Source organism: Mirounga leonina, unplaced genomic scaffold (genome assembly GCF_011800145.1).
Source record: "Mirounga leonina isolate KUSES-001 unplaced genomic scaffold, KU_Mleo_1.0 Mir_151, whole genome shotgun sequence".
NCBI lineage: Eukaryota > Metazoa > Chordata > Mammalia > Carnivora > Phocidae > Mirounga > Mirounga leonina.
In genome coordinates, this window is record NW_023270377.1 from 21,558,578 (window position 1) to 21,702,756 (window position 144,179).

Below are 144,179 nucleotides of genomic sequence, written 5' to 3' on the forward strand. Positions count from 1 at the left end.
CTTGAATGCTACCTTGCAAATCTGCAGCAACAAACAGGAGGGCCAAAAGGTTAAAAACTCTGATGAAATTTTTAATGATAAAGATTTTCAGTTGAATTTAAAGTCTTTAATCATAATGAATTTTAGGTGAAAGAAATTACTTGCTGTTCTTGTGACTTATAATAATCCTCAGGCAAAAATTATTTTTTTAGAGATTTTATTTATTTATTTATCTATCTATCTATTTATTTATTTATTTATTTGAGTGGGGAGGGGGGAAGAGCACAGAGGGAGAGAGAGTCCAGGGAGAAGCAGACTCCCCGCTGAGCAGAGAGCCCAAAGAGGGACTCGATCCCAGGACCCTGAGATCATGACCTGAGCCGAAGGCAGACACTTAACTGACTGAGCCACCCAGGTGCCCCTCAGGCAAAAATTATTACGACCTATTTACCACACTAATATTTTTCATGAAACGGCCCCCTCTTTTTTTATGCATAAGATAAAGTCTCTTTTAATTTTGCTTATGTGGTGTTATCATTTGAGTTTACCATTTCTGTAGCATAAAACAAACATAACCTTTACTTGAAGCATATTTAAATGATGTCAAATCTAATAAAATTAATGGCCCAATTCTTTGCAATCGTTCCAATATATTTTCTTTCTTAAACCAAAATTATGAGTAAAAATACCATTTCTTTTTAAATGATTTCACGTAATAAAAATATGAAGTCTAGATTAAATTGATCTTTTTACTACTGTTCATTCTGCTATATTCCCTTTATGAAATTGATGTTTCATGTTCAATTGTTTAATTTCAACTGAAATTGGAAAACCAAAGCATCTTAGGCTATATAATAATAAAATTACCTTACCCCGGTACAGTTTCATATTTTTCAAAGCACTTTCCCATTATTGAATTTTGTCTCACAACAAATCTAGTTATTATTATTTCCCTTTTGATATATAAGGAAAATGAAGCACCAAAAGGTTAAGTGACTTGTTTTTAGTTACCTCATTTAAATAGTGATAAAGCAAAGGCTGGCACTGAGTATTTCTGTGTCTCTCATAGAGTTCTTTGCTTTTCTATTTTATGAGTCCTGGTATTTTCAAGAACTGAGCTGGGAGCATTTCCCTCCAGCTGAACTCTAAGCTCTTCAATGGAGAGTTCAAGGAGATTGTCCGTTCTTGGCACAACCTTCCAAATTCCACAAGAGAATGTGGAAACTATAATGAGACGGGCAATCTAGTCTTGGGGGGGGAATGACAAAGTTTCATGTTTATACCTCTTTCGCCGGGAATCAGATAAATGTACCATCTGATGAATGGATCAAGCTTAAGTCCAAGAAACAACCTCATGAAGTAGCAGGCTAGAAATTGATGGTTAACCCAGTGTCCGTGGATGATTTTATAAAGTGGAGGTGTACCTCAAGGAAGATCAGAGGTCTAAGGTACAGAATAACAGGTTAAATCAGGGTATTTTTCTGTCTTTCAGCAGCTGACGTAGAGTCCTATCAAGTGGAAGCTACATATTACTAGAAAATATATTTTTAAAAATTTTTTAAAAGATCGAAAAAAAATTTTTTTAATTTTTAATTTTTAAGTAATCTCCACACCCAACACGGGGCTCAAACTTACAACCCCGAGATCAAGAGTCGCATGCTTCACCGACTGAGCCAGCCAGGCGCCCCTAAAAATATAAACATTTTTAAGGCACCCAGTAGTAAAGACTGGAGGGGAAGATTTGGGGATGAAAATATACATTTCAAGGCCTAGCATTCAGAATGATTCCAGGTTTCAAGGCCTCAAAGGTCTCCTGTAACTTAAACAGGTACCTGGGAATATGGATATCCAGAGAGACAGGGATTTGTCAGGGGTAGCATATCCATCTGGCCATACAGGTAACAGGGGAGACAAGGTCTCAGCCCAGCTTCCAGAACTGGAGAGACTGTGCCAAGATGGATTCAAACAAGATGATGCTCTGGAACAAAGTCAGAAAGATAATCCAGATTGTGGTGGGTAGTTACAGGAGCAATTTACAGTAAGATTTTTCTGAAGAAACTTGGGTAGCTAAGAGACAGAAGCAAGATGGATAAGAAATTTGCCAAACTTTTACAACTGGTAAGGATAATTTAGAATGAGGAAGGACGGGAGAGATTTGGTTGCTTTCAGGTTACACGTAAACCCAAAAGGGAGTTTGCATAGGGAAGTTCCGCTTCAAACTTGGGAAACTACAGTTCTTATGGTTCAACCCCCCCCTCCGCTGCCCCTGCTCCAGGCCAGTTCCCCAGAGGAAGAATTCCCCAAGAAGTCTTCAGCTTCAGGCCCTGTTTAGACTCCATCCACTAAGGACAGATGGTGCAGGCTGCCTATTCCTGGACAGGACCAAAAACAAGGAGGGCCAGGACTCTCTGGGGAGAAATAATCAGCTTTTTTTTTTTTTTTTTCTATTGTGGCAGGGTAGGTATCTCAGAATAGATCATATCAAGAGGCAAACTCTACTCTGGTCTCCCAGAAACTGAGGCCAAGAGCTAAGGCAGGAAGCTACTCTAGTTTGTTGGGTATTTATTCATGGGTGTTCCAGCTGGTTAGGCTAAACTGCCTTCCCAGGACCCTTTCCCCTGACTGGAGGCAGGGAGCCTCAGGGAGGGGCTGATGGAAGCCCAGCATAGCCCTCATAGACAACAGGGTGGGGGTGAGAGCAGCAAGCACAAGAGTCGAGTGTCCAGGCTTTGATGTAGTTGAGAACCCGGACTGGGCTTTACACCTACTCTCCCAGGCATGTTTATGTCCCTGGGCTCCTGTAATTATCCACTTCTGCAAGAACTATAGAATCTCCAGACGGCGAGGTGGACTACGGTGGGGAAGATGCCCTCGGGGAAGAGGTGAAAACATTTTCAGTACCCACGACCTCACCCATCCTAGCAGGAGTGGCTGAGCCCTGAGGCTTGAGAAGCGCTTATAAATCTTGTGTTTTTCTTCCATTCATTCAACCTAAAGGGACAGAGTTTATATAAATGTCAGGTTGGAAATATTTTCTTAGGGAAATATATAGTACCTGGGAAAAAAAATGCTCTTTGCAGCTGGCAGGAGAATTTCCTTTGTAGGAAAAGACAGGTTCCTTAAAGAGATGCCAGTAGCAGGGTCCTAAAAATCTTCCTGTTTATCTCCCAAGACTCCTGAAGTGGGAAGTAATTTACATAATGTGAAGGGAGGAAAGGGGCAGGCATAGGTGCGGGGAGAGGCATGTTTCCAGAAAGAAGACAGCATAGTTAGTGGCCCAGCCTAACAGGTTTGGGGGAAATAGTACCAAATCCTTGGCTAAGTCACATACAAAGTAAAATTCCTCCACCTCTGCTGTGAAATTACTTGTAAATCTAACATTTCTTGCTAACGCCTTTGCAGGGGTTTGGTTTTGTTTTTTTGTGGGAGGAGTTCAGAGGGACAAGTGTGTGCCAGGCACTTGAGTTACCCCAGGAAAAATAAAATGCTTCAGGAATACAGCTGTTGATCCCTGTCTTGAAGTGCTTATAAAATACCTTGTAGTTTAAAAATGTTCTCATAAAATCATTATTTTCTGTAAATAGGGCAGTATCAATACTTTCCATTTTGCAGATGAGGAATGCGGCTTCAGAGATAGTAACTCGGCCAAGTGAAAAGTAACTGGAGCTTTGATTCTTTTTTTCTTATTGAAGGCACCTGCTGAATTTTTTTTAATGACTTTATTTTTTAGAGTGGCAAACTTGAGTGGAAGGTACAGAGACTTCCCATACACCCCTTGTCCCCACATATGTGCATCCTCTCCCCTTATCAACAGCTCTTACCAGAGTGGTACATTTGTCACGATGGAGCCTGGGGGCATGGGTGCCATAGCGCTTGGCTCCCGGGGAGGTGGGGAGGTGGGGGGAGGGTTGGGGGGGCAAACAGATCAGGTTCCACCACTCACTGCTGACAAAATCCAAAGGCAGAGAAACCGGTGGTGGTGAAACAAGAAAGCAACGTATTTTAAGTAAGGCCAACACCAAGAAGACAGCAGATGTCTCAAAAAGTCTCTCCAAGGGACGCCTGGGTGGCTCAGTCATTAAGCGTCTGCCTTCGGCTCAGGTCATGATCCCGGGGTCCTGGGATCGAGCCCCACATCGGGCTTCCTGCTTGGCGGGAAGCCTGCTTCTCCCTCTCCCACTCCCCCTGCTTGTGTTCCTTCTCTCGCTGTCTCTCTCTCTGTCAAATAAATAAATAAAATCTTAAAAAAAAAAAAAAATCTCTCCAAAATGACAAAAATACTTTCAGGTTTATGCAAGGAAAATGTGGGGCAAAGGTGGGTGGGTAAGAGCAGGTAGGCAGTGAAGGTTAAATCAGTCATCCTCTTGGAGTCAATCTCAGGCGGGGTCTTGCTGGCTCAGAACAGTCCTTATTGCTGGAAGAGGTAGTTTCAGTTCCCATCTAGGGAAGCTTTGTGTGCCTGCCCCCGCCCAGGGTCTTTTGCCTGAATTAGGAGATAAGCTGGAAAGAAGAATTTAATCAATTAGGAAGAATCTAATAAACTGAGGTCAAAATGGAGGTAGTTGAAGTCCTCTTTCGATAATCAATGAACCTACACTGAGGATCACGATCACCTAACATCCATAGCTCACATTAGGGTTCACTCTTGGTGTTGCACATTCTATGAGTTTGGACAAATGTATAATGACATGTATCCATCATTATAATATCATACAGAGTATTTTCACTACCCTACAGATCCTCTGTGCCCTCCTACTTATACCTACTCACTCCACACCCAGCAACCACTGATCTTTTGACTGTTGCCATAGTTTTGCCTTTTCCAGAATGTCATATAATTAGAACCATACAGTATGTAGCCTTTTCAGTTTGGCCCCTTTTATGTAGTAATAAGTATTTAAGATTCCTCCATGTCTTTTCATGGCTTTGGACTTTGATTCTTGTCAATTAATTGTTGGTTATAAGGAGTCAAACCTACTCATACTTGTTAAAAGGTGTCAGCAGTGTGCTGGGAAATGTTAACAATTAGGTCTCTAAGAGAGAAGAAAAGACCAGGATTTGTTTCCACATGGTAAATACTTTTCACCTGTGGCTGATTTCAAACTACCGGTGGTGACGTCCCTGAGTGCAGAGTTGGGGAAAGGTGCACCGAGTCGGCAAGAGCAGGGAAGTATGGGCTCTCACATTCCACTGGGCCTTTTATAGTAAGGACATAATAGGCAGGTCTCAGGGACATCCAAGGAGGAGCAACAAATGATAGCTAGGACTTTCTTTTAAAGCATTTGATGAGGAATCTTGTACCCTTTTTTGCTTTGCTTTGGACAGATTCACTGATCTTAATCATGCCTCTGCCAAGTTTATCTTGCTAAAGTATGACTTTCAGAGTACAAAACAAAAAAGAGAAGTCGTGTGCAGAGTCATTCGCTATGGTATCTTTCTCTTTGAAGAGACTAAGTAGGGGCAAGCTGCTGCAGTTCATGGAGTACAGAGGCGGAAAATATCAATGCTCTCCTGCGTTACCCAGTGGTATGTCATGAAGGACAGCCACCTAGGAAAATCCAGGTCAAGATCATGCAGCAAGAAGAACTAAAGTTCACAGCAGACTATTTCTCTTTTCCAAGTTCTACAACTTTTATCACAGCCATGGTGACAATTCTCTTGTAAGAGCCTTTTGGAATCTCCTAAGCCATGGTGGTTGGAAAAGCCAAGTGCAAGTTTCTGAAACTACCCCTGCATTCAGCAGACACAGTCAGGGACCTTGGGAAGGAGCCCCTGTGCACCCGTGCCTGCTGGCTCCTAGGGCTTTTCTTGCAGCATGGAGTACAGACCAGGGAGCAAACTCGACTGAGACTGGTTCAAACTAGTCTGAGACAATGATGGCCCCCAAGTTTAACCTTTCACTACCTTTTACCCTCATTATAATGCTAAAAAAAATCACACCCAGAGGTGGAGACTTAATATGCAAATGGAAACATAGGATATAAGAAGAAAAGGTCTCAACTACACCTCCACACCCAATTCCCTGTATTTCCCCCACCCCCAGCCACTGAGCCAGCACTCCTTTCCCATCTTGGGTCCTTAAAAACTTCCCCTGGCTGTTGTTCTGGGAACTAGTCTGTCACTTTTGTCCTGGCTGTGTCTCCCTTCAGCAGCAGATGTTGCCTGAATGAAGCCCTGCCTACACCTTTAAATTTGGGGTCCACCCTTGTTTCGACCATTGCTGGGCCCAACAACCTGAGTCCAGTAACACAACCCCAGAGAGCAAGTTGAAGGCAATCTATACCTCAAATGGAATGGCAGAAATTCGTGTCATCCTCAGAGTCTTAAAAGAGGGGCCCCATTATATTCTCATTTAATTCACTGGTATGGCCCCTACAAAAATCAGGTTGATCCCAGCAAATGATAGTGGACCACCATAAAACAGACTAAGGTGGTAGCTTTATTCACAGCCGCTGTGTTGTATGTGGTGTTGCTATGAGAACAAATCAACACAGCTGCTATTGACCTGGAAAATGATTTTTAAAATCATTATCAGAAAAGAGGACCAAAAACACTTTTCATTCACCTGGATGAAGAGCAGTGCACGTTCCAAGTCTTGCCCTAGGTCTTTGTTAATCTTCCTGCTCTCCGTTACAATAGATTCTAAAGGGACACTCCAGGAACATCATGCTGGTCCACTGGCGAATGACATCATATTAATCAAACTAGTGAGCATGAAGTGGCAAATGCTCTGGATGCTCTGGTAAGTCATATGTGAATTGGAAATTAGATAAACCTTAGAAAAATTCATGGTACATCAGTGATATTTTTATGGTCCAATGTTTTGAGGAATGCCAGGACATTCCTTCAATGCTAAAGGACAAGAAAGCATTGTTCTATAACAAAGAAAAAGGCACAACACTTAGCCTTCTTTGGATTTAGGAGATATCCTATTAGTTGGGTTAACTAACTCAGATTCCTTGCTCCCTGGTGGCAAAATTCAGACACTTTTCACTCAGTCTCTCAGAGGACCCCAATCAGGATTGAGCCCCAGTCATCCACAAGAGTAAATCATTTTTTGGCTTTTACCCTTCTCTCTGCACCATGCCCTACAATGCTAACTAGCATCACCTCCTAAATAATTATACCCAATAGTAGGATCTGCTATTGAAGGGACCGAAACCAAGACACGGGTAGAAATGAGGGAAGTAATTACAAAGTTATTGTCATCCAGACAGAAGATAATGATGGTTCAATTAGAGGGATAGCAATGCAAGTAATTGGATGTGATCAGGAGTGGTTGAATTCTGGATGTAGTTTGAAGTTCGATGTGTGAAGCTGGATGTATGCTATGAGGAAAAGAAGGAGCCCAGGATGTCTCCAGAGATTTTGCCTGGATTAACTCGAATGATTGAGTTTCTTTCAAGTGAGATGGAAAAGACTTCAGGAGGAGCAGACTTTCTAGGGAAGATACAGAACTCAATTTTGGTCAGCTTAACATTGAGATACCTAGTAAATATTCAACAGATGCTTTCAAATAGGCGGTTGGATACATGAGTCTAGAATTCAGGGGGAAGGCCCACAGAAGAGATATGATGAGAGTCATTAGAAGAAGGATGTTATTTCAAGCAGTGAGATCACCAAAAGGGAGAAGGAGTAGAGGAACAAGGCATGAGCACTGGATCCCCCAGTGCTATAGAGAAAAGAGAAGGAACAGGCAAAGGAGATTAAAAAGAAGCTATCGGTGGCATAGAAAGAAAACTCAGGAAATGAGATGTCCAGGAGGCCAATGAGACAAAAAAAAATTTGTATATTAAGGAGGAGGGAGTGACCAGCTGTATTAAATGCTGCTGATAAGTCAGGTCAAATAAGGACTGAGTGTTTATGAGTGTGTTTAGCAGTGGGAAGATCAGTTTGAGCCTGATGATAAAGTTTTGATGCCTAAAACCCTTCATGAATTAAATGAGTTTCAGTGGATATCTGAGCATTCCTGGGGCTGAATACAATCCAGCCTTCCTCAAGAAAATGGGGAGGATATGTATGGAAAGAAGGAAGGACTTTTAAAATGAATTCTGGCCCTGGGTGGCTCAGTCGGTTAAGCGTCTGCCTTTGGCCTGGGGTCCCGGGATCGAGTCCCGCATCGGGCTCCTTGCTCAGTGGGGAGTCTGCTTCTCCCTCTGCCTGCCACTCCCCCTGATTGTGCTTGCTCTCTACCTCTCTCTCTCTTTCTGACAAATAAATAAATAAAATCTTTAAAAAAATAAATAAAATGAATTTTGGCTACTTTGCAATTTTGCCTAGGGTCAGCCATGTCATTGGCAATAAAACATTGGGAATAATATGAATGGCAAATGAGCAAAATCCCCTGGGTGCCCTGAGGGGTGGGGGTGGGGAAAATACAATAACACTAGAATCTCCTGGCAGTCATGCTAGATTAATTTACTGAATGCTTTTGTGATAGATTTTGCTGTAAAATATATTGGATCATAGATTCTACTGAACAATAGTACTTACAATTTCCAATTGTAGAGTGTTTTTGGCTTATTATAATCAATGGCGGTGCCCCTAGATACCTTGGAAATGATGGCTTGATTCAGGATAGCACAACCCTCTGATAATAATGCTGCAAGTCGTCTGACAGTAAACCTCAATTGTTCAATGAGAATCCAGGAGGGATAATGCTAAAAGGCTTACACACAAAAAGCAACTGACTCCCAGAAAGTAGGAGGCAAAATAAGTCTACGTAATCATTTCATCCATTCTCTACATTGCAAAACGTTGTTCTGTGTCTAGTTGTACTCTGGTACAAATGATGGATTTTTCTTTCTCTTGCGATAGCATTTGAATTTGGTCCAGGAATTACCTCTAGCTTACTTTACCAGCATGCAATGTCATCTCTCCTGATGGAAAATGCTGCCTACTGATGTTTGCATTTCTTCACCCACTATCCTCTTGGCAGTAATTGCACTTGAGATAAAAATAGTCTCTACCTATAGGGTTGTGGAGGATCATGTGATTTAATCTAGCATACTTAAATCACGTAGAACAGTACTTGGGAAAGAGCTTGTGCTGTAAGTGTGAGAGCTACCTCTTATATTTACCTTCATACAGCAATGCTTCCATCTCTGCATTGCCTACCATTACATGGATTTCTGGGACATGTGGCCATGACTGATTATAAAATATAGATCTTATCACATCATTGTGAGAATGAATACTTCTAATTCTAAAATGTATGAACGTGTGGGAAATGATGATCCTGAAATTTTCAGAAACCCTATAAATTCTGAAGACAAAGATGAGTATGAGCCACTCTTGTTCCAAAGGCCTGAATCAGACCTTGGAATCTTAAGATCTCTGAGCCTATGAGAAGCAATTGACATGCTAAATGAGTATTTACAGCAATTGCATACTTCTAAGAAAAGTAAGATGCATATCCTTCTGCCAACCCCACTACTCAGACTCAGCAGGTTGTCTTTGGTTCACATGGGTCACTGCTTATTGTCCAAGGCTGAATTTTCTTTGTGAAGAGGCTTTGTTGGTAACATGAGCACTGAGATCCTTGCAGAGGCATTGGTCATTCTTTTTCGAGCTCCTAATGCTGCCCTGGGATGCAGTGAGGAGGTGGAATGCAGGTCTTCTACTTCCAGAACCCCAGACCACCAACCCTTCTAAGAGCATCTTTCAGTTTTTGTCACATCCGGTTCCTGGTTGCAGAGTCTCAGAGCCCATCCTCTCTCTTGGACTCTTTTATAAAACAAAATGTTCTTAACTCTGCAAGACAAGCCCCAGCTCCCCATTCAACCAAAAACCCAACTGAGACTGAGAAAGGTTTGGAAAGGAGGAAAAATACCTCTTATGCTTCTGGTCCATCTACAGCTATACAAACAAAACTCAAATTTTTATCTCAATGAATTATTCCAGCACATCATAAAATGGGCCATAGGATCTCTTGCCTCTGGCCTTCACACATGTTGCTTTCTCTGCCTGAAATATGCATGTTTTCCCTGCCTCCTTACCTGGCAAACTCCTACTCACTCTTTGCATCTTAGTTAAAACAACACTTAGCAAATTTAAACTGTGCCTTGATTATTTTTAAACATCAACACATTGAAAATTTTAAGAACATAAATCTACTTTCATACATGATGCTCACTAGCATAGTTTAAAGTGAGGACGGGGTGGATTTCTGGGACATGTGGCCATGTCCCAGATCATCATAAAGATGACCTGTGAATAAGCCAGGTTTCTCTTCAAGGGCTCAGTCTTCCTTCCGGCAACCTCCTCCTCTGAAGGACAACCACCTCATCAAGGAGATTTCGTTTCCTTCATCCCTTCCCAAGGATCTGGAAATCATTCCTTTACATCTAAGTGGAAATGTAAGTTGATATGTTAAATCTCCCAGGGCATTTGCAGATTAAACCTAGGTACTCTTGTGCTATGAGAGGCTTTGCTCCCAAGGAAAGTGATGTCAAGCAGCAGAGAGGATTTTCCTTATTTCAGTACAGAACTAGTGACTTTGGGCCTGCCCTAACTTCTATGAGTAAAATAACACTAAATGTATTTCAATTGTCCCTAGGATTATTTTGAAAACCAAATGAGATAATGTATTTCAAAGTAACCATAAACTATAAAGTATTACACAAATGTTAGTGCTATTATTAGTAAGTTTTACAAATTAAGTATTCATTGGCATTCAAGGCAAATCTGGAGATTCCTTATTCATAAGTCCCAGATCTCTCAAAGTTGCTAAATTCTGTTCTGCATTCAGTAGAGCTTGGAGTTCTAGGTAGATTTAGGGACAGGTTCTGAATATTTTCATAAAGCAAGGAAGCATTTTTTTTTTTTAAGAATAAAATGATGCATGTGTTTCATAATGATCTTTTAAAAAATATTTTTTTATTTTCTCTTTTGCCTCATTGGGAAACTTTTGAGCCTTTCTTACTTTTGTCCCAGAAGAACATTTTATTTTCCTTTGTGACTTGAAATATTTTTTTCCTTATGGACCCAAGAGCTGAACTTTGATGTTTATTAAAATAACTCATTTCTTCATTTTCAGTAAAAATTGATTAGATCCTCCCTTACCTCCTAATTAATTTTTTAAAATTTATTTACTATGTCATATAAGTGAACTACACAGGTCTATAGAGGTTTATCTTTTATTTATTCATTTATATTTATTTATTTATTTATTTATTTATTTATTTATTTATTTGAGAGAGAGAGAGAGCGAGTGCGCACAAATGGGGGAGGGGCAGAGGGAGACGGAGAAAGAGAATCCCAAGCAGACTCTTGGCTGAGCGCAGAGCCAGAGGCAGGGCTGGATCCCATGACCCTGAGATTATGACCTGAGCTGAAATCAAGAGTCAGACGCCTAACCACCTAACTGACTGAGATACCCAGACACTCCAAGGCTTATCCTTTAAAAAACTACTTTTTTCTGCCAAACCAAATGTGTGCAGTTGGAACATCAGCATATATTTCATATTTGTTGCATATCACTAAGGCACTATATTTTTCCTTTTATCAAATGTTATGAATTTGCATGATTAAAAATGATTTTTGTCCACCCATATCGAAATATTTTTTTTGAAGATTGGTCTTTGTTTAAAGTGGTCTTTGTGAATCTGTTTTTCTCTGAAGCCAGAAACTGTTTAAGAAAGCAGGCAGTGAATTATGCTAGTTTGAGAAAAGAAGCAAAAGAATCTGTTTATTTTCTGTTAAAATGATATATACTAGGTAAGCGTTTGGCTGTTCATGTGCCTAGGTCAGAGGCTAGGCCCTCTCAACCAAAATCAAATGAGCCACTGAGCTTTGCTCATACCAATGCACTCAAGCACAATAACCAACCAACCAAATAAATCCATCCATCCGTCCGTCCATCCATCCATCCTCAAACTACCTACATCATTGTTCTGAGTGTCAGAAAACTGGACTGCAGTGTCCCACATTTACACTCTGAGAGTGTTGGCCATTTTTTCCTCTATTTTCATTCATTTATTCATTCGCTCATTCATCCAACAAATATTTTTGGCTCCCTATGTGTCAGGTACCCATTTAGATGAACAAGTGCCTGATCCAGGCATTCAGATGAATGAGAGAGACAAGATCCCCTGCTTTCATGGAGATTATGATCAAGTGGGTAGAAGCAGGTAATAAACAAGTAAATAAAATGAGATCGTGAAGCAGGTAAATGAGTGAGACTGATTGGCATAGGAAGGGAGGGCAACTCATTTAGAGTGTCTGGCCAGGAAGGCCTTTCTGAGGACATGAACTTTGTTTGAAGCTCTGAAGAATAAGAGGGAACCAGTCATACAAAGAACGAGAGGGAGAATGTTCCTGGCCCAGGGAACAGAAATGCAAAGTCCCTAAAGGAGGAACAGACTTGGCCTTCTCCGTATTTCTGCAAGAAGCCAGTGTGGCTGCACTTCATTGAGCAGAGGGCAGAATGGTAGGACATGAATTTAGAGATGGAAGAATGGGCTGCATTGTGAATCTCATGATGACCAAAGTAGGGGTGGTTGAGTTTTATTCCAAGTGGAAGAAGAAGCCATAGGGGAGTCTTAAGCAGTGGAGTGACAGGGTCTATTTTACATTTAAAGCACTGCCTGGCTGCTGTGCAGCAACTGAATTATGAAACTGCTAGAACAGAAGTAGAAAAACTAATGGTGGGATTATGGCCCTGGTCCAAGTGAGAGATGGCGAGGACCAGGGTAAGAGCAGGGAAGACAGAGATAAGCTAATGGATTTGTGGTACATTTGAAGGTGTACATTAGTGGTACAGTTGGCAAAATGTTGATTAGATTAGATACTGAGAAGGGGATGAGGGAAAGAGAGAAATCAAGAATATCTCCTAAATTTTTGAAATGATGCATTACGTTGATGGCAGGGCCATTTACTGATATTGGAAGGCTAAGGGAGGGATATATTTTTGATGCACAATCAAGAGTTCTGTGAAGAGCATGAAATCCAGGTAGGAGAAAGTAAGGTACTAGAATAATGTATTTACCAGGTTACATCAATCAGTGTTACCAAACTGCAATTAAGGAGGAAAGAAACACGTTCTTCTAGAGTTATCTTTTTTGTTCATGGAAGAAGACTAAAAAATAGGCACGAACAATTTAATGCACTGTAATTTGGGGAGGGCAGTGATCATGTTGAGGTGCAGAACACATGGATTTACAGCACTTTTTATAGTACATTATAAAATATTGATATATTTAATTTCATTGTATAAGTCAGGAAATATTTTACTAGCAGATATATATATATAATATATATAATATATATAATATATATAATATATATAATATATATATAATATATATATAATAGAACTTGAAAGTGCTTGGTATAATACTATACTATTACTACAGTATAATACTATACTATACTATAATAATGTACTATTATATGCTCAAGAAATATGTGTTGAATGAATGTAAATATAACAATATAAAAGAATCACAAGTACATGTACTTATGAAAAAAGCCACTAACTAAGCATCATAAACTATTTAAAGATGTGTTTGTTGACACTTGTTTGTTAGACAAATGGTGGCAAAAAGCAAAGTGAACACATAACAGCAGGGTTCCAACAGGCATATAGGTTGAGAACCCCCAGCATAGCAGACTCCATTTTTAATTGCAGCCCAACTAGATCCAGTTATCGGCTTCTGAACACGTTATTTAATTTGGGACTTTCAAACACAAACTTCTACAGTAGCTAGGCAGCATAAAATGGTCTAGAACTATCAGTACTGATGCCAGAGGATAAAATTGAGAATATTTGCTTCGTTCCCAGGGGCAGTCCTTTCTCAGCTCTGATAGTTACTACTGTGCTGGAATGAAAGTCTCATCTTGCCAGATTTTTCAGTTTTTCAACACTTCTAAATGTTGGCAATTCCATTTTCTTTAGAAAATGCCGTGGGAGCCAAACAAAACATATCAATAGGCCAAATTTGGCTCTTGGGATCTTAATTTTGACCTTGGACTTAATCTTTGTGGGCTTCAGATAATATAATTATGTGACAGTGACATGTAAACTTAATATTATTTTCTCAGTGGTTCTTAACATTTTCAGTTACAAACTCCTTTAAGAATCTGATGAAATGGGGCACCTGGGTGGTTCAGTCGGTTAAACATCTGCCTTCGGCTCAGGTCATGATCCTGGGATCTTGGGATCGAGCCCTGCATCGGGCTCCCTGCTCAGTGGGGAGCCTGCTTCTCTCTCTCCCTCTGCCCCCTGGCTCATGCTCTCACTCTCTCTATCTCAAATAAATAAATAAAACCCAGAAATGAACCCACAACTATATGGTCAACTAATCTTTGACAAAGCAGGAAAGAATATCCAATGGAAAAAAGAGTCTTCAAAAAATGGTGCTGGGAAAATTGAACAGCCACATGCAGAAGAATGAAACTGGACCACTTTCTTATACTGTACACAAAAATAAACTCAAAATGGATGAAAGACCTAAATGTGAAATAGGAATCCATCAAAATCCTTGAGGAGAACACAGGCAGCAACCTCCATGACCTTGGCCACAACAACTTCTTGCTAGACACATCTCCAAAGGTAGGGAAACAAAAGCAAAAATGAACTATTGGGACTTTATCAAGATAAAAAGCTTTTGCACAGCAAAGGAAACAGTCAACAAAACTAAAAGGCAACCTATGGAATGGGAGAAGATATTTGCAAATGTCATATCAGATAAAGGACTAGTATCCAAAATCTATAAAGAACTTACCAAACTCAGCACCCAAAATACAAAAAACCCAGTCAAGAAATGGGCAGAAGATATGAACAGACATTTCTGCAAAGAAGACATCCAAATGGCCAACAGACACATGAAAAAGTTCTCAACATCACTAGCCATCAGGGAAGTACAAATCAAAACCACAATGAGATACCACCTCACACCAGTTAGAATTGCTAAAATGAAAAAGTCAGGAAACGACAGATGTTGATGAGGATGCGGAGAAAGGGGAACTCTCCTACACTGTTGGTGGTAATGCAAACTGGTGCAGCCTCTCTGGAAAACAGTATGGAGGTTCCTCAAAAAGTTAAAAGTAGAACTACTGTTTCTCCAAAGGATACAAACAGTGATTCAAAGGGGCATCTGCACCCCAATGTTTATAGCAGCAATATCCACAATAGCCAAACTATGGAAAAAGCGCAGATGTCCATCGACAGATGAATGGATAAAGGAGATGTGGTGTATATATATATACAATGGTATGTTACTCAGCCATCAAAAAGAATGAAATCTTGCCATTTGCAATGACGTGGATGGAACTAGAGGGTATTATGCTAAGTGAAATAAGTCAGTCAGAGAAAGACAAAGGCCATATGATTTCACTTATAAGTGGAAGTTAAGAAACAAAACAGATGAACATAGGGGGAGGGAAGGAAAAATAAGATGAAAACAGAGAAGGAGGCAAAGCATAAGAGACTCATAACTATAGGAAATAAACTGAGGTTGCTGGAGAGGTCAGTGGGGGGTGGGGTAATTGGGTGATGGGCATTGTGGAGGGCACTTGAAGTAATGAATACTGGGTATTGTATGCTACTGATGAGTCACTAAATTTTACCTCTGAAACTAATAATACAATATATGTTAATTAAATTGAATTTAAATAAAATATTTAAAAAAAAAGAATCCCTGGCTTAAACAAATGCAAAAATTAAAATGTTATAATGGCGTCTCTTCAGCTGTCAGCTCAGACCCAGATCTAACTGTATAATTTTATAATGTCTACTTTTCAGTTTGATGTTTCTCCTTGGTCTTGACCTTCTAAAATTTCTCCTATTTCCTTCTCCCTCTCCTCATGATTATTCTTCTCCCTCTCCTCATGATTATTCTTCTCCCTCTCCTCATGATTGTATTTATGCTACCGTGGTTGCTCAGAGATCTCTACAGTTGCCCCTACCCAAACCTGTGGTCCACTGTAGGGCTGTCTTGAATCTGCCTTGGGCCAACTCCCTTAGACATCCCTGTGGATATCTTTCAGCAGAACTTCAAAAGCACTTACTGACTACACATCTCATTTTGACACTTAATCACACTCTTGCTTTTTAATGTTATTAAATATTTTGCATGACTGTGCCATAGGGCTGCATAAAGTCTGATGTTTTGTGCCTCTTTTATACACCCCACAGCATTGAACAGAGTAGTGAACATAGATAAGGCCTTAGTAGACACAGATTAAGTTCAATTGTACTGCTCATGATTTCAAAGCTCCCTATTTTTCCATTTCTTTTTTTTTAAACAGGGCAAATCTCTCAAAGCACATGACATTTTTAAAATAAGCTTTCACCTGGTGATACAATGAAACCTAGATCCACAAGGGAACATGAGGATTTGGGCAGATGAAGGATACTCCTGTCTGGAAGCTGTAAGAACTAATATGGTAATTGATCTGCCTAGATTCTAAGGCTGATTAAGTGGTCATAGATCTTTAGGACGTAGAAGAAGATTAACCAGAGAATATGTTCTTTGCTATAGAGTAATAAGCTGTGAATTTATGGTTTTTGATAATTTCTCAATCCATTTTACATTTTTATTAAATCTCTGTTATTGGAGTACATTACCAGACTTTAGATGTAACCTGTTATTCCTTGCAAAACATAGCCTTTAAGTAAATATTAAGATGGCTTCTAAAGGTTAATGTTGCCAGTGTCAGATTTTTCTAGGTGACAGTTTAAAAGGCTTGACATTTGCTGGGTAGCCCCTGAGGAAGTGCTTCTCCTCCCAGAACATAGCACGTGTAGAAACTAGCCTCATTGAACAAACATTAATTGGGTGTCCACTATATACTAGGTATGCTGGTATGAGGGAAAAGGAGTTCCTGCCTTTGAGATAGTAGGGATATGGTGATTAATAAAACAAACACCTGCCCCTGCCTTCTCCCCACTGTTGAATGGGGAAACAGCACAGCAAGGATAGGTACCCTGAAAGTATGAAGGAATAGCATTATGCATACTAGTGGACCCTGGGGACCCAGTAAACCTCCTGGAGGAAATGACAAAGCAGTTTTCAGAGATATTGAGTAAAACTTAAGGGAAGTTTACCTTTGGAACCTCAATCACCATCAATTCACTGTCTATTGTTTCTTACTTATTGAATTTATATTGCATAAACTGTCATCTAAGGATTAATACTTTTTTTTAAGATTTACTTATTTATTTAGAGAGAAAGAAAGCATGAGCAGGGGGAGGGGCCGAGAGAGAGGGAGAGAGAGAATCTCAAGCAGACTCTGTACTGAGCATGGAGCCCAGCTTGGGACTTGATCCCATGACCTGGAGATCATGACCTAAACTGAAATCAAGAGTCAGTTGCCTAACCGACTGAGCCACCCAGGTGCCCCAAGGATTAATATCATCTTAACTGAAACTTTGTGTATTCAAACTACAAGAGTTCCTTTTTTTTTTCTTAAGATTTATTTATTTACTTTAGAGAGAAAGAGGGAGAGAGAGTGTGTGAGTCAGGGGACAGGAAGAGGGAGAGTGAGAGAGAATCTCCACAGACTCCCCACTGAGGGGAGCCCAACTTGAGGCTCTATCTCACAACCTGGAGATCTTGACTGAGCTGAAACCAATAGTCCATCGCTTAGCTAACTGAGCCATCCAGGTGCCTCCAAACTACAAGAGTTCTAACCAGAGTGGGTATTGGTTATTCTGAAAACTATGCTTCACTCACCCACCCGGTGAATTTATTGTAAAGACTGCATTTGTCAAATTACATCCCAGAGCAGAGGTATCTGGGAATACCTTAAACAATAAGGTGTACATAAGTAGCGGCATTATGAGATTTCTTAGGCTTCAAGAAATATATTCTATTACTGGAAGTTTATTGGGAAAGTATTGTTAACGTAATGAAACAGGGAGGCATTAGACTGAGGTAGCTCTAATGCCTGGATCGCCTATGCAAGCAAATCAAAATCTAAGCCTATAAATGTCTTGAGGTTATGAAATCAAAACACTAAGGACAACCAGTCATAAGCAGGCAATCTCCTGGTTCCTGGAGGTAGAGGGCTCCTCACCACTTCCGGTTTGGCACCACCTGATTGGAAGGAATTGCTTTTTGCTCAAATAAACTCTAGAAATGTTTAATATGCCTGTTTACCTTTTAATCGTGTGGCGGAATAGAAAGCCATTGCCTACTAAGCCTCACAAAGATTTTGAATAATGTTTCTCAGTCTACTAGCTTTTAAAATAGTAGCTTAAAAAATGTTTCAGACTCTGATGTTGACTTAAACACAAAGATAAGACTAAGCCTACCCTCCTCAGGTTCACAGTTCTATAAACTTAAATAAATATATACATAGAAAATAAAATTTCAAATTAAACATAAATCATAGTATAAAACTAACACAATTTAAATTAAAACATTAATATAATATGTGCTACTACTTTGGTAAAACTAAATAATAAAAAGATTTCAAAGATATCAAGTCAGATTTTATATTTTCGTATACATTTTTTGACCTCAATAATACTAACGCAGAGTGTGCCAGTTCACATGAGTATTAATAATTTCAAGAATTTATCTGCTAGGTGAAGATAATCAGAAGTCATACTTAACCAAAATCTGGCCAGGAACAATGCTTGATTGTCAGTTTATTGAATTTTATATTAAATAGGTACATAAATCTAGTTATTGATGAGGAAAAGAAAAGAAATCTTTAATATGTATCTCCTCTTCTATTTATTACATTCAGAGCTAGGATATGCACATACACCTTGATATTAGTTTCCTACTGCCCAATTTATCACACACTTGGTGGCATAAAACAACTCATACTTATTCTCATACAGTTAGTTCTTGGAGTCAAGGGTCCAAAATCAGCTTTATTGGACCGAAACAAAGGTGTTGGCAGGACCACACTCCCTCAGGAGGCTCTAGGGGAGAATCTATTCCCTTGCCTTTTCTGGCTTCTAGAGATGCATTCCTTGGCTCATGGTCCCTTCCTCCATCTTCAAGGTCAGCAATGTTACTTTTTTTTTTTTTTTAAGATTTTATTTATTTATTTGACAGTGGGAGAGATAGCGAGAGAGGGAACACAAGCAGGGGGAGTGGGAGAGGGAGAGGGAGAAGCAGGCTTCCCGCCAAGCAGGGAGCCTGATGCGGGGCTCAATCCCAGGACCCTGAGATCATGACCTGAGCTGAAGGCAGATGCTTAACCGACTGAGCCACCCAGGCGCCCCTATATTTTTTTTATTTAAGTAGGCTCCACTCCCAGTATGGAGCCCAACATGAAGTTTGAACTCACAACCCTGAAATGAAGACCTGAGCTGAGATCAAGAGTCGGATGTTCAACCAACTGAGCCACCCAGGAACCCCAGCAAGCAATGTTACATTTTCAAATCTCTCTTTGCTTCATCATCGTGTACCACCTTCTCCTCTTCTGTCTCCGTCTCATGACACATGTGATTGCATTTAGGTAATCCAGATAATCTCCCAATCTTAAAGTCTTTACCTTAATGACATCTGCGAAGTCTCATTTGCTATGTAGAACAACTTTCATAGGTTCTGGGGATGAGGACCTGCCTATCTTTGGGGGCCAGTGTAGCCTACCACAGTCTCCTTGCAGCCCAAGTATGGTGGTAGTGACTGCTGTGCAAAGGCTTTTCTTGACTTCAGTATGTTATCACTCAAAATTCCCAACACTGTTCTCAAGTTCCATTACTGAGAAAATGGTATTTACTTTGATTGGCCTTTACTCAGTACATGAAATATGGATGCAGTATAGACACAAGCATGAAATTGCATGATGGCATTCAGCTATTAGGTGGCCGTTCCAGTGACCCATGCATGTATTAGTTTGTTGTCTCAGACTATCACATTTTTCAGCACACAGCATCTCTCTGGTCTACTTGGCCCATCATCATGGTGATTTAGCTCCTTCCAGCCTGAGTTTTGACTTCCCTCACAGAAAGGATCTAATTGGTCGACCCTGAAGCATTCTTAGAGGTCATCTCCTTTGGAAAGAGCTTTCATGGCAGACTCCCTAGCCCTTGTCAATTAGTTATGGGATAAGCATCAGCAGGTCCAGTGACGCATCAGGCACTTACTACAGAAGTCCTCTCAAAAAGAGGATCTTGGGGGCGCCTGGGTGGCTCAGTTGGTTAAGCGACTGCCTTCGGCTCAGATCATGATCCTGGAGTCCCGGGATCGAGTCCCGCATCAGGCTCCCTGCTCGGCAGGGAGTCTGCTTCTCCCTCTGACCCTCCCCCCTCTCATGCTCTCTCTCTCTATCTCATTCTCTCTCTCAAATAAATAAATAAAATCTTAAAAAAAAAAAAGAGGATCTTGGCAGGGTAGGCAGTTCCTCAAAGGTGGGCCGTCTAGTTGCAAGTTTAAATGCATCATTTCTTTAGTAAAAGGAGAACAGATTCCATGATTCTATGAACTACAGAATAATGACAATCACTAGCTATAATTGAGGAGCTAGGATACATTCAAGGGAGACTATTCAAATTCATTAAGTCTTTTTCACTATCAGTTACAGCTGTATACAAAGCTAAAAGGATTGCTAAATGCTTAGGATAAAGAGGAAGGTGGGTTGAATTTGAGGAAATTGCCCATGAGTTCTTATATCTGTATTGATTTCTTGCATGACAAAAGGTTCTTCTCTTCGGAAGAAAGGAACAAAAAACACTTTGGGGGGTAAAAGTAAATGCAGAAGCAAGTCAAAGTGAGATAATCACAAATGCAAGACCAAGCAGCAATTTGTCTGCCTTAAGTAGACAGATTAAGTTGGAGCAAAGCAGATGAGGGGATTCATTGTGACTTCTCTAGTGAGCAGGAGCCCAGTCTCAAACTCTGGCATATCCAGGCTCACAATTCAGGGTTTTTCTACCATATTTTAATTTCTGTAATTTATATTGTCATGAGTTTCAAAACTTCAGAAAGGTAAAATGACAGATAATGTTTGCAGTATTCATAGAGATTGTTTGGAGGAAAGATGCAGCAGTTACCATTATCCAATCTTTTTATGGTCTTTTTTTTCCCCATGTACTTCTATAGAAGTATATAGTTTTTTTAAAAAGATTTTATTTATTTATTTGACAGAGAGAGACACAGCGAGAGAGGGAATACAAGCAGGGGGAGTGGGAGAGGGAGAAGCAGGCTTCCCGCCAAGAAGGGAGCCCGATGCCAGGACCCTGGGATCATGACCTGAGCCGAAGGCAGACCCTTAACGACTGAGCCACTCAGGCGCCCCATAGAAGTATATAATTTTTAAAACCTCCTTGGGAAATTTCAAATCATTTGGTAATTTTTACATACTACTAAGTTTCTAGAACTTGCTAAATTTTGGCTTACATGAACTAAAATTACTATGTAATTGGATTTACTGAAAAATTTAATTCAAAACAAGACTAACAATAGTTGAGAATCACCTTAAGACAACATTGTTGTTTATATCATTTCACTGACCTATCCTTATACAATCACACTTCTTTGTTACTCATTAATTAGAAAGTGAGAGGAGTAGTGTGTGTGAGAGAGTTTTTTGTCCCCGCTGTAGACCATGTTCGAAAACAGTCCTATGGCCAATGTCCTAGGAAACTGGTTGGCCACTTATCATAATTGCTAGAGCATGTTTGTGGCCTACCATAAGGGGAAAGTGAAGTCAAAATGTCTACCTTCAGAAGTGGCCCTTACTTCAAAGCAATGAGAAGGTTCACAGAATTCTAAATAAAGAAATGATTAAAATGGATGTTTCAGGAAGGGCACAATATGGACCAAATTACTAGAATAGAAAAGCATTAAAGATGGCACAAAGGTGGTGTATCTCTATCTCTTAACTTTTCATTTACTGATTGCCTCTTGGCGGACATTGACTTGGCTTCTAACGCAACCAAATGCAAAGTGATTTGGGCAGTGAAGATCATTATTCCAAAAGCAAATCTTTTTTTGCAAAGCCAAACAAATGAATTTTATAATGCATTATAATGGTTTTATCCCTCTACCAGTAGTAAAAATAGAATGTGGAGATTTAAAAACATAAATGGGATTTTGCCAAATTATCCATCCTTAATTTTTTTTTTTTTTTTCTTTGTCTTCCTTTAGTATTTATGATGAAATTTTGGCCCCGGGGCTAAGAGGATCCACCTTCAGTGGATTTTTCCTCCTACCAAATAGCATCAGATCATGAGAACCTTTTGGGCAGAAACACAGAAAGGAATGATCTGACCATTTCAAATCTCAATAATCTGAAAAGGACAGGATTAGGGGTAATGATACTTGTTCTGGAATGCCATCATCTTTTGGGGGCAGATATTCTAATTCTGTGAACTTCCCAGTTCCCAGCCCTTAATCTCTCAGCACTGGAGAGTATTTCCAAAAGCAGAATGTCAGCAGATATAATTTGCAGTCTCTTCCCCCTCGTATCCTCCTTATTCACTTAGATTCCCAAACTTTTCTTCAAGATAAGGTTTTTCAAGCTTAAATTATATTCCCCTTATGGCTTATTATTATTATTTTTTTTCTTTTAATCATCTTGCTTGTCCTGCCTCCTGAGTGTAGGCTTCCCTTAAGGTGCTTGTCCCTCTTTTCCTCAATGCTTTCCCTTGAATGTCTTGGAAATTAGGGGATTGTGTTTTTATTTTATTTTTTAAAAATATTTTATTTATTTATTTATTTGACAGAGAGAGAGAGTGAGAGCACAAGCCAGGAGACAGAGGGAGAAGCAGGTTCCTCGCTGAGCGGGGAGCCTGACATGGGACTCGATCCCAGGACCCTGGGATCATGACCTGAGCCGAAGGCAGCCGCTTAACCAACTGAGCCACTCAGGCGCCCCAGGGGATTGTGTTTTTAAATTGCTTCGTTTTATCACCTGGTAAACAGGTATGTTTTAGGGATCTTTCCAAATACATTTCTGACTAAAAATAAATAATTTTATTTCGACATGAAAGTCAGGCTTTAACACTGTACGGCCTCCCAGGTGTTCTTGTATTACTATTCTGCCATATGTGGAAAAAAATCTCTCACATTCTTCCCTTTCAGTCTGGATTTGAAACTGAATCTCTTCCTATTGAATACATTCTTTTTGTTAATTGCAAGTATCAGAGAATACCATTACCATAATAAAATTTCAGTTTCTTCCCTGCTTCGGTAATTGAAAAAGGAAATATGACTGGACTGCCTTGCTCGTTATGATTCAGCTGAGATCATCCATACTGGTGAGGAATAAGAAATATTGGTACCTACCCTCCTGGTGCCTTCTAATGAACCATAGGTAATTAATACTGGATCTTTTGGCCACCCCTAGTTCTAGTATGGATGTAAAATAGAAATATTAGGCATACATTGTAGGTTGAATTCCAATTTTAAGAGGCCATCCATACTTGCAAATTGTATACTTCAGATACCTTACAACTGATCTTCATAGATTATTTAAAGAAAATCTCTTTAGTGATAAGTGGCAATATAAAATGTGAAATGATGATTATTTACAAGAACATGCTTTCTACAGGATTTTATTATATTTCACTCAAAAAATAGGTATTAGGTAAAATGTGATTCATCGACTGTGATTATAAACTTTATAAATTGTTTCATGATATTCTTCATTTCATTTACACAGAATATGAGTAATATATTGTAGCAAGGAGCTGTTATCCCCTCTAAAGTCATGTTGGAAAGCAATACAAAAAGGTTTATTATTTTAAAAACAAATTCACGGTTTTAAAGTTGCTTTTCCTGTACTTCTATTTCAGGGAGTTAAAATACTGATTTTCACAAACATGAATATTTTTAACTTTCACTATATTAAAAAAAACAACAACATACCAAATCTTGCAAAATAATGATTACTATATTTTGATTCAAAATTTCTTCTCAGCATTTTGATAAATAAACCATTTGAACTAAGTAGTCCACGAAGAAGGAGATAATATGTTAAGGTACTTTAAAATATAGAGGCTGCAGTACCATCTACTTGGAATATGATTGTACTTCTCTTCCAGAAAGCTTGGTGCCATTTTTCACCTTAAGCTTTTCCTTTAAGAAGCACATTGTTTGGAATTCATATTACTCCCTTAGCAAGGTTAGGTTCTTTGTTGCCTTGACAGGATATGGAGGTCTTGATTCATGTTTGCTTAGAACTAAACTATCACAGTATATCATATCACTACTGAAACTATTTTGCTGGCTTTCTGTCACATTACAAATTGATTTTAAAATACATTTGCCTTATAAAGGCAAAGACTGCTTTGCCTGTGCTTAAACACTGCATAAACCAAATTTAGTGATCTGTTTATTCTTCACGCTTGCATGGACCAAGTTGTTTGCACTTCACTATGTCCAATCGTCTGCAATAATTTACTGCAGAAAAAAGTCTTTCCCCTATTTCTGGAATCTGTAACTTTCTTACCTTATGAATTTAAGAATGAGCCAGTTTAATCTTATAACTTACTACAGTAATATATTTGTATGCATGTGCTATTTTATTCATATACATTTGTTCTTAGTTGTAATGTATAGAGGTTTGTTCTATGCTTACTTGGTTGTAAATTAAAGTACAGCACAACAGAGAAATGCATACATATGCTGATTTATTGACAAAGACTGCAAACATATTTCAGTTTATGGAAGGGAAGATGATGTATTTTTCTATTTTATCGTCTTAGGAGGTCTATATTGCTATTCTTTGTTTTCAAAAGTTAATGGCAACTTTAGAAAACTAATGGATCAAATACTGTTTAAAATTGGTCCTGCCACAACTTCAAAACTGGTATGCTTATCAACAAATAACACTTGAAATATAAGAAACACTCATTTCAAATAATACTTAATGATTTTTGAATGATTATAAAACACTTAGTGAAGCTGAGCTTGTCGAGATTGCTTGATCTATGAACATGTTAGTGCTATCATTTTATTTAAAGAGAAAATTTAAATGAGAACAAGAGGGGATATAGGGCTATCATTGTGTTTGATTTAATGTTAAATTTATTCTGAGTGAACAGATTAGTTAATCCAGTATTTTAAAGATTATCTTTAGGTTTTTTTTTTTACTGTGTTATACTGATATTGCATAATAAAAAATAACCTGTCGTCTGAGAATATCTCTATTCAAATTGCAGGGGTTTTTTTGTTTTGTTTTGTTTTGGTTTTTTTTTTTTTTTGGTCTATGGTTCAGATTCAGAATGAATTAGATTTTTGGGATTCTCACCCAATGTTTCAACCATTTATTCTGGCACCATATAATTCAAGAAAGGAAATTTAACTCCTACTTGGAAATGAAATATAGAGGAAAATTTCAAAGCAAGCTGCATTGTATGTTGATTATAATGGGAATTGGACAAAACCTCGATGGGTTTTTTTAAAGAAGGTATTTTCTTCTACAGAGGCAATTGTGCACTGACAATTGAAGTTAATGGTTTTGTTTTAATTTTAACAAATGTGGAGTTGGCTGAGTACCTCTTAATTTGAGTTTGGATGAAGAGAAGTATAATAATAAGCTCTCACATGGATGGTTTACAAACTGCTTTAACATAAGCTATTCTCACTTGATCCTCACAGCAACACAAAGAGAAGGCAATTATTATTTTCCTGGTTTTAGAGTTGATAAAAGGGAAGCATAGATTGTAAACTCTATGAAGACAAGGACAGTTGGTCTCATTCACCCCTGTATTTCCAGCACCTAAAATAGGGACTGGCATATGATAAGCTCTCAAGAACCACTTGATGCATGAGACTAGTTGGAAGATGCATTAAATGGCTTCGCTAAGGTTAAAAAAAAAATTTAGTAAATGGGAGGGCTGGGTATGAACATATATCTTATAGTTCCAAAAACACTGCCCAGTTTTTTGTTTTTATTTGGCTATTCATTAGTAGTTATCCCATCCCTCCTGTTTTCTCCTTCCTGCTCCCCACCTCCCAAAAAGATGCTTGTGAATTCTTTCAAAAATCTGTATACATTAAAAATATATTTCTTCTCAGGGCACCTGGGTGGCTGAGTCAGTTAAGCATCTGACTCTTGATTCCAGCTCAGGTCATGATCTCGGGGTCCTGGGATAGAGCCCTGCATTGGGCTCTGTGCTCAGTGGGGAGTCTGCTTGTGATTCTCTCTCTCTCTCTGCCCCTCCCTAGCACTCTCTCTCTCTAAAATAATAAATAAATCTTTAAAGTATATATCTCTATATATCTATATCTATATTTATATGCATTTTTCTTCCTTTAGTTTTAAATACCCTTAGCCAATAAAAATAGCTGGAAAACAAAGGGTGTTTTTTTCTTTTTCTGATCTTTCTCAGTTTTGATAATTATTGCTGTCACAGCATCCACGTTCACCTAAAGCAATAAGCCTGAAAGATGTGAAAATCTTTGACATCAAGTCACTGAGTGTGAGAATAGAACCCTATTGAGAAGATAATATGATCAGAAAAAATTTCAGGTAATATATTTTACCCACAAAAACTGTCATTTCTTACTCTGTAAGGAAAAGCCTGCATTTCATGGGCTGTTTGGACAGTTTTGAGAGTGAGACAGTAGAAACCTGAAACACCTTCTAACCCTGCAGCTTTTTGCCCATCCTGCTCTGGTAGCAAAATATTTCCCCTTTGGGGGGCAGGAAGTATCTCATATGTAAAGAAACAAAACAAAACAAAACAAACAAAAAACCCAGAAGCCTTTCTTACCTAGCCCTACTGAAGTAAAACAAAAGATTAGATTTCAAACCAGACTCTCACAAATCAGAGCTCTTACCATCTTAGCTAATAATTTCATACTTTCCCAATCATTTCAAGATCTGAGTTTGCTAACCCCCCACTCCCATACACACCTTTTCTTTTTTTTGGTCACATAGTGATGTGCCCTGCCTCTGATCTGTAAACAATAATGTGTACAGGTACTTCACTTGCACAAAAGAGACCTATGTGTGCAGACATGAAATATCTTCACCTTTATACTCAATTATATCGCTTATAAGGCATTTTCAAGGGAGCCAGTCCCCATAAATCCATAGATTTCAGGTTTGTTTCCGTAGCAATCCTATATCCAGCTAAAAGCATTCCAGAGTTAAACACTTGTTCTTAAAAGTTTTCAGACATCCAACTCCTGGGACTTTTCACTGGCTGTCTTTCCTAAGGTTTTATTTATTTATTTGAGGGGGGAGGGGCAGAGGGAGTGGAGAAGCAGTTTCCTCACTGAACAGGGAGTCGGTCGACTCTGAGCTCCTCCCAGGACCCCAAGATCATGACCTGAGCCTATGGCAGATGTATAACCAACTGAGCCACCCAGGCGTCCCTGGCTGCCTTTTCTTGTAAGTTTAATCTCATGACGATGTTGTTGTTTCCTCTCCCTGCCCCTTCTCCTTTTCTTCTCCCTTCCTCCTTCCCAGGCCTCCAACCTAATTTCTCTTTCCTTGTCCCATGGAAAGTAGTTTAAACATTGTCCATTGTTACTTTAGCTTTTGCTACTACCCCTCTCAGCCAAGCATCTCATCGAGAATTTTCCCAAATCATGCCACAGACAAAATCTGGTCTGAAAATGATTTTTTTTCTTTTTTTTTACATTCTGATTTTATTCACTCATAAGTTTTATTTTTCTTCAGACAGTTCAATTATAATGTTCCAGTCACATACCAGTAGTCGTGGTTGGTGGATGGTGGGGCAGGGGAATCTAAGCAGCAACCCTGCCCCCCGCCACCCGCCCCAGCTCCGCAGAGAAGAATTCAGTCCTAGACAAATTGTGAGGAACAACTGATTTAGCTATCTCTCAGAAAACAGCTTATCTTAAGCACAGAGAAAGTAGAGCAAGTTTGGTCCAGAAATAATGCCCCCCCACATAAAAGGGCCAAGCTGATTCTGACTACAGCATAAGTCATTCATTTTGTCCCCATTCATTCATTCCTGTGAGAACCTACTATGACGCTGGAGCTGTTCTGGGTGCTGGGGATAGAGCAACGAATAGACAAAAATCCCTTGGAGCATACATTCCATAAGGAAATACAGATAATAAATTAGATAAATCAGTTAAATGTATAATGTGTTAGGTAGTGATACCTGCTAAAAACATAAAGGAGGTAAAGTAGGGTAGCAAATGTTCTTCCAAATAAGCCCCTCCTGGGCTTGTGATCTAAGTGTAAAAACCACAACAAAACAAAAAGAGCCAATTTCATACAATAATTCTGAGAGATACTGAAGGCACAAGGCAACACTCGATTAGTTCAGCATAAGTACAAAAAAAATAGGGGAATAGGGATTCTGTTGGAGTAGAATAGTGTTGACATGGAGTACCTTCCAAAGGCAGCATCTGGGGGCTTGGAAGGGTTGTGGGGCCCAAAGGCGTGAAGATCTGAAGACTTCAGAGCATGCCAGGCTTCTGAGCTGGGGCGGCAGAAAGCACTGTGGTGCTCAGCCTTGGAGCCTGGATGCCTTATCATAGACTATGGCACTGGGTTTGTGAGTACAATGTGTATCACAACCTGCAGACTTCCACAGGGGAGCAGGTAGGAGAGACCCCAGATCTGACATAATGGGTCAATGCACCGATCTGCTGTTGTTTGTGGAGAAGCTGGCTTTCTGAGTGTAGTTCTGACACATGTGTCAGTTGATATTCATGTTAAATTCATGAGTTAGACGGAAGTGAAACTTGTTTGTCAATGATGTGAGTGAATTGTTTGCTGAATACGTTCTGAGTATTTCAAGAATCCAACTTTGTGCGCCTATTCACAGTACAAGAGCTATGGACATGACATATTAATCGGCATTATTAGCATCTTCTTCATCTAAGTATAGAATAAACAACTAGCAGGGGCGCCTGGGTGGCTCAGTCGTTGAGCGGCTGCCTTCGGCTCGGGTCATGATCCCAGGGTCCTGGGATCGAGCCCCACATCGGGCTCCCTGCTCGGAGGGAAGCCTGCTTCTCCCTCTCCCGCTCCCCCTGCTTGTGTTCCGTCTCTCGCTCTTGCTGTCTCTCTTTCAAATAAATAAATAAAATATTATTTAAAAAAAAAAAGAATAAACAACTAGCAGAGCGATATATCAAACCCTAATTTGCGACATTGGCCAAAATCCATGGTGTAGATACTTGTACAAACTCTCACTGTGGTTGACTTCAAGCCACCAAGGAATGTGGAGTTGGCAAGAAATGTGCAAGAGTGCACCCCCCTATATACTGTAGCATTTCCACCATAGAGTAAAAAAAAATGATGTAAATCACATCAAGAGTAGGGATAATAAGAAAGGTAGGAAAATATTTAGGAAGTGATGAGTTTTTAATATTTACTACCTCTACTTTAAGAAATAATATATTTGATTCTAAGTTTATACAATATGGTTTTTAATAGTGGCTATGTTTAACAGCTAGTAAAATTTCCGCAAATTTAAATATTGGCTCTTGTGAACCAGTACAAGCCAGCTATCACACACCGCAGGTAGGTGCCAAAACTATATAAATATAAGTTATTATTAGTAATGTGACTTAATTTTTATTCTCAGACCCAAATTGCCCCCAAAAGGTAGGTTTAAAAACAAGTGCTTTAGTCCTTTAATTTTACTGTTTGCTTTGATTGGACTGGGGCTTTTCTTTGAATATCTAAGTAGCAGATTTCCACATTTCTCAGGGTACATAAATGAGCAGATAATAATCTCAGCCATTGGTTGTTGATTCCTGCTAACTTTGCTCTCAAGAAGGTGACTTTTCACTGATGACTCCCTAAATTCTAGGAGCTCCTTATTGCATTCAGCTATGTATTATCTATAATCACTACTATCTAATATGTATTAGGTTGAGCCAGATGGAATCGCTGTTATCCAACCATTTTTTACCTAGAAAACAGTAATTTCATATTTTTCAAATATCTTTGCTCTAGTCAACCTGGTACCAATGTTCCTCTGTCATTTGTGTCTCTGTGTTCATGCAATTTTTTTTTAAGATTTTATTTATTTGCGAGAGAGAGAATGGGAGAGAGCATGAGAGGGAGGAGGGTCAGAGGGAGAAGCAGACTCCCTGCTGAGCAGGGAGCCCGATGCGGGACTCGATCCAGGGACTCCAGGATCATGACCTGAGCTGAAGGCAGTCGCTTAACCAACTGAGCCACCCAGGCGCCCTGTGTTCATGCAACTTTTCACATCTGAAATAATCTTTCTCCTCCCGCTACTTCAAACCTCTCATCTTCCAAGACTTAACTCCTACTTTCACCTCTCTCAAAAACATAGCCCTGATCACTTGATTCTTCATTAAGCAATTTTAAGCATTGTCTCCCCTGACCTTTTGTGATAGTTATATGTACACCACATAATTGAACACAATTATTATCTTTCTCATATTATTTGTATTGGTTCTCGCATTAGCCTTGTCTGTAACTAGACAGTCAGTTCTCTGAAGGGAGAAACTAGAAGTTAACAACATGAAGCCCCTTTTCCTCCTCTGTCAAATGGAGAGATAATGATGTCAACACCATTGGGTGATGTTAGGGTTATATGATAAATCTGGATTATATAGACTCTTCTCTGGAAATTGAAAATGAATGTAATCTACTTTCCTTAATGATTTGAGTAATTCAGGGAAAGGTAAGATTATCACTGTGTATGTCTGGCTTAAGAATGAAAGGTATCGTTATAGTTACTTTTTAGGTAATGTTTTTTGGTTTGAGTCAACTTCCCCATCTTCCAAACGAATACCTAAAAATGGCACAGATAAATGGATAGATAGACAGACAGATGTTGGGAGGGGGTGGGGGGCACAGATACGTTTGAAAGTTAAAACACACTGGATTCCTGTCTAGTTGAGTATGCATTAGGATATTGTGGTTCTTATTACCTAAGAATAAAATGATCATTTTATCATTCCTGCACCTAGAGTTTTTTTGTACATTAATAAGTGCTAGCATTTATGAAGAACTTACTATTTTCTAAGGACTTTGCTAAGTGTATTAGCTTATTATATTTATATAGCAGCAACGAGGTATTTTCTATTAGTCCCATTTCACAGATGAAAAAAACTGTAATCTATTTTTTGAGATAGTGAGAAAAGTAACTAAATGAAGGCATTTGCAAAAATATGAGGAGAGATTTAATGAATTCTCACAGAGAGTGACTTTACAACAGTAACTAAATTTTAATTCAGCTTTCTAAAACTCTAGAATGTATTGCTGAAGGGGTATGAAGGGTTATTACCAATACTAGTAAAGTACATCCCCTCTGAACAAGGCATAATTTCCAAAGCAGTGTATATAGATGGGGGATAAAAAAAAAAAAAGGTTTGTAATGACCACTGCTTTCAGGGAATAGTATATAGTATTCACTCGTTTCTTCTTTTTATTGAACACATACTGTATACAAGGCATACTTAAATATACCGATTACCTCTTCCTTGTCCATTGAGATTTAAGTTATTGTATGAATTTTGATTAAGCTGATTACAAAATTTTGAAACACAATGGAATCCAAACGAGGGCCAACGCTCATTTCCTAAATGAACATTTTATGTGCAAACAAACAGCTGCTGGAATTCAACAGAATTTAAAACAAGCTGTTTGTAAATTTTACTGACAGCTGTTTTTGGTGATTTTTGTCAACAGAATTTTCCTGCTTTGCATCACAGCGTTTTTTTTTTTTTTTTTTTTTTATTATAGTGTCCCCTCAAAGAATAACTTGCTTGCTTTAATCACGTTTACAGAGATTTATGACTTGATGCTTATTCAGTGGTAGAACAGTCTCAACACAAAATGTCAGGGAGCCTGTTATAAATTGCTTCTGGCATTCCTACTCTATCTTTTATTTGGCTGGGAGTATTTCCACCTGAAAGTGATAAATCCCTGCTATAACCGCTTTATGTGCTTCAGTAATTACACTGTACAGAAAAAGGGGGTTTTTACTGAGGTGTCTCCTTAAAAATAGCAAGCAATAAAAGGCAGTGGAATGGGCTGAACAAAAAACAATGACCAATGAAATATCTGTGTCAGACTGTATTTGATAAATGATCAGGCAATGCAGAAGATACCCAAACCTTTAAAACCACCGCTGTAGGGACAGATTAATGTAACTATGTCCGTAGACTAGTTACTTTTGATCCTGTGACAGAAATCTGGCAGATGCCCACAAGAATGGAGCTAACATTCTTTCAAACACCATCTCAAAAGATCTAGATGCTTCTAGAGACTTGGGTAATTTTTCAATAAATTCCAAGGTCTTCATGACATTGAGACTGTGTCCTTCTGTGCAAGGCAGAGACAGCAGTATGTCAAAACAGTTCAGTTTACTGCAGCCAATAACTTGATCAATAGATATATGCACAACTGTACCAATCAAAAAGAGAACCACATTGGTCTTGAGTGGTAGGGACTGATTAATTAGGGCCATACTTTTTTTGTTTGCTTCATATAAGCTATAGTACACAGAACAAACTTATTGTTTTTTTTCATTGCTGAGGATATTTTGCTCTTAAAGGATGAACAAAATACTGTCAGTAAAAGATCTCCAAGTTAATTGAACAAAAACCATAAAGATTTTTTTTATTATCTGGTCCTAACATCATGCCATGGATGGTGTTAGGAATCCAGTGGATACTTCATTTGAGATGATACTAAAAGAGATTATGGTCATTAAACAAAATGCAAGCTGCCTTTCAGAGTTATTGTGTCATATTTGCAAAGGAATTGCTATGGCAAGTATCTCTGCTCCAACAGTCATGAAATGAGTGGCTCCTTCTTACCCCAAATATGTACTCTTTCTTAACAGAATTTTAAAGCAAGGGTAACTTGCTTAGTGCAACTCAAAAATGCTAGAACTAGTCCTAAAATTGGGAATATGTATTGAGCACTTGTTGTGAATTAAGCTTATTGCGAATGTATGTATTAAAGCACAGTACATGTCCATTGTGAAGGGATATCCATTGGTTGTGCTGCGCTCCTGGTTTAGAACATTTTTCACGATTTGTAATTCCTTTCTCACAACAACCCCACAAGTGTGAGGTTGATATACATTCATTCTAAATTTACAAAGGATGAAACTAAGTTCCAAAGTAGGTTAAAACAATGGGCCCCTGGAGCCCATCCTAGGAAATGGCAGGGCTTGGTCTGTAACCCAGTTCTGCTTCACTCCAGAGCTCCATGCACTTAATCATTATGCCACACTGGATTCCAGAAAAAATAGCACAGAGCTTAGGATTTTAACTTAGGTCAGGAGCATTTTCACCTAGGAAGCCTAGCTTGGTCAAATGTAGAGAGCACAGACCACCCTCCTCGATGCTGTGGCGGTTTGTTCCATGCCATCAATGATCACATTCAATTGTTCTTTATTAATTGTTCTCAAACTGCAGTTTTTGGGGGGAGTCTAGGTTTCATAGAGGTCCTTGCAAACCAAATTCATATCTGACAAAGAGAATGCACTCAGAAGAGTCAAAGCGGTTGATTCCACTGCCTGACACCATAATTAAAAGCCAGAGAAGAATTAGACTACATGCTGAATTCGGGAGATAGCTTTACGTGCCGCGGCAGGAGAGTCTTGGTATTATGTTTGTCCCATTTTGCTTGTTAAATATGTTTATCCAAGTGAATATGAGGAAGATTTACTACTTTGTGAAATCCTTCACAACACAATGGAAGACAAAAATTAGCATTTAGACTGTTTTCAACAAACTGTTATACTGAGCCTGCAGATCAGGAAAGAGACCAGATCGAGGTGCCTTTGGAGTATAGTAGCACTACAGATGGTAATCAGTGCAGTGAGGAAGGGCACGAAGAGAGGATAGGGAAACAGGCTCAAGCAAGCCAATTTATCTGCCTCAGAATGCCTGTAGGACCCGAGTTTTATAGTGGATAGGCTGAATAATTTTGTAAGATCCTAAGGTACTGGGGAATACTGCTGAGCTGGAAGAGAGCAGACTGGGAGCAAAATGGAGCAACACACTTCTACTCTGATGTCCTCAGGAGGTCCTTGCGGGGACACAGGAGGGGAATTAAGACATTTAGTCCCTTTTAAAGTGAAGACAAGTTATTGCGAATGCCCTAAGCTAAGGCTTTACCAAGACCCTATAGATGGACTGGATTTTCCCGGGAAATTTCTCTCTGGAAGCAGACTTTCAGGATTTGATGCATTCTTGGTGTACCTCATCCTGGATCGGTTGCCCATCTTTTATGCACACACACAAATGCACGTGGGAGAAAGAATTGGCTCTTGAAATTCAGGATCCAGGGCTGAAAGTAAGGGTTGATTCAAAAACACAAATCTCACACCACCTCACGCCTGTCAGAATGGCTAAAATAAAAAACACAAGAAAAGTTTGGCAGTGATGTGGAGAAAAAGAAACTCTTGCACACTTTTGGTGGGAATGCAAACTGGTGCAGCTAATGTGGGAAACACAGGCAAAAGAAATGTAGCCTAAAATCTTCTTACAGCTTGCAGATCCCTGAAATATGCAGAGCGTGACCTTCCTCAAGGAACTCGTGGCTGCCTTAGTACCTTTGTGTTTAAAGGGCACCTTATCTTGGCAGCAGCTGGCCCCTCAAGGTCCTGAAAGGCTTGCTGCCAGATTCCTTGGAGTCTTGCCCTATCCCTAACCCCCTCTAATTCAAAAGTAAAAAGTCAGTCACTCCTCACAATCCCAATATAGCTCTTCTGCCCATAGGTAGGGAAGTAGGGAAGTGGTTAAGGTCTAGGCAGGAGAGACAGGAGGCCCCTGACCCGGCTCTGAAACTCTTCCTGGCAGGTGGAGATGCTGAGACAGAGCAGAACAGAGATAAGGGAGCAAACCAAGAGGGCACAAGAATCTCAAGGCCACAAGCTTCCCAGTCAGTTCTCAATAAAAGACCACCTCTAAAAGCCCTCAGTGGCCACCCATTAGGGACCCTTCTCACTCTCGAGAGCTTTTTTCTTTCCTTTCGGCTCTCACCTTCACTTAATAAACTTTCACTTCACTTCACCCTTTTGTGTCCGCGAGATTCATTCTTCAACTCCATGAGACAAGAACCCTGCGATCCTGCAACACAGCCACTGTGGAAAACAGTATGAAGGTTCCTCAAAATGTTAAAAATAGAATTTTGATGTGATCCAGCGATTCCACTACTGGATATTTAACCCAAGGAATACAAAATCACTAATTAGAAAAGATACATGCACCCTATGTTTATTGCTGCATTATTTGCAATAGCCAAAAGATGGAAGCAATCCAAGTGTCCATTCATAGATGAATGTATAAATGTATACACACATACACATAGACACACAATGGAATATTACTCAGCCATAAAAATGAGATCTTCCATTTGCAACAACATGGATAGATCCAGAGGGTATTATGCTAAGTGAAATAAGTATGTCAGAGAAAGACAAATACCATATGATTTCACTCATATGTGGAATTTAAGAAACAAAATAAATGAACACACAAAAAAAAGACAAACCAAGAAACAGACTCTTACATATAGAGAATTGGTGGTTACTAGAGGGCACATGGGTGGGGGGATGGGTGAAATAAATGAAGGAGATTAAGAGTACACTTTTTTTTATGATTTTATTTATTCATTTGACAGAGTAAGAGAGGCAGGCAGAGGACGAGGGAGAAGCTGACTCCCCGCTAAGCAGAAAGCCCAGGACCCTGAGATCATGACCTGAGCCAAAGGCAGCCCCTTAACTGACTGAGCCACCCAGGCGCCCCACGAGTACACTAATTGTGATGAGCACTGAGTAATGTAAAGAATTGCTGAATCACTATATTATACATCTGGAACTAATGTAACACTGTGCTAACTATACTGGAATTTAACAAGTAAAAGTAAAGCATCCTCCACCTGCACTGTGACAGGGCTGGAAGGAAGGAAGTAGAAGGGCAAGTTGCAGATGAGAGAATAACCTTGCTTATTCTCTTGATGAGTTTATTATGGCCACCATCAAACAGCTGCTGGGAATTTCATGAGATTTGGCGAGAGGTAATGGGGCAATGGCAGAAGGAAGGAAAAGGAAACTAATGGGAGGAAGATCTCATTGCCCCTGTATCACAATTCATTTAGCAGCACTGTACAAATAGGCCAGTGACAACTGTTTGGTCCTTACAGCATTTTACCAAAATGTGAAATTTGCATTTACTCTCATCAGTTACATTATGTCCTAATTAAAAAAGTGTGAGAACTCCCCAATTTACTCCGTTACACACACCATAGCAACGCTTTAAGTTTAACATTTCAAGTCTCCTAGAGTTTGATTTCTCTGAGGCTCTGCAAAGAGTAAGCATTGGCTTAACAGAGTTAATAATCAATTTCTTGACTACCTGTGAGATTAAGAAAAAAAATTTGCTTTACTATGCTATTATAGGTCAGTTAAAACACCCTATAAGATCTTAGTTTTACCCATTCTGCTTCTACTAACCAAGTGTTTATTTGGAAATATTTTAGATGGCTACAGTGTAGCCTAAGGATTGGAGGGGACTTGGGTGGACACAGGGATTATCAGCCAGAAAACTATGGGAACAGTCTAGGTGAGAATGAGACAAAGGGCCTGTGGTGGAGTGAAGACAGAAGTGGGTAGATTTGAGAGTAAATCAAGGAGGGAAACGCAAAGATTTGGCAGTAGATTGGGTGGGGAGGGTGAAGGGTGCTCAGTAGGTGTTATCCATTTAATATGGCGATCAATGAAGGATTCTTATGTGGAGGGTAGACACATCTTTAACAAAACAAGCCTGGAAAAGGTGGAGGGGAGGAGAAAGTTAACTTTAGGAGTAAAGAAGGTGGCATATTCAGTGTCATGATCAAAGCTTTCCCAAGTGTTACGGTAGTCGAAACAGCAGTCCTTAGAGATTATTCTCAACTAAAAGTTCCCTCCATCCGTTAAGCCTTGCCGAAGGTCCCTAGAGCCGTCGGTTCAGGAAAGTCAAGGACTTGCTTCTTTTCTCGGTTTCACCCCTCCGGGCGGTCCGGACCCGCCCCCTTTCCCGCCAACCGCAGGCCCCGCCCCTCCCGTCTCGCGCGCCCGCACTTTTGGCGCGTTTCCGCGGCCCCGCCCCTCGGGCCCCGCCCCCAGCGTCCTGCCCGCCCAGACTCGGGGACCGCTCTGCCGGGGTCGGGTCGCGGGCCTGCGGCGTCTCGGTCGTTGCCCGAGCCCGCCGCGGCTCCAGGTCTGGGAGGAGCCCTTCCCCGGAAGGCGGCGCGATGCCGGGGAACCGGCCGCCGAGGGTCCGCTCCGGGAACGAGCCTCGTCCTGCGCCCACCATGGAGCCGGAGGGGCGCAGGGCCTGGGCCCACAGCCGCGCCGCGCTCGACCGGCTGGAGAAGCTGCTGCGCTGCTCGCGTTGGTAAAGACGGACGCGAGGGCGGGGGTCAGGGTCGCCCCAATCTCGGGGGGGTGGGGATCTTTTCAAACCCCGGGTTCCCTCTTCCCGTTGCCGTCCCGCAGTCGGGCCGGCGAGCAGAGTTAGTACCTGCCAGGGATCTGGTGTTAAGTTAGCCCCTCCCTGGGCCCCGTTCACAGCCTTCCCGCGCGGCTTTCTCGCCTTTTCTTCACCAAACCCAACGAAGATTGGTAGCTTTCGAACTTAGCGGGCCGGAGACTCGTCTGGAGGTGTGGCCAGAAATGCAGATCCCAGGCCCCGCCTCCAGGGATCGACTTCGTAGGGCTGGGGTGGGGCTAAGACATCGGCCCTTTTTACAGGGCCCCGGACCCCTGCTGACCGAAGTAATCGCAGCACCTTTGCCGAGGGCTGCTGAGTTTGAAGCAACGTCGCTCATTGCTGAGCTGGCCCTGGACCATTTCTCCGTAGCATCTCTTTCTGGGGAGAGTTTTGGGCACCCTTGTTGGGGGTAGATTCAGGATAGCTGTGTGATGGACGCCGCCATTCTGTTTCTCAGTTTCTCATCTCCTTGGTTTAGTCAAAAGCCTGTACGGCTCGAGGTTCCAGCTCTTTCGGATGCTATTTTTTATTTTTTGTTTCTTATTTTCCTTCATGTTGTTGCGCCATGGGAGTCTTCTCACTTCCAGGTTTTCATTATATCTGAAGACATCATTTTCATGACTGCTACTCCATGCTTCTTTTCCTGTAGCTTTTCGTACTGTACAAACCAAGGAGGTTTATAAAACGCAAGAAGGAATTGTCACCTTTTTCATTTCTTCCAAAAGCATTGATTGAGCACCTGCTGTGCGTACAGCTCAGTATTTCTGCATCAGTATCACTCAGACAGGTTTTCTCTCTGCTTGTAGCTGCCCTGACTGTGTTTCTTTTTTGGACTTTGTTTTGATTTGTTTTTTTTTTTCCCTCTTGATTTCCAACCTGCAGAACTTAGATATACATCAAGTACAAGTGGGCGCCTGGGTGGCTCAGTCGTTAAGCGTCTGCCTTCGGCTCAGGTCAGGATCCCAGGGTCCTGGGATCGAGCCCCACATCAGGCTCCCTGCTCAGCGGGGAGCCTGCTTCTCCCTCTCCCACTCCCCCTGCTTGTGTTCCTGCTCTCGCTATCTCTCTCTCTCTGTCAAATAAATAAATAATAAAAAAAAAATCTTTAAAAAAAAATACATAAAGTACAAGTAACACCGCAGGTTTTTCTTTAAAAAATGAAATGGGCTTAGCTGTGGGGCACCTGGGTGGCTCAGTAGGGTAAGCGTGGGGTCCTTGATTTCCACTCCATCAGTGATCTCAGGGTCCTGAGATCTAGCCCAGGATGGGGAGTCTGCTTGAAATTCTCCCTTTCCTTCTCCCTCTGCCCCTCCCCCTCTTCTCCCTCTCTCTTTTCTCTCTCTCTCTCTCTCAAATAAACCTTAAAAAACAAAAAGAAATGGACTTAACTGTCACAGACTTTTGCACTTATATTTTGTTTTATAAAACTTTAAAAAATCGTTGCACCCACTAGAAAAGTGGCACTTTTGCCAGCACATGGAGACATTCTGAGTTGTGTATGTTTTTTCATAACACAAGGGTCATCCATCTGAGACTAAGAAATTTAAAACTGGCTCTGCCAGTTGCTATAATAGAAGCAATTATAATCATACCTTCATAATTCAACAAAAGTTAGACATTCGGATGGGACATTTTTGTATGGAAGGCATTAAGGCAGGCAGCAGCCTAGTGCTTTGATTAGATTGGAGAGTCAGACTGCCTGAGTTCAGGTTCTAGCTTTGACACTATGGCCCAGGTCATTCAAATTCTCTGCCTTGGTTCCCCTGAGTGATAATAGTGCTCAGCTCATCCACCTATGAGGATTCTTTAATAATATATTATTGAGCACCAGCAAAGTGCTCTTTTGGCACTAGGGCTTCGTTAGTGAACAAAGCAGACAAAAACCTCAATCCTTATGACGCTAACATTCTGTGGGAGGGAAGAAACTAAATGAAATTATATGTGCACAGTGTTGAGTATGTTGGTTGTCCTAGGATAAGTGTTAAATAATAGCTGTCTTATAAAAATACAAAGAAGTATAGCCTGCTTGCTGAGTGGTTCGGGGAAGACAAAGTAGGTGATTTATAAGAATAATCTATAGGTTGTCCTAAAATCTAATATAGCCAATTTCACTTTTTATCCCCAACCAAATATTTTTCCAGTTTCTAACTGAAGTGAGCAGACAATAAGAGCCAGAGGCTTGAAAGTGGACATTAGTTACTAGGTCCAGACTTAATATAATTCATTCTGTTGGCTGGAGAATAATAGTGAACTCCAGTGATTTTTCTTAAAAAATTAGTATATGAACCACTGATGGAATAACTAAACTCACCTGTTTCTTTGCATTTTTTAACCTAGGGCTGTGGAAACTTTTCCTGTAAAGAGTCAAAAAATAACTATTTTAGGCTTTGCTGGCCACGGTCTCTGTTCTTATTCTTTGTTTTTTTACAGCCCTTAAAAACAGGGGCGCCTGGGTGGCTCAGTCAGGTCACCATCCCAGGATGCTGGGATCCAGCCCTGCATAGGGCTCCCTGCTCAGCGGGGAGTCTGCGTCTCCCTCTGCCTTTGCCTTTTTCCCCTGCTCATGCTCTCTTGTGCAGGTGCGCTCTCTCTCTCTCTCTCTCTCTCTCTCTCAAATAAATAAAATCTTCAAACAAAACAAAAAAAACCCAAAAAGCATTCTTAGCTCAAGGCTGTACAAAGATAGTCTTGATTTGGTGCATAGGCTATAGTTGGCCAAACTGTTTTAATGAGTAGAGTGTCTTAACTTTAAAGATCCTTCTCAGTGTAAAATTTTATATCCCATGAGATTTAATATTTAGAAATGATTTTGTGGTCTTCTCGGTGTCTCTGTATGTTTTGGCACTGTTCGTAGTGAATAAAGCATGGCCAGTTTTTCCTTACCCATGGGGAGAAAAAAAAAAACGAAACAAAAAAACCAAACCCATTCTTTCCACCTCTGCCTTTTCCTAGTATCCGCCTGATATCATTGCTTGAAAGGAGCAACTCTGGATGGTCTGCTACTTGCTTTTGCTACCCACCATTCATAGCAGTGTCATGTTACTTGAAATTGTGTGTCAGTATGCCCTTTTACAGAGTTTCAAAGTTCTACCCAGTGGGCTAGTGATTACCCCGATTACCCTCACATTCAGCTTGCAGCTGTCATCTATATTGCGTTCCCAGGTGTCACCTGTCTCGCGTAGCATATTGGATCTATTTTGCAGGAAGCATTACTTGAGGGTGAGGGTGGATTGGCTACATTACAGGGCATCCTTTCTTGACCTTTAACATGAGTGAGGCTCCAAGGTGAAGCGGATGAAATTTTTCAAGAGGCCAGATGTGACATTTGTGTTAGGTCCAAGCCTCACAACCAGATAGAAGCTATTTAAAGATTTGGAAAAATGAGGACGACTATGTCATTTGAGAAGCTGGCAGAAAGCATAGTTAGTAATAACATGTTCCTAAAGGCAATAGGAAAAAAATAATAGGAGCTGTAGTGTAAAAGCCCACATGTCATATGACACTATTTTGTGAATTAAAATAATTAGGTACCGCTTGCCATTTGGAACAGGGGGGGCTTTGACCTCTACTACAATGTAATTTGGAGTTCTAGCACGTTTTAAATCGACTTTTAGTAAAAAATAAAAAAGGAATCTTGTGATTTTTAGGGTAGGGGATTTTATTTTTCTAAATTATCTTTCGTCATTTTAAAGGCAGTCAGGATTGTTTTCACTTACTGAATACCTTAGTTGTTAAGAGCATTGATTTTGAACACTGGCTTCCAATCGTGGCTCAGTGATTTTGGGTAAATTATTTTCTCTTTGTATGCTTTTTTCATTTGCAAAATGAATTAGTAGTAGTTTCTATCTTATAAGGTTATGGGAATTAAATGAGTTAATATTTATAAGATACTTAGAGCAGTGCCTATTATGTTCTAAGTGCTGTATGAATGTTTGTAAAACACAGGATAGATTTCCTGACCCCAGCATTAAGCTTTTGCCTTCATTAGTTTTGAATGTTCAGAAGCATTTTAATAGGCCAGTGATCCTTAAATGGGATGATTACTCCTTTGGCATGCTCTGGTGCTGGTTCTTTATTAGGACCACAAGCGATCACTGAGGCACTACGTTAGTGATGCTATGGTGAGACATTTTCTACTCTTAAGAAGCAAATGCTTAACTGTAAGGGATAAAATGCACACAGAGTTCAGGGAAAATTAGGATGAGGGCCACGGAGATGCAGAGAAGAGTACTAGGATGGTGCCAGTACAGGAAAGCTTCATGCCTTTTGAATTGGGCCTTGGAAAGATTTTCATAGATGGAGACAGGTGGAATGTGCTAGTCACAATATACTAAAAGGTACTGTAGAATAAAGGGGAAGTGAGTCAGGTGGGCAAAGAGTTAAGAAAGGGTCAGATCAGAGAGTGATTAATGGCCTAACAACAAACTATTGAGTCAGTTTGCATAGTTCCTAAGGAGAAGTGATTAGTGTTAACTTCCCTGTAACTCTGGTGTCCTCATCTATAAAATGAGGAAAATGGACTAAGTAGCCCTTTCTAAGGCTCCCTTCAGTTTGCAGATTCCATAATTATTAGTTTCCACTGGATGTAAATTTTTGTTTAAAACTTTTATTGAGGTTTAACATACATCCAGAAAAGGGCACAAATCATTGGTGTTCAGCATGTATCATATATCCTTCCTAATTGTGGGATTGATTTACTTAATGTGGTATTTTGATTCTTTGATAACCTGTTGCCTTCAGTTATATTACACATTTCATAAAGACAGGTTCACATTTGTAGCCACGGTGCTGAAGACATAGTTTCTTAGTGTTTGTTAAATTAATGTATAAAAGAATTTAGGTTAAGTTGGGATGACATTTGAGGAGTGTTTGCAGGTGGAAATACCAGAAGGACCTGGTTAATTTCACTTGCCTCACCAAGAATCCTCCATAGTTTCCTGGGGTTAGTTACCCATAGTAAACAATGACTAAGGACTTAGGGCAAATGTAGAAGGCAAAGGTCTTTCTCCCTGGGAGTTAGAGCTAGAACCATGACTTGCACAGGCCTACACATACCTGGTATTATATAGGGCTTGGGACTGCCAGAGAAACTTACCAGAGACATAGAGTATCTGTTTCTTATAGTATAGGGGATCATCTTACAAGTGGAGTTGTTATATGGGTCTGGGACATAGAGGAGGGATTTCAGGCTGGGAGTGTACTTTTGACAGTCATCTGGATGTAAGATGGTAATTTAAGGCATACTTCTAGAAGTGAGCAGGGAAGCGAATATAAAGATGAACGCCTGTGTCTGAGCCTTGAAACTCAACATTTGAACATTAGGTGGAAGAGGTGAAGCTTTAAGGACAGTTACTTAGGTACTGTTTTGCTTTGGGAGAAAGGGAATAGAGGACAGAGTAAACGGGTACTGTTTGAGTCAGACATACATGATATTCTCTGTGGCTTGTCTGTCTCATAACAGATCCTATTATAATTAATCGTTAATAGATAGAAGTCTGTTGCCCCTATTTGGCTTTTGGTATATTGGCTCATTGATTTATTCATTTACTAACACTAAACAATTAGACATGATTTTTAAAAAATTTTTCCCATGTGATTTACTTGCATTTGGCATACAAAATACACAGAATAAGATACTTTTGAGTCATTATTCATATCCCTTACTTGATAACAATTTTGTTTATTCTAAAGATAAATACAAGAAATTGTTTAATTGGCTTGGAAAACTTGTTAACCAGATGTGTTGGTCCACACTTGGCAAAATAACCTGACAGTTTCCTAAAATATAAGAGCACTGTGGTAGCTAGCTGTCTTGCCTAACGTTAAATAGCAGTTTATTTCATAGAAGCTTAGGGAGCTGTTCTGTTAAGAAATAGGTCTGTCTCCGTATTGTAATCTCAGCTGAATTTACTGTCCTTTTCTTCTTTGCAAAGAAATTTTTATTTCAATAGGACCTTTTTATAAAAAAAGATTATTTGTTCTCACTACTTAGTTCTTCCCTAAGTTATAATCCTCTAACTGCGCCAATCTTTCCAAATCAACTACATGTAAAGTAACAGGAATATGACTGCAAATGGGAAAAAGTAGAGTAGCTAAATTTTCAAGGTACAGAAATCCTGTTACCATGCAAATGTCTTTTCTTATTCTTCTGTATTTTTGTTTTTAATATATATGTATATCAAACAAAGAATAGGGTAAGGATAAAATAGAATTGTTAATATAAATACATTTTTGCACGTAGTTTTCCATTTGCTTCATTCACTAAGGATTTATTGAAATTCTGCTGTTCATATAGCACCATGCTAGGGAGGTAATAGTGTGTTGGGGAGCTCAGAAAAAATAAAAGTCAACATCTCTTGTTTGTAGGGCTACAATCTATTTGGAGACCAGTGGGAAAAATAGGGAATCAAGCAGATAAAATACAAAATATTTCTCTTTCAGCATTGATTTCCAGAGCTCCAACTAGATTCCATCTCTCTGGAACGTTAGAGTGTTTCATACTTCTCTTAAGTCATATACTAACTTTGCTTATAAAATTACCTAGTTCAATTATAAGCCCCTTAGTATATAGATTGTGTTGCAGGCAACCTTGTGTCTTTATGTGTCTGGTGCAAGGTACAGATTTTGCATAAGTGATGGTATAGAAACTAAAATCCAGGAATTTCTGTGTTTCTTTGTTCAGTGTTGTTTTTATATTATCATCCTGGATAGTATTTGGACGTGTTGGGCTTGAATAGTTTTGGGGGTGGGAGGGAGGAAGGGTATTGTAGGCTGGGGAGAACATTCTAAGCAGTCCTGGGCTTGGTTTTGGACATTGGGTGTTATTTGAGAAATGTTGCAGACTGTTGAGAGCAGAGTTTTTGTGGAGGAGCAGAGCAGTTTAAGAAAAGGTTGCCTGCTTTGTAGTTACTGGATTGTGAAGAACTTCTTAATAATAAGTTTTTAAAAATTGAAAGTAATACATGCATTAAAATATCAAGGTATGTGGCCATTAAATAAGTGAATGACAGGTGAGCCCGAATCCTTTTCTTTAAGGACCCACTATGATCAATTTTTTTGTGTATCTTTTAATAAGAGGTTGTCTGTGTTTATATCAGCATTATATGCCTCAGATGAGAAGATGCTATACGTCAGGAGATGTGTCATGATGTATGTAACCATTTCCTTGTTGATTAAAATTTAGGTTATTTCGGGTCTTTTGTGGTAATCTGTGCTGGAATGAATATCCTTGTCCATTGGCCTTTACATTTTAAAATTTTTTATTAAAATTATACATGAACATAGTCAACAAAGTCAATAAGGCAAAGACATAATGGAAACATTCTTTTGCTTCATCTGTACTTCAGATACAACCTCTTTCATCTCTTAGTTCTTCATAATTTACGTCTACATTTCCAAGTGATATGTTTCTATTGCTACTTCCTGAATTTTTCCATTTTAGACATTTATTTATTTACTTTCTAACTAATAAGTTTTCTTATTATCTATTAACTTTCTACTATGGAAGATGACTATATAGAATTTGAAGTACAAAATAATTTTCAATCATTATTTTGAAGGCCAGGCATCCCTGTTATCCTTGAGATGTCTTATGCTATTCTGAGTCCTTTAAAAAAAAAAAATATATATATATGTATTTATGACATTTTAGTTTTATTATTTCTTAATCTCTGGAATCTCTTGGTATCCTGTCTTAAGTAGATATTTTTGGTCTTTTGAAGTTTCAGTTTTGCAAGCATCTCAGTATCTCTAAAAGATAAATTACTGGCAGGGGAATAGTTGAATTAAAAGTGGGTGCATTTAGGGGCGCTTGGGTGGCTCAGTTGGTTGAGCGACTGCCTTCGGCTCAGGTCATGATCCTAGAGTCCCTGGATCGAGTCCCGCATTGGGCTCCCTGCTCAGCAAGGAGCCTGCTTCTCCCTCTAACTCCCCCCCCCCCCCATGTACTCTCTCTCTCTCATTCTCGCTCTCTCAAATAAATAAATAAATCTTTAAAAAAAAAAAAGTGGGTGCATTTAAAATTTTGATAGATATTGTCTGGTTGTAATAGAAATTGTTTGGGGCGCCTGGGTGGCTCAGTTGGTTAAGCGACTGCCTTCGGCTCAGGTCATGATCCCAGGGTCCTGGGATCGAGTCCCGCATCGGGCTCCCTGCTCTGCGGGGAGCCTGCTTCTCCCTCTCCCACTCCCCCTGCTTGTGTTCCCTCTCTCGCTGTGTGTGTCTCTGTCAAATAAATAAATAAAATCTTTAAAAAAAAAAAATTGTTTTATTCCACAGTATCTTCTCAGCTAAGCTCTAGGCATTGTCAGAAAGCCTGGCTCTGACATAGATCATTGCCACCCTCTGTATCTGCACTTTTGAGCTCTTCAGTAACATTCTTTTGACCTTGACATGACTCCTTCCCAGTCTTGGTTATAACACCCCTCTCCCTGCTCCTTCCCCTATGCTCACAGGCACATACTTCTCCGTCACTCCTCCAGTGTTGTTCCTCATCTGTTAACAGCAACAAAATATATTTTAGCTCACTAATTAGAATAATTAGTACAGTTGATCAGTTATTCATAGATATTAGAGTCATTGCTAATTACACTGTAGCATCTCATCGCTAGGGTGAAGGATCAGAACCATAGATAAAGGGTTCAGAGTCATCTTAGAAAGGAGATTTAAGTTTAGAAACAGAATCAAGGCATTGAGTAGAGTACTACCATAGAAAGCTGAAGTCTGTGGACTGCATCCTGGGTGTAAGCCTACAATTGAGAGACAGGAAAGAAGCAGTTAACGAAATGCTGAAATGGGCAGATAAATGTGCTGTAAGAAAATTAAGACTCAACAGAAGGAAAGGTTTCAGGAAAGAAGTTGAGGTCAATGTTACTTCACAGAAGGGTCAGGGAAAATGAGGCCTAAAAGTGCTTTTGGGGAGCAGTTTCAGCAGTGTTGGGAGTTAAAGCTAGGGAGGTAAGGAGATGGAGTGAACTCTGTAGAGCACTTAGGACCTTTGATTTGTAGGGAAGAGCTGGGGTTGAAGGTAGAATGAGAGGCAGGATCTAAAGAAAGTGCTTTTTTTTAGGGTGGAAGAGAGAGTACCTACCTGTGCATGTTTAGGCAGATGGAAGAAGAAAGGTGACTATAATGATGAGAATAGAACACTTTAGGAGACAGAGAAGATAAGGGATCTAGGGAGAGATCCAGCAGCACATTTTAAGAAGGAAGAGTGACTACAGGAGATCTTTTCCTCTGAGCCTGAAGGGACGGATAGCATTATGGATGAAGAGGTAGGAATGGGTGGTGAAAAGCTCACACTTTTCATCTCCAGTCAGGTTAATGGGATTTCAGAGCTTGGAGATTGTTTCAAATAGCATCTATTCATTTGTTTACTCACCACAAATATGTGCCACTTTGGTAGAGATGCAAAGGTGAAGAAATTACCAGCTAAATGTATAGAGACACATTTATCTCTCTCTCTCTCTCTCTCTTTTTTTTTTTTTTTAGAGAGCAAGCGAGCAGGGGGAGGGGCAGAGGGAGGGATAGAGAGAATCCCAAGCGGACTCTGCACTGAACCCAACGCGGAGCTTTGTCTCACGACCCTAAGATCATGACTTGAGCTGAGATCGAGTCCAACACTTAACTGACTGGGCCACCTAGGCACTCCTATCTCCCTGTCCTTTTATAATTGTTAGTCATAGTCTGAGAATGGGCGAGGAAGGAGTGGACTGCGGGGCCTATCTGGCCTTGTAGATTGGTGTCTGTGAGTGTCTCAGAGGTCAGTGGAAATGGGGTGGTGGTGAAGGTGACTGTGAAGTAGTTAACTCTGGCCTAGGGAATCCAAGGAGCTAATGACCTGAATGGTGTTCTCTCAAGGTGGAGCGCGACCTGAAGGTGGAGGTTTGGTCAGAGTGATGGAATGAAAGAGATACAGGGAATTATTATGATGGGGGAGGTGAAACACCACCACTTCTGAGAACTTAGAGCAGAGCTTGGAATGAAGTAGAATTCAGCGCACTTGATTAGGAGATAAGAGATGAGATTTGGTAGATGAAATCATGAACAAAAATTACAGGAGGAGCATGGGCGCTGGAGCAGAGATCATCTTAACTGCCAGAATCACAAAAGTGGCTGGCACGTCACAAGTCATATTTTTATTGCTGTGATCTGTGTAGTGTGATAGAAAAATCAGATATTGTGAGTTTTAAAAAAGTAATGGGTTTTATAATGTCAGTGAGCACCATTTTTGGTATCTTGAGGATAACATTGTAGGTGTGTACTCTGTTTTTAGCATTCTTTCTGAAAGCTCAATTTCACTTTAATGTTCATATTTATTAAAATGTGCAGTGTGATACTTCTGATCTTTCAAGAAATGTGGAAAACTGTTTTTATTGATATGTGGTAATATGTACAGAGGTAATTGGATAATAATGGTGTAAATACCTAAAGGTCCTAAGGTTAGTGTAATAAACCAAGCACAAAAAAATGTTCAACCTTTGAAAGCTTTATTTTTCCTGTTTGCTCTCACTGCATTACGCCCTCTGAAAGTAATGACTTGATGTGTTTATTAATAAGTAAGTACTGTTACTTTCAGAGGGTTATCAAATGTAGCAGGTACTTTGATGGACAATAATTGTGTTTCTAGCTCTCTTCCCCCAATGCCATGAATCTCATTCAGTCTGCAGAATGATGATTCCTATTTGCGGTTGCTTAAAGTACAAAACAGTCAACCAATTGTGAACTGAAAGAATGGCTGTATTTTTGACAAGGCATCAATGAAATGTAAATGGCCACTTAACAATAGCCAGAAACCAGTGTATTCCTATGGGAAATCGTGAATTCTTAGGGTCAAAGTGATCAGATGTCCTGATTTTCCTGGGTCAGCCCTGGTTTATACCTGCTTGTCCCGGTGTCCTATTCAGTTATCACGCCCCTTCACTCTCAGAAATGTTCTCATATGGATAATATATGGCCATTCTATTTTTAAGTCTTATTTTGAAATTTATGGTCTGTACTTTGAATCATTAGGTGAAGATGTATCTTAGTAGTTGAAAGAAGCAGCCAGTGGTTGTTTTTGCCTGTAAGAGTATAGAGATACTTGCACAGAGTTGCTTCTATGATTTCCCAGTATGTGCATTATAGAAAATGTTACAGTGTGTACTGAGTTTGGTAGTAGCTATTTGAGTCCAGCAGATGTGTGATGATACAGTATTTAATCAGGTAGTAACAGCCTTTCAAATAAATACATCCTTAATTTTTCTGCTTAATATCTTCTGAGAAAGAGAACTATGGTAGTGATAGGCCTTGGATTTATGAAATGTTGGGTGTAAAATGTTTATCTAACAATGACCTAAGTCTTGATTGTTTTCTTTTCTTCAAACAGCACTCATATTCTGAGGGAGCCTGTGTGTTTAGGGGGGTGTGAGCACATCTTCTGTAGGTAAGTAATTATGGCTTGATACTTAGTGTTTCTATATTTTTTACTAGGTCATCATCATGTAATCATATTAATAATAACATTATGTTTATGTAGCTCTCATAGACTGCAGATAACTTACTGTACATTCTCTCATTTTGATTCTTACAACTGTCTTAATTTGCAAATAAGAGCATCAAAACTCAAAGGGGATGACTTGTCCAAAGTAGCAAAGCTTACTAAGTAGCTCGGCTAAGCTTGGGGAGAAAAATCTATTATGTATTTGAAGTATGACTCTTTTTTTTCCTTCCAGTTAGTTTTGAGTCTAGACTTCCCAGATTATGAAAATCTAGTTCTTTCTTTTTTTTTTTTTTTTAAAGATTTTATTTATTTATTTGATAGAGAGAGACACAGCAAGAGAGGGAACACAAGCAGAGGGAGTGGGAGAGGGAGAAGCAGGCTCCCCGCTGAGTGCGGGACCCTGGGATCCTGACCTGAGCAGAAAGCAGACGCTTAACGACTGAGCCACCCAGGTGCCCCTGAAAATCTAGTTCTTATAGTTAGTGGGTTGGTTTTCTAGGGTTGCTGTAACAAAGTACCAAAGACTGGGTGCTTTAGAGTGACAGTAATTTATTGTCTCACAGTTCAGGAGGCTAGAAGTCTGAGAGCAAGGTGACAAGCAGGGCTGTGAGAAAGACTGTTCCATGATTCACTTCTACCTTCTGGTGGAGAATCTTTGTCTTCTGGCATCTTTGGCATCCCTTGGCTTGTAGATACATCATTCTGATTTGAACTTCCATGTTCACATGGCTTTCTCTCTTGTTGTGCGTATTTGTTTCTGTGTCCAAACTTCCCCTTTCTGTAAGAATGCTAGTTATATTGGATTAAGCCTCACCTCGAGGATCTCATGTTAATTTGATCATCCAGAAAGATCCTATTTCCAGATAAGATCACATTCTTAGGTATTAAGACATCAACATCTTTTTGGGGGACACAGTTCAAGCCATAACAGTTACTGTGAAGTTATATCCGTGTTCTAGTAGGAAAGTCCTGGCTTATAGATTAGAATACTAGATTTTCATCTCATTCTATTTCTTATTTTGGAGAAATAAATTCAAGGACTGAATGTCTTAGTTTAATTGTCTGAGACAGGGTTGATATAGCCTCCTTTGAGTAGTTTTTTCATGATTTCAGTTACGACTCTGTGACTGGTACGAGCCACTGCAATGTGGAGTTAAGCACATATGAAAATAATTTACTGCATGACTGCTGTGGGCTGGGATGCATGGGAAGCAATTATGCTTGGGGTCCCAATTTTCTTTCTGGAAACATGGATCTGATATATGGGACATATCTAGCTGGAGGGGCGGATAGGAAATAGTACCTGTTGCCTACCTGATAACTCCATTTGGATGAAGACAGGGAATTTCAGACTGGCCGGTTGTGCAGAGCATGTCTGTTGGCCATTCGCCCCTTCCATCGGTTGTGGCCATAAAGGGTACCGCTAATTGCAGAATTGCTCAAGGCAAAAGCCGCAAGTCATACCTGATTGCTCTTTTCTTCCTTATCACATTATTAAGTTCTGTCAGCTCCACCTCAAAATGTCCCTTGAATCTTGAATTTTCCCACTTTGCTCTGTATTTACTACTGTTTACACTTTGGTCCAAGCCACTATCCTATTCTCTCCACAGATTGTTGTCCTAAATTTCTAACTGGTTCCCTTCCCCATTTTCTCCATTCTTACCAGTGATCTTTTAAAAATGTAAATCACATCCATATCATTACCCTCCTTAAAATCCTCTCCTCTAGTGGCGGGCGCCTGGGTGGCTCAGTTGGTTAAGCGACTGCCTTCAGCTCAGGTCATGATCCCAGGGTCCTGGGATCGAGTCCCACATCGGGCTCCCTGCTCTGCGGGGAGCCTGCTTCTCCCTCTCACTCCCCCTGCTTGTGTTCCCTCTCTCGCTGTGTCTCTCTCTGTCAAATAAATAAATAAAATCTTAAAAAAAAAAAAAAATCCTCTAGTGGCTTCTATTACAGTTAGAATAAAATCCAAACTCTTCACTCTAAGGTTCAGAAGACCCTGTACAGGACCCAATTCCTACCTGCCTCTCCAACCACACTTCCCACTAGCTCACCCTGTTCTAGCCACCTTCTCCTTTTAGTTCATTAAACATACCGAATTTACTACTGCCCCAGGGCTTTTGCACTTGCTCTTTCTTCCATGTAGAATGTACTGCCAAATTTTTGTGACGCTGACTTTTCATCAGTTACATTTCAGCTCATATGTCACCTCCTCCAAAAAGCCTCCCATCATCCGCTTATGAAATGATGCCCGCTTCCTGTCCTCACTCGGTAGTAAGCAGATTTATTTTGTTTCAGCTGATGGACTCACTTTGTATAATGTATCAGTGACAAATCTGCTGGAGCAAAACCAACTCCATGAAATTGTATGTAAAGTGTGTGTCTGTGTGTGTATGTGTGTGTGTGTGGAGTGTGAGAGAGATCTATACCTTTAATTGGGTTCTAAAGGGGTCTGTGACTTAAAATGGCCAATGAAAGATTAAGAGAGGCATGAGAACATCTTAGAGAGAAAGTGGTCATCTGTATATGAGTGCAATTTTGGTTCATTTTGATTATGTGATGCCAAGAATTAGGGTAACTGTAGTCTTTGCAGGTTTGAGGCTGTGTAAAACTGTTGAGCAATGCTGTAAATACCATGCAGTTTTAAAAGATGGTTTGATATATACCAGTCTAGCTGAAGCATAGAAGTGGGGTGGGGGAGGGGGGTTGGGGGAGGGGCACAGATTTTCATGTCATTGACAGTGTTGTAGTTTCAAGGTACTTTCATGCCAATCCCTGAAAAAATAGCCCATGTATTCTTTTTAAGATAGAAATCGTTTAAAACATATGGCAGACATATGCAAACTTTTTGGCTTTGGATCATTTTACACCCTTAAAAGTTGAGGACCCCAAAGCAGTTTTATATGTGTATTCGCCATGTAAAACCGAGACATTTAAAAAATACTGTTCAGTTAAAAATAACAATAATAAACTCTTTACATAGTAACATAAGTAACACTTTTTTAAGGAAAAATGACCATAAACAAAGAAAAACGAGTGAGAAGAGTGACACTGTTACATTTATGCAGATCTCTTTATTGTTTTGCTGAATAGTAGACAGTAGATCTCATACCTGCTTATGTAATCAATCTGTTGTGATACATTGTTTTGATTGCAGCATGTGAGGAAAATCTTGTATTATACATCTGCATAATTGGAAAAAGGAAGGATTTTTAAGTAGCCTTTTTAGGTAATTTTGGATATTCTTTGATACTACACCATTATTTGGCAAGTGCTAGTTTCTTTAGATTTATTATGGTGTGGAATCTAAAAGGATAACAATGAATTTTTGGTATTCTGTTACATTAAATTTCACTGGTTTATCCTGTGCTTTGAATGGATCTTTTACCCAGCATGATTTTCTGACATCATGCTTTGGTCATTTGGAAAATATTGACTTACTGAGTTACACAGATCTATTGAGAAATGACATCTTTCCCCAGAATTCTAGATTTATGTTTACAAAATAATTTGAGAACAGTTAAAAGATGAACATTATAGAATGTATAAAATAGACTGATCTGGGTACCAGTGTGGTGCTAGGTTAAGTGTCTTACCTGAGTCTCATTTTCTTCATCTGAAAATAAGGTAATGATTCTTGATGAGTCGATTGTGACTGTTGTCACTAATGTTCCTCAAATACTTAAGTATTACACAATAATTGATGATTTAAGTCCCTTGTGGAATCAGTTTCCCCTTTTTATATGTTGGGGTTTTAAGTTAAGGGTTCATAACTACAAGCAAAGAAACTCCCAAGAAGTTCCTTTCTTTGCTACAGAAATTTGACATTTCATGATCTCAGGGTTGTGAGATTGAGCCCGTGTTGGGCTCCTTGCTGAGCGCGGAGTCTGCTTAAGATTCTCTCTCTCCCTCTCCCTCTGCCCACCTCTGCCCCCTACCCTGCCCGCACACACTCTCTCAAAAAAAAAAAAGAAAGGAAGAAAGAAATTTGACATTTATTGAGTATAATCTCTCCTAGCTCTACTATGGTTTACAGATTCATTTTATAACATTTATTGAGTTACTTTGCATCAGAATCATGCCAGAATCTAAGATGCAAAGAGTAGAAATGCTACAGGCTTTTTCTGGAAGAAGCTCATATTTTAAGAATCCTCTGTGCCTACAAATAGTAGGTCCCATGGAAAGGAATGTGGTGTTTGGGGGAGATCTGGCTTTCATCACTGTTAGGTTACCAGTCTTGTTGGAGTTCCTCTGGTGAGGCTAAGGGAGGAGTGGATGTTTAGGTTTCTTATTTCTGAATCCACAGATAAGCTTTGGAGGGGGGGATTATGAAACCCCCCCCTTTTTTTTTTACCAGAGTTTATGTATATCTTCATCAGATTTGCAAAGGATTTGTAACCTCTAAAGTTAAGAACCCCTTCCCCCCAACTATGAAACTTTAACTTCTAGACAGATAACCTGAGGTAATTTAATTGAGTCTACAGGTTATAAAAGTGTCTGAAAGAACCAAGTGTCTTTTCTCAGAAACTGCATTAAAGCCTTTAGACACTTGTCGGCAACAAAACAAAAAATACCTTTCCCGGTCTCTTCGCAGTAATTTTCCATGAAGCACAGTGTTAAGATTTAGGATACAAAAGCTTGAGATGCATGGCTGTTATGCATTTGGTACTAAATATGTTTATTTATGTCCCTCTCTGTACTCTTACCCTTTAGAAGCTATGGATTTATTTGCTTGAAAAATTATGCAAACTATAAGTCAAATCTCTTCATCTCAAATTACCTAAGCAACCTCAGATTTAGATTTTGTATGTGTGTGTATTATACTCTTTCAGAAACATTATTTTAACAAATATTTTATGTTTGCTCATTGCTTGTTAAACTTTGCTTCATTTACTTCTGTTCAAACTCTGTTTATATTTCCGAATTAAGATTCTGCTGAATGCATTGATAGATATATGTATTTTTTTCTTTTAATCTTTTTTTAAGTAATTGCGTAAGTGACTGCATTGGAACCGGATGTCCAGTGTGTTATACCCCAGCCTGGATACAAGATGTGAAGATAAATAGACAATTGGACAGCATGATCCAGCTTTGTAGTAAGCTTCGGAATTTGCTACATGATGATAAGCTTTCAGGTGAGAAATATCACTGACTCTCTTCATTAAGTAGCTGATGAATTCATATTGATCACATAAAATATGTAAACATCTATCAGGAATTCTGATGACCTATTTTAGATTTTAAGATATACAGTGTTTGCAATTATTTTGAGAAGTGACAGATAACTTAGAGATAACTTAAGGAAGCCAAGGTCCAGAGAGGTTAAATGACCTTGCCTAATTTCACATGTGTAGTTAGTACCAGAAGCAGGAGAAATAGAGCCCATTTCTTCTGAGTGTCAGTCTAGACACTTTTCACCACCTACACTGCCTGCTTTTTACAGTTACATTAATTTCTGTATAATATATATAGAAAAGAGATTTTGCCCTTAAATTCACTTAAATACACTTTTACAAGATAGAATATAACCTTCTGTGCATCACTTTTCCGGACTGAATTAATTAGATGAGCACATTTTGAAAGAACAAAAATCTAATATTCATTTTCTTTTCTATTTAAATGGGGGTTAATGTTTTTCAGATTGTTCTTAGACTCTGTGTATTAACTGTATATCTTCCCATTGTGCTTTCTGCTGAGAACTAATTAGCTGGGGAAAGAAAGTAAAGGGTTTTGAATCTTCATAATTAGATACTAGAATTATCTTTTTATTGACCAGATCATGTCATTTTGCTTATGTTTATAGGATAACCTTTTCTTGACTGGCAGGATGCTGTGAATGATTGATAATGTTTATATAAAATGGTTGAATTTTTGTTTTTAAATCTTTTGATCTTAGATTTCTGACATGATGTGTTATTGCCAGTTACTAAAGGTGAAATTGATTAGACAAAATAAAGAAACAAGGCAAATACTTTGAGTCTTATTGACCATGTCCTTTTTTTTTTTTTTTAAAGATTTTATTTATTTATTCATGAGAGACAGAGAGAGAGAGAGAGAGAGGCAGAGGGAGAAGCAGGCTCCCTGCGGAGCAGGGAGCCCGATGCGGGACTCGATCCAGGGACTCCAGGATCATGACCTGAGCCGAAGGCAGTCGCTTAACTAACTGAGCCACCCAGGCGCCCCTGACCATGTCCATATTTTTAAGAAGAATTTAAATTACAGTCTACCTATGAAAAGTTTTTTTTCATCTGATCATTGTATTAGAGTCTATTCTTTAGGATAAAATGTGCTATAGTGATAAAGTTTTACTTATTTTCAGATGTAATTATACACACACAGTTCAAAAAGTACTTACCTTTTTGAAAAAATAATGTGTGTTGTAAATCTTTTTAAGAACACAATGAGGAAAAGTTTCATTATTAGTTCATCTTTTTTCTTTCTTACTCAAAGGTAGGGCTGGTAGTGTTTATTTTCTAATGAAAAAGATTGGTATATGATCTGCTCCTCCACATACAGATACCATTGATTAAATAGAGTCCATGCATCTTTGGCCATGTTGGGGGTGGAGGGGGAGGATTAAACTCTCTCTCTCTTTTTTTTAAGATTTTTTATTTTTAAGTAGTTTGCACACCCAATGTGGGGCTCAGACTTGCAACCCCGAGATCAAGAGTCACATGCTCCACCAACTGAGCCAGCCAGGTGCCCCTAAACTCTTGATTTAAGTGTACAATATGAAAAATGTTCATGTGTGCATGAAAGTGGCTTTCCTCAGATTCTTAAAGACGTGTGGTCTATTAGGAATGGTGGCCATGCATTGACATTTGGGGTGCTACTCTGAGAGTTCTGTCAGGATGTTTTGATTTGATTCTTCAGTTGCTGTATAGTAATATATTAGCTTGCTCAGGCTGTGGTAACAAACTGGGTGGCTTAAAAAATAAAAATTTATTATCTTACAGTTCTGGAGTCTAGGAGTTTTACATTGAGGTGTTGGTTCAGTTGGTGCTTTCAAGGTCTGTGAGGGAAAGATGTCTGTGAGGGAAGGGCCTCTCTGCTTGGTTTGTCTTTGTGTCCACTTGGTGTTCTGCCTGTATGCGTATTTGTGGCAAATTTCCTCTTTTTGTAAGGATGCCAGTCATATTGCATTATTGAGTCCCACTCTACTCATTTTTACCAATTATATCAGTAATGACCCTGTTTCCAAAAATAAGGTCACATCCGGAGGTGCTGGGAGTAGGACTTGGATTTATGAGTTTGTGAGGAACACAGTTTAGCCCATGACAAGTAATGGATATTTTTTTTAAGTGACATTTTTAATGCTGATAAAAAGGGAATAGGGTAACTCTTGATGGGTAGTGAATTATGGCATAATGGGGTACTGGTATGGTACTTGAGAGAAGAGAAGAGAAGAATAAGCAGGGAACTTCTCTAGAAATTTTACTGTGGTTGGTGATATTTGAGTCTTTAGTATGGTTTTCATATTTTGTGGACTCTGAAATGCCTCCACATTTCATCATTACTAAAGATATTGTGGAAAATCATTGAATTTAGAACAAGTTTTTGTATGGGGCCTGAGGCCTTTTAGAATGCCATCTTTCTCATCTAAAAATAGATGTGGAGTTTGGGGAGGGGATTATGGTGATTTATTTTTCGAAAGCCATTTTGTGTTCATCTTCCTTATTATAGTGAGTAATAACTACTTTGGCCTTACCAAACTTTAGTAGTGCTGGCTTCAACCTTACTTACTTTAAAAAGAATTGAAATTTCAGTTTGGATAACATATAATCAGAATTTTAGGAGCAGGAAGGTCATCTTGAGTCCCTTATTCTGTGGGTGAGGAAATCTAGGACTTAGGTTATGCAGGGAGGTCACACTGTAAGTTTCTTGTTTACTGTTTTATCATTTAGCTCAAAGCTTTCATGAGGAGTGTAGGTGTTCATTATATTTTTTGAATTGGAGACAGATTGGAAGTGCTAAGGCTTAATTCATATCCCAAAGACTAAGCTTAATTAAAGCAATTTTAAAACAAATTCTTAGGTTTTGGTTTCAACAATTCATTTTATAATGGTAACATCCTCCTTTGCTCCTTTTATAGAAGATGGTAAATCTAGAGAATAAGCATATTGAAATAAAAATATCTGTCCAGATCTGTAAATTACATGGTGCAGAGCCTTTTCTGCTTATCAGTTGCATTGTCATCAACTTTTCCTCCTGAGGGCCCCAAAACAAACTAGCCTCAAAGGGCATTTGAGTTGGAGAGTATTGTTCTTTGTTTCTTTATAGTGTATTCAACATTTTATGTAGTAATTCATGTTGATTTATATAGCAAGTACTCCTAAAACTAAAGTGGTATAAGATGTACTCGGTGAATAGGTACAGGGAACAAACAGTTGGGGACAAATAATGGTTTGTCCTCTTTAGAATGAGGAAATTGGAAATGGGTCTCATAAAATAAGGGTATTCAATTAAGTTATCCCTAAGGTCTAGCTTGAAAATCATGGTTCTGTTAAATGGGTGTTGAGGATGATGATTTAAGCAGGATGGTTGGCTATCTCCTACATCTCTATTTTTTTAAACCCTGTAGTTCACAATTTATCTTTCAAATGAACCTTGTTACTTGCATTTACTATAAAATATATAATTACCATAATTAAGGTGGGTAATTAGGAAGAGCTTGTCAAATCATGAACATGGTACATGGTATACTGGAGATAAAGAAGCCTGATTTATAGAAATACTTTTTAAAATGAGCTTCCAAATACTCGAACAGATTTTCCTCGGTTCAGTGTACTTTAAAGAGAAAAGATTGTCTGTCGCAAATTTTTCTGACAACCATTTACGGATAATTTTACCTTATTCTTTATAACATAATCTGCTTTCTACTAATAGAGTCAAATTTAAAAGTTTGTATTTTATATTGCTTCCCATCCTATTAAATCTGACTTGGCAGGTGCTGGTCAGGCTCTTTGAGGAATGTGTTGGTGGTGGTGGGACAGTTGAAAACAAAAGCACTTTGATGGTGCTTTCATTGGATCACAGTTTCCTTTTCTGTTTTCTGGTTTCCGGAGAGAGGCTTGTCTTTCTGGAGTGAATTACATAGTGTTTCATATATATTATGACTTTTTTATAATAGATGAAGATGAACATTTGAATAGCTGTGTTGCTGTTTTTTTTTTTTTAAATGGAACTGAGTACTTCTTACAAACTAATCATTCTTCAATAAAGGCGTTAATGTTGCACAGATGGTAGCAAAGTACTTTGATTTTTAATAAGGCACTAGTTTGTCAAAGAGATTTCTCAACTTCTGTTGTGAAACCTATAATAGAATAATTTGAAAGGCACACAATGTACATAATTATAATCCTTTGATGTAGATTAATGATAGCTAAATCACATTTTTTAATTGCCTCCTTCTATAGTTTATTATTAAATTTTAAGAAAAAACTTGGCTAAGCTGCTCCTTAGCAACATGTGCATCTCTGTTTCTCGATATTTTGTGGTTTTCTCAGAAATATTTATATTCAGAGAATAGAATTTTTTAAAATGTCATCATTAAGAAATTTACTGTGTAGAGGAAGGACCAGTATTTTTCTTCATGAAAAGAATATGACAATTTATTGTGCTTCGAAGCATTCACTCATAAAAATTGTTGTAGCTGTTAATAATATGATTTGTGTTCCAGCAGGGGTGGTGCTTTTGCTTTTTACAGTCTTAACTTAGATAACTGTAAAATCCAGGATTTACAATCACATTTGCTGTTGTGGTCCTTGCTTAGTTACGACAAGAAGCGCAATTTCAAAAGCAAGTCATTTCTGATATAGTCTCAAATCTAGAGGAAAGGTCAACATGAAATCTTCCTGAGCGTATGCATTGTTACTGGATGATTAGTAAATTATTGTGTACATATAAATTACATGAACATATGCTCTTTTCATTCACTTCTTTATAAGTTAAGGGGTAGGTACACCCGAATATGAAATTGTTGTCTTAAATTTTAGATTTAGATTTTTTAGTCAGTTGTGTTGCTGCTACTTTAATTTTCCCTTAAGTGCCTAATTCGACATTTTGTAAATTTTTTTAAGTATTAAGGACTTCAGCATTTGACTTGTGTTTAATTGAAAATGTCATCATCTAGCTTTAAAATAAATTTTAGAACATCAAATACAAGTGTTTTACAGACTACCAGAGGATTAACCTTTCAGTCTTTGTAATCCTTAGTCTTAAAAAAACAATTCTGGTAACAACTTCATGTTGACCTTTCCTCTAGATTCGAGATTATATGACAAATGACTTGTTTTTGGAAGTCTACCGATCACTGCAGAGAAAAGACCTTGTTAGAAATTAGACTTAGTCTCTGTGTGAATGGATACCTTATTCTGATTGTTTTTATTTCCAAGATCCTGACCTGATAACATTTTGTGGGTCAGCTGATGTTCAGCCAGGACATAAGAAGAGTGCCCCAGAGTCTGACGTTACTCAGATACACACTCCTGCTTCCAGCTGGGTTTGCTGGCTCACTGTCTAGCCAGTTGTAATGCTTCCATTTGCCCCAGGAGGAAGAGATGGCTTCTCTGGAGTAGAAGGGAGTTTGACTGAATTCCTTTGCTAGGCAGAGTATAAGGTCTATGAAATTTCTACAGAGTTAAATACAAAATCATTTGTTTTTTATAATCCACTAGTTTTCATTTTTTCTTACCTGTTTAAAGTGCCATCTTTACTTGGCAGATCTATTTATAAAGATAGTTTTATACTCAAGAAATAAGAGGTGAAAGAGGAATAGAAGAATCAATTTTGAACTTAAGAGTTTTGAGAGATTGTAGTTACTAATCCTCTGGTGTATTAATAATTTTAAACTGATAATAGTGTTTTGTGTGAATAAAAAATACCTGAAAGGAATTCAGAAATAATATTTCATAATTTCCTTTTCTCTTGCTGTTATTTTAAGACATGAGGATGTTGAGAAGAAATGTATTCCCAGAAACAAATAAGAAAAATGAAACTAAAATTATGTTTTATCTGTTAAATATTAAAACTTTTCAGGAATAAGCACACTTGACAATTTTATATAACACCTTAGTAGCATCAGACACATTTATTTCCTACACAGCAGATGTTACCAGTTCTTAGAGTAAGATGCCATTGGTTTTCTTCTTAAAGTAACTTAGTTTTAGAACTTTGTTAAAACTTTGCTTTAGATTCTGTAATGTAAGAGAAGGCTTATAAAGAGTTCTCTTCATCTTGAATGAGGAGTAATGTCTCAGGAGAAATACATAATCAGATAGCTTCCTTTTTCTTCTTCTTTTTTAAAGATTTTATTTATTTATTTGAGACAGAGAGAATGAGAGACAGAGAGCATGAGAGGGAGGAGGGTCAGAGGGAGAAGCAGACTCCCCGCCGAGCAGGGAGCCCGATGCGGGACTAGATCCAGGGACTCCAGGATCATGACCTGAGCCGAAGGCAGTCGCTTAACCAACTGAGCCACCCAGGCGCCCCTCTTTTTTTTTAAATAGGATGAATAAAACATATTCCAAGTGCTCTAGTTGGTCAAAGGAGATTAAGTCTGTGTTAATTTGGAGAATGAGTATCAGGCAGTAGGAAATTGTTAGGTTGTTAATCCTGAAAGGTGGTGGTGGTGGTGGTTTTCCAGTTTACCTGCCTTTCCTGTGCTCGCTCTTTGACCTGGAACAGCCTCATGGTAATCCAGTTCTTGTGGAGGAGAGAAGTGCTGGATTGGGCGACCGTCCTCCCTCTCCTTTAATTTCTCATCTTTATGTGAGAGAATTGGATGTATGACTCTCAAGTTTTCTTCTAGCCCTTAAAGTCTAACCTCTCATATAAATACTTGTCAAGGTTTAAGAGCAGATATCAAATAATTTATTCATCAGTATTTTTTCAGCACTGTTGATTGTGCTCACAACTGTGCTGGGCTGATCTGGGTTGGTTTTACCTGTCTGTGTGGGGTGGGAGGCAAGAATGTTGAGGGCAATGTTTTTTAAAGAAAAATGAATGGGCTTAAAGGCAAAAACAAAATAGGACAACTTGAAGGGGGATCACTGACAGAATCAGAAGTAGATCACTATACAACTCATTCACTGAGTGTTTCTTAAAAATCTGTTAATGGGCAAGATTGGTAGGTCTAAAAAATGCAATGCATATAGAGATTATAATACATACATAGTGTGAAGAAAAACTCACTTTGCCTGTGTGTTTCCTTTTTTTCACTCTGATGCCGGATGTGTGGGTTTTCCCCACATTAAGTCATTCTGTGACACTGAGTGTCCTACAGTTTCTTTCACTCAGTTCTGACACTGCTTGCCTGCAGATAATGTCAAAGCCACAGGTTAAGAGCTCAGTCACACAAGACTTTAGTGCTGACTATGTATTGGAGGTTCCCATGACTTCCTTGGGTTTGATTAATTTGCTAGAGTGGCTCATGGAACTCAAGAAAATGTTTTACTTACTAGATTACTGTTCATTATAAATGGATATAACTCAGGAGCAGCCAGATAGAAGAGATTCACGTAGGGCAAGGCATGAGGGAAAGGGTGTGAGGCTTATATACCCTCTGTGGGTGTGCCGCTCGCCCAGCACCTCCAGGTGTTCACCAACTTGGAAGCTCTCCAAACCCTTCCTTTTGGGTTTTTTCTTTTAAAGGCTTCATTACGTAGACACAGTTGATTAAATCCTTGGCCATTGGTGATTGATTCAACGTGTATCTTCTCCCCTCTTGAAGGTTGAGGGTGAGACTGAAAGTTGTAACTCTAATCTTGATTGGTTCCCCTGGCAACCAGCCCCCATCCCTAGAGAGACTCCGGAAATCACCTCATTAACATAAGCTTCGGTGTGGTTGAAAGAAGCTGTGATGAATAACAGAAGACACCCATTTCCTCTGGAACTATTTTAGGCACTGGAACTACGACTAAAGACTTAAAACAAAAGATGCTCCTATGGATTCTCTAGGACATTACAAGGGTTTTTGGACCTCTGTACAGGGAACCGTAGATGAAAACCAAATCTATTTTCTTACTATAAATTATAGTATCACCTATAGTGTGTACTTAGTGAAAAGTTTTGATGTTTATTTAGTAAAAATAAGTATGAGTTCAAATGCCACCTCTTTTCAGCAGCCACGTTTATAACCTTAAACAGATTTTGTTTGCTGTTTAATTTACATAAGAAATAAAAGCATTCTTTTTTACAACTGATTAAACTATATCAAAGTGTATAAAGTGTGAAAGTCCTCCTCTACCCTTTTCCCTCTGCTGAAAGTAGAAAATCCCTTTCTTTTACAGAGGTACTTATTCATTGTTTAACTTTATATTTTTTCTTTTGTGAATTTATGAAACTATTTGGACATAAATGCAGTAGAACTTTTAGAACATAAATGGGATTGTGCCACACTTAAAAGTGTCTTGAAGATCTCTGGGTTGTCCACTGATGTATATAGTGACCACATACGATTTTGTAGTCTACCTGCTCCATAGTTCACCAATTGCTGATTGATGAACACTGCTTTTTTTCCCTAATTTATGCTATTCCAGATACTGCTGCAGTTAACATTCTTACACATTTATGTTTGCAAGTACATGCGTGGGTATTTTCTATACTTGGTAAGAAAGATGACTAGAAGTGAAATTGCTTTGTGAAAGGGTATACACATTTACAATTTGCAAATATCTTACCATCTTGCCTTTGAAATTCCTGGATTTGATTTGCTAATGTTTTATATAGCAATTTTGCATCTTTGATCATAATTGGCAAAGGCCTCATTGTGGAATCCTGCACACACAGTGGGTTGCAATACAGGAAATGAACTCTAACCTTGGGGAATTATAGTAAGCAGAAATAGGTCTGCTCTTTTTCCCACAGGGAGACATTGCCACATCCCTCAGAGAGGCTCGCTGGGAACACAGTCCTAAGAAGTGGTCTGGGTGAAGAGCAGCCAGGGCCTTCTTGGCATACCCTGCAGAAACATCCCTGGCAGCTTGTGTCCCCCACATCAGTGTGTCTAGGTGCCTTCAGTGGTGTAAGCCAGAAATATGTGAATCATCTTTGTCATTGCTGCCTTCTTGTATTCACTGCATCACCAAATTCTGTAAATTTTTTTTTTTTTTTAAGATTTTATTTATTTGCGAGAGAGAGAATGAGAGATAGAGCATGAGAGGGAGGAGGGTCAGAGGGAGAAGCAGACTCCCTGCTGAGCAGGGAGCCTGACGTGGGACTCGATCCCGGGACCCCGGGATCATGACCTGAGCCTAAGGCAGTCGCTTAACCAACTGAGCCACCCAGGCGCCCCAAATTCTGTAAATTTTATCTCCTAAATACTTTTCAAAGAGTTCTTCCCCCTCCCCCCCTCTACCACCTCTCCAGTCTGTTATCATTTACTTATACTCCTACTTTGGCCTCTAACCCATTGCCTTCTTCCAATGTGTTTTCTCTCCAGTCAGGACTGATCTTGTAAAACATAGATGTAGTCATGCCATCTGACTTACATAAAACATTTTATTGGTTTGAGAAACAGCAAGGAGGTCCAGTGGCTAGAATGGAATAAGGAGAGAACAGGAGAGGAGATCAGGAAGGTAATGGAAAATCAGGTTGTTTCTGACCCGTTAGATGGCTACTAACATTTTGGCTTTTATTCAGAGTCAGAGTAGAAGTCAGGAGGGTTTTAGTGACATGATTTGACCAGTTATAAAAGGATCACTGACTGCTGTGTTAAGAATACACTTATGGGGGAGGAAGCAAGTACATAATCGGAGAGATTATTTAGGAGGTTGTTATAATAATCTAGTGCAAGATGATGGTGTCTTATACCATGCTGGCAGGAATGGAGGCAGTAAGAAGTGGTCAGATTTTGGATGTATTTTGTAGGTAGAACTATAGAACTTGCATTTTGCATAGAGGATATCAAAGAGAGCCAAGTTTGATTCCTGAGCTACTGGATCGATGATGTGTCATTTACTGAGATGGGGATGACTGTAGGAGGTTTGGGAGGATTTGGATCAGGAGCTCAGTTTTAGTCATGTTCAGTGTGAAATACTTACTAGGAGTAGACTTGCATGTAAGAGCTGTTTAGTAGGCAGTCGAATATTAGTCCGGAGTTCATGGAAGAGGTCTGGGCTGTACGTACATGTTTGAAGTTGTTCGTGTATAGATAGATAGATGTAAGGTTACCAAAGGAGTGATTGCAGATGAAGAAGTCCCAAGCCCTCCCACTTGAGAGGCTGATGGAATGAGGAATACCAGCAGTAAAACTTGAGGCTGAGCTCTTCATAGAATGCTTCTGCTTACCTGTCGGACTCAATTTTCTGCTCCTTCTCCAAGCTCCAGCCACAGTGGCTTTCTGTCCATTGAATGTGCTAAGCTCATTTCCAACTTAAGACCTTGGTACTTGCTCTCCTTCTACTTGGGAGCCACTTTCCTAGATCCTTATGTGGCTGCTTCTCTTTTGTCATTTGTCGTGAGGTCTCAGCTCAGAAGTGAGTTTCACAGAGAGGCCTTCCTTGATGACCTTAGCTAACGCAGCGAGGTGTTTGTACAAGAATCCTCACCCACAAAATGTAGCACCTGGTCTACTTAGGAGCAGTGATTCTTTTTTTAGATTCTACTGAATCTTCGTACGAGTTTTAATATCTGATTATTAATAAAATGTTAAAATAATTTTTATAGTATACATGTTATAACTGTATAGCTTGATGAATTTTCACAAACTGAACTTACCCAGAAGAATTGACAGTATTCTCGAAGCCCCTCTTGTTGCCCCTTTTCAGTCACTAACTCCTTTCCCCATAGTTACTGGATAATCACTATTTTGACTTAACTCATCAGATTCGTTTCAGCTGTTTTCTTTTGTATCTGGCTTCTTTTGCTGAAGAATATATTTGAGTATGTAGTTGTAGTTCATTCATTCACATTAATTTCTGGTTTACATAGCTTGAGGTTATATTAGATGGACCTAAAGAGTTGTGACTATTGTCCTTAAACCCCTAGATTGATTTTGTCTGAAGTCAGTTGAACTCACAAGTCTCTGAGTTCTCCAGTTTTGTTCTTCTTAAGTGTTGATTTGGCTATTCTAGGTCTTTTACTTTCCATATTATAGTTCCTTTGCTTTCTCATGTAAATTTTAGAATCAGCTTGTCTATTTTTACAAAAAAAGCCTGGAATTTTCATTGGATTATATATAGTCTGTAGATCTATTGGGGAGAATTGACATCTTAGCAATTTTGAGTCTTCCTATTCATGAACAGTGTTTCATAATTTTCATAACTTGTACATACTTTGTTAGATTTACTTAAGTACTTTTTTGTACTATTTTAATGCCAATTTTTTTAAAAAAAATTTCATTCTGCATTTGTTCATTGTTATTATAGTTATTATATAGAAATATAGTTGAAGTTGAATTTGGTATATTGACTTTGTATTCTATGACCTTGGTAGGTTAAAGGTACTTGTTAGTTTCATTAATTAAAAAAAAAAGTTCTTTGGGATATTCTATATAGTGATGCAAGTCAATTGTAAATAGATACAGTTTTATATCTTCCTGTATAATCTGTGTGCCTTTTAGATCTTTTTCTTACTTTGGTGTGCTGTCTAGACCTTTCATTATGTTGCTGAATAGAAGTGGTGAGAACAGACATCTTTGCCTTGTTCCTTTGTAGGAACAAAATGGTAGTTGCAGTCCTTTACTGTTAAGGAGGATAGTAGCTCTGTGTATTTTTGTAGATGCCCTTCATCAGGTTGAAGAAGTTCCTATCCTTAACTTGCTGATTCTTTTTTAAAATCATAAATGGATATTGGATTTTGTCTTTTTTTTCCCTGTACCTGTTGAGAAATTCATATGGTTTTCTTTTAATTTGGCCATGTAGTGAATTATTGATTGTTGTAGTGAATTACTGATTATTGTAGTATATTGGTTGTTTTCCAGAAGTATTTTTAAAAAATTAAGCATCATTTAGCAAGTCTTAATTTTTTTGACTACTGCTTATTAAATCCCATATCTGACTGCCTATCTGTCGATCTAGTATATCTTTTCTCCATGGCTCTTATTACCACCAGCATGCTGTATGTTCTATTTATTTATTTGTCTATTCTGCCCATCCTCAGTGGAATTTAAGTTCCATGTTTAGTTCTCTGTTATATCGCCAGTCCCTAGAATGTTGTCTGGAATTAAAGTAGGATTCTGTAAATATTTGTTCAGTAAGTGAATATCTGCTCTCAAGGAGTTCATAGTCTAGGAGGGGAGAAAGCGGTACAGAAATGTGATACAACTTAGGAGAACTAAAAACACAATTCTTTGGGAGCTCAAGCTGGGGGAGACTAAGTTCATGTAACAGATTTCTTTTCCTTTTTTCTATCAGATTTGAAAGAAGATACATCTAGGGAAAATTTATTTAATGATGCAGAAAATAAGAAGAATTCAATAAAAATGTGGTTTAGTCCTCGAAGTAAGAAGGTCAGATATGTCATGAGTAAAGTTTCAGTGCAAACCCAGCCTCAAGTGATAAATGATGAGAATGCTCAGCAGGCTTCCATGTACGAATTTGTTTCTACAAGTCCTCCAACAAGTGTTTCTGAGAAGGCTAAAAAGGCTTCTGCAAGATCTGGAAAAAAACAGAAGAAGAAAACTTTAGCTGAAATCAACCAAAAATGGAACTTAGAGGCAGAAAAAGAAGATGGTGAACTTGACTCCAAAGAGGAATTAAAGGAAAAGCTGGTGTCCTTCTGCAACCAGCCGTCTGTTATCCCTAATCCTCAGACAAATGGTGAGATAGACTTACTCGCCAGTGGCTCTGCCGTGGAATCACAGGGTTGTGGCAGCCTAACTGAAGTCTCTTTACCAGTGGCTGAGCACATAGAGTCCCCAGCAACGGAGAGCAGGAATGAAGAAGTGACTCCCAAGAAGAAGCTCTGTGCAAATCCTCATCCATCTAAGCAGTGCTTGCTGTCAGGTCCCAGTGGGCAATGTGCGTGTCGCAGCAGACGGTCCAGTCCCGTCCCTAAGAGATGCAGGAGCAGCATTCCTGGCACCAGCAGGCAGCACATAGTGCTTTCGGAAAACAAACCGTCGCCTGGCTGCCCCTCACCACCCTCAAGCAAACTCAAAGTTGGTGACACATTAAGGCGGAGAAAGAGTAATGTATCGGACGAGTCCATGAGCCTCTCACGAGGTATGCCACCTGCTGCACTGAACAGCCCAAGTTACAGACGGATGATGTCTAGCCCCTCAGCAGCGAAGCTGTCACCCACTAGCCTTATGGCTGTGAAAAGAAATCATAGAGGAGAGACTCTGCTCCATATTGCTTCCATTAAGGTAGGATGCTTACCCTGAAATACAGTTTTGGAATGAGACCAGCCATAAAACAATTTCTGCGGGGCTTATGAACAGTGACATAAGATGACTAGGATAATTAGCCTACCACATGTGATACTTCCTTTAAACCAGAGAAGAAAATTCACAGGGACCGCCTCCCCACCTCAAAGCAGTGGCCCCTGGGCCTGAGGAGCATGATCTTGCAGGAGAAAACTAGTATTTCAATATTTCAGCTTCTACTTTGCCAAGGGCTTTCATTTGTCTATTCCATAATGGTTTTGTTCAGTTTTCACCACATTCTCCTGCTTTATGAATACAGACAATTGCCAAGTTCTGCTGGCAGCACATCTTTACCTAGCCAGAGAGCTAGGGACTATGTGGGAGGTGACAGACTTCTGTATGTCGGATGCTTGTCGTGGGCACTGCCAGGATTTGCAAGGTTGAAAGTTGTGGTCCGTACCTTTTTCCAATGACCTGGAAATTTGACTCTCAGAACTGGCTCCCATGGTTGACCATGAAGGAGTTTGTCTGTATCCCACAGCCAGCCATTTCTTTACTAGCCTGTCCATTAAAGTTACCTCTCTTTATTTACTGCCTCAACACTGGAGGTGTGGCAGTGTGAGTTTTTGGGAACCTAGCCCGTTTGTCAGGCATGAGATGTACTTGCAAGGGTTCATCTTTGCAGCTGACTCAAGAACCGCACATACGGGGAGCACTTAGCACCAAGCTTCATAGACTTTGTGATTTCATGCAAGTGTTATCAAAATAAAATACGGGAGAGCTTAGGACTGAATTAGGGATAACTTTTATGATCTTTTAGTAAATACGCCAGGAAATCCTTGAGTCTTTTGCATGCGTAGAGAACTTTGGGGGATCTGGAAGCCATTGGAGACTCCCAAACATAGGGCTGGTCGGCAACATGAAACATCTGGGAAGAACATGGAGTAGACATTGAGCCCAGGCATTCCTATATTTTTGTATGGAGAAAGGGAAAAGCATAAAAAGGAGTTTCCCCAACTGTTGGGGTTTTCTTTCTTTTTTTTAAAGATTTTATTTATTTGACAGAGAGATAGAGAGCACGAGTAGGCAGAGAGGCAGGCAGAGGGAGAGGGAGAAGCAAGCTCCCCGCCGAGCAGGGAGCCCAATGTGGGACTCGATCCCAGGACCCTGGGATCATGACCTGAGCTGAAGGCAGACGCTTAACAGACTGAGCCACTCAGGCACCCCTGAATTTTTGTTATTTATAAATGTCCCTTATAGATGGATGCCTGTTCGCTTCTATTCTTTTGCTTTTATAAACAGTGCTGTGGTAAGCAATCTTTGTTTCATATGTGAGGGGGTGTGTCTTTAGACTAAATTCCTGGAAGTGGACTTCTGAGTTAACGTTAGGCATCTGTTACCTTATTTATCTTGATAACCTCCGTACTTGGCAGTAGAAGGGTCTTAGTAAATATCCGGACTGCCTAAATTCAGGCTACTTGAACGTAGAGAGCTACTCTATTGCCTGCAGATTCTGTTTGTAATGATCAGTTCTCAAATCCTTTTTTCCCCTCAGAATCATGGATTTACAGATGAGCCATCTAGTTTTTGGACATCCAGCAGTATTTTAATGCAAACCCCACACAGGATTATTCTTGAATTCCTTATTTATACTGTCATTTTATTACACTGTGGAATTTCAAGCAGAGTATTCATTAATATGATGTCTGGGATGTTGTGCATATTCTCATTTAACCAGAACAAAAGTTGAGATCCAGTCGGTTCTCTTTATTGCCTGTGTTTCTATTTGTATTTAAATGTGAATGTCACCTATGGTTAAAATGCTACTGAGAACATTGTTATAAATGTGAGATTTTATGAGAAAGTGTTACACCTAAGTAGAAACTAAGATAAGCACTCATTATTTGTTCTTCTGGTATAATTTTTAAAACCTTAGTATTTGATATTTCTTTAGACATAGAGAAAATTTTGTTATTATGTCACCTTTGCTTGAAGATTGGTAGTTTTGGAATAAACATCCTCAAGTTTCTAGCAGATTATTAAAATCGTAATGATTACTCATAATTCATGGTACAGCACTGAATGTATCATGAAATAGAAGAAAGAAAGGCTTGACCTTGGCATGTCATGATACACTTTTTATTTTTTTTAAAGATTTTTATTTATTTATTTGACAGAGAGAGACACAGCGAGAGAGGGAACACAAGCAGGGGGAGCGGTAGAGGGAGAAGCAGGCTTCCTGCCGAGCAGAGAGCCTGATGCGGGGCTCGATCCCAGGACCCTGGGATCATGACCTGAGCCGAAGGCATACATTTAACAGCTGAGCCACCCAGGTGCCTCCATGATACACTTTTGATACAGACATAATGAATCATATTTTGAAGGCAACTTACAAGGCATGATACACTTAACAAAGGTGATGGGAATCTCCTGGGTGGAGAGAGAACGTCCCTTGTGAGGAGTCTCCTTCAGGGTTTGACTTTATAATTCATTGTATTTTAAGGTAGTCATGTTGTGTGTAAAGACACGTTACTACATATCCTTCATGCTACCTTCCTGAGAAAGTAGCAGAGAACTTTGAAGCAAACTCGCATCTATGATATTTTCAAGATTCTAATTTCTAGAACATCCCTTGGACTCAGTATCCATTTTTCCCTCTGTCACCCACCACTTTTATAATACTGAACCTCCTTAATATCAGGAACTTACCATCACAGACTAGGGTGTCAGAATCATCTGTGAAACTGTTTTATTCAGTAAAGTCTGAGAAGCCAGGGAAGTGTTTAATGTATTTTAGAACTTCATTCTGGATGACTAAAAAGATTTTCTAATATCTAGTTGCCAAAAGAAGAAGTTTTAGGTAGCTGATTAGTTCATTTATGTGGAAAAGCTTAACCATTTGGGTAAGTCATCATTATTTTAATGTCCTGTACCATTTTTATCAAGATATTTACTCTTAATTGTATTTTAGAAGAGCTAATCTTTATAATAAGGAAAAATAAGTGTGTGTGTGTGTGTGTGTGTGTTTGGAAAGTCAGTTTATACTGCTGTAACATGTATGGATGTGTGAAGAATCTTTTTGAACTAAAGGTTAGCAATAAGAAAATTGCTTGTGGTACACATCTTCCTTTATTTTCAGCCTCTTAGGTATTACTTGAGAATACCAAATCCATTTAAAATTTCTTACAAGCCTTGGTAAAAACTTTCCTTAGATGATTTTTTTTTCTTGCTGTGGTTTAAGAAAATCTCAGTTATTCTTTTAAGTTGTGGGGAGTCTAAAAGAAGTGAGTACTTATTACTCAGAAGATATTCTGTTAGCAAAGTCAGTAATTTAAAGAAATTAGAAGCAGAATTTAATTTATTTCCCAGAAACTCCATACTGGTTCAAGCTTACTCAGTTTCTGTGGGCTCTATCTAATTTTCATAATTTTATTTATGTGCATGACCTTAAATTTACATAAAGTAGAACAATGAAATTATGACAAACTTTTTAATACTATGGAGGAGAAAGCAGATTGGGTATAAATTACAAGTACTTTGCAAATTGGCTATGTGTTTTGGGGAAGTCTAGGGATGGTTTGTTAACAGAAGACACTTTGATAGTATGACGAGGTGACATGAAAGAAAAATACCACTGTCTAGCAACCTTACAAGAGAGTCTGCTTTTAGTCTTTAGATTGTCACTGTTTCTATGTGACTGTTCCCCTGTGATTCTTCGTCCCACCATTGTGTTTATATTATTTTATGGGCTTCTTTAGGTTAATATGTTTTTGTGACTACTATGTAGAATTAGAATGAGGAAATCTTTCAGAAGACTCTGTGTGTGTGTGTGTGTGTGTGTGTGTATACTTTCATGTTAAAGGTTGGAAATGTATGAATGTATGTGGTTCTCGCAGTTTATCTGCCCCAATATTCATGGGATTGTTTAAGAAAATTCAAATTTGTATCTTGACAGATGTTCCTGGTTTTATTTGGAATTGACTTGAAGATAGAGCAAATGGAGCTAAATAAATGTTAACTTGTACTAGTATAGAATTTGCACCCCTAAGAAACTATGGGAAAATGTTTTTTTAACTGAAACTGGGGCAATTGATTTGAAACATATATAATGCTTATTTTTTAGATCCATTAAGTATATAGGGTCATTTTGTTAATTTAGGAACATAAAGATGGATGTTGCAAATGGATTTTTTTTTTTTTTAAGAAAACTAAGTAAGTTATCATCTTAAGATTTCCTGTGTTTGAGAGGTAGCCCAAAACAAGCAAATAAAAGTTACTGTCTTTAGGAGACTTAGGGACTTCTAGATAATCAGACCAAGAGGGGAAAAACTCATTTCAGAAGAATATTGGAGCTGGGAGTGGGAGAGGAGAGATTTCCTTCTCCCTAAAGAAGCTCTTCACAAAACCAGTTGAACACAGCTTTGTCATAGGTAACTTTTGCCATATGTAACTTTTATTTATTCAGCCTTTTTCGGGTTAAGCTGTTTCAGTATTTGGAGGAAATAAGCCTGGCATTTGCCTAGAAAAATACCTTAGAGCAAATAAGGTGAATATAAACTAAATTGTATTAAGGATAAAGGGAGTAACTGTCAATAAGAAAACAATTTTTGGCAGTTTTAACTGAGTAATCTTGTTAGCCTTAATTTTGCTTTAAACAGTACTTGGAAATCATTTTAATGCATCCTCAAAAAGGATGTTTTTCACAAATGAAGTGATGACTTTAAATACTTCATTATCATTAGTTGATTTTTGGCTAGTGCCCTTTATTTGGTATTTTGAAATGACTTTTGATAAGGGTTGCTAATCGCAGGGATTTTATACTTGATATTCAAGGATGGACTATATGACTTCATGACTTGATACCTCAGAACAGTTCATCCATACATTACTTCTTATTTATTATTCATGAGCAGTAGGCATTAGAGAAAAGATTTACGTTTGATTCTGTCTTTAAGAAGACAGAATCTTAAAACCAAACCCAAATCTCAATATCTTCTTTCTTGATGATTTTAATTTCTTTTTATTTTTTCATTTGTCTACTAGGGCGATGTACCTTCTGTTGAGTACCTCTTACAAAATGGAAGCGACCCAAATGTTAAAGATCATGCTGGATGGACACCATTGGTAGTTTTCTCTTTGTTTTTTATTCTCATTTTGTTTATGTTTTATAGTTATTATACTTTATAGTTATATAGTTGTCTGTATATTACCCTCTGCAGTATTTACTCTCTTTTTAATCTGAAGAACTTGTATTTTCACCAAGTAAGGGAAAATGATGATTTTTCATCTAGCTTTTCAATTGTGACAGGCAAGAAATTGGCTACCTTTTCACCGACTACCTTTAGATTTAGGAATCTAGTTATACTGTATTGTGTTTTTTTTTTTTTTTTTAAGATTTTATTTATTTATTTATTTATTTGAGAGAGAGAGAGAGAAACAGCATGAGAGGGGAGAGGGTCAGAGGGAGAAGGAGGCTCCCCGCTGAGCAGGGACCCCCCCCCTCGATGCGGGACTCGATCCCAGGCCTCCGGGACCATGACCTGAGCCGAAGGCAGTCGCTTAACCAACTGAGCCACCCAGGCGCCCCTGTTAAATACTTTCTAAGTTTTTTGTTGTTTGTAATTTTTTACTATGGATCAGTTTAGGAACTAGACTTGGTTTATACACGTACAGAGTTGGTCAGCTACATTTTCTTCTTAAAAAAAGAGTAGTTGACCAAAGGCTCAGATAAATAACACCATTTTCCATGAATTGCGGAGATCTTGATCATCATGTATCTAACTAAGATTATGAATGGGGCTTTACTCTGAGTCAACACTTACAGTCTGTATGAATACTTAGATAAGAACCAATTTACTGACAAGTTCACATTTATTTTTCTCAAGTGCAATTTTATTGATATTATGCATTGTTCTTCCTCATCGCTTTTCTCCCTTCCTTTCTTCCTTACTTAGCATGAAGCCTGCAATCATGGGCACCTGAAGGTAGTGGAGTTGTTGCTACAGCACAAGGCATTGGTGAACACCACTGGCTATCAGAACGACTCACCGCTTCATGATGCCGCCAAGAACGGGCACCTGGATATAGTCAAGCTCTTAATTTCCTACGGAGCCTCCAGGAACGCCGTGTAAGTCATTAAACAGTGTTGTTTAGTTGCCTTGTATTCCTGAGTCAAGACTGTGACGGAACACACCCTGTAAGACCCAGGTAGATGGCTCCCTTTCTTGTCTTTCACAGCTGAGGTTAGACGTGACCATTATATTCTATATTTAAAATCAGCATTCGTGCCCTTTTTCTTTGGGATACTTACATTTTGAGGGCGTTTTGCTCCTTTACTTTAGAAACAATTGCCAAATTAATTTCGGAAGCTTTGATTTTTCTGCATAAATTCACTTAATTATATTCTGTAGATTGAGTCATACTTATTAATAAAAAAAGGAGTGTAGAAATAACTATTTTGTATGCTTTCCAGTACTTCAGAATTTGTATTAAAAATTATATTTTTTGTGCTTTTTCTGCATATTTAGTTAAAATATGTAAGAATTCAGATGTTGGGCAAGTGCTATCGAGTTATTTCTTAGACTTTTCACATCATTCAAATGAAGCTCTGGGTAAATTGTTTTGCGGTGTCAGGGCACAGAGATGCATTAGTGAATGCTGGCGGCTGCATTTTAAAATTGCTATTGTCAAGAGTGTCACAAGCAATTGCCGTATGTGAATTTTATATCTTTAATCTTTAATCTATAGCTTGGATCATGTCTCCCTATATATTATTTTACTCTTTTCAGTTAATGAGGGAGTTGAAATGGAAATAGAAGAACTGCCTCTTCATGTCCCCGTTGCTTATACAGGTTTGGAAAGTGCACATGAAAGTCACGCTTACTTTGACTACAGAGGCAAATAAGAATTACAAAATGCAGAGCTTCTAGGTTGTCATTTTTTTATAGCATAATTGAAAAACCAATAATGCAGGAGTGTACCATACCTTGGTGCTGTTTGTTTCAGTAAGTGTGTCTGATATCTTTTATTTTCTATCACATGTGATGAGATAGTTGGGGCAAACTCAAGGGGTACCTGTTTTTCTGTATTTTTATTTTTCTTGCTTGCACGTGCATGTATGCGTGTGTACACACACATTATATATACACACACACACACACGTGGACCAACAGATATGACCCTCCTGTGGGTATAGCCAGCCATTTGTTAAAGCAAATGGTTGCTTGGGTCAGGTGAAACTGAATAGTTTCCATCCTTGGGTTCTTAAATCAGCCATGACTACTTTAATGAATGGAGCACTGGTCAAGGCGTTAGGGAATTCAGCTTTTATTTGTGACTCCATTATTGACTTTATAGCCTCAGGCAGGTTAATTTCTGTGCCTTGGTGTCCTCACCTATAAAACATGGGTGATGCCTGCTGCTTTTCTCTTTCTTCAGAGCACAGTGAGGATTAATGAGCCAAAACACAGGGCCTGTCTGGTGGTTTGTACACCATGATTCTTCACTGCACTGTGAAGCTTATTAATATGCAAGGTGTAGGCATGAGACAGTGAGCCGACTCCGCCTTCACAGGCGCCTCTCAGATAAATGTGTTGTTTGTAAATAGGCTTACCGGGTGAAGTGGCAGATGTAGGTATCGCTGTAGCCCAGCAGCATCCAGGAGACCTTTCTGCGGTGATGGGAGTGCTCTCTATCTGTGCTGGGCCCTCGCTGCTGTTGAAATGTGCCTGTGCCTACTGAGGACCTAGATTTGAAAATGTATTTTAATCAATATAAATGGCCACATGGGCCAAGTGGCTACTGAATTGGACAGCTGCTTGATATAGTGAGGATAGTGGGGAGAGAGGATTTATTTGGTGAGAGGTTGGGGAAAACACTGGGCAGAGGTTGGTCGGGCGGCTTGGTGCCAGGACAGTGGAGATTGAATCGGGGGTGGGCACGTGTGTGGTAGCTGTTTCTAAACGTTATTCCTTCCTTTCCAGACTGGTGGTCATCATACTCTGGTATTTGCTCTGTTTTTCGCTTTCTGTTTTATTTCCTAGTAGTTGTTGGTTCACCTGACTGGCTTCACCAGTTTTCTAACTGGTTTCCTCCTTTTCCGATTATTTTTCTTTGTTCATTCCCCACACTGCAGCGTGGTTCCTAAGGCCCTGGATGGTGTGGCACCACTAAGTTCTCCAGCCTCATCTTGCTACTCTTCCTCCCATCCCCCTTTCCCTTCAGCCTTTTTTATACCAGCCTTTCTAAATCACTCCTGCTCTCCTGGTCCTGCCAGGTGCCTAACATAGTCTGTACCCACATTCATTCGTAGTGGAAGCGAGTAAGTATTTGAATGCATGAAAAGATGGTATATTTTTTCCTCTCTTTTGAAAAAGGGTCAGATCTGACGACAATAGGAATAACCTCCCTCTGCTCCCCGATTCACTGTAAGTGTGGAGTGAAAGTCTAAAACCAAGTTTCCATAAGCTGCATCTTTTCTAGGGTGGTAGCACTGGTTCCTGGTAGATGTTAGGGTAAATGATGTGTGCTCCCTGGGCAGAATCCTTAGTCTCTTGTCCATTGGGCATCCATAGTATGTTACCTTTTGTGGGGTCATGGCTTCCCATTCCTACAGCCTTGACATTTTTAAGATCTGTTTTTCTTTCTGCCAGTGTTCTGTATTTTTAAGTACTGACAAGTGACAATAGATGGAATTCATTGTTTGACTTTCTCTGTTTAAGCATAGAGCATGGGGAGGGGAGCCTGGGGGGCTGTATGGACTTCTTACTACTCTTTTTTTTTTTTTTGCCTGATGCTCTTGTTCGTTTTAAGCCATTAATATCTCTGACTCTAGAGTCTGAGTTGGCAAGCATATTATTTTTATTTTCTCTGCTTATATTTTTATTTCTCTTACATTTTTATTTCTGTTTATGTCTCTTTTACCCTTAATGGAACTCTTCTCTCAATCACCAGGACTAGACTCTTTCTATCCCTGGAAGAAGAAGGGTTGGAACCGGAAAGGGTGAAGGCTGTTCTTCTGTCCTTCCCTCTTGATGGCTTGGTACTTGGACTAATTGAAGTTGTACGTGGGTAGGGTCTATCTACTTTTTCTGAGTTTCCAAAGGGCAGTCTTCAGCTCTATAACAGACATTTTGTTAGTTGTCTTCATTCTTTCGAGGTTGAGGTAGTTTTCTTACTCGGATGCCTTCATTTTCTGGGTCTCCAGTGACATCCTGTTAGGTCCTCTCAGACTCTCGCCACTGCTCCTTTACTTCCTCATCCCTCATTGTTTATCTGCTCCTGGTGTTCTAGTGGAGTGAACAGACAGATCAGTGCCTTCATAGGTCAGTGCACAAGATTCTGTGGAAATCTAGATTGGGGGCTCTAAGTGTGACTAGAGGAAGTCATAAAAGGCTTTCTAGTGGAAGGAGCACTTCCACAGAATTGTGAAGAAGAGGAATAGGAGGATGGGCTTTCCAGAAGGAGTTGATGGGTATTAAGATACACTGTAGCCAAGGCCGTTGTCCTTTCAGCTCTAGAAGCTTTGGTGATGGTAAGACTGGTATGAATGGGAGGACGATGGCCACTGAAGAGGCTGGGGAAGGTGGCCTTGTGTGCCAGAGGGGTCAAGTTTTACACCGAAACCTTCCCCCCAGCACAGGGGCTGGGAGCTCAGTGGAGAGGTGTGTCCAGTAACCCAGGGAGGTGAGTCTGAGCTAAAGTAGTGGTGGGGACAGTGGTGGCGGAGGGAGAGAATTCACTCTTTTTATCAGCTTTTTCCTTCACATGAAGTCTGGTACACTGTGTTAAGAAACAACTTATCAGGGTTGTGACTGAAATTGAGTAAGGGTATGGATTATAGTGGATTTAATAAACTTGATTTTTCACTCAGGAACATAGCATGTTTCTCCATTTATTTAAACCTTCTGTTACACATCTTAGTAAACGTTTTCATCTATTTTATATATATATGTGATTTTATATATATGTATATGTGTGCACATAGTATTTATTGAGATTTTCTAGGTATTTGATTCTTTTGTCGCTCTGGTGAATGGATGTTCTGTTAATAAACAGAGCTTGTTATTTCTGACATACAGGAAAGCTGTTCATTTTAGTACATTTCTCCTACGTCTAGCTAACACCTAATTCTAAGGATTGGATTATCATTTATTAACTTCTTACTGCATTTGTCTGAGTTTCTAGGACAATATTATAAAACAATGTGATAGTTGGCATACTTGTTTTAGTCTCATTTAAAAAAAAATACTGACTGTAGGTTTGCAGTCAGTATTAAAATCAATATTAAAAATACAGATCTTCTAGTTATTTTACTATTTTTTAACAAGACTGTACTTTATTAAATGAATTTTAGCTTATACTGAGATGATCTTAGACCTTTTGCCTGTTGATGTCATTAGTACATTTAAAAATATTAAACCATGTTGTATTCCTGTGATAAACTTGATTTAATATAATGTGGTATTCTTTAAACAAATAATTTACATCAGTTTGCTAGGCTTTTATTTAGTATTTTTGCATTTATAGTTATAAGTTGAAATGATCTGTTTTTATCTTTAATTTTTTGCCCTCAGATTTTGATATTAAAATTATACTTTTTTGATATTAAAATTATACTTGTTAAAATTTATTTTTAAAATTTTAATTCCATTGTAGCTAACATACAGTGTTGTATTAGTATCAGGTGTACAATATAGTGATTTAGCAATTCCATGTACTACTAGGTGCTCATCAAGGTAAGTGTATTCTTAATCCCCTTAACCTATTTCACTCATCCTCCCACCCACCTTGCCTCTGGTCATCATCTGTTTGTTCCCTATAGTTAAGAGTCAGTTATTTGGTCTGTGTCTCTCTCTTTTTTCCTTTGTTCATTTGCTTTGTTTCTTAAATTTTCCATATGAGTGAAATCATACGGTATTTGTCTTTCTCAGATTGGGTTTTTTTCACATAGCTTGATACTCTAGATCCGTCCATGTCCTTTGCAAATGGCAAGATTTTATTCTTTTTTTATGACTGGATAATATTATATGTGTGTGTGTCTCTCTGTCTGTGTGTGTCTCTGTGTGTGTGTCTGTGTGTGTGTGTGTGTATCACACCACATCTTATATCTTCATTCATCTATTGATGGACACTTGGGCTGCTTCCATAGTTTGGCTATTGTAGATAATGCTACTATTAATAAACATAAGGGTACATGTCTCCCTTCAAATTAGTGTTGTCTTTGGGTAAATACTCAGTAGTGCAGTTACTAGATTGTAGAGTAGTTTTAGGTTAAATTTTTTGAGGACCCTCCATACTGTTTTCCACAGTGGCTGCACCAGTTTGCATTCCCACCAATAGTACCATTCCCACCAGTAGAGGGTTCCTTTTTCTCCACATTATCCTTGACACTTGTTTCTTGTGTTTGTGATTTTAGTCATTCTGACAGGTGTGAGGTGGTATCTCATTGTGGTTTTGATTTGCATTTCTCTGATGATCAGTGCTATTGAGCATCTTTTCATGTATCTGTTGGCCATCTGTATGTCTTCTTTGGAGAAATGTCTGTTCATGTCTTCTGCCCATTTTTAATTGGATTATTTGGGTTTTTTTGGTGTTGAGTTGTGTAAATTCTTTATATAGTTTGGATACTAACCCTTTATTGGATATGTTATTTGCATATTATCTTCTCCCATTCAGTAGGTTGTCTTTTAGTTTTGTTGGTTGTTTCCTTTGCTATGTTAAAAGCTTTTTATTTTGCTGTAGTCCCAATAGTTTGTTTTTGCTTTTGTTTCCCTTGCCTCAGAAGACCTATCTAGAAAGATGTTGCTATGGCCAATGTCAGAGACATTACTGCCTGTGCTCTCAGAATATTTTTATGGTTTCAGGTCTCACATTTAGGTCTTTAATCCATTTTGAGCTTATTTTTGTGTGTTGCGTACAGAAGTAGTTTTTCAGTGGAGTCTTTGGGGTTTTCTATATGTAGTGTCATGTTGTCTGCCAATAGTGACAGTTACACTTCTTCCCTACCAATTTGGATGCCTTTTATTTCTTTTTGTTGTCTGATTGCTGTGGCTCAGACTTCTAGTACTATGTTGAATACAAGTGATGTGGTGAGAGGGGGCATCCTTGACTTGTTCCTGACCTTCAGGGAAAAGCTGTTTCTCCCCTATTGAAAATGATGTTCACTGTGCGTTTTTCATATAAGGCCTTTATTGCTGAGGTATGCTTCCTCTAACCATACTTTGTTGAGGGTTTTTATCATAAATGGATTTTTTTTTTGGTGCAATTTTAAGTGAGATTGTGTTCTTAATTTCTCTTTCTGCTGTTTCATTATTAGTCTATAGAAATGCAACAGATTTCTGCACATGGATTTTGTATCCTGTGACCTTAATTCATTTACCAGTAGTTGTCCAATTTGTTGGCATATAATTTTTCATAGTATTCTCTTAAAATCCTTTGTATTTCTGCGGTGTCATTTGTTATTTCTCTTCTTTCATTTGTGATTTTGTTTTTTTGAGTCCTATCTTTTTTGTTTTGTTTTGTTTTTTGATGAGTTTGGCTAGAGGTTTATCAACCTTGTTGATCTTTTCAAAGAACCACTTCCTGGTTTCATTGATTTTTTTTTTTTTTTTTAGTTTCTGTATAATTTATTTCTGCTCTACTCTTTCTTTCCTTTTGCTGGTTTGAGTTTTATTTGTTCTTTTTCTGGAGCCTTTAGGTGTAAGTTTAGGTTGTTTATTTGAGATTTTTCTTGCTTCTTGAGATAGTTCTGTATTGCTATAAACTTCCCTCTTAGAACTGCTTTTGCTCCATCTGAAAGATTTTGGACCATTTTGTTTTCATTGTCATTTGTCTCCATGTGCTTTTTGATTTCTTATTTGATTTCTTGGTTGACCCAGTCATTATTTAGTAGCATGTTATTTAATTTCCTTATATTTGTGCTTGATTTTTTTCTTGTGGTTTATTTCTAGTTTCATTGCATTACAGTCAGAAAAGATGCATGGTATGACTTTGCTCTTTTGGAATTTGTTGAGACTTGTGACCTATATGATCTATTCTGGGAATGTTCCTTGTGCACTTGAAAGGAATGTGTATTCTGCTGTTTTAGGATGGAATGTTCTGAATATATCTGTTAAATCTATCTGGTCCAGTGTGTCATTCACGGTTTCCTTGTTGACTTTCTGTTTCATTCATGTGTCCATTTATGTAAGTGGGGTGTTAAAGTTCCCTGGTATTGTAGCACTATATTGATTAGTTCCTTTGTTTGTTGTTAACTATTTTATGTATTTGGGTACTCCCATGTTGGGTGCATAAATATTTACAACCATTTTATCTTCTTGTTGGATTGTCCCCTTAATGATTATATAGTGTTCTTTGTCTCTTGTTACAGTCTTTGTTTTGAAGTCTGTTTTGTCTGATAACAAGTATTGCTGCCCTGATTTTCTTTTGACATCCATTTGCGTGATAAATGTTTCTGTCTCCCCTCACTTTCAATCTGCATGTGTTTTTAGGTTTGAAATGAGTCTCTTGTAGGCAGCATATGGATGGGTCTTGTTTGTTTTTTTTATCTATTTGGTCACCCATTCTGTCTTTTGATTGGAGAGTTTAGTCCATTTACATTCTAATTATTGATAGGTATGAATTTATTATTGCCATTTTGTTACTTGTTTTGTGGTTGTTTTTGTAGTTCTTCTCTGATCTTTTCTTCTCTTGCTTTCTTTTCATGGTTTTCTTTAGTGATACACTTGAATTCCTTTCTTTTTATTTTGCATTTCTATTACTGGTTTTTTATTTGTGGTTATCCTTAGGTTTGTATATAATAACTTCTGTATATAGTAGTATGTATAAAGTTGATGGTCATTTAAGTTTGAATCCATTTCCTGCCCCCCCCCCATTTTAGGTGTATGGTGTCATACTTTATATCCTTTTGTTTTCTAATTCTTTTGACTGATTTATTTTTATTGACTTATTTTTAGTGCTTTTGTTCTTCCTACTTTTCTTACCCTTACTTATGGTCTTGTCTTTCCACTCAGAGAGTTCCCTTTAACATTCTTATAGGTCTGGTTTAATGGTTATGAACTCCTCCATTAGCTTTTGTTTGTCTAGGAATCTCTTTTCTCTCCTTCTATTCTGAATAATAGCCTTGCTGGATACAGTCTTCTTGACTTCAGAGTTTTTCCTTTCAGCACTTTGAATTTATCATGCCATTCCCTTCTGGCTTGCGAAGTTTCTGCCGAAAAATCCACTGATAGACATATGGGGTTTCCCCTTGTTGGTAACTATCTTCTTTTCTCTTGCTGCTTTTCAAATTCTATAACTACTTTTTGCCATTTTATTTTATTTAGAAGATTTTATTTATTTATTTATTGAGAGAGAGAGAGCACTTGCACAAGTTGGGGGGGAGGGACAGAGGAAGAGGGAGAGCGAGAATCTCAAGCAGACTCCATGCTGAGTGCTGAACTCAACTAGGGGCTCAATCTCACAACCCTGAGATGATGAGCCAAACTGAAATCAAGAGTCGGCTGAGCAACTGACTAATACACATTTTTTTTGCCATTTTAATTACTGTGTCTTGGTGTGGACCTCCTTGGCTTGATGTTGTTGGAGGAATCTTTGTGCCCCCTGGTCTGGATATCTGTTTCCTTCTCCACTTTAAGGAAGTTTTCAGTGATTATTTCTTAAAATAAATTTTCTGCCTCCTTTTTTTCTCTTTTTCTTCTGGTGTATCTATACAAGTGTTATTACACTTGATGGCGTCACTAAGTTTCCTTAGTCTGTTCTCATTTTGCATAATTTTTTTTCTCTCACCTGCTCAACTTGATTACTTTCCATTACTCTGTCCTCCCAGTTGCTAATTCGTTCTTCTGCTTCCTCTAGCTTGCTGTTTATTCTGCCTAGTGTATTTTTTAATTTCATTTATTGTATTCTTCATCTGTGATTGGTTCTTTTTTATCTTTTTGTTAAGGGTCTCACTGATGTCCTCCACTCTTTTCTCAAGTCCAGTGAGTATCTTTATGATCATTACTTTAAATTCTCTATCAGGCATATTACTTATATCAGTTTTGCTTACATCTCTTGCTGTGGTTTTGTCCTGTTTTTCACTTGGGACATATTTCTATGTGTCCTCATTTTGTCTCTGTGTCTGTTAGGAAAGTCAGCTACGTCTCCTGCTCTTGAAAGTAATGGCCTTGTGAAGAAGAGGTCCTGTCGTGCCCTGCAGTGTGGTGTCCCCTGTTCCCCAGAACCTGGCGCTTCTGGAATGTCTCCTGTGTGTGTAGCATGAACCCTGCTGTTGTGTCCTGGCTGCTTTCCACCAATCAGTCTAGTCGTCTGCAGTGACTCCCCTTGCCAGTTGTGGGCAGTGTTGGGTCCCTAGCTAGGGTGATGTGCATAGTTTTAACAGGGTGTATGGTATTCTGCAGGGGCTCTCCGCCACTGCCGAGACCAAGGCCCTGCAGTGTGTGCAAGTAGGGAGACACGGTGTTGGCACAGGTCTTCTGGGGGGCCTGGGACTGAGGCAAGATGGGCTGCAGGGTGTGGGGTTTGGTATAAGCAGGTCAGTGAATGTTGGCGCTGCACTGTTTCCCCCACGGGGCTGTTCGTTTGTGCCTGGCGGGCTGGGGAGGGAAGTGGCTCCTTTGTTCCTGGTGGGGTCTCCCTGTGAAACTCCCCTCTCACTCGGAGATGAGTAAGTAACTCTTCTGTACCCCCAGATGTTTGTTAAAGTGCTGCTTCTATGCTGCATCTCCCCTGGCTGTTCGTTGAACTTCCCTAAAGGGTGGGAACTCCACTTTCCGAGGCCCTTTGGGCTCTCCCAGAACCCAGCTGGCTGATTTTTAGAATTTTAGGCTTTAACTCGCTCTGCTTGTAAGAACTCAGAAATTTGGCTCCTCTCATTTTCAAAGCCCAATGTTATGGGGAATTATCTTCCCCGTGCAAGCTCCCTGGTGACAGTCTGTTTTTCCTCCCTTCTCTGTGCCCACGGCTCCCTTCCTTCAGGGATGCCATGGTCTGATTAGCTTCCCACCACGTCTCTGCCCTTCCTACCCTCTTCAGTGTGGCCTCTTTTCTGTCTTTCATTGTGGGGTTTGTTCTGTCAGTCTTTGGACTTTTGTTATCTCATTAAATTTATCTTTAAGTAGTCCCTGTGGACTATGAAAACAAAGTTCACCTATTTTGCAGTTTTATCTAAGGCTGTGATTTTTTAAGAGGATGCCCATGAAGATCATCTTACTGATGTTTAGCACAGGGCACACCAGTGAGACAGGGTCTGTGAGGAAATACTGTCTTTATTATATTTCTCATATGTATAGCAGAAGATCATCTTACTGATATTTCCTCATAGACCCTGTCTCACTGGTGTGCCCTGTGCTAAACATTGTCTTTATTATATTTCTCATATGTATAGCAGAGTATCTCAAACCTATAAAGCTTTGGGTCTGCCTTTATATATTTTCATCAAATGTAGTGATAGTTCTTGAGTACTGAATGCCAAAAAGTACTGTCTTTGTTTCCACATTCTTCAGGGCCCTGTAAGCTAAAGGAGGCCTATAAGCCTGTCTCTCGAGTCCATTGATTTTATATATAAAATATATATATAAATATAAAATATATATATAAATAATATATATATATAAATAATATAATATATATATATATATATTTTAAAGTAAACTCTGCACCCAGTGTGGGGCTTGCAATCAAGACCTCGAGATCAAGAGTCAAATGCACTACTGATCAAGTTGGTCAGGCACCCCAACATTTGATATTTTTTGATTGACTTTATACCTTTTCTGATACTGTAAGAATTTAAGTTGAATTATTTCAGTTGCGTGTAAAGCAAACTTTTAGAGAGGAGTAAAAATTTTTGTAACTTAGCCCTGGTAGGGAGAAGAAAACCCGAGACAAAAATCCAGCCTTAAGAGTTATTTTTGGATGTCTTTAGAAGGGAGCAAAGCATGTATATGAGGGCTAGGGGACCCAGGTTAGAAAGTTCTGTATTCTGATATGTTCTGGTATTAAATTGTCATAAATGGTGCTAAGACCATGTGAATTTAAATTTTGGAGAGAAGGCTCAAGAGCTATTTTTTTTAGTAATACTTTTAAAATGTGAAAATACAGAATCTTTTTTAGTCCAGGAGGTGGAGAGAGTCAACAACTCAGAAATACAATTAGGCATTAAATGTCTATAGAAGACCAGGTATAGGAAAAGAAAGAATGGAATATGATTTATTGCAAAGCTAAATGAATTTAAAAGCATCTTACTGAATACTCTTGGAGGGAAACCTTGAAACCTTATAAGGCAACACAAGGTATCTAGGAATTAACAACATACAGTACTATCATTGATACTCTTTATCTACCATCTTCATTGTTTAATTTAAAAAATACAAGGACTTTGATAAATTCACCAGTGAAGTCTCCTAGTCCTGTATTTCCTCATGGAGGCTATGATCCTTAACTATGAATTTTCTACTACAAGGTTTTGGGACCCTAAGTCTTTTATGATTATGGAGGGACTATGTATACAGCAGAAGGTCATATATATCTACTTCAGACTTTATCTTTTGTAAATTTAATTTTAATCTAACACCTTACTCTTTTTTAAATCACATTTCACTTAGAATAATTTCTTATGTGCTTTGGGCTTTTGCTATGCAAACTTTGCCACTTTTTAAAATAACATTTTGCATTTAGATGCAGTATTAATTCACTTAACTCTGATTTTACTCATGTTCCACATGAGAAATTTACCTCTTATGCGCTAAAATAAGAGTCCATTACCCAAGAGGGAAAATTCTGTTTCAACCTCAGCTACAGAAGTTCGTATCTTCTGTGCTTCATTGTTAACCTGAGAATATTTATATTGATGACTGGTCAAAACCTCAGTGGCTTTCCTTCTTCCCCACTGCCTTCAGTGCATCCGCTGGGAACCTAAAACAAAAACTCTTCATCCCATCAGAACCACTTTGAGTGTATAGAGAATAGTATATGCCTTTTTTTTCTTTCTTTCTTTTTTTTTTTTTTTAAGAGATGTGTAAAGTTTAGGATTTGGTACTTGGTCTGCCATTAACACAGTTTTTTTTGCAAGGGTGTAGAATTCATAATTAGAAAATATTACATGGACCATTGGACCTATTAATTGTCCCACTGCCCTAGTTAATTTTTAAAAAATTAATGTGCTATAACAGATAATTTGTTTCATAGCTTAAAAAAAATGTTGCTCTTTTGAATTTCTGTGCCTTTCCTGCTTCACAGCAAGCCAAGTGACTTGAAAAATTAAAATCTGTATGTTTGCAGTTTTATAGGATTCATAAAGGATTTCATTCATGGACTATCTTGGTAGCCTGTCATGAGTGATAGGTTAGTATTAGTAAAAATGCCTTATTGCATGAGTATTCGGGACTGAATGGTCTGTATGTATAAGTGCAAATTTGAAGTTGCCCATCTCTCCTCCTTTTTTTGAGTGGTGAGCCTTCTGTTGGGCCTAGTTGTGGGCAGGTTCTACCATATTCTTGAGTGGAAAGGACACTAAAGGGTTATACTATATTATGAACTCTTGCCTTTGGGGTAAAGCTGCAATGTTAAACACAACAGTTCAACTCTTTGATAATCAAGAACTTCCTTCTCATTAGTCTTAGTAATCAAAAAGAATCCTAGTGAGGAAGGTTATTCTCACTGTCTTCAATTAATATTCAGTCACATTGATAGTCTTCTGTGCATGTGACAACATGTGACTTTTCTTCCAAGTGTTACCTTTTTTCAAAAAAGAAGATAAATCTAATTATGTCCATTTATTTATGTATTTATTTACTTAAAGATTTATTTATTTATTTTGAGGGGGGACGCGAGTGCGAGTGGGAGGAGGGAGAGAATCTCAGACTCCCCACTGAGTGTGGAGCCAGCCACGGGGCTTGATCTCATGACCTATGAGGTCATGACCTGAGCTGAAACCACGAGGCGGTCGCTTAACTGACTAAGCCACCCAGGAGCCCTTAATTATGTACATTTAAAACCAATTTTTTTTTTTTTACACTAAGTGTAAATGTTAGTCCATTCAAATATATCATTATGGGGAAAAAAGTTGGATGACTTTTTTGTGCCCATGTGATAAAGGAGAAATGTTATGTGTGTCCTATCTCCTCTTGCTGTGGGTTTTTGAAGGTGCTGCATAAAAACTTGATTCTAATTTCAAATTTCAGTGGTCCGCAAAAAAGCAGAAACATGACAGGATTTAATAGGCTCCATCTCCTGTGATGCAGGACTGAGGTTTCACCGATTATCTTTCAATGTTTAACATTTGTATGTGCCATTCTCCAGTTCATTAGCAATACCGGAGGGCTAAGGGTTTAGTGGGCTGTGTAGAAGCAGAAGCGTCCCGAATCCAAGCTCATGTTTAAAGACCATATGAGAAAGTGAGCTTTGTGTAGTTAAGACTTGAAATATAAATTAGAAGCCTGCCAGTTATTTTATGAAGGAAAACGTTACATAGACAGTACAAGTATCTCACTTGTTCAGACAATTGTTTTACTGGTTACTAGTTGCTGATGGTACTTTTGGGAAATACTTTCATTAACATTGTTTTATGTTTCATAATGGTTATTCATATCTGTGTAAAACAAGTATACTATAGTTACTGTTTATTAAAATACACTTGCCTAGGCTTTTACATATTATTTCTTTGAAGTGTGAAATTTACAGTTGTCTTTCTTAAGAAGTCCTTTGGTGTACAGTGATTTTTTTGACGGCATATAATGTGACATCTTTTTTTGCTGTTGTTTATTCATTTTTGTACTTGGTGGTTTAAGACCTAGAATATTGATTCATTATCTAAGATTTCTATTTTGATTGTCATACAGAATATATGTGTGAGGGGATTATTTATTTGGCATGTGAGCACAGTAATTTAAGAGAATGAAATTAAGAAGTATCAAGTATAGTGGATGAAATCAAGTACCTTTTGAAATGAACTGAGATTGCTCTAAATGTATGGGAATTTGGAATGACCCCAAATCCAGCACAATGGCTTGTCACTTTGTTGTAAACCAGAAGGCAGAAACACAATACAACTCTTGGCTGGAGAAGGACTGTTGCCAGAGAAGGGTTGCAAATTATTGAACCTAGGCCTAAAGGGAAATCTGAGAGTACTAATTTGTCGATGTTTATGGGCATATCCCAAGAAGGGTGAGTGAACGGATAGTCATGAGTAGCAGTCATTAGAGAAATGGTTACTGTGGTTTATTTCTTCAGGCACTAGCTATCTCTTCCTGCTATGCCATCAAAACCGCTTTCTCCAAGGTCACTAATGACCTTGTCTCCAAACCAAATTGGTGCTTCTGTCCCTCATCTATATGCCCTTCACACAGCATCAGAGTTGACTCCTTCCTCCTTCCTCTTCCTTCTACTGTTTCCTTCCAGATCTCTCTCTGTACATTCAGTACAATTTTAAAAACTGGTATTGTACCATGTTTATCGTTTTATGTCCTCTTGAACACATTGCATGTTCATATGCACGCACGTTAATGGCCATTACATGGATATACCATAATCTGAAAAACCATAAAAGCTTATAAAAGAAATGGTCATTTTAGGAAACTTTTTTGTCATAATAAAATATATTGAAATTATTCTGAAACCATATGTAAGGAAGTGGAAGAGTAGACAAAAGTTGTATATTTTTAATAATTATAATTTTTATAATTTTATAACAAAAATTATAATTATATAATAAAATAATTATAATTTAAAAACTAATGATGGGCAATATTGACTATTGGAATAAACAAGAAAAACACAACCTTAGTCAAGTCATTAGAACCTTGTTCTTTCTGTTTTCTTATCTATGAAATGGCAGATTTCTACTATTTCTTAATTATCTTCCAGTGTAACATATTCTATGACTTGTGAATTAGTACACGCTGAGATGTCTGCATCAGTGTCATCTTGTTCCCTAAACCACCAGTTGATTCTCTTGATGGCTGTGATTACTACACAATGTACATCCATATTAAAGTTAATTTTCAAAGTGCCCTGCTTACTGCTTTATTCATTTGTTTGTCATGTGGCATGGTTTTCTTTCTGCAGATACGAATTCCTGTCCTGTGTATTTATCTAATTTCTGTATTTGTTTATGTAGAATATAGAGCTTATCATAGCTATGGGAAATTATTTTTATTTGCATTTGAAAGCCTCTTGCCCTTGGTGATTAATGTTTATGAAGCTATATTAGAAATATGAGTATGAATACAGAAGAATACAGAGTTGTGAAAAAATTCATCTGTAAGTAACAACATATTCAATTAAAAATACTCCCTAGAATGGTCTGATGTCAAATTGAAATTTCACATCTTTTTTCCATTGACTTCAGCAGCTTGTGATACTCGATCCTTACAGCTTTGTGTGAATTCTGAGTCATTCATTTTAGTAAAAGTTGTATATTATTAAGGAAGTTGAAAAAATTCTTCCCCTGGCGCATGCATTTAGTTAAAAATCAAGTCACACATTCTATTTACTTAAACCCATCTGCACTTATTTTACCAGTAACATATTTGGTTTGCGGCCTGTGGATTATGCAGACGGTGAAAATATGAAATCACTATTGCTGCTGCCAGAGAAGAATGAATCATCATCAACTCGCCATTACTCAGTAGTAAGTATGAATTAGGCCTTGGGAAATTTATGTCTTTTATTGAAATTGGTTGTGAAAGGAACATAATAGGAAAATTTCTACTTAGCAAATTGCTTTCAATCACCAAACAATTATTGAACACTTCCTTTGTATTAGGAATTGTGAGTTCAGAGACTGTTATCATCAGAATAAGTCTAACAACAAGTATTTTTTTGAGCCCCCCTCTATATTTTAGGGAGCATTCATACTGCAACCAATGTGACAGATGGGGCTCTTGTTCTCAAGGAGCTAACACTAATGAGAGATAGGAAAGAGAGAGACTGTAAATATGTAAGCTAATATAAATGAAATAGTTTGAGGAACTTACAAATGTGTGGTTTGAAGATTTTGTAGAGTGTAATTGAGTGGAGGTGGAGGGCTCCAGTTTAAAAGGTACTGCTTTAGCTGGGGTCATTGAGGAGGGCCTCCAGAGAGCTGATGTTTGATGTAAAACTTGAATGAGGAGGACGAGGCATCTGGGTGAACATCTGTCTGGACGACAAGTGTTCCCTATAGTAAATATTGTATAGGGTCCCTCAGTGGATGAGCTTGGTGTGTTTGAAGGTTAGAGAGAAGGTTGTACTTGCTGGCGACTAGTCAGTGTCTAAGAGTAATGGAAACCACTGAAAGGATTTAAAGCAAGGGAATGACATGATTCAATTTATGTTTTAGAAAGTTCACTCTGGCTGATTTGTAGTAAAGAGACAGGGGTGGGGCAAGAGCAGAAGCAGGGCGGTTACTGAGGACTGTTTCACTGTGACGAGAAGAGATAGCACCCAGATTAAGATAATGGCCGTGGAGATTGTGAGAAGTAATGAGGTTTAGTGTATATTTTTGAGTTAATGGCAACAAACTTTCTGATGGATTATATATGAAGTGTGGATAAATAGAACTAGTGTGACTTTAGCGATGGGGTGGTAGATGGTGGTGCCATTTCCTGCTGTGGGGAAGGAAATCAGTAATTCCCTGCCAATTTTATGTCTGTAAGGCAGCAAACATGTTGAATGGTCAGGTGAGTCTGTAGCTTAGGAAAGAGTGGTAAGTTAGAGAAAGTGGAAGGAATGCTTATTCCTTAGGAACTTATGGTTTAGTGGGGAATATAGATGTTAAAAAAGTTCATTACATACTGTAATAAATTTATAATAGAAGCCATAAAAATGTACAGTAGATTCATAGAGAAGGAAGAAGCTGACTTCAGGAGGGATCAGAAGAGTTTCACAGAGAAGGTGACAAAGAAGGCATGTAAACTTGTAAAGGTAAAAGTTTTAGCAAGGCGTCTAATAGAATGTTGGCTGCAGATAACAAAACAGTTACTTAAATGCCTAAAGGCAGTGTTTTATTTTATCTAAAAATAATCTCAGTATAGGAGAGCTTTCCTTGGTGAGTTCAGCAATTAAATGGCTGCCCCAGAGAGCCAAATTCTGTCTGTCTGTGTTGCCATCCTCAGCTTGATGGCTTTGTCCTCACTTCACTAATCTCCCCTCAGTGATGATAGGACGATTGCCACAATTGTAGATGGGACAGTGTCCAGTGTTAAAAGAGGGACTAAAACCTTCCCCAGAAGCCTTCCACTGGACTTCCCCTTATGTCAGAACTGGTCACACAATTGGTGCTGACATACTTTGTGGTTGAAGACAGGGTCAGCCCTTGAAGAGTGGGTATCTGTAAAAATCGGGATTCTGTTAGTGTGGAGAAAGTGAGGCATGGGTCCAGTGAGCATTGCCCCATTGTGAATCAGGTATACAAAGTGGGGATGGCAGTCCAAATCTAAGGAACAACAGCTTGAAGACAAGGAAGCGTAAAGGACCTTCAAAATCTGAGAAACTAGATTTAGTGTGAGAAGAGCACAAGGTGTATTATTAGAGAGGAGCTGGAGCGAGGTTGGGATCAGATTTTAAAAGGCTTTGGATCCCCTGAGGAGGAGTTAGGCGTTACTGGTCCACTCAGTGGGGTACTTGCAGTGCGTGTTAGCGCAGAGGACAGCTCGGAGTGGGCCGAGACTGAAGACTGGTCTGGAGGCTGTGAGGTAGACAGAGCTCTGATGTGAAAGGATGGTGTGATGTGGGTAGGGAGAGAAGAGGGGTTTTCAAGAGAGGGTTGTGGCAGGCACATCACAACTGCCCAGATAGGGGAAGATGAGGGAAAGGGATGACTTGAGGTCTATGACCAGAGGTCCTGCGCTTCTTGTCTAGTGAGGACAGTGGTGCAGTGATTGATGCCATTGTTGAAGACGAGGAGGTGACCTAAGGTACTTGAGGGGATCATAGGTGCTGTCGCAGGCTAGTTCCTTTGTACTCGGAGAACTCTCTTATCTCCCGCCTTCTCCTGGACGTCAGCTCTGCAAATGGGCACCAAGCTGGAATTTTGATAATGAACGGAAAGAGAAAGTAGAAATCAGCAGTTTAATTTTCTTAGTTTATAAATGAGAAAGCTGAAACCTAGTTTGATTTGCTCATGGTTAAGGAGCCATTACAAAAAAAAGAAAACAAAAAGTAAGTTTTTTTTTTTTTAATGGATCAGTTAGAACTTGAATTTCTTACATCTTAGGTAAGTACTCATTCAGTCCCACCATACTTAATATGGTAAAATAAATTGGCATTTATTTTATTCATTAGGACTTGGACTCTCCTGGCAGAACATAGAACTAAGAACTAAGTTGTCATTTGCCAATGTTGCTTTTATGAAAAGCTGGAGAAGGATTGTTTTAAATGTGTCAAAAATAAAGATGTCACTATGGTATTCTTGGAGTGTGAAAATGGGAAATTGGTTATCGTCCTCTCAATTCTACTATCCATTTACTGTTTTTATTAAATGTAAGAAACCTATGCTTTCCTACATGGACATGGCCTGAGAATATCATTGTTTACTATCTTAGTGGTAGATTTTTGGCTAAGGAAAAGCTAATGGACAGAAGTCCTAAGTTGCAAGGGTTGTGTCTTTCTGGAGTCTGTCTTCGCTCAGCTGCTGCCAGACTCCCTTTCACTCACTCTTTTTCAGCCACGTTGGGCTGCCTCACTGTTTCTTAAATCCACCAACCACACTCCGATTTCAGGTCCTCCGCACTAGCTGTTTTCTCTGCCAGGAACAGTTGTAGGGAGCTGGGTGTATGCATGGCATCCGACTCTGGTGGAGTCCTATCAGGGAGGGCTCTGTACTGCCGTATCTGACATAGCAGAGTGCTTCCTATCCTCCCAGCCCGGCTTTATTTTCCCGTATCACTAATCATTTTTATTGGATTCTTTCCCCCATTGTTTTTACGCCCACAGCCAAGTGCCCAGATACCAACAGACCCAAGACTTTGTTTGAATTTTTAGTTCTTAGAATTTAGCTCAGGGCCTTAAGATAATGGCATGGGTATTGAGAAATATGTATCTGCTCTATGCGAAACAGCAATGCAGGCGTGATGATAAATGTGTTCACGTATCTGACAAATATTTATTGGGTGTCTGCAATATATCAGTCAGTGTTCCAGGCACTTGGGGATACCGTGATCTCTGCTAGGTTGGAACTTCAATTTGAGAGTGAAGATGGAGACACACAGGGCGCCTGGCTGGCTCAGTCGGTTAAGCGTGGCGTCTGCCTTCGGCTCAGGTCATGATCCCAGGGTCCTGGGATCGAGCTCCCTTGGAGGGCTCCCTGTTCAGCAGGCAGTCTGCTTCTCCCTCTCCCTCTGCCCTCCCCCCTACTGTGCTCTCTCACTCTCTTGCTCTCTCTCAAATAAATAAAATCTTTAAAAAAAAAAAAGAGTTTGTTTAATGTCATTGTACATAGTAACTAATATCTATAGAATCAGGGTACTGAACCCTTGGGATGTTTTCTGAACATCTTTTGAACCTCATGGTTCTAAGATCTCTGTTTATTCAAGCTAAATTCCTCACCCACCCCTCACCTCCTGTTCCAAATCAAATGTGTGGCGTTGGTGGCCGTTTGCTTTATTATGATTATTTTTTTAATAGTATTTCTTAACTATGAGAAATTAGTGCCAGTTTCTATTTTTTATTCAAATGTAGAAACTGATAGGAAAATGCTTGACCCACTTTGGTGCTTTTCTGGGGTTGATGGAAATAGTATCATATGCTGTATTTAGAATTGATATCTTTTCACTCTTGGTATTTTGTGTAGAGAACTCATTTAGCTGAAGTGGAGTTATATAAATTGGAAAATAATGTGTTGCATTTAAAGCTGTTTTTGTGGCACTTATTTGTATAACTGACAATTTTTGAATTACTATTTTTATTATTATTATCATTTTTTAAAGATTTTATTTATTTATTTGACACAGAGAGAGAGAGACAGCGAGAGAGTGAACACAAGCAGGGGGAGTGGGAGAGGGAGAAGCAGGCTCCCTGCTGAGCCAGGGAGCCAGATGAGGGGCTCGATCGCAGGACCCTGGGATCATGACCTGAGCCAAAGGCAGACGCTTAACGACTGAGCCACCCAGGCACCCCCCCCTTTTTTTTTAACTAGTATTTAGTAATTGAATGATCCATGAAGTGTACTGCACTATTATCATCTTAAGGAATATTTGCAGTGTTTAGATTAGACATGGTTACATCACCTTATAACTTAATGAATAGGGAAGATACATATACAGAAATGTGATGTCAGTATGTGTAAACTTTTCCAGTAAAACGTTTGCGCCTTGAACCCTAGATGAATAAGTAATTCAGGAAACTTAACTTCTAAGTGCTGAATATTGTCATCATAAAAACCTTTTATAGAAATCCATAGATCCATTCAATAGATTTGAATGAATGAGGTCGATCTGTTTATGGATATAGCTAAACAACTTAGATGTTACATTGTAGCGCGTCAGACTGAATTATCACTACTCTGATATGTGAAGTGAATATTTAAATACTAACTGTCTCAAATCTAGTTGCTGAACTGTACTAGTGATCATACCTTCAGTGTTTCACTCATGTTCTTCGGAGCTTTTGAGAACCCAGAAGAATCCTCTGCATATAAAGTCACACACGTCAGAGGACCCTGTGTCTTGTATTTGAAAATTTCAGTACTGTATTTGGCTTTTTGTCCTCTAATTCAGTGGTGCTCGTTTGCTTTTTCTTTTCTTCTTTGCTGGGTCGTTGCTCGTCTCTTACCGGATGGCTTGTGGCCAGCCCTCACTCCAGTTCTGTTCGTTAAGTTCTTTTGGCTGCTGTTGGGCACACATCTCCTTGTTTCTTTGAATCTTTCGCTTCTGATCTCAAATGCTGTCCACTGGTGTCTTTGTTTTTGTTTCGTGTAAGCTCTATGTCTCTCTCTTCAAGTGAAAATATTGGTTGTTGTTAGAGCAGTTCTTTCCTTTTCATGAGCTGCGTTGAGTTATTACTGTTGGTGGATCTGATCTAACTTTTGTGTTCTCTTGTCTGTTTTAATTTTCTTGGTTTTGATAGGTAGCTGTTTTGATGTTAAGAGTTTGTTCGATTTTTGAGCTCCGTGCTATTAGAAGCTTTAGTATTCTTTGATTTTTCACATAATCTCAGTTTAAAATAGAAAGACCAAACTGAGTTTTAACTTTAGTGGAGTAAGTTAGTGGAGGGGAGATAAGGAATTGATCATTTTTTAAGGGGGTGTTTTGGGTTACTTAAGAAAAAAAAAAAGGCTTCCTGGTGACAGAATGAAGTTGTAAAATCCTACAGAGATCCAATTTAGAATCAAGGAGACAAGATGCCCTGGGTTTAGATTGCTACCCCAAATAACATTTTATTGGGGGAAAAAATAAGGGACTAATAAAATGCATTGAGCATTAAGGCTCTTGAGTGACGATTCGATGGACATTGTGGGGAATTACTAGATAGAGGAAGATAAGTACAGAGACTCAAGCTTCTATCAAGTGCAAGTCAGTTAATATCTTTCTCTAGTCTAAATGATTTTAACACTGTGGTATCTCCCCTTTCTTAACAGATGAACACTGGTCAGCATAGGGATGGACCTCTTGTGCTTATAGGCAGTGGGCTTTCTTCAGAACAACAAAAAATGCTCAGTGAGCTTGCAGCAATTCTTAAGGCTAAAAAATGTGCTGAATTTGACAATACAGGTGAGGAGTTTTATATATTTTTGGTTCAAAAAATTTTTAAATAAGTAATCCCTTTGTAGACCTCCCTTGATAATTTGTATGTTTTAACTATTGGAGATTGGCAGTATACTTTGAATCTTGTAATACATCGAAAATGTGTTTATAGTTATAAACTACTTACAGGCCTAATTTAGTTAGGAAACATGAAGTTTAAAGCTTTGCACATACTTTAAGACAGAACAAGTGTCAGAAGGGCAAACTTATGGGTTCACTAATGACAGATAAATTGTGTGCAATGTAATGCTTTAATTCTTTAGTTATAATTTGAAAATAAAAGAAAAATATATGTTTGCTAACGTGGCTTTAAGGTACATGGTTTATGATCTGATATTTCATGTTGTTGGCCAGGATGGAGAATGATACCAAACTTAAAAAGTCTTATGTCTAAGTATAAAGATTGTTGCTTTTGAAGAAAATTCAGATTCTGAAGTGCAGACTAACTGGTTATAATAGTTAAAGAATTATTTTGGTTTATATCTGTTTCTCTTCTTTTTTTTTTGTTCTAGTAACTCATGTCATTGTTCCTGGGGATACAGTTCAAAGTACCCTAAAATGTATGCTTGGGATTCTCAATGGATGTTGGATCTTAAAATTTGAATGTAAGTACTGGACTTGGGAGAACTACAAAATGAATTAAGTTAACTAATTTCATTTTTTATGGTGTTCTACTGCCAATAATTATTTAAGGAACTTAATGCTTTTTTTTTTTTTTTTTTTTTTTTTACCCCCTGGTTAGTCACTGCATTTTGAAAAAGCTTCTTATATTAGTGGTATCATTTAGATGTTCTTGATGTGTCCACAGAAGTGCTTTTTAGTCTTTTTTAAAGTCTTTTTTTCTCTACTATGAACTATTTTAATAAAGAGTAAATGGATTACATAGTAGACTTTTAAGCTTAAACAATCCATATCACTGTTGAGATACATTTAACTTAATAAACACATGTTTTAAATACACTACCATGATGTGAAATAGTTTATGGCTTTTGTTTTATGACTTTTTTTTAGGTGTGGGGAAGGAATAGAGGGCGAGGGAGAGAGAATCTTAAGCAGGCTCCACACCCATGGCGGAGCCCGACCCGGGGTTCGATCTCACCCCTCTGAGATCATGACCTGAGCTGAAACCAAGAGTCAGACGCTTAACCAACTGAGCCTCCCAGGCACCCCTTGCTTTATGATTTCTGAAAACTGTGTATGCTTTCTTAGCTGATCCACTGTATTTTTGGAAACTGTTGGAAGTTTCGACTGCCTTGTACTACCTGATTTGGAGTGATTACACCAGCTGTTAATCCACACCTTTGGTAAAGATGCATCGTCCTTATTTGCTTCTTCTTCTTTTTTTTTTTTTTAAATATTTTATTTATTTATTTGAGAGAGACAGAGATAGTGAGAGAGAGCTTGAGCAGGAAGGAGGGGGAGAAGCAGGCTTCCCGCGGAGCAGGGAGCCTGATGCGGGGCTCTATCCCAGGACCCTGGGATCCTGACCTGAGCCGAAGGCAGAGGCTTAACCATCTGAGCCACCCAGGCACCCCTTTATTTGCTTCTTATTGGTGCTCAAGCACCATTGCTTTGAGAACAGCCTTTCCCCTTCCCTGCTCTCACTTGTTCGCTTTTCTTACCCTTGGATTCACTTAGGACTTCAAACAACAAAAGAAAGCTCATGCAGGGTTATTTCCTATTCTTCAATAACTAAAGTATCTACTTTGCATATGATGGCTAAAATAGGACGGTGGGTATACCTGTTTTGTGCACTAGTTTTTTAGAAGAGAATAATGGCTGTAAAAGGGGTACACAGGGGTCTTGTGATGATGGGGCCAAGTATCTTGATCCTAGCGGTGGTTACATTACACACATGATTAAATTGTATAGATCTGCATGCATATGCACACACACAGACCTGAGTGCATGTGTAACTGATGAAATCTGAATAAGCTCTATGGATTGTATCCATGTCAAATTCTTGGTTTTGATATTGTGCTCTAAATGTGTGTAGGGAGTTAGATTGGACACTGGAGGAAGGGCGCATGGGACTTCCTGTACATTTCTGTGTATCATCGTATGAATCTATAATTATTTCAGATTAAAAAGATAAAAAAGGATAGCAAGTATTTTTAATGAAACCTTGTTTTTAAGAAGCAAAGGATGGTTAGAATTAGTTTTAAAAAACTTTATGTTATGGCTTTGTGCTTTGAAAGTTTTATGGTAGAAATGCTTGATTTATCAAGATCTTAATTGTGTTATTAATTTGATCTCTAGTTTGAAATTAATTGGGTTTGTAGAATGGTTTCCCTTTAGCAATTGGTATTCGTGTCCTTCTTAAATGCAGCTACCACTGTCCTTGTGATGCCATTCTCCACTGATGGGTCAGATCCAGTGAAGGCTGTGACCATCAAGCACTGTTACTCATTTCTGCTCATCCTGTCTGTGATTAGTCTGTCCTGGTTATGACCAGTTCAAGGAGTATGATAAGCAGTCGGACTGACGGATTATGTATATAGAGAAAAAAAGTTTCCCTTTCTGCCTCACTCTTATTTTTGAACTTCTTTTCCCTTTTAAATCTGTGGCAAGTCTTATTGGGCCTTAGTGTTTAACACATTTGGTTTCATGATTGTAGATGCTGTTTTACTGAACCTGCTCCAGAAGCTTTGCCAGCGGTTATAGGAAGGAACAGATTTTCATAATAACAAGGTCTTAACAATAAAGAAGCCATGTGGAATTTTGAATGTTAAAGCATTGCCAATTTAAGTCTTGTTCTTGTGAATATGCCCAACTTGCATCTGGTTAAATGTACACGCTACATGATTCATTTCCATAAAATCTGCCTTCTTTAAGAAATGGAAGTTTTATCATTTTAATGGCTTGGCCATGTCATTTTTATAGAATCACAATGGACTCAAGCTGACTCAGTAGTGTGCTGTTTGGTGATTCGCACAGTGGGGAATAACACACTCCAGTATCAGTAGTTCTGTAGGATAAAGGATGCGTGGAATCTTTTTTTTTCATTGTTTTAATTTTTTTAAAGATTTATTTATTTATTTATTTATTAGAGAGAGAGAGAGAGAGAGCACAAGCAGGGGGAGTAGCAGGCAGAGGGAGAGGGAGAAGCAGGCTCCCCGAAGAGCAGGGAACCCGATGTGGGACTCAATCCCAGGGCCCTGGGATCATGACCTGAGCTGAAGGCAGACGCTTAACCGACTGAGCCACCCAGGTACCCTCATTGCATGGAATCTCTTACTAAAGTTCATATCCTTGTACTTTCTAACAAAGAGTCCAAAGAGAAATAGGGTCAGGGTTTGGGACAATTACTGTTGTAAATAGTCACTGGGTCTATCAAGAGAAGGCAAGAAACTGCGAATACCTTCTGTCCTAATATATATTTCTCACTACATTGTTTTTTGTGTCAGACCTGTCAGTTTGATTTTTTAAAATGTTCAAATCTATTCAGAACTTTCTGAAACAAACATGTATGTTGAAGAAACATGAGATGGACCAAAGCTTTCAAAATTAATTGTAAAGATTTATGACTTACTGAAAGTGGGTCTTGTGGTTGAAGATACCAATTAGCTTCCTGGTAGACAAAATCTTTACTTGTTTAACTATGTGGAAACATCAATATTCTCTTTTCATGGGATTTTTCCATAAACCAAGTAGATTCAAGAGGAAATTCTATCTAAACTTTTCTCTGTAGATAATTACCAAAATAACCTAACAAATTAAACAAATTTAAACAAATTAACAAAAAGGAATTATAGCTATCTAAATTTACCTGTTGGAAATTTTCTGTTTTAACCATGTTTGTCTTAATTGGTTACTATCTCCTTATTTTCCCACATTATATATGTAGAGTATATTACAGTGTCACAGGTAATGGATATACCAATGGAGATTCTGAGAATAGGCTGTAGTTACACTATTGTGCCAGCCATTTGTTTCTTATTTATTTTATAGATATTTTACAGAAATGAGAGATACAGATAGGAAAATTCCTTTAAGATTAAGTTTATGGCTGAGCTCCTGCTTAAGTCCTGGTTCTGTGCTAATTCCTCACATGCAACTTAGAACCGTCATTGTACAAATTAAAGACATGACTAGAATGAAAAAATAGAAGATACACGAATAAGTGATTTTTATTCACCTTCTAGACTGTGAATACAGTGGAACTACATCCTAAAGATGTAAACTAGCCTTCAAAAAGAGGAAATGTCTTTTATTGACCTATCCTTTTAGTACAGTGCTTTCAAAATTTCCTCTAGCCTGAGCTGTTTTTTTTTTTTTTTTATAATTAATTCTGCCTCTTCACTTCTCATCTCAATGTGAAGAGGAGAGCAGATGGCTGTCATCTTTTCTTAATAATCTCTCCCTCTTCCCCATTCTCCTCTACGTTTCGCTGCTGGAGAAGTTTTGAAAGTCCTTAGCACCCGAGGGCATTGCCATGGGAATGTGCCAAACATTTTACACTGGCCTGGTGTCTGTGAGGTGAGGAAGCACCAAGTAGGGTGATTTTTTTGTGTCTGTTTTAGTTGAGATGGATGGAACCCAAAAGGCAATCATTATACCATCATATTATAAATAACCTCATAATCAGGTTAACAAACTTAGACTTTTCTATTAAATATGTTTGTTCAAATTTTATTCTATTCAATAAAATGAATAGAATCTATTCAGTTCTATTTAAACTTTGCTAATTTCTAAAAAAATAAATATAGCAAAGCATTTCTTTTTTTTATGTTATGTTAGTCACCATACATTACATCATTAGTTTTTGATGTAGTGTTCCATGATTGTTTGCGTATAACACCCAGTGCTCCATGCAGTACGTGCCCTCTTTAATACCCATCACCAGGCTAACCCATCCCCCCACCCCCTCCCCTCTAGAACCCTCAGTTTGTTTCTCAGAGTCCATAGACTCTCATGGTTCATCTCTCCCTCCTATTTCCCACCCTTCATTTTTCCCTTCCTGCTATCTTCTTTTTTTTTTTCTTTTTAACATATAATGTATTATTTGTTTAAGAGGTACAGGTCTGTGATTCAACAGTCTTACACAATTCACAGCGCTCACCATAGCACATACCCTCCCCAATGTCTGTCACCCAGTCACCCCATCCCTCCTATCCCCCCACCATGCCAGCAACCCTCAGTTTGTTTCCTGAGATTAAGAATTCCTCATATCATTGAGGTCATATGATACATGTCTTTCTGTGATTGACTTATTTCGCTCAGCATAATACCCTCCAGTTCCATCCACGTTGTTGCAAATGGCAAGATTTCATTCCTTTTGATGGCTGCATAATATTCATTGTATATATATACCACATCTTCTTTATCCATTCATCTGTCGATGGACATCTTGGCTCTTTCCATAGTTTGGCTATTGTGGACATTGCTGCTATAAACATCAGGGTGCACGTACCCCTTCGGATCCCTACATTTGTATCTCTGGGGTAAATACCCAGTAGTGCAATTCCTGGATCATATGGTAGTTCTATTTTCAACTTTTTGAGGAATCTCCATACTGTTTTCCAGAGTGGCTGCACCAGCTTGCGTTCCCACCAACAGTGTAGGAGGGCTCCCCTTTCTCCGCATCCCTGCCAACATCTGTTCTTTCCTGACTTGTTCATTTTAGCCATTCTGACTGGTGTGAGGTGGTATCTCACTGAGGTTTTGATTTGGATTTCCCTGATGACGAGTGATATTGAGCACTTTTTCATGTGTCTGTTGGCCATTTGCATGTCTTCTTTGGAAAAATGTCTGTTCATGTCTTCTGCCCATTTCTTGATTGGACCCTTTGTTCTTTGGATGTTGAGTTTAATAAGTTCTTTATAGATTTGGATACTAGCCCTTTATCTGATATGTCATTTGCAAATATCTTCTTCCATTCTGTTGGTTGTCTTTTGGTTTTGTTGACTGTTTCTTTTGCTGTGCAAAAGCTTTTTATCTTGATGAAGTCCCAATAGTTCATTTTTGCCCTTGCTTCCCTAGCCTTTGGCGATGTTTCTAGGAAGAAGTCGCTGCGGCTGAGGTCGAAGAGGTTGCTGCCTGTGTTCTCCTTTAGGATTTTGATGGACTCCTGGCTCACGTTTAGATCTTTCAACCATTTTGAGTCTGTTTTTGTGTGTGGTGTAAGGAAATGGTCCAGTTTCATTCTTCTGCATGTGGCTGTCCAATTTTCCCAACATCAGTCGTTAAAGAGACTGTCTTTTTTCCATTGGACATTCTTTCCTGCTTTGTTGAAGATCAGTTGACCATAGAGTTGAGGGTCCATTTCTGGGCTCTCTAATCTGTTCCATTGATCTATGTGTCTGTTTTTGTGCCAGTACCATACTGTCTTGATGATGACAGCTTTGTAGTAGAGCTTGAAGTCCAGAATTGGGATGCCATCAGCTTTGCTTTTCTTTTTCGATATTCCTCTGGCTATTCAGGGTCTTTTCTGGCTCCATACACATTTTAGGATTATTCCATTTCTTTGAAAAAAGTGGATGGTATTTTGATAGGGATTGCATTAAATGTGTATATTACTCTAGGTAGCATCGACATCTTCACAATATTTGTTCTTCTCATCCATGAGCATGGAACGTTTTTCCATTTCTTTGTGTCTTCCTCAATTTCTTTCATGAGTATTTTATAGTTTTCTGAATACAGATTCTTTGCCTCTTGGTTAAATTTATTCCCAGGTATCTTATCGTTTTGGGTGCAATTGTAAATGGGATCAACTCCTTAATTTCTCTTTCTTCTGTCTTGTTGTTGGTGTATAGAAATGCCACTGATTTCTGTGCATTGATTTTATATCCTGCCACTTGACTGAATTCCTGTATGAGTTCTAACAGTTTTGGGGTGGAGTCTTTTGGGTTTTCCACATGAAGTATCACATCATCTGCAAAGAGTGAGAGTTTGACTTCTTTGCCGATTTGGATGCCTTTTATTTCTTTTTGTTGTCTGATTGCTCTGGCTAGGACTTCTAATGCTGTGTTGAATAGCAGTGGTGATAGTGGACATCCCTGCCGTGTTCCTGACCTTAGGGGGAAAGCTCTCAGTTTCTCCCCATTGAGAATGATATTCGCTGTGGGTTTTTCATAGATGGCTTTTATGATATTGAGGTATGTACTCTCTATCCCTATACTCTGAAGAGTTTTGATCAAGAAAGGATGCTGTACTTTGTCAAATGCTTTTTCTGCATCTATTAAGAGGATCATATAATTCTTGTTCTTTCTTTTATTAATGTATTGTATCACGTTGATTGATTTACAGATGTTGAACCAACCGTGCAGCCCAGGGATAAATCCCACTTGGTTGTGGTGAATAATCCTTTTAATGTACTGCTGGATCCTATTGGCTAGTATTTTGGTGAGAATTTTTGTATCCATGTTCATCAGGGATATTGGTCTGTAATTCTCCTTTTTGATGGGGTCTTTGGTTCTGGATCAAGGTAATGCTGGCCTCATAAAACGAGTTTGGAAGTTTTCCTTCTGTTTCTATTTTTTGGAACAATTTCAGAAGAATAGATATTAATTCTCCTTTAAATGTTTGGTAGAATTCCCCTGGGAAGCCATCTGGCCCTGGGCTTTTGTTTGTTGGGAGATTTTTAATTACTGCTTCCATTTCCTTAGTGGTTATAGGTCTATTCAGGTTTTCTGTTTCTTCCTGGTTCAGTTTTGGTAGTTGATACATCTCTAGGAATGCATCCATTTCTTCCAGGTTATCTAATTTGCTGGCATATAGTTGGTCATAATATGTTCTTATAACTGTTTTTATTTCTTTGGTGTTGGTTGTGATCTCTCCTCTTTCATTCATGATTTTACTTATTTGGGTCATTTCTCTTTTCTTTTTGATAAGTCTGGCTAGGGTTTTAGCAATCTTGTTAATTCTTTCAAAGAACCAGCTCCTAGTTTTGTTGATCTGTTCTACTGTTCTTTTGGTTTCTGTTTCATTGATTTCTGCTCGGATCTTTATTTTTTCTCTTCTCCTGCTGGGTTTAGGCTTTATTTGCTGTTCTTTCTCCAGCTCCTTTGGGTGTAGGGTTAGTTTGTGTATTTGAGACCTTTCTTGTTTCTTGAGAAAGGCTTGTATTGCTATATACTTTCCTCTTAGGACCGCCTTTGCTGCATCCCAAGGATTTTGAACAGTTGTGTTTTCATTTTCATTGGTTTCCATGAATTTTTGTAATTCTTCTTTAATTTCCTGGTTGACCCATTCATTCTTTAGTAGGATGCTCTTTAGCCTCCATGTATTTGAGTTCTTTCCAACTTTCCTCTTGAGATTTAGTTCTAGTTTCAAAGCATTGTGGTCTGAAAATATGCAGGGAATGATCCCGATCTTTTGGTACCGGTTGAGACCTGATTTGTGACCTAGGATGTGATCTATTCTGGAAGAGTGTTCTGTGGGCATTAGAGAAGAGTGTGTATTCTGTTGCTTTGGGATGGAATGTTCTGAATATATCTGTGAAGTCCATTTGGTCCAGTGTTTCATTTAAAGTCTTTATTTCTTTATTGATCTTTTGCTTAGGTGATCTGTCCATTTCAGTGAGGGGGGTGTTTAAGTCCCCACTATTATTTTTGTATTGTCGATATGTTTCTTTGCTTTTGTCATTAATTGGCTTATATAATTGGCTGCTCCCATGTTAGGGGCATAGATATTTACAATTGTTAGATCTTGTTGGATAGACCCTTTAAGTAGGATATAGTGTCCTTCCTCGTCTCTTATTACAGTCTTTGGTTTAAAATCTAATTTGTCTGATGTAAGGATTGACACCCCAGCCTTCTTTTGGTGTCCATTAGCATGGTAATGGTTTTCCACCCCCTCACTTTCAATCTGGGGGTGTCTTTGGGTCTAAAATGAGTCTCTTGCAGACAACATATTGATGGGTCTTGTTTTTTTATCCAGTCTGATACCCTGTGTCTTTTGATTGGGGAATTTAGCCCATTTACATTCAGGGTAACTATTGAAAGATATGAATTTAGTGCCACTGTATTGCCTGTAAGGTGACTGTTACTGTATATTATCTGTGTTCCTTTCTGATCTATGTTACTTTTAGGCTCTCTCTTTGCTTAATGGACCCTTTAGAATGTGTCTTGTAGGGCTCGTTTCATGTTTGCAAATTCCTTTAGTTTTTGTTTGTCCTGGAAGCTTTTTATCTCTTCTTCTATTTTTAATGACAGCCTAGCTGGATATTGTATTCTTGGCTGCATATTTTTCTCATTTAGTGCTCTGAAGATATCCTGCCAGTCCTTTCTGGCCTGCCAGGTCTCTGTGGATAGGTCTGTTGCCAATCTAATGTTTCTACCATTGTAGCTTACAGACCTCTTCTCCTGAGCTGCTTTCAGGATTTTCTCTTTGTCTCTGAGACTCGTCAGTTTTACTATTAGATCCAGGGTGTTGGCCTATTTTTATTGATTTTGAGGGGGGTTCTCTGTGCCTCTTACCAAAGCATTTCTATCAACTAAAATTGATAGGCAACTTCATGTTTACTGAAATGTGGGAAACAGAATGCCACAACAACCGCTGGTGGATGTTCGTTCTGACTCCGAAATCTCTGAGAAAACTTGAGATTGCAGGGTTAAAAATAACCCGAGAGGATCAGAGTTAAATGCCCTTGGGATGTGTGTGGTCTGTTCTAAAGTACACAGCAGAAGATGTTTTGTAGATAGGAAGCCAGCTGTAAACAGCACACTGTGCATTGCCTTCTTTGTTCTCTTATTCTGTGTTAAGGTCCGAATACAATGCTGTTTACAATTAATTGATCACAGCCAGTTACAGATTCTTTATTCCTTCTCCACTCCCACTGCTTCACTTAACTAACCCTGTGTATGTGGAAAAATGTGCCTTACTAAGCCCCTGCTGTAAATCATTATAGACCTGTATCATTGTAGAAGTTTTATTAGATTATGGAAAATAAACCTCAGCACCTTGGGCTGTTTGCCCGGGGTCCCCTGTGCCTCGCTATACTGTCGTCTCTTTTCTCAGTTCCTTTGCCACCCCAGGTCCCTGACTCTCTGAGGTCGACACTGTAATCCTTCACCAATGATTCTGTAAGAATTATTAAAAAAAAAATAACGTCTTTTGATCTAATAGTTCCACTTCTGAGGATTTGTCCTAAGCAAGAAATACAGAAGAAAGGAAAAAGTTATTTTCATTGTTATTTCCAATAGCAGGACATAGGGGGAATAACCTTAAATTGGAAATAATTAAAAGTTTAAATATATTCTCTGAAAAAATTCATATTTTTATGTGGTAATTATTAAGACTAAAGTGTTACAAAAAACAGGATTGTTGAAATTTTGAAGAAGCATAAAACAATTATATCTTTACTTTTAATATTATATAAATGTGTGAATGCATGCAGGCGAAGGACAGTCCAGAGAAAACGTTGGTGGATTGATAAGCAGAAACCTGTTTGTGACATTTTAAAAGACGATGTGTGTCTGGGGCGCCTGGGTGTCTCAGTCGGTGAAGCATCTGAATGTTGATTTCAGCTTGGGTCGTGATCTCAGGGTCTTGAGATTGAGCCCCACACTGAGCTCCGCATTGGGCTCCATCCTTGGCTGGGAGTCTGCTTGGAATTCGCACTCTCTCTCTCTTTCTCTCTCTCTACCCCTCCCCGCGCTTGTGCACTCTCTCTCTGTCTCCCTGAAAAACAAAAAGCAAACAAAAAACCCAGTGTGTGTCTTTTAAATGAAATCCAATTCAGCTTCTCAAGTTCCCATGAAAATTAGAAAGTTTATCTTGTTTTTCAACTTTACAAAGATTAATTGGACAGGTAAAGGCTTCAGTCTTACTTTCAGGGAAGTTAGCACCTGTGTGTGTATGTTGCCGCAGTCAGATATACTGGATCTTTTGTTCTAGTTCTGTAGACCTAGCAAGTACATTTTGATGTGGTGATTGCCCTACCAGTCAAAACAGAAATTCTTATATACATATTTAAACTTTCAATATATGACTAAAGAATACCAAGTATGAGTTTTTAAATTATTTTATTAAGAAAAAATTTTGGATGTTTGAAAAAAAGAATAAAGTTTAGTCTTTAACCACAACTCTAAAAAGGGGATTATTTGGGAGCACCTGGGTAGGTCACTCAGGCAAGCAGCTGCCTTCGGCTCAGTTCATGATCTCAGGGTCCTGAGATCGAGCCCCACATTGGGTCCGTGCTCCGCAGGAAGTCTGCTCTCCTTCTCCCTGTGCCTGCTGCTCCCCCTGCTTGTGCTCTCTTGCTCGTGTTCTCTCTCTTTCTCAAATAAATAAATAAAATCTTTTAAAAAATTAAAAATAATAAAATCTTAAAAAAATGAAAGGGATTATTTTGATATTGTTCATAATACGGGATTTTAGAATTGATACCCAAATTTTGCCTAATAAAATTTTACGATACAGCATGTAATATATATCTATATATTTAAAGATATATTTATTTATTTTAGAGAGAGTGTATGTGTGAGCAGGGGAAAGGGCAGAGGGAGAGGGAGATTGAATCACAAGCACACTCTGGCTGAGCGCAGAGCCTGAGGCAGGGCTTGATCTCACGACCCTGAGATCATGACCCCGAGCTCATGACCCTGAGATCATGACCTGAGCCAAAACCAAGAGTCAGACGCTCAACCAACTGAGCCACCCAGGCACCCTAATACAGCATGTAATATATTTTTGTGGTAGAATTTGATCTGCTTCTCAAATATACATTAAGTAAAATAAATCCAGCATACTGTCCTATGAAGAAATATGCTTTTATATATAAGTAAGTTTGTAATTGGAATACTAGCTTAAAAAGTAATCAGAAATAACCAGTTGTTAAATGGTATTTATATAAAATTATAAAGTCTAATGATCTGTGATAGCATTTTCTGTGATATCCCCAGTCTAGATGTTTATGATGGCATGAGTGGAACATTTAGCTTTTATTTTATATTTTCAGCCTTCATTTCATTGTCCTTCCACTCTATACTGCGGCATTTCATAATATTGGGTTCATTTCTTCTTGTACCAGGCACCCAGATTTTCAGAAATTGCAGGGAGAGTGTAAGTTGTTTTTCCATTGTTCTTGTCACCGTTTTGAAAGGTTTCCTGTAATGATTTCCTTTTTTCTAAAGTTTAGTGATATTATAGCTTCTTTGCCTAAAAAGCCAAATAGAAAAGCATTTAAAAAATATTTTGTTTGAGGCGCCTGGGTGGCTCAGTTGGTTAAGCGACTTCCTTCGGCTCAGGTCATGATCCTGGAGTCCCGGGATCAAGTCCCGCATCAGGCTCCCTGCTCAGCAGGGAGTCTGCTTCTCCTTCTGACCCTCCCCCCTCATGCTCTCTTTCTATCTCATTCTCTCTCTCAAATAAATAAATAAAATCTTTAAGGGCGCCTGGGTGGCTCAGTCGTTAAGCGTCTGCCTTCAGCTCAGGTCATGATCCCAGGGTCCTGGGATCGAGCCCCACGTCGGGCTCCCTGCTCTGCGGGAAGCCTGCTTCTCCCTCTCCCACTCCCCCTGCTTGTGTTCCTGCTCTCACTATGTCTCTCTCTGTCAAATAAATAAATAAAATCTTTAAAAAAAAAAAAAGTTTAAAAAATATTTTGTACAACTTGGATATTCATTTTTAATAGAATCAGAGGGGGAATTTCTCAATGTCTGTTTTACTAATATGCTGTTATTTTGAGTTCCATAAGTGCCTGGTTTGGATCTAATGATATATTTATTAGGACTTTTGATTTTGCCATAGAATGATATTTGTTTCTGTATCTTAATTTTTTTTTTTTTTTTTTAGGACTTAGGTGTTGTCTGAGAGTGGTATTTAATTCTGATTTTCACTGCTATTTCAGTTATGTATAGCCAGTAGCTCCAGAAAAATAGCAATTCTTTAAAATAGGGGTTTATTTACTGCTCTAGGTTTTGAAGAAAGTGAGCAGATTCTGTGACCTTCCATGGAAGGATAGTTTTCCACTTTGGACATTTAATAAATCTCCATTTTAAAGCTTTATTCCATCTTCGTTGTATTTTATAATCATTTGTATGTAGCTGTGGATTTAGGAACCCTTTTTCCTACTCCTTCCCATTTCCATGATTTAAAACTAGATTTTTCCCTTCTAAAACTAGAAAAAAGTGATTAAGCTTAGTATAGATTCACAAACATCATCAGCAGTTCATGAAAATAAACAGTCATTGATATATGTGCTATTAATGAGGTGTAGGAGGTAAGAGTGGTTACTAGAGATTTAAGATAAAGGGATACCTTTCCATATAGTACAAACTTCTTCTTTTTTTTTTTTTTTTTAAGATTTTATTTACTTATTTGACAGAGAGAGAGAGAGAGCGAGAGAAGGAACACAAGCAGGGGGAGTGGGAGAGGGAGAACCAGGCTTCCCGCTGAGCAGGGAGCCTGACGCGGGGCTCAATCCCAAGACCCTGGGATCATGACCTGAGCCGGAGGCAGACACTTAACAACTGAGCCACCCAGCCGCCCCTAGTACAAACTTCTTTTTAAAAAATTATTGTAGCCCAGAATTCATAAGCTGCATTAGTATGCAAAGATTCCAGGCTTTGCTAAGGTAGCCAGAGCTACTTTTAATGACTTTGAGTTAATGACTTTGAGTTAAGCAGTACTTTGGGAATTGGGCTTCTTACCTATATATAAAAAAGTAATAAATCAGGGCCAAAGGAAAGCTTACCTGAAATGGTAGACACGATCAGGAATATATGTGGTCTAAAAGAATCTCTGAACTTTAATAAAAGAGATAATTCATTCCAATATTTCTGCAAAATGATAGCTTCAGTCAAAATCTTAAAACATAAGGGAACATGTGAAAAGGAAGAAAGGATATGAACTTTTTATAAGGATAGTGGCTCCACAAATTTTAACGTATATATCATTCTGGCATATATAGAAATCTGTGTTTACATCAGTAGCATAGCTTATTCATGTAAAGTCATTTTGGTTTGGAAATTATTAGCTGAAAAGCTAATAAATGGTCTTGCATATGCTTCTTATTTCTTCAAAAGAGAGAATAAGTATCCATCTTTTGCTAATAAGCTGTTTTAGTGTCTGATGATGGAATAATACCAACTTCACTAAATATTTATTACAAACATAAAACATTTTTTGGTTTTAAGAAGTGTCTTTTAATTGGTGGAAAATGGCCTATTTTTAAGTCTTGATGTATATATAGAGAATAAAGATTACAGTATATATGGTGCTTTGGATGACTTTATGTCAGTGAATATTATGAAAGTTTTGATGTTTTGTTTAACATGGAAGATAGGTTTAGGAATTCTTGCTGCAGTTTGCTTAACTTTTATTGAGTAAATAAAATATTAAAATACCATCCATTATTTCAACTTGTTAATTTGGTAATATTTTGGCTGGTAGATTCTTCTATTTCATTGATGATGTTAGTGTATCACTATTTAAATTGTTGAAAGTTTATTTTAAAGTATCTTATTCTTTTTTTTTTTTTACTTGTTTAGTAAATCAAGTTAGTTGGTTTATCTCAAAAGAGGTTCACTAGAAAATTGATATGAATTGATATGTAATGATCATAAATGTCAGTAAGTAAATGTTGAGAAAGACTAGTAATAAACTCATTGATTCACTAAAGACAAAGCCAAATGCATTGTTCTCCCCACACCTCCTCTCCCAGGGTAGTCACCAGTTTTTGCCATTTGGTATAATTTTTTGCTAATCTCTTAAATGAGGATCCTCCCACTTAGTCATCTGTTAAGTGGTTATCTGACATTGTGAGAGAGGTGTAGTATGTTAAATCTGAGTAGAGAATGTCTGACATTTTCTTTGGTGCTTTATTTTTTTAATAAAATAAAGAATAAAGATTAAAGAATAAAGATTAAAAACTGATCTAGGAGTTGGAAGATATCTGAGTTCTCGTTCTTAGTTGTCACTGGGAAAACTTCTTAAATTTCTTAAGACTTAAGTTTTGGGGCGCCTGGGTGGCTCAGTCGGTTAAGTCAAGTCATGATCCTTGGGTCCTGGGATCGAGCCGCAGGTCGGGCTCCCTGCTCAGCGGGGAGTCTGCTTCTCCCTCTTCCCCTGCCCCTCCCCCGCCCCCATTTTGGCTCTCTCTCAGATAAATAAATAAAATCTTTAAAAAAAAGACTTGAGTTTCTTTATCTGAAATGAAGAGATTGATTAGATGAAGCATCAGGAGTTTCTTTTTTCTGTTTGTTTTGTTTTTGATTTTTTTTTTTTTTTATTCATTTGAGACAGAAAGTTAGAGAGCATGAGCAGGGGGAGGTGCAGAGGCAGAGGGAGAAGCAGGCTCTCTGCTGAGCAGGGAGCCGGATGTGGGTCTCGATCCCAGGACTCTGGGATCATGACCTGAGCCGAAGGCAGAGGCTTAACCATCTGAGCCACCCAGGTGCCCTGCATCAGACGTTTCAAATTGGTAGTCTAAGGGCCAAAGCAGATACAATTTATGTGGACAACTCAGTCCAGCATAACTGTTTACATTTTGTGTCTTTATGTGTGATGTTCTTTTTCCTATTGGTTACAGTCTCCACGACTTCCTGCTCCTTGACATCGTGTTCCTTACATGTTTACATAATCCCTTTGGCCCTTGTAGGCATTCAGCTTGCAACCCTTGGGCTAGATGTCACTCCTAATTTTCAAAAAATTCTTGATATTTTCTGTGCTATGACAGCAACTAACAACACTTAGTCACCATTCAAGCATGTTATTAAAGAAGCTGAACTGATTGAGCCACCCAGCCTCCCTATACAGTACATATTTTAATATTAGCTCCATTAGAAAGCCAGTTGTTTACTCAGTGGCAACTATTAAAAATTTTTTAAATGCAGTTTTTATTATATGTAGAAACCCAACAATTTTTATAGAACGATTGTGTTTATGAGTTAGTGAGAATAATAAGATTCAGAAGTTCAGCATAACAAAGTTGGCTAAATAGGATTTTTGTATTAAAAACATTGGAGGAAAGGGATACCAAAGCATAAGTAAAATTAACAAAGAATCACATGATAGTTCTGGAATTACAGCTATCCCAAGGTTGAGTGTTGAATTTGAATATGCATTAATAATTCCAAGTTAAGAAAAATTCAATCTCTTGACAAAGCTCTGCTTTTGGAGAGATGGAGAATTCAGTTGTTAAAATCTCGCGACTTTTATATATTAAGCAGTATCTTGGAACATCTTTATTGAAGCAGCTCTAAAGCATTTGAAATATTCACCAAGTCATCTCTAGCCTGGAGACTTCCAACTGTGTACCTGTCAGATTCCAAACACGTCCCAAGCTCTGCTTACTATTTAACAAGCACTGTCGTGTCTCTGCTGGGTGGCCATCTGAGCTAGGTGCTGTGGACCTAAACACTTTCCTTACGTCAGCTCACTTTAGAGTCTTAACGGGGTTAGACAAAGAACTGTGGAAATGAGCAGTGCAGGAGGTAAGCCCTCAAGTTCAAATCACTGTGGGCTGAACTAAATGAGGGCCTTTTTTTTTTTTTTTTAAAGATTTTATTTATTTATTTGAGACAGTGAGAATGAGAGAGAGAGAGAACACATGAGAGGGGGGAGGGTCAGAGGGAGAAGCAGGCTCCCTGCCGAGCAGGGAGCCCGATACGGGACTCGATCCCGGGACTCCAGGATCATGACCTGAGCCGAAGGCAGTCGCCCAACCAACTGAGCCACCCAGGCGCCCCGAGCATGTGACTCTTGATCTCAGGGTCGTGAGTTCGAGGCCCATGTTGGGAATAGAGTTTACTTTAAATAAATAAATTAATTAATTAAAAAAATACATATATATATAATTTTATTAAAACAAAGAAAGCAGTCCTCCTTCCTGTCTTTTCTTTTTTTTTTTTCTTTTTTTCTTTTTTTAAAAGATTTTATTTATTTATTTGAGACAGAGAGAGCACATGAGAGGGGGGAGGGTCAGAGGGAGAAGCAGAGTCCCTGCTGAGCAGGGAGCCCGATGCGGGACTCGATCCAGGGACTCCAGGATCATGGCCTGAGCCGAAGGCAGTTGCTTAACCAACTGAGCCACCCAGGCGCCCCAATGAGGGCCTTTTTATCTACCTTCCTTTTGGTAATTGCTATAAATAAAAATTTAGATTTTTATAATTGCATGTGAAATAGCATATTGATTTCGGTTTTTCAGAAAAGAAACTAAAATTAGTGTTCAGTACACTTCACTGCTCAGTTCTCTGAAGGCAAGATTCCTTATATTTATATGGAAAGCCATTTTTATTACATTTTGTTTTAACATAAGTAAGGTTTCTATTTCTGTTTCAGAACAACAGTTAAAACAACCACGGAGAAGAAAAATCACCTAGGTAAATTACTTGTTTCAGTGAGAAACCAGTACTCGATACTTACTTTGCTTTTATCCTTTTTTTTTTTGTTTTTGTTAGGGGTGAAAGCATGTCTACAGAGAAAAGCATGTGAACAGGAGGAAAAATACGAGATCCCTGAAGGTCCACGGCAAAGCAGGCTCAACAAGGAACAGCTGGTATTTGTCTTTGGATACTACTGTCATTGGGCTTATTATAACTTAATAGTATCACCATCAGGAAAACTTCTCTTGCCCTTTCGACAAGTACAGGTGACTGATTAAAATTTTAATTGTGCTTGTTTCAAGCACTTGATTCTGAGAGATGATCACAATGAGCAGTAAAACCCAGAAGGTGATAATTTCATGCTGTTAATGGACTGTTGGCATCTTGAACATTCCCATAAACCTTTCAGAATCTGAGGTAAGTCTCAGATCAGAGAGTAACTTGAAAGAAGACTTACGGCTGCTGCTTGGATTTAGTTCCCATATGTCTTTATTGCCACATATTGCAGTTTTAATGGGGAATATTCCATTATCCTGTGTGCGTGTGTGTATATATATATATATAGGAAATGACAAAGGAAAATTTACATAGAAGGCAGTTGTGGAACTTTTTTTTTCCATAAAGCACAAAGAAGTGTGTTTCGTGGCTAGCTGGATGCCTAGCCATGGCTTCATAATGTATTGTATGTGTTGTGTTGTATGTGTCTAGAACCCTGGAGGCCACATTCTCACCGGGGCTGTCCTCGAGAGCGGAGATTGGTCACATAGAGGGACCTGAGTAAGGATGGACAGAACTGGGTCAAGATCCACAGAAATGATGTTACTTGTATAATTTTATTAAGTGTAGCTGGGTATCCCTGAAGCACTGTTCAGATACCCTAGGAGTTCATGGGGCTTTAAGTCCCACCAAATGTGAATAACATTCTGATAAAGGAAGTTTGACGAGAAATTTCTGTTTGCTTTTTTAAAAATATGTGTGTGTGTATCAGAAACATCCACACACAGCACACCCTAACACCTAAAATCTGAGGAGAGTGAAGTTTCTGAGAAGATGGCTGAGTTTTAGGAGAAAGATTGCAACTAGGAAGCCTATAAATATCGAAGTATTTTCCTTGACCCAAATAATGCACTTGAAATACGGTTTATCCCAGCACTTCATTTAAGCAGCCTCTTAACAGCTCATGACTACTTATTTTTATTTTCCTCATTCATATGCAGTGTTTTTAAATATTTTGATCTGCTTTTAACAAGCCTTTTCTTGTTATTTCAGTTGCCAAAGCTGTTTGATGGATGCTACTTCTATTTTGGGGGAACCTTCAAACACCATCCAAAGGACAACCTTATTAAGCTTGTCGCTGCAGCAGGGGGCCAGGTCCTTAGTAGAAAGCCCAAGCCAGACAGTGACGTGACTCAGACCATCAATACAGTTGCGTACCACGCGAGACCTGATTCCGATCAGCGCTTCTGCACACAGTATATCATCTACGAAGATTTGTCTAATCATCGCCCAGAGAGGGTTCGGCAGGGCAAAGTCTGGATGGCTCCTTCCAGCTGGTTTATTGATTGTGTGATGTCCTTTGAGTTGCTCCCTCTTGACAGCTGAATATTGCACCAGATGTATGTTTCAAATTGAACTCACACGGTGTGAGAGCCCAGCCATTGCACTGTTTTGATCATTCACATTTTTATAATAGGTAGACTCGTTCATACATATGTTTTCCTTGAATTAAAAAACAAAACAAAACTTAAGCCAGACTTAGAATTCATTCTGTCTTTACCATTTAGAAGCTGAAATTGCTTTGAAGGATTTTTCTTTTTAAAACTGGTGTATGTTTTGATTCATCATGTCTTTTTATTCAAATTATCAGCTATCAAAGATTAATGAGAGAGTACCAGAACTATTGATTAAATATACAAGCAGTATCGTTACTCTCTCAGCCTTTTAATGTTCTTTGATGAAAGTAAACCACACTTGCCACCAGCAAAAATACTTCCCATCCTTAGTAAACAAAAAATATTGTCAAATAATTGATTCTGGCTTTATTGTAATAGAGTACCTGGTCTGAATGTACCACCATAGGTGTTAAATTCTTCTGTCTACAATTCTCTTCATCTTACGTTGTGTTTAGTTTTTTTATAATTTACGTGGATGTCAGTTCCTACGTTTTTATCTCTTCTTTTTATCTTACGTATTCATCAAGAAATCATGATTTAAACCATAGCATTTTTCTTCGGTGGTGAAAATCAACATTGGACTCATGGTACATATTTTTATTGTATATATTTGCTTATTGTTAGCTATCAGTTTGTGACTGTGTTTATCTACAGTATATGTACATATACATAGAGCATTTTCTCTAACAAATTTTAGTATCAGTATTCCTTAGAAGGTCTCACCAGATTAGTAAGTTGTCAATCAGATGTTAATTAAATTAGGGGCTAGTCCTTTTTCCTGTAGACCTCGCTACATATTGCTGAAATAATTGTTTTTGAAGGTCTTAATTTCTTCTTTTGTGAAGTTTTTTATTTTTCCATTTTTAGATTGCTGTGGAGGCAGAAGTTGGGGATTATCTGATTAGAACAAATTTTGTCCAGGTGGTACAAAAGGCCATCACAATAAGTCTAAAGGCAGGAGTGGGAAGGGCTGTCTCCCAATACAAGACCACAGAGAGGAGACAGGATGCCGCCTGAGCCTGGGGAGTCCTGGGGAGGTTACTCTGATTGGAGTGTTCTTGTTTGTTAATGAATCGACAAGGTAAATTAGATCATTTAAAAATATTTGTAAGAAGAATTCTTTAATAAGTCTTCCTAGAAACTGAGCATACTTCTATGAAAGACATGGGAAGGGAGACACTGCGGGACCTGCCAGGTTTGGTCTCTGACGGGCTGGAGATTTGTGAAGCACTGGATGGGAATACTGAGTCTGAAGTGAATGAACATTAGTAAGATTCATTTATTTGTAAGTTTGAGATTCTGCTGATTATTTCGAAATAAATCTTATTGTAATTCCTTCTTTGACATGTGACGTTTCCATATCAAGAAACACGTTTTGTAGACACACTGATACACTGGGTACCCTGATCTTCAGGGATGAATTAGTTCTGCAACCCTCTCCAACCAGTCATGTCTTTGTCCCACATTGCATTCCAGTGGAGAATGATGGACACCATAGCACCAAGCAAATCTGAGGGGTTAGATAATGTCTGGATTAAATAATTTAGGACTCTGGGATTTCGGTTGTCATTTTTGGTTTATAACTGACTTGCGGTCACTTTTTATTGCCTCATGGGTCACATTCCTAGGCAGGTTTCTGTCTGTTCTTCTGATTTGAATCCCTGTTTGTAAAACCACTTTGGGGGTTGCTGCTCACTCTCCTTCATTCATTTTCTTGGTTTATCCCCCCTCCCTCTTTGTTGTATTCTGTCCCCCACTGTTAAGCGGTTTTATTTTTGGTTCCTTTAAATATTTATTTTGACAGCAGTTGGTTGATGTTAAACTCTTGAACCTTGTAATTTCTGTGTAGATATACTTGTAACTGTTTTCATTTGTCAATCACAGATTCAAGCTTCCTTTTTATTGACTATAAATTATTAAAGTTATTTGTGTTTCTGTATTTCTGTATCTTCTCATAGTAGTAGTTTACTTATTGGGGCTGTTGACAAGTGAGACTTAGTAAGACCTGAGAGGAAACCTTTGAGCTAACAAAAGCTTATCTTTTGGAACACTTAACACATTGTAGTTAATTTTGGATAGAAATATTTCTAAACTATAATAGATACTTTATTACCTTAAATAAATGTGTCTGAATACAGTGTGATTTTGATGGTTTGGAATCATCATTAAGAGGGTCAGTGATTACGCAGTGATTCCTTCACAGATCCATTAAAGCCAGAGGGTCGGCAGCTTGTCCACAGTATCACAGGGCTGCTTGTTACTTTTCTATTTCCTTTTTTTTTTTTTTTTTTTAATTTTTCTTTAAGATTTTATTTGAATGAAGAGAGTGAGCTAGCCGGGGGAGGGGCAGAGGGAAAGGGAGAAGCAGAGTCCCACTTAGCAGGGAGCTTGATGTGGGGCTCAGTCCCAGGACCCCGGGATCAGGACCTGAGCCGAAGGCAGACGCTTGACCAACTGAGCCACCCAGGTGCCCTAATTAATTTATTTTCTTTTGACTTGCTAAGGAATGAAAACCAGGCAGGAACCATATTAGAATTATGGGTGAAATGAGGATAAATAAGCAGTGTGTAAGGATTTTGGTGATTTACCTAATAATTTAGGTAATTTACCTAAATTTTTGTGGAAAAGATTTACCATTTATTCCACCTATTTTGATATCTTTTGAGCCTGCTTTGTGAATTTGGTGATGAAGTGACCTCTGCATAGGTGAAGATTATCTTTTGGGAGGTTTGATGTTTCTGTGGGAATAAGAAGATGCAGGGAGGGGTAGTCACATGACACATTAGCTGTAATGACCTCCTTGGGTTGGGGCAGAAAAAGAGCCCGCTGTGATCTGAAGGTTCGTGGACCTCATGACAGCCACAGATGTGTATTCTATTCTCTAACGAGAACACAAAATGGTGGGAAATCGTGCTTATTTTATTTAATAACTATAAGTCATTATTTTGTTTGAACTACAAATTGTGAACTTAATGTATGATCACCTAATAAATGAAAACTAAGCAGTTCTAATTTTTCTCAGTCAGCTAATACATACTGTGGCTACTTAGTTACATACTATGTTATGAATTAAGGATTGTTGATTATGTAGCATTTTAAGGCACATAACAATACCTTTCCTTTATTAGAATAGCAATGTGGGAGAAGTTGAGGAAGGCACTAGACCTTTCTGACTCCGACCTGGCTTAAAAGGTAGATGACTAACTCCCCAGACCTGAAGAGGATGACTAACTCCCGTGGGCCTGTGTAGGTCACCTCCATAAAGCCAGTAAGCCTACTGTCAGGCTTGGAGATTGAATTGATTGAATTAAAGATAGGGCAGGCTGGGGGAGGGGGGGTGGGGCATGACTCCTGTGCAGGCTTTGGATTCAGCTGGACCTGGGTTTGTTTATCATCTCTACTAGTTTTGCTAACCTGTGTCTGCAGTTATAAAGTGAGAAAAATACTCTCCATCTCACATGGGCATAAAGATGGACAAGAGCATTGAGCATTTACAGGATCACCTTCCAAAACCTTGGTGAACAATATGGATAAGAGACTTCTCTAAAAGCAGCTCATTAGAGGTGACTTTTGGTAGCACAACTCATTTTAGTCCTGAATAGTCCTGGCTCTTTCCCCCAACCCCGGCTCAACTGCTACCTGTCCTGTCTTCACTTTGCTGGGCTGTCTTTTTTTTTTTTTTTTTTAATTCAATTAATTAACACATAATGTATTCTTGGTTTCAGAGGTACAGGTCTGTGATTCATCAGTCTTATATAATACCCAGTGCTCATTACATCACATGTCCTCCTAAATGTCCATCCTCCAGGTATCCCAGCCCCCTGCCCCCCTCCCCTTCAGCAACCCTCAGTTTGTTTCCTATGATTAAGAGTCTCTTATGGTTTGTTTCCCTCTCTGGTTTCATCTTTTATTTTTTCCTCTCTTCCCCTATGATCCTCTGTTTTGTTTCTTAAATTCCACATATCAGTGAGATCATTTGATAATTGTCTTTCTCTGATTGACTTATTTCACTTAGCATAATACCCTTTAGTTCCATCCACATCGATGCAAATGGAAATATTTCAATTTTTGATGGCTGCATAATATTCCATTGTATATATATACCAAATCTTCTTTATCCATTCATCTGTTGATGGACATCTTGGCTCTTTCCATAGTTTGGCTATTGTGGACATTGCCGCTATAAACATTAGGGTGCAGGTGCCCCTTTGGATCACTACATTTGTATCTTTGGGGTAAATACCCAGTAGTGTAATTGCTGAGTCGTAGGGTAGCTCGATTTTCAACTTTCTGAGGAAACTCCATACTGTTTTCCACAGTGGCTGCACCAGCTTGCATTCCCACCAACAGTGCAGGAGGGTTCCCCTTTCTCCGCATCCTCGCCAACATCTTTCGTTTCCTGACTTGTTAATTTTAGCCATTCTGACTGGTGTGAAGTGGTATCTCGAGGTTTTGATTTGTATTTCCCTGATTCCAAGTGATGTTGAGCACTTTTTCATGTGTCTCTTGGCCATTTGGATGTCTTCTTTGCAGAAATGTCTGTTCATGTCTTCTGCCCGTTTCTTGATTGGATTATTCTTTGGGTGTTGAGTTTGATACGTTCTTTATAGATTTTGGATACTAGCCCTTTATCTGATATGTCATTTGCAAATATCTTCCCCCATTCTGTCGGTTGTTGTTTGGTTTTGTTAATTGTTTCCTTTGCTGTTCAAAAGCTTTTTATCTTGAATGAGATTTACAGCTTGAAGAACAAATATTGTTAAAATGTCTGTGCTACCTAGAGCAATCTACACATTTAATCCAATCCCTATCAAAATACCATCAACTTTTTTCACAGAACTGGAACAAATAATCCTAAAATTTGTATAGAACCAGAAAAGACCCCGAATAGCTAGAGGAATGTTGAAAAAGAAAAGCAAAGCTGGTGGCATCACAATTCCGGACTTCAAGCTCTATTACAAAGCTTTAATCATGAAGACAGTATGGTACTGGCACAAAAACAGACACATAGATTAATGGAACAGAATAGAGAGCCCAGAAATGGACCCTCAACTCTATGGTCAACTAATCTTCGACAAAGCAGGAAAGAATGTCCAATGGAAAAAAAAGAGTCTCTTCAATAAATGGTGTTGGGAAAATTGGACAGCCACATGTAGAAGAATGAAACTGTTGAGAGATTTTTTGATTACTGCCTCAATTTCCTTACTGGTTATGGGTCTGTTCAGGTTTTCTATATTTCCTGTTTCAGTTTTGGTAGTTTATATGTCTCTAGGAAAGCATCCATTTCCTCCAGATTGCCTAATTTGTTGGCGTATAGTTACTCATAATATGTTCTTATAATTGTGTTTCTTTGGTGTTGGTTGTGATCTCTCCTCTTTCATTCATGATTTTATTTATTTGGGTCCTTTCTCTTTGATAAGTTTGTCAAGGGGTTTATCAATCCTATTAATTCTTTCAAAGGACCAGCTCCTAGTTTTGTTGATCTGTTCTATTGTTCTTTTGGTTTCCATTTCATTGATTTCTGCTCTGATCTTTATTATTTCTCTTCTCCTGCTGGGTTTAGTCTTAACAACAACAGGACCCAGCCTGTCTGACTAATTTCTCACCTCTGACTTCTCTCCCCATCTCTTTAGTGAAGTGTCTCCATCTGTGTGGCCTCTCCTACCCATTCAGCTAACATTTTGTTTAGCCTTCATCCCATGCATACATTTATTTTGGATACCAGGACTGCTTAGGCCTCCACACTTGAGATACGCACTCTTTTATTCATTTACTTGGGCTTTGGACATACAGAGTTAATCTACAACCCAGAAAAACATTCTTGTCTTTTTTTTCTCTTCAAGTGCTTTTATAACTAAGGGATTAAACCCCAAATTTACTTCCCATATTTTCCCATGTAATTAAATATTCTTTTTTTTTTTTTTAAAGATTTTATTTATTTATTTGACAGAGAGAGAGACAGCGAGAAAGGGAACACAAGCAGGGGAAGTGGGAGAGGGAGAAGCAGGCTTCCCGCCGAGCAGAGAGCCCAACGTGGGGCTTGATCCCAGGACCCTGGGATCATGACCCGAGCCAAAGGCAGACGCTTAACGACTGAGCCACCCAGGCGCCCTATAATTAAATATTCTTATACATAGTTTCCAATAGTTGTATGGTAGCCTCTCAACAAGATATAATTTAACTAAATCACTGGTATTTTGTATTTGGATTGTTCCAGTCATAGATAAATCTGTATCAATATTGTTATGATAAATTTTGATCCTGGAGGAAGGAGGAGCTTTTCTTTAAAATGTGAAACTAAGTCACCATCTATCATTACCATCTCTACAAAATGCAGTGCATGCCCTACACATACATTTATTTATTTATTTATTTATTTATTTATTTATTTATTTATTTATTAAAGATTTTTTTTAAAAATTTTATTTATTTATTCATGAGAGACAGAGAGAGAGAGAGAGGCAGAGGGAGAAGCAGGCTCCCAAGGAGCAGGGAGCCCGATGCGGGACTCGATCCCAGGACCCTGAGATCATGACCTGAGCCGAAGGCAGACGCTTAACCATCTGAGCCACCCAGGTGCCCTATTAAAGATTTTAATTTATTTATTTGACAGACAATGAGAGAGGGAACACAAGCAGGGGCAGCGGGAGAGGGAGAAGCAGGCTTCCTGCTGAGCAAGGAGCCTGATGTGGGGCTCGATCCCAGGACCCTGGGATCATGACCTGAGCCGAAGGCAGACGCTTAACCGACTGAGCCACCCAGGCGCCCCTGCCCTACACATTTAAATTAAGACCTCTAGTTATGCTTAAAATATAAAAATTAGAAAATGAGCCTTAATTGATTGCTATGATTTCATGAATTGATGAGACTTTGCATCAAAGGTTCAAACGCTCCTGCTCTTAAGGGTTAGAAACTAATCGGGGAAAAAAAAAAAAAGGAACCTTAGGTCTTTTGGTAGAGACCTCAGAGATCACCTTGCCTGTGTTAAGATGAGGAAACAGGCCCAGAGAACTCTAGATCACACAGTTCATTGTTGGCAGGGCCCAGATAAAGCATGTATGTTCCTCTCTTCCTGCCATACTACCTCCCAAGCTACCTTACTTCTTTAAGTAAATTAAAGTGTTTGCTATTACAGGAGCCTGTGATTTTTTATTTGAATGTACTTATTGGGCTGGCCTATGACATCTAGAAAGAGCAGACATTCCTAATTAGTGCATCTGTTTCTGAGACCAAAAAGTATCTTAAAATCTTTTTTAACTTTTGTTTCAGGCAACCACAACCAATTGGTGAAGTTGGTTTATCAGCTAGGATGTATTTACCATTACCAAACTGAACCATGTCTTAAAAACTTATGTGACCTTTATATGTTTGTTGCTGTCCCCACAGCATGCCAGGTGTATATAGGACATATTCCAGTCAATAATTGTGGCTCAGTACAGAAATGATTCTCAACTGGCAGGCCATGTCCTGCTAGTTGGGAGTTAAAGGAGCTAAAGAACAACAACAACAACAAGCAAAACCTCCAAGACAGGGAGAGCGTAGGAAGACGAATATATTTTAAAAAGCTTTCTGGGTGATTTTTATGCCTGCACTTACCACAGTTGCAAGGTACTGCTTGGCACCATTTATTACTGGAAATTTCGTTGTGAAATTGTATTTCTGATTCAGCTACCTAATGCAATGCAGAATGTGTGTGTGTGTGTGTGTGTGCAAATGTGACCATATATTATGTATGTAATGTGTCTGATTCCCCAAGACCTACATTTTTGAAGCTGAGGCATGTGGAATTTGAGGTAGAATATGGTGATGTGTATGCCGTAACATCACCATTCCCATTGTGATAATCATTTCCTTGTCCTGTGAGCACTAAAGTTCTGATACCTGGTAGTAAGTTCAGATTATTTTTCTGAGCAGTAGAAGTAACAATTAGCAAGTGTGATGTTTATTTTAAAAGTTAATTATTACATTCTGAAAAGTAAAAATCTAAAGATTTTTTCCTATTGACCTTTCTTTTGCAGATATGTGACAGAAGCACAAAGAGTGGGCAATTGACTTTCAGTAAGTAACCTCTTATTTAAAGTGCTAGCAGTTACACATGAGTTTTGTCTTTTTTAAAAAAAATATATAGATCTGGTTTTACATTTTCAAAAGAGGTTGAAAAAGAGTCTGATAGTGATTTACTCACAAATTTGTACATTGATTCATTGGATTTTTATTGGGAAACTAGTGGATATCAGGCTGTGTTGCTTACTTGGAACAACTAAGGTGAATAAGACATGTCTACAACCCTCAAGGGGCTTGCACTCTAGCAGGAGAGCCAAACAAGTGAAGAAGTAAAGTAGAAAGTAAAGATTTCACAGGCCTTGTTCTTGGTGAGGCACATCCCTGTGACCTGTGCCGAAGGAACCTGTTGGTGGAAACCTGCACACTAATGGGCTTTTCCACGTCAGGACATACTTCTAGAAGTCTGCCTCGCCATCTTGGCAGAAGAAGCAACCAGTGTTTGCTCTGGACATAATCAAGTATTTTTTGGAAGGGTACCTGGGACTCATTCTTAGGATGAGATGACTTAATATTCATCATGATATTCACTAAGCATTTTTTGATTCCCCTTGAGTGATACTCCTTGTCTTTTGTAGAAGAAACTGACATTTTATCAATATTTTATTAGTTTTTTAAAAAAATTTTTCTTTTAATTAGGAAGTCAAGTCAGAAATAAGAAATGCAGCTTGCTGAAGCCATGAATAGGAAATGAGTTTTTTGCTGTCTGTGTTTAATTTGCTAAGTTAGCAAGTTTAATCTCAAGATAATTTAAACAGTAGTTAAAGCTATCCAGTTTTATTTCATCTACCTTTTTGAAAAAAATGCATCATATTAATATGCTGGTTTTCTATGAATTCAAATGTAGTCATTAGGAGGAAGGTTTTCTTTTTTTTAATGTAAAAAATGTGTTTTAAATGGATTGTTGATATTTTGAAATTTTCTATTTTATAGCAAAGTAATTTGTGTACATAGTTTAAAAAGTGAAATAGTGCTAGAAGATTTAGACTAAAAGGCATCAGTCTCCTGTACCTCTTTCTCAGTTTCTGTTCAGAAACAATCACTTTGTACTCTTTTAGTAGTTTACATTGGTATTTGCCTTCTATGTAAGTAAGTATGGGTTTACTGCATTCTTTTGATTAATCTATTTTAGACATTTGTGATTTCCTATTATGGTAGCTGATCTTTTTTCCCCCCACTCTAAGATTCCTTCTTTCCTTTCTAAATTATTCCAAACAGCTAACTTAAATTTTTTCTCAGGGCTTTCACAATAATGACTATGGACATGGTCCCCTGCTTTCCATGTTTTTTTTTTTGTAGTGATTGCATTTCCTTTTTATAAACCTTTTTGTTTTTCTTTAATTTTTATTAGTTTTAAATCTCTGTCTAAAGGTTTGAACCTATGTCTACATCTTCAACTACTTTCTGACATCTTTGAAAAAAGTCACAATATTATTTTTCTCTGAGACAAAACTAGGTAACAGACTAGCTTGTTTTTCCTGGAAACATACCTCCTAAAGGCTTCTGTCTTCTCTCTCCAATGTGGACTGCTTGCCAGTGAAATCTGCAAAGCTTTTATCTTGTGACTTACCTGCTCGTCTAGATCTTAGGAAACCCCTTTGCTTCTCTTTCCTATTGGGAAGGGGGAGTCCCTATTTATGGGTTTACACCTGTATCATGATTAAGCATATCCTCCAGCAGCTTCATGAGAAAGAATACAGTTTTTATATATTTTGGCTGAAAAATGTCTTCATTTTGCTATCACCTGTGATTTTGCTTTGATAAATAATTCTTAGATGGCTATTGTTTTCCCTCAGAGTGGGGTTTCAAGAGTGAGTCAGCATCTCCCTTCTTGACCATGCCCATCTGCAGGCACTTGGTTTTGAGCTTCTTCCCATCTAGGAAGTCATTTCACTTGCCATATATTGTGTTGAGGGTTATGTCACATTACTCAGTGGTTTTCAGCCAGAGAAAGTGCAGGCAGTGGACCAATGTCTTAAACATCTGTACTCTTTCGAATACCTTTTATGTATGGTTATACATAACTATAGTTACGTTAATAAAAGGGTGTTTTGGATTACTTATGCCATTTGTAAATAATAGGGCATACTCTTGTTTAAAATGGTGTAATGTGGCCCTTTGAGAGTAATGTTTGACAAAAAAAAAAAAAAAAAGGGTTAGTCAGGTGGGGCTTGGGCAACTTACTAACAGGACATATAAACAGTTTCTTTTCTGAATGAGATTTGAGCCCTTAAATGATGATTTTGAATGATCAAATCATGTCCTGCCCTGATAATCCCACTGACTCTATTTGTACTATTTTATATACAAAATATCAGTACTTCATGGATAATCTTTTAAACAGCAAGTCTTTCAATCTAATGTTTCTTGGCCAGGCACTTTTTTCTTTAGGTAGAACTATTGAGATTTATAAATCTTGTAACCTAAAAGTAAAAGCAATATTGACAGGAGATCTTCTAAACAGCAAATGGAAGTCATCTAGATGTAGGGGAGGTAATGGGCATTTTTAAAAAGCATTAGAAAGAGCTATCAATGATAACCCAAAAAAGATAAGGCCAAGTGATGATGACCAGTTGGGCATTTTGGGGAGTAGAATATCAAGTGGAAAACCTATTAATTTCCTATAACTATTGTTGAGGAAAGAGGAAGAAAGGACAAATTAAAATATTTAGAACAATTGCTTTGTGTCTTGTTATGTTACACTATAATAATTTCTTAAGAATTGGCAGGCATCCAGAATGTGGAGGGGGTGGTCAGAGATGGCAGCCTGGCAAGATCCTGAACTCACCTCCTCCTGGGAACACACTGAGTCTACAGCTACATATGGGATAATTCCTCTGAAAAAGACCTGAAAACTAGCTGAGCAGCTCTTTCATAAAAACTAAGTTGCTATTGACTTAAAATAGACTGTTGTATAGATAGGCTATTATATATGAGCCTCATGATTACCACAAAGCAAAAACCTATAGCAGATACGCAAAAGATAATAAGAAAGGAAACTAAGCAAAGCACTAAAGAAATCAAACCAGAAGGGAAGAGAGCAAGAGAAGAAGAAAGGAAAAGAGAGGAACTATAAAACAACCAGAAAACAATGAACAAAATGGCAATAAATACATACCTATCAGTAATTGCTTTTAATGTAAATGGACTAAATTCTCCAATCCAAAGACAGAGAGTAGCTGAATGGATAAAAAAAACAAAAACAAACAAAAAACAAGACTCATGTATATGGTGCCTATAAAAGACTCACTTCTGATGTAAGGAAACACAGGCAAAGTGAAGGGATAGAAAAAATATTCCATGCAAATGGAAACAAAAAGAAAGCTGGGGTAGCTCTACTTATATCAGACAAAGTAGACTTTATTTTGTTTTATTTTTTAAAAGATTTTATTTATTTATTTGAAAGAAAGAGCGAGAGAGAACACAAACAGGGGCAGAAGGAGAGGAAAAAGCAACTGAACAGGGAGCCCAATGCGGGCTCACTCCCTGGACCCTGGCATCATGACCTGAGCCAAAGGCAGACACTTAACTGACTGAGCCACCCAAGTGCCCCCTGACAAAGTGGACTTTAAAACAAAGACTGTAATGAAAGACAAAGAAGGGCATTACTTAATGATAAAGGGGTCAATCCAACAAAAGGATATGATATTTGTAATTATTTACATATTCAAACATAAGAGCACCTAAATAAATAAAGCAAATTCTAATAGACCTACAGGGAGAGATTGACAGCAATACAATAATAGTAGGGGAATTGAATACCCCACTTATATCAGTGGATAGGTCATGCAGTCAGAAAATCAGTAAAGAAATATTTGCCTTAAATGGCAGATAGATGGACTTAATAGATACAAAACATTCTGTCTAGAAACACCAGAATATGCATTCCTCTCAAGTGCACATGGAACATTCTCTAGGATAGATCATATATTAGACCACAAAACAAGATTCAATAAATTTAAGACTGAAATCATATGAAGCATTTTTTTTCTGACCACAGTGGTATGAAACTAGAAATCAATTATAAGAAGAAAACTGGAAAAATCACAAGTATGTGGAGATTAAACAACATGCTACTGAGTAACCAATGGGTCAATGAAGAAATAAAAGTAGAAATCAGAAAAATACCCTGAGACAAAATGAAAATACAACATACCAGAAGCTATGAGGTACAGATGCCCAAAAGTTTTTTGTTTGGAATCTGTACAAAAGCAGTTCAAAGAGGAAAGTTCACAGGATGCAAGCCTACCTCAAAAAATAAAGCAAACAAACAACCCAACAAGAAAAATATGAATCTTTATACTTAAAGGAACTAAAAAAACAAAAACAAAAAACAAAACAAAAAAAATGAAGCCCAAAGTTAGTAGAAGGAAGGAAATAACAAAGATCAAAGTGGAAATAAGTGAAATAGAGATTTAAAAGGCAATAGAATAGATCAATGAAACTAAGAGCTAGTTCTTTGAAAAGATAAACAAAATTATAAACCTTTAGCTAGACTCACCAGAAAAGAAGAGAGGGGGTTCAAATAAATAAATGAAGAGGAGAAGTTACAACTGATACTATAGATATTTATACAAAGGATCTTAAAAGACTACTTTCAACAATTACATACCAACAAATTGGACAATCTAGAAGAAATAAATTCCTAGAAACATATAATCTCTCAATACTGAATCATAAAGAAATACAAAATCTGAATAGACCAGTTATCTGTAAGGAGATTGACTCCGTAATCAAAAAGCTCCCAACAAACAAATGTCCAGGACCAGACAGCTTAACTTTTAAATTCTACCAGACATTCAAAGATTTAATCGCTATCCTTCTCAAATTCTTCCAAAAAATTGAAGAGAAAGGAATGCTCCCAAGCTCATTTTACAAGGCCAGCATTACTCTTATACCAAAACACTGCAAAAAAGGAAAATTTCAGGCTAATATCTCTGATGAACACAGACACAGAAAGTCATAAAGTGTTCGCAAACTAAATTCAACATACATCATGATCAAGTGAGATTTATTCCAGGGATGCAAGGATGATCAACATCCACAAATCAATCAAGGTGATACACCACATTAACAAAATGAAGGCTAAAAATTATACAGATGCAAAAAAGGTTGACAAAATTCAATATTTATTTATTTATTAGTGTGTTTATGTGAGCGGATGAGAGTGGGGAGGAGGGACAGAGAGAGAAGAAGGAGAGAGAGAGAGAGAATCTCAAACAGGCTCCACACCCAATGTGGAGCCTGACCTGCGCTCAATCTCACAACCCTGAGATCATGACCTGAGCCAAAATCAAGAGTTGGACACTTAACAGACTGAGCCACCCAGGTGCCACCCCCCCCTTTTTAAAGAGAAATACTGATTTTAATTCAGCATAAGGGAAACTAGACATTTGTCATCTTTCAGCCTAAAAATTAGCAAAGCTGTTGAAACAAGGCACAATTTTTCCCCATACTTGTTACGTGGTTCCAGTTAAAAAAAATTAAAATGTTAAAACATAAAAATAGAAGTCTGTGATTTTTAAAAAAAGTGTATCAAAAATTCCCACGAAACCTGTCAACGTTGTTCCTTATCCTACAAAATAACACCAGTAAGATGAGTAAAAGTGTTAAAAACCATTACGACAGCATTTCTGAAATGCAACTTTCCTGACCTCCTGTTTCCCCTAAAAACAACTTCTCATGGAGTGCAAAAGGACTTTAAAATCTCTGGAGGGAAGGTCAAGCTTTATTGCAGTTTTCCCCCTGCAATCTCTTAGATGTAGGGAAAGTGCAGGGAATGTGCTTGTGCCCTGGCTGTCACTACTTCTCAGTTTAGAAAAAGGCTGAGGATTTGGGGTGTCATACTTCTCATGTGGGGACCTATGCCTGCAGAGTAGTCTGGAGGGTGCATTTTGGGGACAAGGGAGGATGTCTTGCCTAGCCTCCTCCTTTGCTCCCTTCACATGAGGAAGAGGGAGACAGTGAGGAGCCATACCTGTCTGCATAATATACAGCAACTTATAACCCAACCTACCCCTTCCTGAGCTCCCCAGAGGGTTCTATTGAAGTCAGTAGGATGGATTTAGTTAAGGATGGCCCTCCCCTTGGGTTTGTGGGGAAAAAATAGCCCTGAATGTGATAATGAGGTCATCCTTGCTGAAATCATCATCATTATGGAAAATACTGTACATGCCCCAATAGCAGGTCCCAGCCCTTTGTACTGAGGCCAGGGGAATATGCTGGGTAAAATTCAAGGAAGACATAAGTCATCATTTCCTCTTCTGCTAGCCCTAGAGAAAAAAAAAAAAAAAATCCAGGGCCCTTAAAATGTCCCTTAGCTACATCAACATTTATTTATGATAAAAACTCAACAATGTGGGTATAGAGAGAATGTACCTCAACATAAGGCCATATATGACAAGGCCATATATGACAAGCCCACACCTAACATCATACTCAGTGGTGAAAATCTGAAAATTTTTCCTCTAAGATCAGCAACAAGACAAGGATGTCCACTCTTACTACTTTTATTTAGCATAGTATTGAAAGTCCTAGCCAGAGCACTTAGACAAGAAAAAAAAAGACATTCAAATTGGAAAGGAAGTAAAACTGTCACTATTTGCAGATGACATAATTTTATATATAAAAAACCCTAAAGAATCCCCCCCCAAAACTGTGAGAACTAATAAATTCAGTAAATTTTCTAGGTACAAAATCAGTATGCAAGAATCTGTTGTGTCTCTACATACTAACAATTAACTATTAGAGAAATTAAGAAAATATCATTTATAATTATATCAAAAATAATAAAATGCCTAGGAATAAATTTAATCAAGGAAGTGAAAGACCTGTACACTGTAAACTATAAAACACTGACAGAAGAAATTGAAGAAGATATAAGAAATTGAAGAAATGGAAAGATTCTGTGCTCATGGATTGGAAGAATTAATATTGTTAAGATGTCCATATTAATTAAGGAATCTACAGATTTAATGCCACCCATATTGATATTCCAAAAGCATTTTTCACAGAAATAGAATAAATAATCCTAAAATTTGTATAGAGCCATGAATCACCTCAAATAGCCAAAGCAATCTTGAGAAAGAAAAAGCTGAATGCATCCATGCTCTCTGATTTCAAACTGTACTAGAAAGCTGTAGTAATCAAAAACATTATGGTATTGGCATAAAAACAGACACATAGATCAATGGAACAGAATAGAGTGTCCAGAAATGAACTCACCCATGTATGGTCAACTAGTTTATGACAGAGAAGCCAAGAATATGCAATGGGGAAATGACTGTCTCTTTAATAAATGACATTGGGAAAACTGGCCAGCCACATGCAAAAGAATAGAACTAGACTACTATCTTATACACAAAAATTAACTCAAAATGGATTAAAGACTTGATTGTAAGACCTATCAATATTAACTCCTCAAAAAACCAAAACCAAACAAAAACAAACAAACAAAACCCCCCCAAAACAGGTGGTAAGTTCCTTGACATTGGCCTTGGCAATGATTTTTTGGACCTAACTCTAAAAGCAAAGGCAATGAAAGCAAAAATAAACAAGCAGGACTACCTCAAACAAAGCTTATGCACACCAAAGGAAACCATCAACAAACTGAAAAGACAACCTACTGAATGGGAGAAAATACTCACAAATCATATATCTGATAAGGGGTTAATATCCAAAATATTTAAAGAACTCCTACAACTCAACAGCAAAAAGTCAAAAAAAGATTTAAAAAAAGGCAGAGAATCTGAGTAGACATTTTTCTGAAGAAGACCTACAGATGGCCAACAGGCACACGAAAATATATACATCACTATTTATCAGGGAAATGCAAATCAAAACCATGATGAGATACTCCATCATATCTGTTAGAATGACTATTCTCAAAAAGACAAAAAATATCAAGTGTAGAGAAAAGAGATCCCTTGTACATCATTGGTAGGAATGCAAATTAGAGCAGCCACTCTAGAAAACAGTATGGAGATTCCTCAAAAAAATAAAAATAGATCTATCTATATGATACAGCAATTCCACTTGTGGCTATTTATCTAAAGAAAATGAAAACACAAATCTGAAAAGATATATGCAACCCTAAGTTCATCGCAGCATTATTTACAATAGCCAAGATATGGAAACAACCTGTGTCCATCAATGGCTATATGTATATATATATATAACTTATTGCAAATTGTGATAACATGGATGGACCTTAAGGGTGTTATGCTAAGTGAAGTAAGTCAGAAAGACAAATACTGCATGAAATCACTTATATATGGAATCTAAAAACAAATTAAACAAAACAGAACTCATGCATACAGAAAACAAATTGGTGGTTGCCAGAGGGGAGCGGGTTTGAGGGTTGATGACATGGGTGAAGAGGTACAAACTTCCAGTTATAAAATAAATGTCATGGGGTTGTAATGTACAACATGGTGACTATAGTCAATAATACTGTAGTACATATTTATAAGTCACCAAGAGAGAATCTTAAAAATTCTCATTACAAGAAAAAAAGTATATAACCATATGAAGACGGATGGTAACTAGATTCATTGTGGTAATCATTTCTCAGTGTGTGTGTGTGTATGTGTGTATCAAATCATCATGTGCATCTAAAATTAATATAATGTATGTCAATTATACCTCTTAAAAAAGAAAATTGGCAGGTAAGATAAGCCTGTTCACTAAAAGATAAGTTTGTCATCTTGTGCCTTTTCATCTATACAATAAGCCACTGAGCCTACTTTGGGTAGTAAATAATCTATGGAAATATCATATTCAGGTGGTTACCTCTGTGGAATATCTTAAATATCATATGATAATTTTTGAGGGAAAGGAATCCATAGAACAAAAAAGAGGAATTTAAGAGTTAAACTTGTCTTTAATGGGACCATCCCTACTAAAATTGTCAGCATGTGCTGAGTGTCAGGAAATCTTGAATTAGAATCTTGATCCTGTGCCATTTCCTCCTTTTGTTTTGAACCTTTTCCAAAATTTTGATCCTTTATAAATCATTTCCATTTGTAGGTGATCTTCAGGATCTCTAAAAATAGCATACTGCTTCAGTTGTCTAGTTTAAAACATTGCATCACATGTAAGCAAAAATACTATACAACTGGAGCTCAGAGTACCCCTCTCCCCCCGCCGATTATCAGATTTTCCTTTTTCTCCATTTTATATCTGGGTGTTTTCTTCTTGCCATTCTGTCACCAGATATTTTTAATAGTTTTTTTTTTTTTTTCTTATTGTAAATTATTTGCTTCGATCTCTCCTTTTTTCTTTAAATTCCAGTTAGTTAACACATAGTGTAATATTAGTTTCAGGGGTAGAATTCAGAGATTCATCATTTACATACAACACTGAGTGCTCATCACAAGTGCCCTCCTTAATTCCCATCACCAATTTAACCCATCCCCCGCCCACCCCCCTTCAGCAACCCTCAGTTTGTTCTCCATAGTTAAGAGTCTGTTTTATGGTTGACCTTTTTTTCCCCCAGGTTCCGCTGTTTCATTGCCTCCATCTTTTTCCTATATATTGAACAGAAGACTGATTGTGTTGTCCTTTACTTACCTTTTTCTTTTTTTTTTTTGCTTCTGCCAGACTTCCATTTACCTTGATACTACCATTCTCCTGCTTTGCTCTGTATTTGTACCCCTTGTCTGTTCAGTGGTGTTCAGTCTGAATATCTGATCTTCAGTACTCTCCAGTTATTTTCTAGCTTTGTCATCCAAGAGGAAAATATGTTTCACAGGACTCTTGGAATTGTCTACTTTTGTAAAGCCATCAGAAGTTCCCCTACTTCAGTAGATGGAATACTACTTTTAAAAAAAAAAATTTGTCCTATAAATTATTGGTTTTCTTTCTCCTCTACCCTCTTCCCCAGATTTTGGCTTTTACTGCAACATTTACTCGATGTAGCTATCAAACAATTGCCAAAATTTTTATTTTGTTACTGGTGAAAATCAATAATCCTTTGGCTCTTATTACAGAAATTGTGATTTAATTTATATAACCTCCTTTTTAAAAAATTTTTTTAAATTTTTTTAATTTTTAATTTTTTTAAAAGATTTTATTTATTTATTCATGAGAGACAGAGAGAGAGAGGCAGAGGGAGAAGCAGACTCCCAAGGAGCAGGGAGCCTGCTGCGGGACTCGATCCCAGGACCCTGGGATCATGACCTGAGCCGAAGGCAGACGCTTAACCATCTGAGCCACCCAGGCGCCCTATATAACCTCCTTAAAGCTAGGACTATGTAGTGATCATAGCAGTGAATTCTTTCTTGCTGCATGCCCTACCATGACCAGACACCATTTTCATTGCTTCATATGTACTAAATAATTCTCACAACAGCCTTCATTTCCTCAGTAGTATTTTTGTCCCATTTTAAAAGAGGTTAAGTAATAAAGGAATCTTCAAGAGTTCCAATGCAAGATGGATGAAACAGATAGAAATATAACCCATGTAGAATAATGTCCAGGTTCACTGCTAATGGCAAATTTCTTATAATGCTGGGAAATGGCCTGGCTGAAAAAGGTGACTATGGTTTTTCCCCTATCTGCTTTAAAATATGAAAGTAATGTGATTTTAATATGTCTGCATTCAAGAGAGGACAGTGTCCTGTATACATTTCTTTTGCCTCTGATCTGATAAAATTCATTTTTACCCTTTCATAATATAGGTCATTTCATAGAAGATTCTTGCTTATTAGGTAAAATATACTAGTAATAAAGAATATATAAAAGAGGCAAATCTGTCCCATCTGGTGAAAAAAGAACATTAAAAAATTTGGAGAAATATTTAAGTGCTGGGCTGTCTGGATTTTGCCAAAAATCCAGAACCAAGTTTTTAATGTTACAGGCTTGAGTTGTCATCACCCTTGGAGGAAGATAGGCATATTTGTTTTTTGCATTATGAGTACAGCCAGTTTCACTGTGGCATTGATGGAGTTTGCTGGCTTCAGCTGCTGGGTTTTTGCTATTATAAAGATAAGAGCTGATGCAATCATACAGAAGCTCCTGATATTTATGTAGATGTACTCTATGGCTTGAAGGATTCTGCTCTACCTAATTTCAAATCACTGCTAGGCATGGTTGGGCCAGTACAATGTTTCTCAATTTCTTGGAGCTTTGCTACATATTTCTGCCACATAAAAGTCAAGGATGTATTAAATTAAATCACCCATCTCCTGATAATAAGATTGGTGACTGCCACTGTTATATCAGAGCACACTCTTATATCCACAACTGAAGATGTCAAGCATTTCTGTCTCTATCAGAACAAATTTAAGTATTTCTGATACAAGGTTCAAATAGAACATTTTGCCAAATATTTATGTTTATTTTATATATTAAGAGCATAACATTGAAAACCTTTTTTCTTAACAACGAGGGGTTCCTTTTGCCTTGTATATCATTGCCAACCATGGTGACTCTCCAATCAGAATTTAGTAATGTTTTTGATTCATGCGAAAGAATAGCATGTGTTTTGCTCCTCTGTAGCAATCTTGGTTCTGCAGAGGAGGTGGTAGTAAAAAATTTAATTTTTTCCGAGTGCACTAAGCAGATGTGAATCAGAAGACACATGGGAAGGAAATATATATTCTTGGGAGCACTGTTTTTGCAAAGGCTCTTTTTGGCAATAACCACGCTTTGTGTCTCTGTCCTTTACAATATTCTGTAATTTCTAATACCACATAAAATAAATTTACAGTTTCCTCTTCAAGTCAGCAGTTGTAGGTTCTGCTATCAATCCCTCAAGTTAAAGTATATTTTGTGGTTTGAAGCAGCATGATGTAGTAGCAAGAGCATTAGACCAGGAGTTGAAGTTCTGGGTTAAGTTCCCACTGGGCCACTTACTGTCAACCAGGACAAGGCCTTTCAGAGTCTTGTTTTTTTGATCTATGTCAAAAAAATAATAGTCTTTTACTATCCCAGTTGCTTTGTATATCAAGTAATAATGCATGTGTAAATTGTTAGGTCCTCTATAGAGACCTATATAGAGATATAAGGAATTATAATTTAGGAGGCTTCTGACAATATACTAGCTTTTCTAAGGGGGGAAATAGCTGATAGATGTACTTGACCAAGGCAGACGAAGTTACTGGCTGTCAAAGGAAATGGGAAGGGTTTTTGACATCAAATAAAACTGATATTTTAGAGATGAATGGCATCTCCAGAAGCTCTCCAGTTCCAAGATACAGATTTGCAATAATTGTAGTATTATTGTCAGAATATTTACAACCTATCTAAATTTGAAATATTTTATAGATGTCATGTAATCAAAGGTAAATCAAATGAATGATATCTTTAATTAATGCCTTCTACTCTATTAAAATTATGGAATATTTTTGCTGTACACCAAAATACAACTATGATGCAGTTCTGATAATAGCTTAGATTATTTATTATCCTTCCTTCACATGATTATAAGGTAGTGAGTTATTTCTTGAAAAATGTTATTTACATTTTTAAATAAGGAGATATTATTCAATGAAAATGTTTTATTTCTAAGCCTCATAATTTTTTATGACAGAATATAAAGGATATTTTCTTGAGCTAGTCATAATTATATAATCTTAGTGGTATAGGAGAATCATAAACTGCAATCAAGATTAATCTTTACATTGGATTCTCAGTCATGAATGGGGATTCAGTATCTCCTTCAAAGATTAGAAAGGGGAATTAAGTGGTATAGACTATTAAGTTCACAAAGTAATCACATAAAAGGGATCTAAAATATGTCTGTAGTCTGAAGTTTTGTTCTTTACAGTGTAATAAAAATATGTGAAATCAGAACTTAGCTCTGAACTTGTGAACTTGCAAAACTCTATATAACATTTCAGGAAATATGTTCTGAAGAGTAGTCAGAAATCAAAGGTCAGTTCAATATGACTAACAAAGAGATGGTAAGTGATGACCAAGAATGTTTTTCTTTTTTACCTTCCTTGTTCTCCTTCCTTCCTTCCTTCCTTCCTTCCTTCCTTCCTTCCTTCCTTCCTTTCTTTCCTTTCTTTCCTTTCTTTCCTTTCTTTCCTTTCTTTCCTTTCTTTCCTTTCTTTCCTTTCTTTCCTTTCCTTTCTTTCCTTTCTTTCCTTTCTTTCCTTTCTTTCCTTTCTTTCCTTTCTTTCCTTCTTTCCTTTCTTTCCTTTCTTTCCTTTCTTTCCTTTCTTTCCTTTCTTTCTTTCTTTCTTCTTTCTTTCTTTCTTTTCTTTCTTTCTCTCTCTCTTTTTCTTTCTTCCGAGTGCACTAAGCAGATGTGAATCAGAAGACACATGGGAAGGAAATATATATTCTTGGGAGCACTGTTTTTGCAAATGCTCTTTTTGGCAATAACCACGCTTTGTGTCTCTGTCCTTTACAATATTCTGTAATTTCTAATACCACATAAAATAAATTTACAGTTTCCTTTTCAAGTCAGCAGTTGTAGGTTCTGCTATCAACCTAGTCAAATCTACCTTTCCATTTCTTTCTTTCTTTCTTTCTTTCTTTCTTTCTTTCTTTCTTTCTTTCTTTCTTTCTTTCTTTCTTTCTTTCTTTCTCTCTCTCTCTCTTTCTTTCTTTCTTTCTTTCTTTCTTTCTTTCTTTCTTTCTTTCTTTTTCTTCTTTCTTTCTTTCTTCTTATTTGGTGATTCTTTATTGAAGGAAAACATTCCATCTATAAACATCATTCTCCTCAAAATGCTCAAAATACTTTCCAAAAGAATTAAGTCTTTCATTGAGATTTTTACACTACTTATCAAAAAGTCTTTACACCCTATTTACTTTTGATATTATAAATGTGTATCTGTCAAAAAGCATTGCATCTTAAGTAAATATTTACCTGGTGATCAGGTCTACTACTAGTCATATGTAGACTCTATAGAATTAAAGATGAGAAGACATAGTTTTTGATTCATGAGGATAAGTTTTCCTGACTAAACAAGTTTAAGAATCATTTTAAAAGGCAACAAAATTTTAAAATCTAAGACAAAACCAAATTGTATTTTACCACTTATCTAACATGGGAGGGTGTATGTGTGTCAGTTATGTATCACCATAACAAAATGTATTGGTTTAAAAAATGGGTCATATTTCATGAGGCTGTGGCTTGATTAGATTCACTTGGATGAATGGCAGCATGGTATCAGCTGAGATTCCAGACATCTGTAGATTTGACTGGGTTGAGTCCTTTAATACATACTGCTCATGTGACTGGCAGTTGGTATTGGCTACACAAGCCCCTTGTCTCTTTGTTCTTCTCCATGTGGCCTCTCAACTTAGATTTGGTTTAGACTTCTAAGAACATGCCAACTGACTTCCAAAAGAGAATAGTATTTTAAGCAGTGAAGAAAGAAAGTGCTCTTGAAGCAAAATCTCTTGAAGCCTGGTCTCAGTAGTTAAACATTATCATTCTGCATTCTGCATTCTATTGATTGAAGCATATTGCACGGTCAGTTCAGATCCAGGGGAGGGGAAATAAAGCCCACATCTCAATGAAAGGAAAGATTGAAGAATTTATAGCCATCTTTAACCCATTGTGGGGAGACAGTTCTCCATGTTTGGTGAGAAATTGTCATGGTATCCTAAACATTGTTTCAGATTCTGCTGTTTCTTAGATTACTTGCTTTTGCTAAACATCCTTCTTCATTGCTTATTGATTCAAAACAGAGTTCACTGTATACATAGAACATTATGATTTTGGGGGGACACCTGAGTAGTTCAGTTGGTTAAGCATCTGACTCTTGATTTTGGCCCACCTCATGATCTCAGCCCTGCCACCAGGCTCCACACTCAGCATGGAGTCTGCTTGAGATTCTCTCTCTCTCCCTCTACCCCTCCCCCCACTTGTGCTCTCTAAACAAACAAACATTGTGACTTTTTGATCTGGCACATAGCTTTGGAAAAATATGTGTAAAGGCTGCAGAATAATTATCATCAGCACAGAAACAGAAGAAAAAACTTACTTTTTTTTTTAAGATTTTATTTATTTATTTGACAGAGAGAGGGCACCAGCAGGGGGAATGGCAGGCAGAAGGAGAGGGAGAAGTAGGCTTTCTACGGAGCAGAGAGCCCAACAGGGGCTCAATCCCAGGACCCCAGGATTATGACCCCAGCTGAAGGTAGATGCCTAGCAGACACCTAACTGACTGAGCCACCCAGGCACCTAAAAAACTTACATTGTTTATGCTCATTGTTTGGTTAGACTGGGTGGGCTGACAGAAATTTTGATCATTGTTATACCTACTCTTTTTTTTTAAAGATTTTATTTATTTATTTGAGAGAGAGAATGAGAGAGAGCACACGAGAGGGGGGAAGGTCAGAGGGAGAAGCAGACTCCCCGCTGAGCAGGGAGCCCAATGCGGGACTTGATCCCGGGACTCCAGGATCATGACCTGAGCCGAAGGCAGTCGCTTAACCAACTGAGCCACCCAGGCGCCCTGTTATACCTACTCTTAATAGCAGAGATTTTTAGTTGTTGCCTGTTATAATTCATTCTCTCCTCCTTCCTTAGTATAGATTTATAATCTTTTAGCCTAATAAAAGACTACATTTCCAAGTGTCCATTGCAGTTAGCTGTGCAATTAAATGCTAATGGTCAGTCACAAGAAGTGTTCCCTGAATAAGAACCTTCTTGTCTTCTTTCATTTTACTGTTCTAAGTGGATGGACTTGTAAGACAAGGATCACACCCGGATATCATGGAGTGGGAAGCCAAAAAGACTCCAGTTCCCTGATGACATTGTGGAGAGCCCACACCAGCTCAGGACTGCCAACCTCAGAATTTCTTTTACGTGAGATAAACTTGTATCTTCTTGTATAAGCTACTTCTATTTCAGATTTTTGTTGTTATAAGGAGCCAAGCTTAACCCCATTTGATATATCTGCTAAGCAAATCCTCCGTCTTACACTTAAACTGAATGAAAATATAGTCAATGGTGATAAATATCTTCTTTATGGGTGACATTTAACACAATTCATGTTTTTTGTGTGTGTGTTTTTTTGTTTGTTTGTTTTCTTTTGGGCCTGGTACTTGTTTGGTGACATCAATGAAAGAAACATTGTGTGGTTATTTACATGCAAGGAAAATTAACAAAACTTTAAAGCTGACTTCAGATAATATTCTGATTGTTGTTTGCCAAGTCATAATTTGCCAAAGACTACACCAAAGAAAGTTGGTTGTTTTGTTTTTTTGCTTTGGTTGTCAGCACTACTGAGAGTCCCAAGCAGAAAATGAGTAAATCTCAGTAAAATTAAATAAAAAGTAAAATACAACTAACATATAATCAATGTTTGATACAAAGAAAATTATGCAATATTTTTATGTAAATAGAATTTTTTTTTTTAGTGTTTAAATTTTATTTTTCTTTTGGTAAGGTGGTAAAATTCCTCAAGGAGTGATGCAATTTTACACATTATTTTACACTGAAAGGAATTACATCTGTCTCTGCTTGTGCTTTGGGTTTGTTTTACAGTAGATAAACCAGTGCCCACACCTCTTCACCCAGTAACAGTCCCTGCAGTGCTCCTTGATGACACCCTTGGTCTTGAACTCCAGGATAAACTGCAGGCTGAGCAGGAGGTGGCTGGGGAGAAGCAAGGGCACTGCAGCCACCATCACATTGGGCTTTGCACCAACAGGACCTCCAGCGCAAAGTGGTCCCAGCAGGAGAGTGGGAGAGCCTGGGGGGGTTCACTGGGCACTGACTTTGATGGAGCAGAGGGTTCAGGGAAGATACCGGCATTTTCCTTACAAACACAGTTGCCATGTTGTGGCTGAATTTGGGAAGAAGATGTCCTGGAAGGCTGGCAGCACAGTTCTCATGCACCTTCTCAACAGAAGTATATAAATACAATCCTGAAAATTTATTTTCTTCATTTGAATTGTGTTTTTATGCTCGTGGTGTCTACTTAAAAAAAACAACATTTCTCCAGACTAAATCTCATCCTGGGTCACAAATCAGGTCTCAACTGGTACCAAAAGATTGGGATCATTTCCTGCATATTTTTGGACCACAATGCTTTGAAACTAGAACTCAATCACAAGAGGAAAGCTGGAAAGAACTCAAATACATGGAGGCTAAAGAGCATCCTACTAAAGAATGAATGGACCAACTAGGAAATTTAAAGTAGAATTAAAAAAATTCATAGAAACAAATGAAAATGAAAACACAACTGTTCAAAATCTCTGGGATGCAGCAAAGGCAGCCCTAAGAGGAAAGTACATAGCAATACAAGCTTTTCTCAAGAAACAAGAAAGTTCTCAAATATACAACCTAACCCTATACCCAAAGGAGCTGGAGAAAGAACAGCAAATAAAGCCTAAACCCAGCAGGAGAAGAGAAATAATAAAGATCTGAGCAGAAATCAATGAAACAGAAACCAAAAGAACAGTAGAACAGATCAACGAAACTAGGAGCTTGTTCTCTGAAAGAATTAATAAGATTGATAAACCTCTGGCCAGACTTATCAAAAAGAAAAGAGAAATGACCCAAACAAATAAAATCATGAATGAAAGAGGAGAGATCACAAACAACACCAAAGAAATACAAACAATTATAAGAACATATTATGAACAACTGTATACCAGCAAATTAGATAACCTAGAAGAAATGGAGGCATTCCTAGAGATGTATCAACTACCAAAACTGAACCAGGAAGAAACAGAACACCTGAACAGACCCATGACCAGCAAGGAAATTGAAGCAGTAATCAAAAATCTCCCAACAAACAAGAGCCCAGGGCCAGATGGCTTCCCAGGGGAATTCTACCAAACATTTAAAGGAGAATTAATACCTATTCTTCTGAAATTGTTCCAAAAAATAGGAATGGAAGGAAAACTTCCAAACTCATTTTATGAGGCCACCATTACCTTGATCCAGAACCAGACAAAGACCCCATCAAAAAGGAGAGTTACAGACCAGTATCCCTGATGAACATGAATGCAAAAATTCTCACCAAAATACTAGCAAATAGGATCCAGCAGTACATTAAAAGGATTATTCACCACGACCAAGTGGGATTTATCCCTGGGCTGCAAGGTTGGTCCAACATCCGCAAATCAATCAATGTGATACAATACATTAATAAAAGAAAGAACAAGAACCATATGATCCTCTCAATAAATGCAGAAAAAGCATTTGACAAAGTACAGCATCCTTTCTTGATTAAAACTCTTCACAGTGTAGGGACTGAGATTACCTACCTCAATATCATAAAAGCTATCTATGAAAAACCTACAGCGAATATCATTTTCAATGGGGAAAAACTGAGAGCTTTTCCCTAAGGTCAGGAATGCGGCAGGGATGTCCACTATCACCACTGCTATTCAACATAGTCCTAGTAGTCCTAGCCTTAGCAATCAGACAACAAGAAGTAAAAAGCATCCGAATCAGCAAAGAAGTCCAACTCTCACTCTTTGCAGATGATATGATACTTTATGTGGAAAACCCAAAAGACTCCACCCCAAAACTGCTAGAACTCATACAGGAATTCAGTAAAGTGGCAGGTTATAAAATCAATGCACAGAAATCAGTGGCATTTCTATACACCAACAACAAGACAGAAGAAAGAGAAATTAAGGAGTCAATCCCATTTACAATTGCACCCAAAACGATAAGACACCTGGGAATAAATCTAACCAAAGAGGCAAAAAATCTGTACTCAGAAAACTACAGAATACTCATGAAAGAAATTGAGGGAGATACAAAGAAATGGAAATCCATGCTCATGGATTGGAAGAACAAGTATTGTGAAGATGTCTATGCTACCTAGAGCAATCTACACATTTAATGCAATCCCTATCAAAATACCATCTACTTTTTTCAAAGAAATGGAGCAAATAATCCTAAAATTTGTATGGAACCAGAAAAGACCCCGAATAGCCAGAGGAATGTTGAAAAAGAAAAGCAAAGCTGGCAGCATCACAATTCCTGACTTCATGCTCTATTACAAAGCTGTCATCATCAAGACAGTATGGTACTGGCACAAAAACAGACACATAGATCAATGGAACAGAATAGAGAGCCCAGAAATGGACCCTCAACTCTATGGCCAATTGATCTTCGACAAAGCAGGAAAGAATGTCCAATGGAAAAAAGACAGTCTCTTCAACAAATGGTGTTGGGAAAATTGGACAGCCACATGCAGAAGAATGAAGCTGGACCATTTCCTTACACCACACACAAAAATAAACTCAAAATGGATGAAAGACCTAAATGTGAGACAGGAATCCATCAAAATCCTTGAGGAGAACACAGGCAGCAACCCCTTCGACCTCAGCCGCAGCAACTTCTTCCTAGAAACATCGCCAAAGGCAAGGGAAGCAAGGGCAAAAATGAACTATTGGGACTTCATCGAGATAAAAAGCTTTTGAACAGCAAAGGAAACAGTCAACAAAACCAAACGACAACCGACAACTGACAGAATGGGAGAAGATATTTGCAAATGACATATCAGATAAAGGGCTAGTATCCAAAATCTATAAAGAACTTATCAAACTCAACACCCAAAGAATAATCCAATCAAGAAATGGGCAGAAGACATGAACAGACATTTCTGCAAAGAAGACATCCAAATGGCCAAGAGACACATGAAAAAGTGCTCAACATCACTTGGCATCAGGGAAATCCAAATCAAAACCTCAGTGAGATACCACCTCACACCAGTCAGAATGGCTAAAATGAACAAGTCAGGAAACGACAGATCTTGGCAAGGATGCAGAGAAAGGGGAACTCTCCTACACTGTTGGTGGGAATGCAAGCTGGTGCAGCCTGTCTGGAAAACAATTGAAAATAGAGCTACCCTGTGACCCAGCAATTGCACTACTGGTGCATACAAAGATACAAAGGTAGTGATCTGAAGGGGCATGTACACCCCAGTGTTTATAGCAGCAATGTCCACAATAGCCAAACTATGGAAAGAGCCTAGATATCCATCCACAGATGAATGGATAAAGAAGATGTGGTGTATGTAAACAATGGAATATTATGCAGGCATCAAAAAAATGAGATCTTGCCATTTGCAACGATGTGGATGGAACTAGAGGTTATTATGCTAAGCGAAATAAGTCAATCAGAGAAAGAGAAGTATGATATGATCTCATTGATATGAGGAATTTGAGAAACAAGAGAGAGGATCATAGGGGAAGGGAGGGTAAAATGAAACAAGACAAAACTGGAGAGGGAGACAAACCATAACAGCTCTTAGTCTCAGGAAACAAACTGAGGGTTGCTGGAGTGGAGGGGGGTGGGAGGGATGGGGTGGCTGGATGATGGACATTGGGAGTGTTTGTGGTATGGTGAGCTCTGTGAATTGTGTAAGACTGATGAATCACAGACCTGTACTCCTGAAACAATACATTATATGTTAATAAAAAAAGAAAAAAGATTTATTGAGACATAATTCACATGCCACAAAATTCACCCTTTTAAACTGCACAATTCACTGTATTTTAGTATATCCACAGAATTGTGGGACCATCACCACCATCTAATTTCCAAACTTTTTCATAACCCTATAAGGAAAGTTCACACTCATCATTCCCCATTTAGCCTTACCTCCTGCCCCTGGGAAACAATAATCTCTTGTTTCTATAGATTTACCTATTCTGATCATTTCATATATGTAGAATTATACAGTATGGCCTTTGGTGATTGGCTTCTTTCACTTAGCATAATGCTTTCAAGGTTTATCCATACTGTAACATTTATGGGTCCTTCACTCTTTTTTTATGGCTGAATAATTTCCGTTATTCAGATCTACCATGTTTTATTATCAGCACATGGATATTTGAGTTGTTTCCACATTTGGGTTACTATGAATAATGCTGCTCTATAAATATCTGTATACAAGTTTTTGTGTAGATATATGTTTTCATTTCTCTTGGGTCTATACCTAGGAGTGAAATTGCTGGTTCATATAGTAGCTCTATGTTTAATCATTTTTGGAACATCTAGACTGTTTCCCATAGAGATTGTTCCATTTTACATTGCCAGCAGCAGTATAGGAGGGTTCTGAGTCTCCACATTCTCCATAACACTTGTTATCTGACTTTTTGATTCTCGAAATCTTAGGTCCTGTACAGTGGCAACTCATTTGGGTTTTGATTTGCATTTCCCTGATTACTAATGATACTGAACATCTTTTCATGTGCTTATTGGCTATTTGTACATTGCCCTTGGAGAAACATCTATTCATTACCTCTGCCTATTTTTTAATTGGGTTGATTTTATTATTGAGTTGTGAGAATTCTTTTTTTTTTTTAAGATTTTATTTATTTGCGAGAGAGACAATGAGAGACAGCATGAGAGGGAGGAGGGTCAGAGGGAGAAGCAGACTCCCTGCTGAGCAGGGAGCCTGATGTGGGACTCGATCCCGGGACTCCAGGATCATGACCTGAGCCGAAGGCAGTCGCTTAACCAACTGAGCCACCCAGGTGCCCAGAGTTGTGAGAATTCTTTACAACTTCTAGATACAAGTCCCTTATCAAATATATGATTTACAAACATTTTCTCCCATTCTGTGATTGTCGTTTTATCATTGTTGTGTTTTGAAAACAACAACAACAAATTTTGATGGTATTTGATTATTTTTTTCTTTTGTCACTTGTGCTTTTAGTGTCATGTCTAAGAAACCATTGCCTAATCCAAAGTTATGAAGATTTATTTCTATGTTACCATTTAAGAGTTTCACACTTTTTGCTCCTACACTTAGGTTTTTGATCCACTGAGTTAATTTTTATGTATGGTGTTAAGGTATGTATTCTGCTTCATTCTTTTGTGTGTGGATATCCAATTGTCCCAGCACCATTTGTTGGAAAAATTATTCTTTTCCCATTGATTTGTTGGCACCCTTATCAAAACTCAATTGATCTTAAATGTAAAGGTTTATTCTTGGACTCTTAATTCTATTCCTCAATCTAGGACTAGCCTATGCAAGCCACACTGTCTTAATGACTGTGGAGTTCTAGTAAGTTTTAAAATTGTGTTTTGAAATTGAGAAGTGTGAGGTCTCCAACTTTGTTTTTCTTTTTCAAGTTTGCTTTGACTATTCAGTGTCTCATATATTTCCATATGAATTTTAGGGTCAGCTTGTCTATGTATGCAAAAAAGGTAGCAGAATTTTGGAGACAATTGTATTAAATCTTCAGACAAATTTGGGGAGTATTCCCATCTTAATAATATTAAATTTTGGGTGCCTGGGTGGCTCAGTTGGTTAAGCAACTGCCTTCGGCTCAGGTCATGATTCTGGAGTCCCTGGATCGAGTCCCGCATCAGGCTCCCTGCTCAGCAGGGAGTCTGCTTCTCCCTCTGACCCTCCCCCCTCTCATGTACTCGCTCTCTCTCATTCTCTCTCTCTCAAATAAATAAAATCTTTAAAAAAAATATTAAGTCTTCCAA

General features: G+C 38.3%; 2 protein-coding genes across 2 annotated transcripts; one reads left to right on the top strand and one right to left on the bottom strand.

Moving 5' to 3' along the window:
• Positions 1 to 36,974: 36,974 nt before the first annotated feature.
• On the top strand, positions 36,975 to 113,801 carry BARD1 (BRCA1 associated RING domain 1). The gene is made up of 11 exons (XM_035007218.1): positions 36,975 to 37,199; positions 48,661 to 48,717; positions 53,761 to 53,909; positions 66,129 to 67,081; positions 72,125 to 72,205; positions 73,036 to 73,208; positions 88,601 to 88,709; positions 94,635 to 94,767; positions 95,313 to 95,405; positions 112,146 to 112,243; positions 113,340 to 113,801. Exons 1-11 carry the CDS (start codon positions 37,057 to 37,059, stop codon positions 113,670 to 113,672), a joined length of 2,322 nt encoding a protein of 773 aa, XP_034863109.1. The 5' UTR covers positions 36,975 to 37,056; the 3' UTR covers positions 113,673 to 113,801.
• Positions 113,802 to 138,214: 24,413 nt separating this feature from the next.
• Positions 138,215 to 138,548, bottom strand: MRPL36 (mitochondrial ribosomal protein L36). The gene is given in 2 exon segments (XM_035006601.1): positions 138,215 to 138,454; positions 138,456 to 138,548. Coding segments are annotated over 2 exon segments (333 nt in total).
• Positions 138,549 to 144,179: the final 5,631 nt, after the last annotated feature.

Coding starts and splice junctions, on each gene's coding strand:
- BARD1 (XM_035007218.1), top strand. CDS start 37,057: ATGCCGGGGAACCGGCCGCCGAGGGTCCGCTCCGGGAACGAGCCTCGT. Junction 73,209..88,600: donor GGAGCCTCCAGGAACGCCGT/GTAAGTCATTAA, acceptor TTATTTTACCAG/TAACATATTTGGTTTGCGGC. Junction 95,406..112,145: donor TTGGATCTTAAAATTTGAAT/GTAAGTACTGGA, acceptor TGTTTTTGTTAG/GGGTGAAAGCATGTCTACAG.